This window comes from Hippichthys cyanospilos, chromosome 14, assembly GCF_059441005.1.
Source record: "Hippichthys cyanospilos isolate Australia breed blue-spotted pipefish chromosome 14, RoL_Hcya_1.0, whole genome shotgun sequence".
NCBI classification, from domain to species: Eukaryota; Metazoa; Chordata; class Actinopteri; order Syngnathiformes; family Syngnathidae; genus Hippichthys; species Hippichthys cyanospilos.
In genome coordinates this window covers 10683505-10827683 of record NC_142382.1, presented here as the reverse complement: position 1 = coordinate 10827683, position 144179 = coordinate 10683505, and the positions used below count along the sequence as shown (strand labels likewise).

General features: G+C 39.9%; 3 protein-coding genes across 4 annotated transcripts; 1 reads left to right on the top strand and 2 right to left on the bottom strand.

Moving 5' to 3' along the window:
- Window positions 1-32269: 32269 nt before the first annotated feature.
- Window positions 32270-110347, bottom strand: kif26ab (kinesin family member 26Ab). Its single transcript, XM_088433629.1, has 16 exons — window positions 110213-110347; window positions 108676-108894; window positions 77894-78370; window positions 72110-72324; window positions 50439-50625; window positions 46211-46426; window positions 45291-45384; window positions 43992-44254; window positions 43083-43266; window positions 42203-42362; window positions 41733-41895; window positions 37025-40268; window positions 35887-36071; window positions 35229-35252; window positions 34974-35124; window positions 32270-34129 (listed from the first exon to the last, which is right to left on the bottom strand). The coding sequence occupies exons 1-16, from the start codon at window positions 110345-110347 to the stop codon at window positions 33948-33950; spliced, it is 6099 nt and encodes a 2032-aa protein (XP_088289755.1). The 3' UTR covers window positions 32270-33947.
- A 7851-nt stretch (window positions 110348-118198) lies between these two features.
- Window positions 118199-134341, bottom strand: aspg (asparaginase homolog (S. cerevisiae)). 2 transcript variants are annotated; one of them, XM_088433538.1, is made up of 18 exons: window positions 134201-134341; window positions 133788-134107; window positions 132838-132964; window positions 129986-130097; window positions 129729-129854; window positions 129574-129657; window positions 129027-129153; window positions 128826-128938; window positions 127321-127506; window positions 127140-127253; window positions 126934-127053; window positions 124421-124516; window positions 124110-124273; window positions 122324-122410; window positions 121774-121873; window positions 121600-121665; window positions 121463-121513; window positions 118199-119085 (listed from the first exon to the last, which is right to left on the bottom strand). In XM_088433538.1, the coding sequence occupies exons 2-18, from the start codon at window positions 134035-134037 to the stop codon at window positions 119041-119043; spliced, it is 1968 nt and encodes a 655-aa protein (XP_088289664.1). In that variant the 5' UTR covers window positions 134038-134107; window positions 134201-134341; the 3' UTR covers window positions 118199-119040. The 2 variants fall into 2 exon arrangements, with proteins under 2 accessions (XP_088289664.1, XP_088289665.1); XM_088433539.1 differs by lacking the exon at window positions 121463-121513.
- A 1432-nt stretch (window positions 134342-135773) lies between these two features.
- On the top strand, window positions 135774-138261 carry arf6b (ARF GTPase 6b). The gene is made up of 2 exons (XM_088433137.1): window positions 135774-136023; window positions 136234-138261. The coding sequence occupies exon 2, from the start codon at window positions 136824-136826 to the stop codon at window positions 137349-137351; it is 528 nt and encodes a 175-aa protein (XP_088289263.1). The 5' UTR covers window positions 135774-136023; window positions 136234-136823; the 3' UTR covers window positions 137352-138261.
- Window positions 138262-144179: the final 5918 nt, after the last annotated feature.

Here is a 144179-nt window from a genome sequence, read left to right as displayed (position 1 = left end):
GGTGGCTGGTGCAGAGGGAAAATGTCAAAAAGGTTGTAGGTTGCGAAGCCATGCATTTATACAGGCTCAACCGCCACTCAATGTGGAGGGGGATTGTCCTGCGACCCATCCATGAAATGAACCATTTCAGAGACGTGTTTGCTCAAAGGAAGCAGCAGAACTACACACACCTGGGGTTACAATTTCAGTTAACCCCAATGTGAACATATGCAACATGGCAAAAAGGACATCTCTACCACTGTTCCAAAGATGCGACAAAACTGTGCATGCTCAATTTTCCACACACACACTCACACCTACTCATTTCTGACCTTCTAATTATCTTACCAGCCTGTGGCTCAGTGCTGTCACAGTCAGCAGTATTGAAATTTCAAAACGAGAACATTTTACATTATCTTCACAAATCAAATTATTTTTCAAAAAGCATCATTGCTGTAAAGTATATTTCTGAACTAGTTTTATTGACATTATTCTGGGTGTTAGTCCATCCCAATGACCAATCTTTCTTTGTTTGGCTGTAACTGTTACAACTTTTTATTTCTGTAACAGTCTAATTGCACCTGCTAAGCAAATTGCCTTACAACACAATGCAAGCCCCCAAAATTACTCTTTGGTTTGTTTCAAACTCACTCAACAGCTCAATATCCACATCTACACATGTATAAATGTTATAGGACACTTAAATGACAGATTAGCATCTCATCATGATAGTCATTTTTTTTTGAGTATCGTATAGAAAAGTACACCTTTTTGTACATCATTTCCAATAGAAAAAAAAATATCACAACAGCAAGTATGATTATTAGGAAATGGAGCTGCAAATGTGGAGTAAACATTTTAGACCGATAAACTCATTTAAAATTACTTGTAAGTACAGTCAAACATATTTACAAGAACATTTGAAGATATTGTAAAATTACTTATGTGTTAAACAAAATGTGTTAAAAAAAAACAAAATTGCTCCCATAATAACAGTGTGCTGATTCACACCATGGGAAAAAAATGTTTTTAGCATTTAGCTTACAAGCGCATCTGAAAATATGTGTTAGTGCATTTTAACATATTTATTTAAAGTATGTTTGAACATAATTGCAAGTATCTGTCTTTTCACCTGTTAATATGTTCCAAAGAGTTCGCCAATCAAAAATGTTCACTCCACTTTGGTACCTTCTAATGCTAGCAAATGGTCAGACAATATTGAGCCCTTTGTATTCACATAATATGCTTACATAAGCATATTGGGACAGTGGTCATCTCCCTGCTGAGAGGCTGTGGGTTCGATTCCCCTGACCATCAAGACAATGCCTTAGTGTCCTTGAGCAAGACACTGAACCCCCAGTTGCTCCTGATGCTGCGTCATCATTCGGCAAATGACAAGTTAGTGTAAAGTGCTTTTAGTACCCAAGGTAGAAAAGCACTTTATAAGTCCATTTTAGTTTTACCTGAATGCTATAGAATGATACAAAATACAGAGGCAATAAATGGTGTATTCTGTATGTTTAGGGAGCTACATTGACTTCATTTCATGGAAATGAAATGGTAGAGGTTGTGAACACGGCACAAGATCACCAGCGGCATGTTTTAAAACCTATTTGTATCTTCTTTTCATTTAACTTCTTTCGTTTAACTTTGTGTTTCACAACTTGAGAAAGCTTTCATGAAACATTCATAGCCCAGATATTTTATTACACTGCGGTACAGTAGTTGAGTGTTAATGATCAAATAAATGTTAATTCCACGGCACAACAGTTAACCCAAACACTTCATTATACAAACACACGAGCGTAATCAGCCATCAGTAGTGTGTGCCCCATCTCCAGCACATGTATTTGTATTGCAGGACTCTATTAGACATTAGACCAAGCCGAGACATGAGGAGAAGTCAGTTTTACTATGTAAAGCTGTAAAGCCCATTTTATGGTGACTTTCATGAGCTCCTTGTCTCTTTGACACTCTTTATCCACTTAGTAGCAGACAGAGAACAGCTCCAGCACGACCTCTGATCTCACATACTCTTGCATGGAAGTCCAGATGGTGTTCAGGAAGTTCAGGAAGCCCAGCGTGGACTTTGAAGTCGGCTGTGATTAACACATAGTAACACGTTTATCCTCTCCTTTGAAAAAAATAACACTTAAGGCCAACTGGGTAAAATAACTGCACTAGATTGTTTCACTCGACAGCAACCTTGAAACGGGCTACTCATTAATGTGGCTGCTGTCCTGTGAATTTATAGACCTTACAAAAAAGATGTTATTGCTCACAAATGTGACTAATGAGCACGAGGTGAGAAGTGAAACTTGCTATTACATCAAAGCAACGAGAGGTGCAAGTTGAACAGGTCAAGTCCAGGGTGAAAAGAAAGAACAGTGATTGAAACTGCCAAGTGAAATTTGAGCTATGGGCTTGTGATTAACGCTGAAAGAACAGACGTGGGCCCTCCATCATTTAACACCTTGTCTACCATGGCCCCCAAATGTCTGACTGCTTCATCAGAGGTCTTTGTCTGCTCAGGGAAGCCCATTTTATCTTGGACTCTTTTCCAGCGGTCATAGAAGGAGAGTAAAAAACGTCACAGTAGATGGTTTGTGGAAGCCTTTCAGCCATCCCGACAAATCTATTGTGGTGTTTGGTCCTTAAAAACATATAAGGATGTTCATAAGAATCAATTAATTAACTCCAATCAGCTAACTCCGATATTGCACTTTTAGCGTTTTCCCATATTTTCATTAAAGGAAGTGGAAAATTGATGCGTTAGTATTAGCATTCAATGCAGAACTGAGGGCATACTCGCACAAAAAAATGACAGATCTCGTTAAAATGTTCTTGAAAGGGAGAGATTAAAAGGGCGTTTTCAATGGAGATATGGAGCACTTTATATCTGAATCACGTCTGCTTTTCATGCTTTTGAGAAAACGTCTCGCAAATTGATAAGGGGTTATTGGGTGGTCACATCAAAATGACAAAAATGATTGTATCGCCCAGCAGATCCTTGAGCAATGACTTTCAGTGGAGTGTAGAAGTTCTTCCATTCACTCTAATACGACCAATAAAAAAAAAAAAAAAAAAGAAGAAGATATACTTCACGGTTGGTTCATGCACATGTTGATTGTTTTTATCACCAGTGTACATAAGGCTCAGACACCATTTTCTGTTCTCCACCCAGGAGGCCTGGCCCTCCCGGTCACCCCAGTGTACCCCGTCAGACTAAACAATGATGTTGGGTCACCTCTTCATTGCCCAAGACAGATGGCTGCCTGACCACCATGGCCAAGGTCACCCCACCTCCCCCGAAGCACTCTGTGCACCTGCACCCCAATGCACCGTCGTAATCTCTATTCCTATACAGGGCCTAGCACATGCTAGAGCGTTGAACCTCCCTCATGCACAAGTAAGAGGAGAAAAATGTACCATTTAAAATTCTACAAGTGTATCAAGGCACTTTAACGCATCCAATCTAGATATAAAAAAATACAACCACCTAGGGGTCAATACAAATCCATTAGCAGTATTCAAGGGTTTCTCTGTGCTTTGACAGTCTCCATTTGACAAAAAATGATTCCTGACAGAAAATAGAAGAGCAACATCTTCTAAGGTTGGTTTTATCTGCACTTTCATGACGCACGAGTTGAGTCGTGATCACTTGCAACAATGCTTAAAAAAATAAAAATAATAAAAAACCCTTGATCACATGCTGCGTCACAGGAACATTAATTGTGATGATGGTGTGTCCATTCCATAATACTTTCAAAACAAATCATGAAATGTATTGTAAAGTGTTGATTTCAGTTGACACGTTAATCTAGTTTAATTTAGAATGCTGACCTCTGTTTTTGAGGGAATGCCAGTACCTGCTCAAGCTTCTCATGAAATCACATTTGGTCAAAATGTGCAGTATTTGAGCATATTTACCGGAAAGGTAAAACTCAATCTCATTTGATTGACATGAATGACACAAATCCACTTGGTCAATTCAACCCGTGAAAAAAAACATTGAATGAAAATAAATAATGATATTTGAATAGAATTTATACATTTCATTTTTTGATGAAGCGTGCACATAATTCATGTTTTATGTGTAGTTATGATGAAAAATAGTTCATAAGAAGTACATCTTTTTTTTTTATCAGGTCTATGAAAATGACGTACATATTGTCAATACAAAAACAACCTTCGAAAAGAGAGGCAGTTTAGAGGCAGTTTCGACAAGATGGGCAAAAGAAAAGAAGACAGCGACACACAATCACAAATAAAAAAGCACCCTATCATGTGTTAAATTATTCCTCCCTGGCTTTATCCCAAATCAATTGGCACTTGTGTCATTGAAGCAATGCTCCACAGCCAAGCCCCCAGTCAGGGGGCGAGGTATTGATGAAAGGCTGTGATCCATGACACAAGCTACCTGTCAGCGTCACACGCGTCCCTCCCACAGCCATCCAATAGCGAAAAGCATCAGATCAATGTTGGCAGACGTAGTCTTCCCTCTGCAAAACTAATTATCTGAGCATTTTATACTGCCCAGGCCCATCCGCGCTTTGTTTATGCAGGTTGCAATTAGTGAGATGGTCAATAAAACTGGGGGTTGGTGCCCAATATAAGGAGGAACAATGGCAGAAGGTGAGCGGTAGAAGTTTTCACAGCGCACGCTATCTTTTGCTAAATATCCGCGTTTGAATGGTCTCAAGCTTAGTGCGGGAAGAGCCGAGTGCGCAGATCTGCTGCATAATTTGCCACGGAATCTGCTGCCGCTGGATCTTAATATCACTTCCACATGCACAATTAAGTCACAGTGAATATTTATGGCAGGTTTAAAGACATCTTTCTCAGTCCCCCAGGTGTCACAAAGTGGCTGTAATCAGGATTCAGAGGTGTGTCTCCCTCTGTCGATAACGCGCTTATCTGTCGAGTCGTAAAATCCACCGCTCCATTCGGCTTCTTATGGTGTGCTTGAGCAGCAAAAAACTCACACCGGCAGGCGGCTGGTGACATATCCAAGATGGTATCTCACGATTGTCGTTGTGGCAAGTAAAAAGATTGGAAATTTTGATGAAAAAAAAATAAAAAAAATCAGTTCAATATACTGGATGTGCATGTCGCTGAGGTAGACTAACAAATCTCAAGTAATGCGAAGTCATGTCCATCAGATAATGGAAGGACACGGTCAGGGTGCCTTTGCACACCACCGAGCCTTTCCCGTTCCCCTCATAGATTTCCATGTTAACAGTGGAGCAGCGAGCTATTAAATGGTCCTCCAGAGAGCTGCCGATCCAGGGTCACCAGCTTGTAGAGCCTAAAGAGCTGCTCATTGTCGTCCTTTGTGTGCAGTCTTATCTTTAATTAAATTAAAACCTTGATTTCCCTCAGCTAAGAGTTGATTTCCTTCTGGTACAATTAGACCGGCGCGCTGGTCACTGGCAGATGATCTATCCGGAAGCATTGATCCCTGACCGTCATAGCCCAGTTCATCCATTACCTTTATCATCAAATTACAGCATTATATGTGTGAGAGGCTCAAAATGAGTGACCAAAATCAAGCTCTGTGTATCGGTGCTAATGACATTTGTCTGATTTTCTGGGGGTAACCATTTCTTAATCTGTGTGAATCCTGCGTGTTAAATAGTAAATAGCAAACCCAAATTGAAAGAAATAGTTGGGTATATCATTGGGCATATTGGCTGCATTGTGTAAACTTGAAATGTTAACAACTGGAGCCAATACCCTCTCATATTAACTGTGGACTGTAAAGTTAAATCGATAACTTATCATGGAAGATTTTATGAAGTCATTGTACACATACATCATCATATGAATGAAATGTGGGAATTATACAACTTCAAATGCTTGGATTAGTTTGCTTTTTGTGCATATGGTAAATTATTTCACACTTATTGTATTAATACTATAAGTTTATTATTGTGCTAAATTACTACCTTTTTACACGGGAATCACACAAATTATAGACAAAAAAAAAAACCAAACAATGCACTGATACATTAAGAGCTTCCCTGCACAAACTCAATCTCTCCCAATGTGTGGGAGGAGCCTGCATCTAAAGACTGAAGACATCAATATGTTACATGAAGACTTTCCAATTCAATTCCTTCAAATGCAGCCTTCTTTTTTTGCAAGATCCATCACAGTTATATCTCAAAACTGTCTAAAGGTGCAATCACATTATTAATGCCGAATCAATAATTAACATAATCAATATTTTTGGTTGTCGTCAATTAATCATTTCCAAACCTAAAACTGTTGAAATCTTCAGCAACAATGATAAAAAAAAGAATAAATAGAATAGACTGGAAATCATAGTTTCACAGGAGTGCAATCATGGTTATTTTCGGTGTGTTCTTCCTTTGTTGTTACTACAAACGTTGATAGCTCTGGGGAAAAAGCTGTCCCTGAGTCTGTTTGTCCAGCTTTTTGAGGTCTTTATCACTGACCAGAGGACAACAATTTGAAGAGATGATGACCAGGATGAATTGTAATACTGCATATCAAAGTAATTTCATCCCATCATTCTTTGTGAAATGTTAGCTTTTATAGATTGCAAGAAAGCTCCCGTTGTTCAGAGATGTGCAGTTATTACTGATCATGCATTAATGGACCGTTCTTTTTTTATACTTTAAGATATGTGACTGTATTTGAATGCATCACCTAGTTAGCGGCTAGCGCTAATGGCACATACTTGAGCTGTATCGTACAATGACAGCGTAAGTGACTTGTAGATTTTGAGTATCCTTAACCAGCGATGAATATGGTTATTTAATCATGATGTGATGATGCTGGTAGAGATGCAATGTGATGGCAATAAAAATGGAGTCACGAGGACTGCAGAGGAGCTAACAGATTTGCATTTGTTTCAATCAAATTTGGGACAAAGGTGGCTCGGTGAACCAGTGGTTAGTGAGTCCGCTTCTTAGTTAAGGGACTTGAGTTCAAATCCAGCTGGCTCCGGCCTTCCTTTGAGGAGTTAACATGAGCCCGCGTTGGTTGTCTTCGGTCCCTCCAGTTTCCTACCACACTCCAAAAACATGCATGGCAATCACACCTAAGCACAATTTAGTGTGTCCAATACACTATTGGACACACTAAATTGTGCTTAGGTGCGATTGGGTGTGTGAATGGTTGTTCATCTCTGTGTGCCCTGCAATTGGCTGGCAACCAGTTCAGGGATGTCCCCCGCCTACTGCCCGAAGCCAGCTGGGATAGACACCAGCCAGCCTGCGATCCTTGAGAGGATAAGCGGCTATAGAAAATGGATGGATTTGGGGACATCAACTTTGAACCATCGTAATTGAGAATCATGATTCGTTTGTGAATCAGTTATTTTGGCCAACCTCATTCAATCCAAGGAATGAAGACATCCATCTAACCAGATGTCTTCATTTCCTATTCATTCTTCGACTAGTCCAAAGATGAATGGATGAAAACCCTCGCTTCAGAAGTTGCTCCATGCCAAAAACGTCACAGCGTCATGCGACAGATTAAGAAATGAGACGACAAGGAAAACAGCAATGGCAGCTATTGCTAGAGACAAATATCTATTTTGTTTGACTCATTTGTGTTTGTCTGGGAGGGCTTCTATCACACAAGGGAGCGTCCTATGCTGATTAAAAGGCAGAACCACTCTCCTGCTCCCAGCAGTTTTGCCGCAGGCTATAATAGCAAACACAGAGGCTCTTCTAATTGTCTGCAAACCTGTAGGGCAGTGCAAGTTAGTCCGCTAACCACATACTGTTCAATCACCAAGTCTGAAGGGAAATTATATTGAAGAAAAAAATGGCATTTTTAATGGACTCTAGCAAGTTGAATGGGTTAGAAACACTTTTTCAGCATTTTATTCGACTCAACTTTCTATTTTTAAATGCACATTAAGAATGTTAAGAGAATTGTGTTCTTTCATCTCTGCAATATTAGTAAGATTTCCATCTTCTAGAGATGCAGACACCTTAATTCATGCGTTTGTTATGTCACACAATGTGTTGCTCTCACTACAAAGTCAGGTCAAGTCAGTACAAAATGATGCAGCTATAATATTGACAAAGATGAAAAAGTTGAACCACATTACCCTTATAATAGCCAATAGCCAACTTGTATTGGCTTCCAATCCACTTGTGATCTCAAAGTTTTGTTCATCACTCATAAAATACAAAATATAACTTGGCTTAGAACTTTTCAATCATTTTGAGTTTGTCATACAGGAAATCCTAATATTCTTTCCCAAAACTTTCTTTCACAAGGCGTCGATCTTTTGGTGATCCAGACAACTGAAATGAAGTCCACAGGTTCTCGCACATTTGGAATGAAAGTGTTGAAACCCAAGAAGAATGAAACCCAACTAAAGACTCATTCGTAGACTCCCGCATTGAGTTGAACAGTTCGACTGTCGTTTATTCTTTTCTTTTACTCCAGCCTCCTTCTCACAGGGCATAATGTTGATGACCGACTTGGATGCTTCTGAGTTCTGTCAATAAAATAATTTTGATTGGAAAATTGAATCTGAATCAAATTCTAGACCCATGAAAGAATTACATTTTGTGACTGGCAAAGATTCCCACCCCTAATTCATTATACATAACCAAGCCCACTTCACTGTGATATAGGAATCCACTGAGCATAAAACATCCTGCACGGATCACCAAGTAATCTCAAAGGACTTTTTTTTTTCAAAACTTGATTCTCTATACACAATGAAAGTTAATTAAAACAGTCCATTTGTTTTGGAAGCCACACAAAGGCTTTTCCACAAACTCCGTCAGTTTCCCGACTGACGGAAGCATCCTCCCCTTTTTCCTGCAGGAAGACATTCTTTGTTCTGAGCGCCGGTGGAATCATTGACGGCATCAAAGCGTGGCGGAGCGCTTCCCGACCGGCGTGCTAATGAGAGACAACCATCCTGTGCTAGTGTGATTACAGTTGCTTCATTAGGAGGATAAGCCGATATTGTGCCTTGAAAATCAGGCGCCGCCGCCTTAGGGAGAGCGCCCATTCATTGAAGATCAGCTCTGTCAGCATTGAGCATCTGTGTTAATACACCTCTCTGATGACTTTTGATCCGATATGATGAATGCTTTGCTTCCTATTGTGAATGCTCAAGAAGATTCGTCAAAGCGCATTGAGAGAGGATCACAAAAAAAATAACTGTCCTACAAAGGCTGACAGAAACTTCTGAGCTCTGGTGCAAGTTTCGCTTGGGGTGAGAAGATCGTGAATGCAACATAACTGACACTGTTCATCATGGCCTCCAGAGCTGTTCAGGAAAAACAAAAGGGACTCAGTTAGAAACACATGTCAGACAATGCAAAGCCAAGTGATGATGAGAAACCAACGGAGAGAACTGTGAATTTCATTCCTTCACATTGTGCCTCAAGTCTTGTGCATTTACAGCCTTTCCACACTCTATATACAAGGTTATTGTTATGGATTATTCTGTAAAAGGGTTCATTTTAATTTATCATGGTTTATGGTTGGATTAATTGGTTGACCTTTATGGGCACATATAAGCAGCGAAGAAAAAGAAGAATACTGTACTAGGATGTGATACTGTAGCCATTTCAATTGTCCTCAGATCAAATCATTAACGATTATCAGATCAAGTTCGCTGACCTGGAATAAATGCAGTGCACCCAAGAAATTAGATGCAACATTTGATGTCGAAAACACAACAAAGCTCTTTTCTCCCTCGAGTCAGGGTGAAAGATTCACGCCTCCCGCTTCGCTCAAATTATTTGAGTTGCATTAGTTCTCCCATTAAAATAAGCAGTGTTTTATGGTAATTTGGTTTGAAAAATCCTGTTGCTGAGAGAGATAATTATCTCAATTATTCATGATTCGTATGCCCAAGATGCATAGGGCACAACATACCATTTGCTTGGGGCAGTTCTTCCCCACAAGTGGAAATAATTGAAATGTGGCAGATGTTTAATTATTGCTATTTCAAAACACGGCCAACCATAATGAAGAGTGTATCTTTCCAACGTTACCTTGTATGATAATCACACATTCATTCGCACTGTGTGGGTAATTATTTTAGTTGTAATGAATGGAGCAGCGGTGCAATGATCATAAAGGTGGCGATTCATTGCAAAGTGGAGACTAATGAACACAAGAAAAGCTGAGCTGAAGATTGTGGTAAGGAAATGTATTACATGCCATCTAATAGTAGACCACACACACACTATATTATATATGGCACGTGATGATGTACGATATGTGCAAAAGCGAGGTTACATGATGGATTGGTGCAAGAAGACTTTTTCCAAAAGGACACTAAAGGAAACATGCTGGCCTGATATGATCTGGAATTCTCTTAATAACAAGAATAAGCACAAGGGCACAGAGCTCAAAGGACACAATCTATTATTCATTTGAAGATCTCATGAATTAATTATGAGATTATCCCAGCCTATTGGTTTTAAAATGGAAGCAAGAAAACTGCTATTATCACTAATTTCGCACTGTATGGACAACAGTAGTATGCTCACAAAAGGTCGTATTAATATTTAATTTCATTTTTTAAAAAAAGAGGTAAAGCTGTCCTGTCAACTCAAATGAATAATTCCGCGTATTCCAAAATGCTGACTGAAAGGAAAATGGACCCACATCATCATATTTTTACCATAATTTTAATAAAGTGATCAGATCAGATCATAAAAAACAAAACTGCATGCAGAGAAATGATGTGATAAACGCATTTTACTATCATCTTTAACTTTTATAAAACAACTGTGATATCCTCCGCCGTAAAATGTTTATAAGTAACATTTGCAGAGAAATTACACACACTGTGAATCCTGATACTGGGCGAGCACTTGCTGCATATTTTGATAAATAGCCTCAAACGTGATACAATACATCCACATGATCCATTGTAGGCCAGTATGTGACCTCTACCAGGAAATGGTAATAATTTGCCCTGACACTTCTTCATAATTGTCCGTCTCACTGCTCCATTTGCTTCACTTTATGTAGCATACATTTCATCAGGAGGTCACCAATGCAACATTGTCATCGTCATAGTAATTGGCACTAAAAGCCGCCATATAGGTGTCCATCTGGCTTTGTGCTTGTGGGGGCAGATGCCTCCCGTCCTGCTACGGAGCTCTCGGCCTCCCCAGGCTGAAGCTAGTCTTTTAATTAAAACATACCAGGACTGTTGCATGTGCGCCACTTTCATTAGAAGAGCAGGTTGGGCCCAGCATCAAGCCCAATGGAAGTGATGAGCCTGCCGGGACAGAGGAGATCAAACAGTGCATTTGTGCAGAGTGGAGAGAGGACATGGAGAGAGACAGCCATTGTTCAGTTGACCGTTTCTTGATACAAAAAAAAAAAAACAGAACGCAAATTAGCAAAATGAATGCACCAATCTCCACCATTACCATCAATTTTGCTCTCAATTGATATAAATCAAGAAATGCAAGCATAAATCATGAATCATCACTATAACATTTCAAAAAGAAAATGCTCTTTTCACATAGTGATTGATTATAGCTCTTAAAGCTACAGTGCACAGATGAACAAGTGAACAGTGTCAGGGTGGTGGTCAACCTCAAGATGGACTGACTCCAATAGAAAACAAAGAAAACGAAGGTAAACCCTTTTCCACAAGTCAGTCTATCATCAAAGAAAAATTTTTAATTCCATTGCCATTCTGACAATTCCTTAGCATGACACCATGAAATGTGTTGCTTGTGTACATTTTCATTTTTTTTCCTCCCTTTTTTTTTTTCAATTCTAACAGCTCCTTTCCCCAGGGGCGGAGCCTCAATTTGGTCAGGGACGAGGGCACATGTATGCAGTATTCTTACAGGCACTACAGGCATTTTTACAGGCATTACAGTAACTGCCACGGTTGAGTGGTGGGAAAGACCCAAGAGTCAGGGCGTGCTTCCAAAAAAGGTTATTTAATGACTCAAACTAACAAATATGCAAACAAGCCACTTGGAAAAACAAAAATACAAGATTAACAAAGTCAGAAAGAACAGGGTACAAAAGCAATAAACTCTTAACTCTGGGAGGTAGATTTGAATTGACAATGACAACAAAGCCATGACCAGCACTATCTCTGTAACCAATTAGAACTGAGTAAAAAGCAATGAACTAAGTACAAGCTAACTAATGAGATAACAAGAAACACCTGCAGATGTTTGTCTCCAAAAAAAAAAAAAAAATCAAAGCAAAAAAATAGACCCATTGACAAATAGACTTACAAAACTCCATCCATATGTGAGAGGTGATTTTTACAAAACCAATTTGACATCGGAGATGAATACATAAAGTCACAACAGAATTAGGTTCTGGTTATGTCTCTCTCTCTCTCTCTCTCTCTCTCTCTCTCTCTCTCTCTCTCTCTCTCTCTCTCTCTCTCTCTCTCTCTCTCTCTCTGTGTCCTACACCAATTCATGGCCCTGTACTGTGGGCCAGAAATCTAAGGAATGACTGAATTGTGTGTTTTTGCTACACGGTAAAATTCATAATCAGAGATTTTATGGTATTTGTGTGTGTGTGTTTTTGTTTGTTTTTTTTGTTAGGCTCTACTCATTCAGACCTCTTTTTAAGCTCAAGAATTGGTTTTAGAGTTTGGATTTGAATTGGATTTTGGTTAAGGTCCCCAGTAAGAAAGTAAGTAAGTCAAACCCTGTGTGTGAGTTAATTTGAAATTAGTCAAATTAGTCCATTTTGCATAAAAATGTTTCTTTATGTCTACCAATCGGTCTTTTAATCTGTTGGTGCTGTTAGCTTGTCCATGGGAAGCTGAGAGTTAGCGTCATGTTTTAAACATTTCCATACCAGTGGCAGCCACATGTATAGTCACGCTGTCATGCCCTGCAGCTCTCTGCTCCGCTCATTAAGTGAGAACGTCCTGAATTTGCCAGAGCTGAGACATGCATGCGTATCTTATGTGCTGTGGATAGATCATCTGCCAGTAAATTTTAACACAATTGTCATAGATATTTAAGTGTTTATCAATTTCATTCTAATTTTGTGCACATGCACACGTTTTGTACGTGTCTGAGTCAGAGAACTGACATTTGCATTAAAATGCTCAGATGTGCAAATGAATTGCTTTACACAGTGCATATGGAAAGACATGGGTACTGTTTTGTTTCTCTAGAGAATACAATTATAGCCCGCTTTACATTCCGCTCTCTTCTTACGTCACATTCATGTTGAACAACACGCACTTGGCTCTCAATGAAGCGTGAGGATGGTCTGTGTTATGAACATGCAAATGTCCACCATATGCGTTGGCTTTGCTCTGGTTGGCTATCAAAGGCAAATGAGACACAGTATATATATATCCCTTATGTTCCACTTTGATTTGGATTGGTTTGAAATCCACTTGGCTTAAACGGATCACTCCTAATTGGGAGTGTAGTGCATTTTTATCTTGGCACATAGTTGGTACATCGTGGTTTATTTGTATAGAAAGGAGGAAGACATTTGCCATCCACTGTATGTGCAACAATACTATAATAACAGTCTTTCAGTTGAACAACTAAGGTGCAGGGCAAGTCTGCTGAAATGCCAGTGTCTACAAATACTATTTAACAAAGCCTGATGAATATTCATAGTTCTCATTCAGGCAGGAAAAACCCTAGGAGCGATTTTACAAACTATCGCACATAATTAAGCCACCTTGGAAACCGAGGTTTAAAGTCCAGTGTTGTCTGAAGCCCCCAAGCTTTTCATTAACTAAATAACGGCATAGCTCAAACCTCATTGATTACAGCTAAAGGGCTTGAACCTACAGAGAGACATGGTTGCAAGTGTGAAAGCGACAAGTCACAACTGACAAAAAGAAAAGTAGTACTAAATGAATCAGAAGATATTTAGTGAGGTAAACTACGATAATGTGTAAAAGTACCATTAACACTCTTTCCATTTAGATCAATCATCATCAATTGTAATCTACACGATGCGAAAATGATAATCCCAGGGGCATCATGTTGATTAGAATATGCAGAAATTGAAGCATTCATAAAAATGTAAACCCTCATTTTGCCAACAATGGAATGTATTGCTTATGATGTGACCAATAAGATGAAGGTTATCAATGTGTTGCCTAGTTTATATGCAACTGTGGATAGGTTTTTTTCTTTTTTTTGCATGTGTAATTAATGCACGAGGCGTCTCATTTTTGGGGGTTTCTGCACATTTTAAAACACCAACATAGTTAAATTTGGCAATTAATGTGAACACCAATTTTACATACGTCGTCAAAATGTGTAATGTGGAGATTTAAGCTTTTATATTGTTGTTTGTTTTGTTTTGTTTTTTACATTTGTGCGAGGAGCAGTTGGTAGTTCTATTCAGCACAATATACTGGAAGCATTCACATGAACGTGTTTTTAAGAGATCCTTCATGTCTGGATGTGATCAATGAGCATTTTTCTTTGAAGAGTTTTCGAATTGACAGGTTGTGTATAAGTGGAATTTCATGATCATCATTATGATGAGCTGTGGCTTATAAACTAAACATGATTTTACAACTATGGTTAATACAGTAAGCTTAGTTTTTCAAAGAGCAGCATCACAGAAGCTGTCATATATTTAGGAAATAAATATCAGATCTTTAGTTATCTTTTTAGCTATTTACTGGACAATTTTGTCAAACTCATAAATGTGCAGACGTTTAAAAAAAAGCAGTGATAAGAATTTCAGTCATTACATTTTTCATTGCCGTTTTTAGCATTTGGGAGAAGCAAAAATGCTAAAAACAACAATGAAAAATGTAATGACTGAAATTCTTATCACTGTTTTTTGCTTTTTTTTTTAACGTCTGCACATTTATGAGTTTTAGGGGTTTTCTGTGCCTTTGTGTTCTGGGTTTTTCTTGGGCTTTGATTAGGTTCCACCTTTGTCATTGTCTCGTCAGTGTCATTGTGTCCACCTGTCCTTGATAAACTGCTTGCCTTGTGTTGGCCAAACCATCTCCCTTTTTCACTTGTTTCTTGTCCAGGTGTTACGTGTTGTCCTCTTAGTTTTGAGTGTATTTAGTTGTGTTTAATGGTCTCCTGTCAAGTTTTTGTTACAGTTATGTTTTGGTGCTTTGTTCAGGGAGTTTTTAGTGTTTGAGGATTTTGTAGTAAGTTTATTTCAGGATTTTGATTTGTTACTTCGTAGCCATTTGTCCACTTTTTTTTGTTTGTTTTGTTATATTCTTGTTAAATCGTTTTTTTTTTTTTCTGAATATAACCTGCTTTCTGGCTTCCCTGCATTTTGGGCTAAACCTTTCCTCATTTTAAAAACCCCATAATCATTGCTTGTGAACAGGAACAAGAACAAAAAAATGTGTAGTTTAAAACAAATCTTGCCTTGTTTGGAATGACAGCTTCACAGAATGACCTCATCAATAAATTTCATGATCTAAACCATGCCTTTATGGTAGGAAGCTTAAGGATTCTATTTATAATAAATCATTCTACAAATGTCACTTGTATATAACTTCTAATAATTGGCAAATCTTCAGCAGATTATTTTTTGGCCGATGAATTAATCTGTCAGTTAATCAACCAGGTCCTAAATAATAGCTTGGTTCAGGTGCAAAAGCACCACTTTGAAATAACCAGCCTTTATGGATTTTGACTTTCACATTAGGTATAGTAAATCTGAGTAGGCGTCAGCATTGGTTTGTGGGCACATAAACGGTTTATTTCTGCTTTTATATCGCAGCCTTCAAAAACAACATCCAAGCTTTTAGGTAACATCTGTGCCTCTGTTTGTGTTTGTGCAGCAACTGCAAGGCAGAGCACCTTTCGTGACATTTAATGCATGAGGCCAGCCACAATATTGCCACCACCACAATGACATTCAACACAGACTCCAATTTTACGATAGAAGCAACCCCCCCCCGAAAGATGGCACAGAGTGTGTTTGGCACAAAGCTGCTGTCACATTGCCACAGCAGCATTTTTCTCGCCCTCAACCAGTCGATAGGGTGCAGTTGACAGGACGAGGTCCTCTGCGCCAGACGGCTCAAATCCGCGCAGTAAGAGAGCCTTCAGCCAGTGCTGGCATATTCTGTGGTACACCGCAACAGATGGAGATTTTTACAGGTGCCGTTTGGGGCAGAATTCTTTGCTTGAGGGGACAACATCTGGTCTATCACAAATTGGGAAGGTGTACCCTTCTGTAACGACAGTAAAGGTATTCTATTCTATTCTATTTAAATTATGTTTTGGAGTCCACAATCAAGCACAATATTACACAAAAAACATTGCAGCGGTTGAAAAACTAACCAGAACAATGTTCTATTAGAATAAAATAATCGGTCTCTTGCTGGGAACACTACTTAAAACTGTATAATCACGCTTTCCTGCCAAAAAAGTCAATTTAAGTTTACTTTATGTATAACACGTACCAATACAAGTATAAGAGAAGGTTTGATAAGTTAAAGTTCACTTCCCAAGTAAATTTAAAATTTAAAACATTCTAACATTAGTTCACCAACAGGATATGGTGGCCTGTAAAAATGTAACAAAGTAAAAGCATATGGTGTTTAAGTTGCGTAATCTCCCAATTAATGTGCTCTTAATTTGATGAGAAAAGTGTACACGGCATTAAAAGGCATAGCATGAGGCTTGCTGACATGCAAAAATCCCGTTAAAAGTTCACGTACCCCAAAACGCTAAAGCAGATGGCGTGTAAAAGCAAAAATACACAGAACATCATCTCTTGATTTATTTTCACCTCCTATAGTTCCTAACAACATCAGAATCAACAGATATCCTGTTTTTAGGGTTCTTCACAATCCCTCCACCCCCAACGGGAATGACACAGTGTTAAATCTAATTTCCGCAACAACATGAGGCTTGCAGACCACTCCCAGAGCATCCATCACTCATGATGCACTCAATAACCTTGGAGTCATATTTCTCTGCTGGTGATTTAACGACTTGCAAAATTACACCGCGGTCGGTTGAGCCTGCGTTGATGTTGATATCTCAACTCTTTACTGTCCCGTGTCCCGTCAATCGGCCGCCGTTATTTATTGTGACTCACGCCATGACACACGAACGGCGGCCAAGCTGCCATTCATCTTCCCGTTAAATATAAATGTGCCAGGCCAGGTCGGCATCGCGGGAGCAAGGTGAACTACGGGATTTTGAACACTGCAGCCCATGAATTATGGCCGTCAGTGAGTTGCTGTGAAGTTGTGTCACGAGGCGCCTTGCAAAGGCCTGACAGGCTGTAAAAAAAAAATTTACACGTGCAAGGCCGTTAGCCTGGATAGATTAGTGTGATGCTTGAACCTCCTGCTGGGAGAATTTATGTGTTTGTGTATTACAGAATGCAACAAAATTACCACCATGTAAATTACCAAGAAATGCTTAACTAAAGGGGAAAAAAAAAATCTGTCTGGCGTTATACTTTTTGTTTACTTTATTTCACAGTACACGGAATTATATGTTGTCTAAAGGAAATACAAATAGAAAAAGGACCGTTAAAAATAAATAAATAAACAAAACTATATTTGAACAGGCTCCATTTTTTTTTCATTTTAAAGAGTCTACAGGAGACTGTGCATGCATATTCCAATATTCTTTGAATTATTAACTATTCAGTTCATCTCAGTGGACGAGAAAAAGTGTCTTTGAACATTGAGAGAATAAATAATGTAAAAAATATATACATATAAAATGGACCAACTGTTATTGTGTAGAATTAGAGTTCCTTAGAATTAGAAGTAATATATTTTTTTTCTATTTTGTACTTTTCTAGCAGCTTGTCTCCTTTTTATGATAACATGCAAGAAATACATGCTTAAAGAAAACAATATTGGGACAGTTAAAATATTTATTGTTGCATTCAACAAATAAGATAATCTTCTAGTCTATGAAGTTGGGGAAAAAAGTTTTTTATGTAATGCGAGCTGCATGGTGGCAGGCATGCCTGCCTCAAATGTGGAAGTCATGGGTTTCTCTACGGCCTCCCCATGTGGCGATTGCATGTTATCCCCATGCCTGTGTGGGTTCTTTATGAGAACTATCAAATTCCAAAAACATGCAGGACAATATTGGACACACTAAATTGTGGATAGCTGTGATTGGGTGCATGAATGATTGTTTGTCCCTGTGTGCATTTTAATTGGCAGAATACCAGTTCAGCGTGTATCCCACCTATTGCCCAACGACAGCTTGGATAGGCTCCAGCGCACCTGCAACACTCATCAAGATGTAGAGACGGATGCAGTGATGGATTTTTTATGCTGTTTTTGTCAATAAAAAGCTGCTTTCTAACATAGTACATATATGTTGTTTTCCCCTTGAATAGAGCATTTGGTATGTCAATAATTCAACATAGCTAGATTAAATGTTTGTTATAAGTGTTGTTTAATGTGTTTTTTGCTGTTTTAATAACAACCAATGCTTTTTATAAAAGTGAAATAACTGCTGATTACATTGAGGCCTTTGGCATGTAAATAATTCATAACAATTTTTTGAAACAATGACAGTTTCTTAAAAAAAACTCACAATAGCACGATTAATGATTAAAACATCTAGTTTATCAAGAACTCAAACAGAACCTTAAAAAACAAATATTGTTTCCTGCCACCAGTGTTTGGAGGTACTTCCATTTTCAGGAACTTTAGGGTAGTTTGTGCAACAGCTTTTCTTTTTGTAGAACTTACTCCACATAAATCTGAAAGCTGCTTCATCAAAAGTTGAGTTCAGTGTGAAAATGAACGAATATTAAAGTATTTTTCATTTTTTAAATAACAAAATTCATCTGACTGAATCATAGCACTCTTTAACCGTTATTGCATTCAGAATTGAGAGCACAGAGACCCCAGAGTTCCGGCTGCATTTTCCAGACAGTTATTTCACGAGAGAGAAAATATTTCCAATACATGAAAACCCTTGTTTATCATTGGGGTACACCCGAGTTTACTAGGAGCATTTTTCCCCTAACCAAAACTCCCCAGTGAAGATTTATTCAAGCACTAATCGTAATTCAGCCGGCGTCTGCTCCTGCATGGTAATTACTCCACGCTGCACACTTCTGCTAATTAATTCACTGAAAATGCGGTTGAGCAGCACAGAACATATGAACATGCAGAGCTCATCACATACTGTAAACTGTTTACATGAAGGGAACGAGCTTATCATCAAGCAGCATGATTCAACTGTATGTACAGTGAATTGAAAAATAACAAGGTGGATCTTTGTTGTGTGTTTTTGTATTACCATCCCAATTCCGGGTTTAATTGGAAACCAAATATTGAATTCATTAACCACGAATGAAATACAAATGGGTTAGGGCGGTGTCATATGCAACCCTATAGCAAAGACAACGACAGTAAAATCTCTTGATTCCTTTGTAAATGCACGATGACAATACCCACAATGAGATGACCGCTGATATGACGGCAAGACAATCATGGCAGACAAATGGCTGGTAATTCAATCACTGGTGCAGGACATGTCATGTCAGCCAGTCGATTGAGTGTGACGGGCTGCAGGAGGTGCTGGCAGACTTACATTGACATAGGGCGCCCAAAGTGCTGATGCATCACTGCGTAAATTGGGATCATGAAAGTGGACTCAAAGCCTGTAAGGTGAACACAATACACTAATGCTGATGTGGGAAAAAATATTTTCAAGCAGAAATATAGACATTAAAATAAGTTTGTCAACACGTAGTCTGTCCGCATTTGAAAAAAACAAATAAAATCAAATAAATGAATAAAAAATAAAAGTGACGTGCACATATAGCACATCACTGTTTTTTGTCTTTGACAACTTAGACACTGGAACCTGAAAATGCGTAGCATTATAGCAACATTCAGCCAGGAGCCTTGATTTTGCTTATTTGCCTAAAGACACAAGTACAGGGGATCCTCAACCTACGACGTGGATACGTTCTTAAGAGGTAACCCGAATTTCACCAAACACCATACAAATAATAAATAAAAAACTAAAAAAATAATAAATAAAATAAATAGTTTACGCCATACATACTGTACTATAAAGTATTGTACCTCTTGTTCTGCTGCTGTTTTTTTGAATAAACTTCATTCTTGCACCGCGTTTTATTTTATAGAGAACTCATGTTTTGAAGAGCCGTGCAACCGTAATTAGCGCGGCTGCCATTTTCGCCCCAGAGAGCTGGAGTCATTCTGTTACAAGCCATGGCAGCTAGGGAGACAGGGTCGATCTCAACCACTTTTATTACAACAAAACCCAAAAACGGAACATAGCACTCACGCGGTCTCTCTCGCACACAACAACTTGTTCGTTTCCCCATTTTCAGACCGCTTGATAATATCTAATTTTACTTCCATAGTGATGGCCAATTGTTTACTGCGAGTGTTCGTAACCTCGAAACATCGTAAGTCGAGACCATCGTAACCCGAAGACCCCCTGTACTGTTTACAGCCAGAATGCTTGTGAAGAGATTGAAAAAACAAACACTGAATAATATCTGAACGTAGTTGAATGTCACCTCACCTTGAGCCAAGGCACATATATTACATTAGAAACATCTTACAAAACACCGCTAAACATAAATGTGATAAGTATCAGTTTAAATCATATTAAAATGCCGATCATATCCAATAATATTTCTCAGCTCCCATTCATTCATCACAAAGGCTCAAAATATCCAGATGCTGTTCATTAAATAATTTAAGTCCGGCTGAGCTTAACTTTGATTTAATTGATCTGGGCAAGCCCGAAGGAGAGAAAATTGATGGGCCACAACGTTTGGATCTGCTTCAAAACATTCAAGAGGATCAGTGTGCACGGAGGATTTATTGAACACATTACATCAGCAAGCAGTACCGAGCCTCTCCCATCAGCGTGACTAATACCATCACAAAACAAAAACCTCTGTTTGTGTTTGCCCAATTACTGCTCAGACACAGTGATGAACAGGGTAAACACTGCTCATTCTCCATGATGTGGCGAGCACACACGGCACCAATTCAAGCAAGTCGTTCGACTGCCATCCGAGCCCCATTAGCAAATAAAACGTGTTCTATCTGGTTCTTCTCGAGGCGTGCCTGAGATTGAAGTTCAATGAAGTTCTGTTTCATAGTTTCTCTTTTTATTTCAGAGTAAAAGATAGTGTACTAACAAAGCAAAGATACAGGCTGCACAATAAAGGCAAATAGATGGTAGGTGGTGCTACCAGTGTCGTGACACCTCAGCTGCATGCCATCCATGTGGCAGGTGTTGCCAGCCTCGGGGGTTGGACTGCCTTCCATCTTAATGTGCTCGACTTTATTCCAAAAATCCCATGCACGAAAACGCTCATGTGTGTGTACACAAAGAACAGAGTAGGAGAGCGGGGGTACGGACAAAGCAAACGGTACAGCATGAAAAGAATAGGATGCTGTCTGTGTAAAATGGCTGAGGCTTCTTCCTCTTTGCCAGATTAACTCCAGAGGGCAAGGACGCAAAAGAGGGTGGGAGAGTGTGGGTGGGGGTCTGGCTGCAATCCTTTCATCAAAGGACTTTTTCCCCACTTCTTTCTTTCTCTGTGTGCCAACCAAGGCGAGCTCTCTATTCCATGATTGCAGAACAGAAATGAAAGAGCAGCAACTTGTGCTGCATGGATCCCACAGTATTCATATTTTTCTTGCGTTTCCACCAATCACCGTAGAGCAGTTATAAAATTCAAAGAAACCCGTGGAGGAGAGCTGGAATACCAATGAATTATATGCATGATCCCCCTGTGCAATTATTCTAATACGAGTCCCTCTGTCCTGCATTTGGATGTGGTGTTTCCAGTGCCTGTGGCTAGGATGTTTTAATCTGCCGTGCCTGGCCCGAGGCCACGAGACCAACCTTGGACCCAGAGAGATACTGTAGGTCTTCTGACGCTCTCTTGCTTGTCATTGTGAGACTGTCACATCCCTCCTAGCCTACTTCTGTCTCCCTCTCCCTCGAGTGGGTATAATTACATTAAGGAGTCAATCCAAGCTCCTCCATTACCAGACCTCCGACCCAGTGCCTGTCTTGGTATTAGCGCAAACATAATCCTGGCTTCAAGGCGAAAATCATGGCCCATGTTCTTGGGAACAATTGTATTAACTCAATAACTTGACTTTTTGCCTGCTTCTTCCAAATATTGAAAATAATGATCCCATACAAAGTTGGAGGTTGACCTCAATTTGTTCACATTTAGATCACATTGTCTCTAAATTGGAAAACAAGTTGAAGCTGTTGCATGAGAATGTTTTCAGAAGGGCCTGATATGCTCAAACAATACTGAAATTATTTTAGTCTTTCTCAGCACTAAAAAGTTAATATTTTGGCTATCATTAAGTTAACTTTTTTCCATGTGCAATAAATACCTTTAAAATCTTATTTTACCACATGCAGTGGACTGAAAACAATGATATGTGTACGCTATAGAAACAGTTGGGTTAAAAAATAACCCAATTATGGGTAAAAAAAAAAAAATCTGTCCTAATATTTGTGACAATTTGAACCAACTTTCTAGATTTGCACAATGCAGCCCTAAAAATCATTCTTAGTAAGGCAACACAAAAATGTAGTATAATGCTTAATTGGATTGGTTTAGACCCAATTATTCTTTGAGTGTACTCAAGGCTTAGCCAATGATCATGTGACCTTCATAAGATGAGCAGTGATAACTTGTTGACTGACCCCTGCATTCAAGCGTTGTTATTTTCAGTTGACAGCAAACAACAAAATGTGTTTTGAAAAGGATATGAACAATATAATCAGTCATCAAATTATTTACAGCCAAAATGTTATCTTAGGACAGCTGAATGGTTAAACTTTGTATCACTTTAAAGATTGTACCTTCATGAATATAAAAACAAACAGATAAGGAAGTTTATCAGGCCAGTAATGTGTCTGCGAAATCTCAAAATTTTGACTTAGTACTGTTTGCATTTGAAAGGAATGAGGCAAAAAGTGTCAACAATGTGATTGATCATTTTATAGCAGAAGTGCAAAGGCTGATTTTGCATTTTTAAATACCATATCTGAATGCTTGATTCAAGTGTATAACAATGATTGTGATGAGTGAAGTGAAATTTTAGGTAAACACAATATTATACAGAATGTACGGATGCACCCACTTTCCGTGTATTCATTCAAAATTACATCAAACAAAACCTGGCTTGGACGCGATTGGTGCCTTTGTCTCAGTTTTTCGAGTGAAAGATTGCCTTTCTGTAAAACAATTTGTCTTCCAAAAAGGTTTTCAATTCCATTACATTAAACACCATGCTGCATTTGCAGATGCAAACCATAAAAGCTAGCTTCACTCAGCTATGCTTACTAGCCCAGATATGATTAATATTGCTCAACATCATCAATCAATAGTACTACTTGATAGAGTCTGTGAACTGAAAAAATGCGACAAAGAAAATTCCAAGTGATCTTAAATATAAAATATGAAACAGACCCCCTTGAAAACAAATGTAAAGGGAGGCTAAGACTACCAGCGATCTTTCAATCTAAAGTCCTTCTCAATGTGAGAGGTCAAGGTTCACCATCATGATGCGACTTGGGAATAGCCACTCATCTTAATAATTGCTTTAGCAACCAACCTCCTCTTGTAATTACATCACTTTTTAATACCGGCAATGGGCAACTGCTAATCCAATTTGGTTAGATGAAGTGGCGCATTTCTCCATGTTTTCTTCATTCATTGCATTAGAGCCTATCATTTTCCGCAATGTCACCATAAATTCCTTGGCTTTCAAGTGGAGGATCTCCTAGAGTTGGAATTCCCAGAGGAAATCAGAACTGATCAGTCAAAAAGCAATTAAAAGTGAGGCGATGTCAATAATTAGCCGAGCATACATACAGTATATATATATAAAATATTTGGTAAAATGTGTTTTTATAGTGGTTAGCACATCTACCTCACAGTTCAGGAACCTGAGTGTTCAAATCCACCTTGCTCCGGACTTCCTGTGTGGAGTTTGCACATTCTCCCCGAGCCCGCATTACCAGCCGGCTGTGGCGGAGCTACATGGGGGCTAGGGGTCGTCATGGCTACCACATGTTACTCGATGGCCTACCCTACACTGTGGGCAAAATGTTCATATTTTGAATTTTTCTGCCTTTTTTTTGATTCCTTAATCCTTGTCAGCTATGTATATTATTTGCATATTTCAATATGAAATTAGAAAGCATGAAATTAATTTAATCCTTTTATTCCATGAAATCTTGACTCTGCATGCCATCCGTGGTCACTCTGGCCACCCCACAGAAATATATCTGGCTACGTCCCTGCTCGGCAGTCCTATGAGATTAGGGAATAATTATTCTTTTTCACTTCATTAGGTAAGAATCCTCCATTTTACGCACAGAGAAGAATATTCCCATAGGCATTATTGAACAAGAGGAAAAATAATCTTCTCGCGGCATTGCTTAAAGACATCTTCTTTAGTTACAGATGGGCGTCGAGATAGTTGTATCTATTCCCTGTTTGAGGTCTGAAACTATGAATTTTGCAGTGTTCCTCTCAAGACAAAAGTGGCACGTTGTGTTGGAAGTGCAGACACTGTGCTGCCCCCCAGAATTCACTGCAGACCCCCTGCAAAGAAGCTCATCAGAAGCAGCTCTGAAGAAGAGAGGAGATGCTTGCCCGCCTCATCCAGGCTTGGCTCTTCCATATTCATGCCGATTTCAGGGAGCCACCCTCAAACACTAGAGATATAAAAAAGAAGAAAAAAAATGTACTCACAGCGTCTCTTTTTTGGGATATAGGAGCCTGTTTGATTTTTGCATCTGAACATTGTCAGGAAAATACCACAAGGAGTATGTTTCTCCACATTTGTGCTTTTACGATTTAAATTGTCCATCTATCAATTTTCTATTGCGTTTTTCCTCATTAGTGACAAGGGTGAGCTGGAGCCAATCCTTACATACTGGTTGGCATTAAATCCTTTTTTATTACCTATTTATGACTTGCTGTCAGGCAAGTGAGCCAAGTGTTTAGAATGTCTGCCTCGCATTCTCCCTGTGCTTGTGTGGGCTTTCCCAGGTACTACTCCTGCCTCCTCCCACATTTCAAAAACAAGCATTTTAGATTTAGTGAAGAGTCTATGCTGTCCATAGGTGTGAATGTGAGTTGAATTGTTGTTTGTTTATATGCCCCCCCATTATTTTCTATGGACCATTCGAGTGTGAACCATGATTCTTTTCCAGAGTTGGTGAAAAGGATCCATCTCATGCGCAACGCTAACAAAGACATGTAAAATAGAAAATAGACGGATGGACGGACTGATGGATGGACAGATGGAACCCTATTGAAGCAATGCACTTTTCAGCCTACTGGGTCACCATATATGTGATCTAACCTGAGATTTGGGTTGAAGAAGGCCCATTTAAAATTTGATGAGGGATAAAGTGAATAATTAGCATGATGTTACAAATGCCTTGGCCTTGTGCATTGTTGCCTAATTGGATTGGCATTTTTAATGTGCTGCCAGCTGATGCTGCATTGCGAGTTGACCACGGCCCAGCTCATTTCCTTTCAGCGGTGATTTCGCTTAAATTGAGGAGTTTATGACGCAGTGCTATCATGTTCAATATGTGGCTTGAGAATACACATGATGTTCACGTGTATCATAAAAACGGAGTCATAAAGGTTCCCGTTCAAAAACATTACAGATGGTTAGAAGGTCTTTTGGAGGAAACAATGCACTTGTGTGTTCCATTACTACGTATATAACAAGACAACTATAACCATAAAAAAAATCTTTGAAAAAAGAAATCCCCTTGTTGAGAGAGGGGATTTTTTTTTTCACTTGTGACATCTACTGCCAAAGTCAACGCCTCTGCACCAAAACCATATTTGCCTGTAAGTGCATACAAAATTGTCATATGGCTCTTTCTGAGTTATGACCGACTCTATTAAAGAACAGAGTTTGCAACAAATCAACAATGTACGATATGTCTGTCAGGAAGTGTTTGTCTTCTTGACTTGTGCCAGTTGTTATCGTGTTACTTTCTTTATCAGAACATTTGGGGGTTTTATGGTGATGTGATTTATACTGGCTTGTGGCACGTTAATGATGCCAGGGAGCCTTGCCTGCAATCCATATTCATGAACAACTGTGTTTGTGGAGCCGAGGCGATGGAGGGAAGAGGGGGAGGGGAGGCTGCACGGCCGCCAAAAGTCTCCTGAGTGCAAAGTCTGGATAGTGGAGGCCTTGGGTTCAAATGCCTGCAGGCATGGGCCCACCTGTTCATCCACGCTTGTCACATTCCCCAAGAGAAGATCAACATGAACCAAAAAAGATTGACACTTTTGGTTTGTTTTTTTTCTATGAATGTAAATGTCAAATATATTCATCCTTGTTTAAAATTGACCTTTTAGTGCCTTGTGTATACCTTTCATAATATCAACGTAATATAACAGGCACTCCTCTTAGTTTACAGAGAGGCAGCATGCTCGTCCACAGCATTGCATCCTTGCTTGGTGTCATGTCTGTGAATGTGCCCACATAACAGATACTTCAACACAAGTTAACCATTTGTTTTTCTTTCAATCTATACAATAAATCATTTTTAGTTTTGCAGGTCTAGTTTTACTGTATCTTTGACCTTGAGATCCTCTTGATATTCCTTTGTCTCCACTGAAGTGCACATTAGTTTTCTATCTACATCTTTTTCTCATTCAAGTGAAGCTTGGTTATTTCATTGTTTCGTACGGCATTGACAGGTGTGAGATTTTAACCAACACGTTCCTGTTAAAATTTGGAAACCGGACAGATATTCAGCACTTAAAAACATGGCAGACAATCAAGAGCTACTACCAACGGATGTTCATAGGTAAACACATTTGTATGATTCACTGCTATCAAAATGTGAACAACTCTTGGAAAGAAATTGCTGACACACTTGGGAAAGGCAGAGAGGCAATTAGTTAGTTTGAAGAATTTACGAGACTTACATAAAAGCAAGAGGGAGGAGTAGTGCTCTAGGAGGAACAAAGAACACACCTTTTCTTCTTTTCAACATAATAACAGTTCTCCCTCTTCGTTTAAATTAAAACTGCCATTCTGTAAACAATAAGACTCTCTACTACTCTTACAATAGCGTTGTTCGTACGTCTTTTACACTTTTCGCAGCATTCAATAGTCTGCAAGAATATTGGATAACCATGGCGCAAGATGTGCCAAATACAAAAGGTTGAAAAACAGACAGATTTTGTCTGATTTCCTTGCAAAGCATTCATGTGTCAAATATAAACCATGCTTTGGCATTAGCATGCTCACTCGAGGACATACCGGCCTCCAGCAATGCCTCATGTTTGGATGGGATGCCATTAACTCTGTTGTCTTGCTGAGGCAAAATGGACACAACACACTCCATCTACTTCTCCACTTCCATGTCTTGTCTGCTTCTGGGTTCAAAATATGATCCTCACATGAAAAAAATACTTCCTGTAAGTATGCTTGGACCGCATTCCAACATACATAAAGCAAACTGAATAACATGAAATATTTGTCCCAAAAAAGTATCCCCACTGTTCTGCAAGGTGCCATTTCTTGTCAACAAACCTGGAAGACATTTTAACACCAGACCTCCCCAATGGACCACTAGTTCCCAGTCCTTATACTTGTTTAAAGCAAATTATGTGTAAAATGTATTTAAATTCAATTCTGATTTCTCTTTAAAAGCTGTACTAGCCGATGGGTTGGGAGCCTGGGCTGTAAGCCAACTCTGATGTTACGTTTAACTCATTGTTTAGCAAGGGCTGGTCCAGAGGGAAGGACTACCATTACATTTATCTTGACATTAATTTTAACAGAACTCTGGTTCAGATTCATTTTCACTATCACCATGTGTGTTTCTAGAAAAGACACTGTTTTCATCACAAAGAAAAAAAAAATCACTCCCTATCACATATCGTAATTTTTGAGCAAAAATTAATCGTCTTATCCATCCAATTTTCGAATGCTGCTTATTCTCACTAGGGTCGCTGGGTTGCTGGTGCCTACCCCAGCTGTTTATGGACAGTATGCAGTGCACATCCTGAACTGATTGCCAGCCGTTTCAGGTGACACAGAGACAAACAACCATTCATGCACCCAATTACACCTTAGCACAATTTAATATGTCCAATAAACCTGCCATGTATGTTTTTGGAATGTGGGAGGAAGCCAGAGCGCCCAAAGAGAACCCAAATGGACACAGGGACAACATGCAAACTTCAAACAGGAAGGCCTTACCGAGCTAGAATTGAGCTCGGCACTCTGAACTGTGAGACAGACACACAAACCACTCACCACCATGCCACCCTCATCTTAATATAATTGTGGAAATCAACATGAATGCAGCAAACCTTTAAAATACCATCATTATGCATTTGCCTATTTAAGTACTTAACAGCAAGCAATTTAAAACCATGGTTCAGCGTAGTCCATAGAGAAGGGAGCTGCGTTTCACGTCCTATTAGCAATCATGACCTAATCAATGAGCTGTGCCTTAAAACAGCTGACAGCTAATTACACGGGCAGCTCACCGTGTGCCATTCAGGTGCCTGTGAGAATCAAAGGAGGACCAAGAAATATCAGCTGAAGCTTGCCCCTACTACAATAAAGGCAGAGCAGGCATGGACACTTTCAGGCAAGGCCTAATTTGTTCCCGAGCCAATCAGTGAATGAACTTCATCCGCGTTACCATGGCGCAACATGCACTTAAACACAATGGACATTACCTTGGGGAAATTGGCAGGAGGAATAATTTCGCCGCCGCTATTTTGAACAACGTCTTGTTGCTGCTTTTGGAAGCGAGGCGAAGTGTCGTCAAGGACATTTGAGTTTGGGTCTACTCTCAGAGGTGTCGCCGTTCAATACAGTTTTTCAAATCATGAGTGCCATAGGCAAATTTCTTTTCAGTATATTGTTGGAAATGGACAAAAAAACACTTGGTCTTAAAAGTGTTATGTTTCTTTTCAAAACATCAACCAACAAAATCATATTGGTCATGAAACATGTGCATGATTATGTTTCTCCCTCATATGAATACCATTGAGAATAGGTTCATGTTTTCCATCTTTTCTATATGGGGCCTCATTGAGCAATATAGCCATGCAAGGAAATAATTAATAGCAGCATCCTGTTGTACAAGTATCATCCAGGGATATTTCCACTTGTTCTTTATTGCTTTCTAAACTGCCTACTGCAGATGAAAAAAAAAAAACAAATTATTATGAAAGCGGTAATCAAATGTCATTCTGTATTTGACATCAGCTTTTAACTCACTGAATTCAAAATGAGGGTTGGCCTTGGAAAATAAGCTGTATTGAACGTCTGCAGAAAAGACAAATGGTTCTATTTTGCCGTATTTAATGAGGCACAAAACAGAGGAGTAAGAATAATGTCGGCTATTGCAAATTCACGGTGAAAAAAGAAAAAAACATCCTTCACCTTTTTTGGCTTAATAATAGAGAAGCTGATTGTACCACCTAGCAACCAACTTCCAACTAGTCGAACAGCAGGATCCACGCTTCCTGCCAGATGAGCCGCCATCAACGGAACTGTTGCCCCAGCGCAGAGCTGCCAGCCTACGTTTGATTAGGCAGTTATCAGGAAGTGATTGGCACCCGTGTGGCTGGCGAGGCGAAGGAGGGACCTAAACATTGTGTAATTAACCTCTGCGCTTGTATGTATTCCACTTCAGGCGTCGCTAACACTGACAGCCTCCTGTCAGCAGCCTGCACCAATCAAGTGCGGGGCTAGGAGATAGCGGGGGGAATACAAAGGCTGGATTTGCTCTGTCAGCACTGCAGCGCGCAAGAAATGGTCTGATGAGACAATGCGCCTCGTCTTACTGTGCACTAACAATGAAGAGTCTTCGATGCTGGAGCGGATGACTAAAATCACAAATGTAATGAAAGCAGCACAATGGCATTGAGTGTGCAAGGGGACAAAGAACTTTGGCAAAGCGCACATAACTATCAGTCATTAGCGATAGGAAGCGGGTTGAAAACTGAAACGCATAACTGTGTTAATCTTGGATGTGTGCTGATACATCCATTTAACAATTGTGCTTGCCGATGATGCGTCCCACAGAATTTCAGGGGCCATTGTGTGTAGCGGCATTATTAGGGCTGCCAAAATAAACGATTAATTCTGATCAATTAATTGCATTAACAGTTAGAGCATGATTAATTTGAATCGGGTTAATCTCATTTTTAATCTCTAACTCTATTCTTTCTGCATGCTAATTAGATCTGTACGGCACCTCTGCATTACTTGTCCCAGTGATACAAGACCCCATGGCAAAGATGATAGATGCATAAAACGGACAAAGGTGACAAATACACGACCATAGTGTATTTCGCTGTCTCCATCTAACAATAGCAACTGCAGAGAGACTGATCTCACAACAAAAGCACTTGAACGTCATTGATTAAAACACGAACATTACTGTATACGTGAAATTATTTATTACGTGAAAACTGTGAGCTTGACCGCAAATTCCTGGTGTCCTTCAGCTTGAAATTTGTAGGCCCCTTGAAGAACCACACCATCAACAGATGGCTGTTACCTCTGCTACTGGGACACAGCAAAAATCCTGCATGGTGGCCAGTGAAACGTAAATATACAGCAGGGGCTGATGAAGAAACCTCTTCAGACAAACTCATTAAAAAGGTCTTCTCCCTGACGCATGACCATCTGTTGGAATTGCTTCCCTGTTCACTTTCACTACTCAATTAACAGTTATATCTCAGCAAGTACTTTTTTTCATCTGGCTGCTTTATGGGAATAATGGATTTTTACGGAAAGTCATCTCCTGAGTGCAATTTGCTGATCTTTAAAAAAAGAGAAATGAAGTCTCATTAACCTGCCTGTAGTGTACTCTAACCCTTCCAACAACAGAGTTGATCAAGGCCATTCCTCAATTATGTACAACCTTTGGAAAAAAAAACGTTGAATATTCATAACCTTGTGCATCATTATTCTAAAAGTATTTCAAATGGCCTAGACTAGACAGCAACGTCCATCAGTCCTTCGCAATATCCAAAGAGCAAGGCCGCACTTATTACTCTTGACAAGGTCAGTGAATCGTGGTCTGACCACAATCAAAAACAACTTGCATGCTTGATTTGCACCCTGGAGTCAAGTCCTAAACTCACAGTAAGTGAACAGGTCAAAAAGGAAAAGGCTATTTCACTAACTTCATGGATTGCTTTGAACTGATTGAAAACCTGTAACATTAGGCTAGTTCAGTGGCTTGTTGTTTGGACTCGTATGGCCACCCAGCCCGAACGTACACAAGACATTGCGCTCTACGGCTTCAGGACGTCTTGAGGTTTTCCGTGTGGGTGCAGGACTCGACTCAGATGCAATCTGTTTTGGGGTTAGAGGCGTCAATAGTTACGACCTCCCTGAAGCACGACCACATCTCACATCTTTTGCCCGGCCGCTGATAATTTAGGGACTTTACTCCACGCCAGCTTGCTTTAATTACTGAGCATAAGTGGCAGCATTTGGTCAGGTTTATAGGTCTTCTTCAAAGAGCTAGCTAGCTTCAGACAGACCAATCTGTGGAACTGCAAAAGCCGTAAATCCCAAGCTGAGCAACCAGTACCACTAACAATGCCTCAGGCTGATGCTGGGCAGAGGAGAAGAACTGTGATTAGTTGTTGAGACTGTTTTCTTTCATGTACCTTAAACATCTATGCAAATGCAGTCTGGATGACGTCAAAGAAGGAGCATTAGGGCCACTCTCAAAAAATACTACAGTCATGATTTGTTAAGAATAATTGATGATCAAACCAATCCAATAAAAAATAAAATGTTTGTACCATACATTTCTATAAGACGCACAGGATTATAAGGCGCAGTCTCAGAGAAAAGGTTTATTTTGGGAAATATCTGCATCATACGGCCCACTGGGTTATAAAGTGCTATTGGGCTCTTCCCGGCACATTGAGGGACACAAAACAGTACAGCAAATAAATCGGTCTTTATTCAACTTTTAGGATTTCGCCCTATTAGGTTTGTGTTTTGCCAATATGTAATGATCCATAGACAGATGTAAGGTACCATATTTTTCAGACCATAAGGTTAAAGTGAATAGAAAAGAATTTTAATTAAAGATGATAGACTGAAAAAACAACGTCCATACTTAAGGCACATAGGCATTATGATTATAAGACGCACTGTTGATTTTTGGAAAGCTAAAGGATTTTATGAGTGCCATGTTAATATGAAAAACATGGTATCTAGGGAAACAAACCAGTAAAGCAAATGAGTGGAACGATACTTCAACGAAAGTAGCAGCAAACGATCTAATAACCAAGAGAAACAATAGTCTGGATCGTCAGTAAGAAGTATTTTATTCACAGATACTGTAAAACACAAGCTGCCATATCATACATTTATACACAGGGTTTGAAAATCCTATACAAAAACAAAGGTATTCGAAAATATGGGTTTCGATATGAAACATGACCTTACATAAAATAATTTCTTGGAAAAAGGTCTTGGTTTGGTACTATAGGTTTTTCATTCATAAGCCTAAACCCACATTAGTGAAAAGTGAAGTTACTGTAAAAAATTTGAATGATAAAAATGGAGTAGAAATCATTACTAAAAAAATGATTAAAAAATCTCATGCAGCATCGTCAGAAAGGGCCTGAGAGAACAATTTCTTGAAGAAAGTAAACAAATTCCTATTATACAGAAAAAAATGGACAAAAATGCCACAAAAAAGTTGCTTGTTCACAATCATTTCCAGTGATCAGTGCAGATGATACACAACACTAAATAATATTGTATTTGCTGCATAGATTCACTGGAAATTATAGAAATGGTGGAGTGGAGTAGTTTGTTTTTTTTTTTTTTCAACTAGCCTAAATAAATAAAATAAAATTGTCCTGGGCAGAGAATCCATTATGTGCTGCTGCACCTAATGTTGGTAGTGATCGGCGGACTACAGTTTCAATAAAAGTGGAATGCATAGAGCTGATGCTCAGGTAGAACAAAACAACAACAAAAACTAAACAACAGGCTTATTTGTGCTTTCTCTTCTGTGCCACATATTTTTTCATTGTAGTGGGATCCTTCTTATGCTGTCAGTGTAACTAGTCAGACTGCTTTTCATATTGTAGGCTTGTATGGAAAACCATAAGGTGGGCACACGTGGAGGCACCAGAGAGAACTAGCGCAAGGGGTCCATCACAGTGGCTCTCTGATTGATATGTTTTGGCTTAACATCACGTTTTGGGCACCCATAGATATATGTAACTGCTGCTCTACCTTCAAGCATCCACTGAGACTCATTGTGATCAAGGCAACTGGAGGACCAAAAACTAAACAAAAAGAAAAACATCCACCCACCCTTGCAGTATTCTTCCAGGTGAGAGGAGATGAGAGTAAATGCATTGTTAATGAAAAAAAAAAAACAGTCCAGTTTGAAGAGTTAGAAAACTACAAAAGTGAACGTAAGGCGCAAGAGGCTGAATGAACATGACGAAAATGCTGACTGAGGTTTTAAACAAGAGAAAAAGGCAAAGTCCGGGAGCGCAATAACATTAGCTTATTGCTCTTACTTTTTTTCCCCCTCTTTATTTCTACCCTTTCAATGAGAATTTTTTTACACACCACATTATCATAAATACACTTTACAATGCAATATAAAAAATTTGTTCTTAAAAGCAATATGTTCAGGGTTTGCTTAGGTTTCTAGAGATTCCGGCACCAAATGTAAAACAATGACATGAAACAATTTTTAAAAAAGGCACTTGCGGGTGTTCACCGACTCTTAAGTAAGAGTATGTGATGGCCACTGCTTTGCATTTGTGCTCACGTTTCATTTCACTGCCTTCCAACATGTCCTGGACAACGAGGCACTCTAGCAAAGTGGTTACGATTTCCTATTGCCGTGCAAAGACGCTCTTGTCATCTTCACTGCAGTAATATCCTTGAAGTGGCTGCTACATTTCAGCATCCTTTCACTTTCTCAACTTCTCATTTCGACATCCGTTCGTCCTCAGACTTCTACTTCCCGCAATTCCTCGAGAGCGGGCGCCCCCTGCGTGCTGATGTCGAAACAGGTCACCATCATTACCCGCGACTTGCACAAGTTGACGCAAAACTCCAGCTCCTCTGTCACCCGCTCTAAGACGTCCAGGTACTCCGGAGACTCTTTATCCAAACTCGGGTCCACTTCAACTGTTCACAATAAAGAAACAACAATGGTACTTTAAATGTTGATATAGCAATAAAACACTGAGCACGAAAAAGGAAGCATTTCAGCTCCTCTGCTAATAATGATTTTGATCATCAATGTTAATTAATTGTTGAATCGGGCCTTCATTCAAACCTTCATTGAAAAACTATGTTAATTTGTCAGGAGGAAATACACAAATAGAAATATTTAGAGAGACATGACTTGACAGAAAATAGGCAAAAATGTATTTCATTATTTAATATGATAAAGACTAATTTATTTATTTAAAAAAAAAAACCCACTTCTTTCATGGAAAATAACAGAGATCGGATCATTTTTACTATTGAGAAGCTGAAATGAAAAAAAAGGTATTTAACGGTTCATTGATTATCCAAAATAATTTATCACATAATTTTTAAAGCAGTTACCGTATTTTACACACGATATGGCGCACCTAACAGCCTTAATTTTTTTGAAAAGCTGATGGTGCGCCTTATAATCAGGTGTGCCTTATATATGGATCAATATTGAGAGTGGGATTCGTAGATGGGGAATGAACTGATAAAGTAAACTTTACCTGTTTCTTTTGTGTGTTTACAATTGAACAAGTTTGGTCATATTGACATTGAATTATTATGGTATTGAGAGTCTAGAGTTTTTATTTGAGTTATTACTTTGTGTATTACTATATTGTGATTGAAAAAGTTTTAGAATATGTCATTAATTGAGGGTGCGCCTTATAATCCGGTGCGCCTCATATATGGTAAAGGTTTTAAAATATGTAATTAATTGAGGGTGCGCCTTATAATCCGGTGCGCCTTATAGTGAGGAAAATACGGTACTCACACTCTCCAGTCCACTTCCTGGGATCCATCATCAACCGGGCCTTGGTGTCCTCCAGCTCCTCCATCAACACCTCATGCTTTGATATCAATTCCCGTACATGCTGTTGCCTTCTCTCCAACATTTTCAACTTATTATTAAAATACAACAGGCCCTGGGGGAACAAAATAACAATGTTGTATGCCCATATTGATGCAAGAGCTCAATTAAGATGATATACAGACATTTGTGGACAATATACAGTCAAATGTTTCTCACCTTGTCAACGTCGTGAAAAGTTTGCTGAAAATAAGAACAAGAAGCGTTACAAAAGGGAGCATGATTAATCACTAGATATTTTGTGCGCTCGTAATGTTTTATTAGTGAAATGTGCGTGTCAATTAAAAGTAAAAGATGTTAAAACATCTTTGTGAGCCTGTGCTAAACCTCGGGGAGCGGTCAATGAGCCACAGAAGAGGCGCTATAAAAGGCAATCAGCGAAGAGCGGTGAGCTGATTGAGCCGAGTCTTCATTGCAAATTCTTCGGCCGTTCTTCACAATTTCATTATCTTCACTCACTCTTGCCATCATGAACAGTCCATATATCATTTGAAGCCTGTTAATAATTGCCTCCAGAACTATTGACATTCCAGAGGAGTCAAGTTTCTGAGCTTGTAGAATCTCTGACATTTCCACTCCGGGATTTGCTACTCAGCTGACTGAAGGTCAAACGTCGGAGACATGTTATTCCTGTCTTGGTCTTTAAAGAGAAACTGAGAAGAAGTCAGCTAAGACATTCTCACAACTTGTTGTAGACGCAAAATAGTGCTAAGGCTTAGCAAGTGAGCTTCACGAGAGCCAGACGCTACATGATCCATGACAAGGTCAGCAAGATTCAGCACAATGTAGAATATGTCAACAACGACCCGCCACGTACCTCTGCAGCTTGCTCCTGACGTCCTCTCTGAAGGCGTTCCACATCGTCGATCTCATAGACTTTGATTTCAAAAGGTTCTTTCAATGTTGGGGGCAAGTCAACCCACTGGCCTGCTGCGCCTGCTTTCTTCCCAAGGGAAGAAGTATCTGGCAGGGGCGCTGGAATTAGGCGTCTTCGCTGGAAACCTACAAAAAGCACGTAAAAGCAAGCATTTAGCATTTGTTGGCGTCTGTGAGTAAATATGTATGATTCCAAATGCTGCAAAGCTGGTCCAGTGCCAGTGGTTGCATATTTATAGGATCTTTATGAGTTACTATGTTGCAGGTTCACAAACGGGAAAAAATATTGGAGAAGGCTATGCTTAAGCCGCGTGTAAGCCCTGAATTCCAATGTTTGTATGTCATGCTCTAAAAAAAATGGAACCAGGTCCCCCACGCTCATGTTCCATTCATCTAACTTGATCATCACACAGTTTGAGTCGTCTTTTTGTGAAACATCCATCACCGGTTTCCCATATATACATGAATAATTTATGTGGTTGAATCAGAGTGAAAGAAATACAATGAAATACCAATTTGCAACTGAATAAGAAAGGATAATGGAAAGGAAAGGATAAAGAGCCTTTTTCGATAATGGAGCATGAACGCCAGGGTACGTTGCTATCCTAATATGTTGGAAGTTTACTTTTCTCAACATGTGTGCAACAGAACCATTCATAGGCCTGTCACGTTAACATTTTTTTTCCAGATACCTTCCCAAAGACTATCTTTTACCTTCATTTTTAAGTTTCGTATGCTGCTTACCCATGAACATTTTCACCTATAAAATAGGTGCCATGGCTCAATAAAGATACATTTCTAAGTGATCTAATCAATGCTTCTAATTAAAAGCTCAAGTCATTAAATCAGAATGCATAAAGAACCATGTGTTTTTATAAACATAAAGAACACTAGTTTCAAGTGAGCCTCAATCTCTCTATGCACCAGAAATATGACATGGAAGCGACAGTATACAGACAGATCATTTTGGCTATGGAAAAAATGATTGTTTCTATTCATTTTTTAACAGCAAAAAATGAGTCAATCTATTGTAATGATTATCATGCTCTATCTAGTAATTCATTGAAATAGTTTCTCACCAGTCGCTCTCTTTTTGGGATATTTGGAGCTCCTTGTTCTGCCAGAAGATGACATCCCACTCTCACTCATTGAGTCATGGGCAGAAGAAGCGCTCCCCGTGGCTTCACTGTCACGGATCATACTCTCGTATCCGCTGCTGCCGCCACTATGATAGAAGAGAGCTGTGCGGCCCATTGCTGGAGGCAACTCACCGCTCAAAACACTGCTGTTGTCACTGCCGTGACCACTGCTGTAACGCTGGGGCCGTCTGGGTGCTGTAATTTTGCTGTACGGAGAGGGTAACATAGCTATGGGGGATTTGTCTTCAGCTACGTTCACGCCACTGTCATTGCCACTGTCCGAATCCCCGGAAACTCTCATGTGCTTTCCTGATATGCCACCTGTTGCCAGTTCGCTCACGCGGCTGTTGGCGGCTCGTACGGCCTGCTTTGTGCCCATGATAGTCCCTCTTCCAGGTTTGCTACTGACAGCAGCAGTGGACCGAGGAGCTGATGTTCTGCCTGATGGAGGAAGGTTGGCGTTGGTATTTCTAGTCCCAGCGGTGGCCAGGGATTTGGTGGAAGAACTTAAGCCTTTGGAACTGTTGGCAGACAATGAGCGAGCCTTACTGCTATTGAGTGATCCTAACGCTCGTGGGTTTCCAGATGCTTTGACCTGGCCCGTTTTACTCATAGTCCCTCCACCTGGGGATGACGGGCAGGTAGCGATAGGGGAACTTGAGGAAGTCGGGATACCAAATCTTGGAATAGATTTACCGATTTTGCTGCTGCTGCCCAGACTTGCTCCACTATTTTCCCTACTAAGTCCGGCTCGGGGACTAGACAGAGAAAAACTGTCACACCTCTCCAAGGATATCTGACTACCATATTGATGCCCAGCTTCACCTCTTGTTCCTCTTGCCTTCAGATTTGAGGTAACTTTGACATTGCTATGGTCAGCTCTTAAGCTAGAGGTTTTGAAATTGTGACGAAGCTCGAGCTCATCTTCTGATGCCCCTGCCCTGGCCCCGGTGTTCCTTCCTGCCTCCCCATATGCTGACTTTAAGGCACTTTGGGGTAGAAGGATCTTGGTCTTTTGGTCGAGACTGGACTTTCTTACAGGCGGTGGAGGAGGGGATATACAACCAGGTCTGGGTAGGTTACTTGGTTTCTGTGAGTTGGCCTTATTGTTCTTCCCCAGAGATGAGAATTTAGGGCTTGTTGCTCCCGCGACATCTTGGGTTCCCTTGTAGTCTGTTGAGGAGTGGATGACGGGCACTGTTCCTAGAGTGGTGGCACCTCTTCTCAGCTGAGGCATTCTGCTGGGAGGCTCGGATTTCTTACTGGCAGACTTCTCACACCCATCAACCACCCTTTGGGATGAGGTAGACCCATGTACCTTGGATGGCCGAGGCGCACTGTTACAGCTGTTGGATACTTTGCTTGAAGCGATACCACTGGGAGGGGTTCTGACAAATCTGCTGGTGGAAACAATCGGTTGAATTTGTGGGAGGTTGTCTGTGCGCTGCCAAGGATTCTCCTGCTTGGCATCTTGCCTCGGTGGATCTCTGCTGTTGCTGCTGCTACTGCTACTACTAGGGATGGATGAGGTAGGTTTCACCTTCCTTGGAAGACTGGAGTGAACCATGGAGGGACTCTGTGAGAGTGTGGAGCTAAGTGAATGAGCTTTTGTTATTTTAGAAGGTAATCTGAGGGATGCTTTGGTTGAATCTGGAGATGGGGGGCACTTTGTCAAGGATAGCTTGCTTGAGGCACCACTGTCACTGTCCTGTTCAGAAAAACTAAACCCACTGTCATTCAAGGAATTCTTGGCATCTCGAGTTGTTGATACAGAATGGAACATGTCAAGAGAATCAAAATGAAAGGTGGCTTCCGGTCCCATGCTCTTGTCTGGTGGAAGGAAGACATCAGAAGATTGAGCCCCTTCACTCTCCAGGGTGCAGACACTAACTTCACTAAGCCAAGAGCTCACAGATGAGCCCCTACTATGTACACACTCCATTGCTCCTTCTGGTAGCGGTGTGACCATTTCACCGTTTAACTCAGCTCCCCCAAAAGATGAAGTGTAGGCATCAAATTCATCATTGATGCTGCTAATGATGCTGACGGGTCTAGAGCCAGAGGCAAGGGCCTGCAGAGAACAATCACTGTTAAAGCTGATAATGCTGGATGGCCGGCCCTTATCAACAATACTGCCTATGGAGAGCTCCTCGACTACTGTAAACACCAGCTCGTCTTCACCATTCAGCTCCACAGGCTGTTGCAAGGTGACAGTAGCTCTCAAGATATCTCGATCAAAACATCTTTCCTGGAAGGTGGAGCTCACCTGGCAAACCTCCATTGGAGTTCGCAGATTTGGGGAAGCACAAAGGTCCCTTCTTTTAACAGCTTGGTGGCTCATTCCTACCGGGGGCATTCTGGTGTTGGATCGTTCCACCTTTTCTGATCGTTCCGCCTTTTCTGAATTTTCCTTGCGAGAGGATTTCTTGTTGAAGTAGATCTTTTCCCTGACAACTGGTTCAGGATGAGCTGTTGCAACACTTTGCGATTTTTCAGCATCAACACTGCTTTCCAAAACCAAGTTCCTCTCACCATCAGCACTGGTTCTGCATTCGCTTGGAACACATTCCAGTTGTTTTCTTTCAGAGGGTGCACCATGACCTTCAGAAATGTCCACTTTAGCTTTAGTACCAGGACTGCAAAATGGCTGTACGGCAATTGATTTCTGAGATTGTTTGGTTGAGGTGCCATCTTGGTTATAAGTCATACTTGCAACGGTCTTTGGTGAAACAGAGCTTCCGCTCTCCTTAGATTTGTCCATTTTAGGGCTTGCTTGGTTTCGCTTGCCCTCACCAACAAATGCTGTAGGTTCTTCACTGCCGTCTATACATTCAAGTCTCTCTTGCAGCTCAGCAAATGTGTTGCATTTAAAGAATTGGTCTCTGTCTAAGGGACCCTCCTTTGCCATCCTCTTCTTATTCAGGGAAGGAATGATAGGAACAAAAGCAGGTGGGCCTTCATTGTCGCTGAGCTCCCTGTCTGAAATTGCAGCTCCTCCAGGGCCCACATAAATGACAGTGTCACATGACTGCTCACTACTGGAGGAGTAGTCTGGGTCACTGAGCAGAGAGGGTAGATCCGGGTCCAGGGCCACCGTCCGGGGATGGAAAGGCCTGAGGTGAGGTGGTCGACGGATCCTTCCTTCCTCACAGGAACTTTCCCCACCAGATGAACTGGATGCATACTGGAAAGGAAACAGCACATTAAACGAGATTCCGAGTTCTTCAGCCAAGCTAAACATTTTTTTTTCTTTTTTAAAGTTCATTTGATATTAAATTTAATACCGCCGTCACAATTTTCAAAATCATCCCATCTTGTCCAAAATTGATATAGTACATAAATTACATGCAGCTGCTATTAAGAGTCCCGACCGTATCACTGTTTTGTTGGTCCCTCAGTTGTGATTTATTGTGTGACATGATCACGAGAGTCTTCTGGCATTATTTTTTATAGAATGTAATTTATTTTGAAATTTCAGACTATTTACAGTCATAAAAACCTACTTACCCTATATTAACATTTTCTGAGACGCTTTGAAAGATTGATTCATTGATGTTGTAATGTCAATTAAGACCTGTTTTTTTTTTGGATTCATAGATTGACTGCCTTTCAAGACTTTAACAATTTATGGTAACTCGGTAAAAGGATGGCAGTTATGGTAAACCTGCCTTTTGATATTTCTATGAAACAAGTTGATTAATGATGTACATTATTAAACTATTTAAATGTTATTAAAAATTTGTAATAAAATAAATGTAAAATACTTTTAGATTTTATTACAACATTTATTTTATTACATATAACATAATATGTATTATAAATAGAATTTACATCAAATCTATATAATATTCATGAATATTTCAATATTCATATTTTATGTACTATATAATGGACATACTGTATTGTTTATGACATACAGTATAATATATAGTGTATATTATGCAGTGTAATCTGTACATGCAATAAATATATATGAAATAATAAAAATACATTAATTATGTATTTTATTATTAAAGCAATATTGAGGCAAAAATAATTCATGTGTAATATTCAGTCAATGTTTACCGGTATCTTAAGGTTAAAAGTGCACATCAATAGTCACACAGAAATTAATGTCAATAAAATGAATTGCAGTGTGTGAACTACAATGTAATCGCAACTGGAGCCGTAACTGAATAAATGTATGCTGTCATTGCGCCTAATTATCTGCAGCATATATTTCCCTAATACAAAGAAATGCATTTAACAATGCCTCGGGCAGCGGTATTGATTACACGATTATGTGTTGAGGAGCTGAGAAAAACTACCTTCAGAGTCACTGCACTGCTAATCTTTCATTTAGGGAGGCATTTACACATTAATTTGCCTAATAGCTCGAGATTTACAGGAGGAAGATGTATTTAAAGAATGAAAAATTTCACTTGTGTAATGCAGTATTGCAGCAACGCTCATATAATGTCTTCCAACAATTGCTCTGCACCGTTTAGAAATATAACAACAAGAATGATTTGTTGAAAACTGGCAAGGGCTTGAAAACGTTCTTTCAAATGCACCATTCCAATCTGAAATCTCATTACAAAATTCAATTCATTACTGCTACCACCAATATTTAGATTGCCAATGAAATGACCTGTGAAAATGAATGTACCTTTGATTTCTTTTTCCTCATGCGATGAATGCGGGATGCCAGCTGGATTGTGGTAAGCGACTCGGCGTAATTAACAGGAGAATCGGAGATGTGGGCAATCATGGTGGTTCGACAGTTGATGTTGCCAAGGGATTCTCTCAACAGCATTGTCAGTTTGCTGTCCCTGTTATTAGCAAAGAATGTCTTCCTAAATTCTCACGACGATAAAGCAAGCTGTCAATTTTAAAACCCTCTCCAGGACAAATCATTACAAAGTCCTTTTTAACAAATATTTACAAGCCATACGTGGTTTAATATTATACTGTATATTGCTACAGGAGTGATGGCTGTCATAAGAAGCTAAGTTTCAAAAATTAAATGAATACAAGCTTAACACATGTCCCTGGGTAATAGCACACGCAGCTACTTGCTTGATAGAATGACATATGGAATAAACTTTGCATGGCATCTGTGAGTCATAAAACTCATACCTGTAAGGGACGTGTTTTGCTCCGTTCGCCAAAGCCATGATGACATTTCCCAACGCATTTAGAGAGAGACAGGCTCCGCCCCCTCCATCTCGACTTTTACTCAAAACTTTTTCACAGCTCCCCAGGTCGATGAGGTGCAGCCTGCTCCGCCCACCCGACACTAACGGGAGAGGGAGAAAAAGAGTAAAACTCAGACTCATGTATGCAAAGGTCCTTTACACACTGATAATTGGTGAGGGGAATTCTATGGGACATGTCAGACTAGGCTGGTTGATAATCACTGTAGAGTTATGCAAACTTCTCCTTTATTAAAAAAAAAAATAAAAATAAATGTGTAACTCATGCAAGCGCGTGTAACTTTAATTTAAGCAACAGAAACAAACATTGTCTTCTGAGGCATTAAATCACTGCACTTGCATCTTAACAAATGAAGTGAAAAAGGTTGAACAAAAGTTTTTTTTTAATTTATTTAAAAAAATACGTGTGACTAGAAATGTGTGACAGATAATGCAGCAAATGTTTGTGACAAAATTATAAGGGAAGAGTTCCCAAAAAAGCTGCAACTAACAATTCCTTTCATAATCAATCTGTTGATTATTTAAGAATATTATTTTAAATTTACAGTGCAGTAAACGAATTATAATTCAGTTACTGGGTTAGTCCACATTATGTGTTTCCCTTAATGTGTTGTAATGCACACTCATAACCCGCTACGTGTACGCAATATATGGAAATTTACCCTCCAAAAAAGAACTGCATGCCTTATGTCAGAAAATAGGGTGTATGTCCATTTTATTTTCAATCGAGGTCCATATTTCTAATAAGGTTTAACACTTGAATAATTTGTGAAACAGACCAGCAAACTGTAAAAATTACTAACTTCCTCCCTTGCCACTCTTCTCCATGCGATACTGGTAGATGTGCAGCGTGAACAGCATGTGCGAATTGCGTCGCTCCTCCTCATCTGTATTGGGACGGCTGGTGCTGCGGGCCGATATGGCAGCATCCAGGAAGAAGGCCGCCTTCTCAGCCGTCGGGGCATGAAGCTCGCTCTGATTCTGAAGCTGTAAAGGGATTTGGTGCAGGATGAGGGATTCATACAAAAAGATATGTTGAGCAGAAGAAACCACATGGTGCTCGAGAAAAAGAATCGACCGGAAAAAAGAAAGACGGAGCAAAGAGGGGAGCTGGGTAATTGGACCGCAGCACACATCCTTGCCCAATAGATCAGGTCTCAGAGGCAATTAAAACGGCAGGTATGTGCACAGAGGGAGTAAGATTAGCAGAGGTAACGCTGCAGCAGGAAGCAGAGGTAAGCCCTTCATCGTGGATAGGATGATGACGATGAAGTTGGATGAGACAGAGAAAGGGAGGGAATATGAAAGGAACCTCCATGTGGCTGCTAAGCGGAAGAAGAGCTGCCTTTGAAGTGAGGGCACATACACATTCACCCAAACATCTGAAGGCAACACCTGTGAGTGGCTTTTCCAACCGACACCATCCCCCAATAATACTTCTATTGTGCTTAGAAGTGCTCACACACACATAATAGATGCTGATGGATGCTGACAAGAGACTCAATGTAAAGGTAAGTTGAAAGCCATCAATAAGGCGCCGTTGGCTTTAGTGAGAGCAAAATGCTCGAGCGCAACTGACAACAATAGCTGAGAAAAAAATTCAAATGCGCCATACACTTCAGGGCACGCTCATGAATGGAACATTGTCAAAATTTCCCGACCGAGATGCTGTAAAACCCTCAGAGAAAGTTCAAATGTTGGCGGCGTCTTACTTGGGTGCCGCAAATGGGATCCTCTCTGAGATGGATGCCTGGTGACTGGCCCTCCTGCTGGCTCCCCGTCGCCACTTCGGACAGAAGGTCCTTCAGTTCCTCTTCTTGCCCGAAAATTTCCACCGCTGACACCCGGACAGAGAAGCGTGCCCCTGTCTTCTCTTTGCGTTCGTTGATGAGCTTGAAGAGCCAGGATATGGCACAGGGCACAACACCTATGGTCTGCGTGGAGCTGTCTTTGCCAATCATAGTGTACGTCTTGCCTGTGAAGAGCCAAGTACATCAATGACTTGCGCATGTTTTAACAGAGGATTACTACAGACAACAAAATTAAAAAAAAGAAATTGTCATATTATGTGAATGTTCTAAGTACATGTGTGTGGAGTGTATTCCGAACAAGATAGTCGACAAGTAGGACCACTGTGGCTTGTGTCAGGGTTATTGTCCGCGCGACGCAAACAAAAGCGGAGCAGCTATGCCAAGCTGTGGCTAAGCTAATTGTAAAGTGGCTCAATAAATGAATGGACAGCATGGCTAGCTCTCTGACACGCCGCTACATCCTACTGGATTAGTTGAAATGCAATCTCCCTCGGCTCATTGAAATGCAGCTATGGTGAGTGATATTTTCAAAAATTTGTATTTATTTTGTTCCTTGAAAACATATTCACACACAATACATGCAGAATAATGGCCCTCAAGGACTCAAGTTTGACACCTATGCTATACAAGAAGGGAGGACAAGAACACACAATAATATATGTCAATGTTGAACTCACATATCTGTCAAGGTCGTCATGGTCTAGCTACAGTGTTCTCAGGTAAAATGAAAGGGTTTTTGTTCAAATAAAACCAGGTGGTCGGTGAACAACAAATTTTTATACTGCCTGAATACAGTACTTACAGTATTTTCCATTACACTGAGAAAGGATGGGTGGGTATAATGACAAAATGTTTTACATTACACCTCATTCAACATAGGAAGGATTGAAATGTTTGTTTTTTTTAGCCAGCAACAACAGACACATTTATTAAGTAAAAAGTATATACTGATTATTGATATCCGTATCAGGATTGGAGAAGCAGGAAATTGTCGGTTATCTTTATTGTATACAGTAACCCATCATGTACCCCTGCCTCTATTTCTGTGCACCCCAAACCTCTAAGACCAAAACATGTATGACTAATTAAGTTTACTTTGTTGTGCTCGTAAAAAAAAGACATGGTCTTGAAAAGAATAGTGGCATAAAAAATCAAAACGCTCAATTACAATATGATCAAAAATAGTTTGCCTGGTCTTACCGAGCTTAACTTGTCCGAAGCAGAAGATGCACCCATCTGCGCCATTTGCCACTGACTGGATGACCTCCGCGACTGTACCTGAGCACACCTCAGCCTGGGGAGAAACACCCATGACTCAAAACACATCCACATTAGCAGCCAACACCATATTAACAGGTAGCCTTTTAAATGAACATTTATTTGGCAGCAGTTTACCAAATCTTGTGAAAGGCCTCAGCATTTTTTATTGCTCCTGCGTGTATGCATGCTTTAATGCGTGACTCATTTTTCTAATTTGTTTTAGTATAGGCCCTCTGGGGCAGCCCCCCTTCCCATACATCATACAGCAAACAAGGCCTCTAACAGCACAGCAGTTTGCTGATACAGTTAGCCACCAGCAGTGCAGTCCCAGCGGCACCGTCGAGCATGTTGGCTTCAACTCTGCAGTGAAACAGTTTTAGGCTTAAACTATCAGCAGCTTACTTAAGTAAACACTTGTTCCAAGTAGGGTGAATGATGGAGGCTCTCTCTCTCTCTCTCTCCATTACAGAGATGACGTCTATCTTGAGTAATGATACACTTATTTCGGGAACTTTTGGAGTGTTAATAGCACAACAACTGTGCTGGCATAAAAGCGCTCCACCACAGAGCAAACATGTATCTGACCTTATGTCTTTAATGTCAGTGGTTATGTTTCTCGAGAGTTGAGATTAGATGTAGCAGCGAGGTTAGGTATAACGGGAGTGGATTCAAACCATTCCCCAGAGGTCTTAAAAGGCCCAGCTGTTAAGAGTGCCCTCCTGACCCAACAGTGGCATATTTTCCCTGGCTACTCCCCGTCAACATTAAGACGTTCTTTTACCCTTGAGAAGAAAGCAGGACAAGAGCTCTTCAGAAACAATTCAGACATATGCACAGTGACATTTACAGTATGCACTTACTTGTGAGGCGTCCTGGGTAAAAACAGCATCAAAGGCAAATATCTTTGGGACAGCAACCGTGGCGGAACGTCTATGTCCTGAACTCGAGTGTGGCGGGCTGGATGCAGGGTCGTAGAGGGTCACCTGCTTTTTCCTGCTGTCCACTTTTAAGAAGGACTGAGACTCTGACGAGTCCGTCGCCTCTAAAGCTGGGCAAATACGCATCATCACTTTGACCTACAACCCGGAGTGAAACAAAATTGCAAGGGAGACATAAGGACGGGTTCAATTATAAAGCAAATAACAAAGCATGAAAAAGGCTAGAGAACACTACACAGACGTATGCGAGAACATGTTTTCAAATCCACCACAGAGGGAGCAAAATTACAGGCGACATCGACCATCTTTTTTCTTCAAGCGCTGACATAAGGGAATAAATTACATAGGCATTCTGAATATAGCTCAGCCTCCAAAAAGAAAGCTCAATGCCCCATTATGCATTAACATCACGTCATCTGTATCAGAGTTGATGGACACCAAAGGTTTCCATGGAAACACTCAATCCAACATTGACTGGCAAACCCGGCAGGTCATCTTACTGCCTAATGGTGTCAGAGTGAGGCGGCAAGGTGTGCATTGAAAGTCAAGGCGTAGAGTGGTGCAGATGAACGTGTGTGAAGCAAGTGCCATGCCAGAGGATTAGCGCTCCAGCGGGGTATTTCTCTGGACGAGGGGAAGCTCACCAGCATGGGAGTGCACAAGTATAATCCCCTAATAGCACCGGCTCACACTTCCTACTTCTCACTTCCCTCCCATGTTGCAATCCGTGATTGGAAAATGGAAAATCTACATTAACTGGTGCCAAATAAGAAATATTGGCTACAGCCTTGCACGTTCCATAGGTCACCATCATGCCCCATCGTATGGCATGTATATCACCACAGGAGTCCATCTAATCACCATGGTTACTAAGGGTGAGCGAGTGGCAGTTAAGTATAACATGCAGCAATTCCTACTGCAACAGTGCACACACAATTAAAGCATTTGTAATGTCTGTGCGGGGTCCCATTTGTGTGAGGCAGCCGGTGTATGTGGATATACTACATATGTACACACGTTCAATGCTTTGAAAACAACTAAGCAGCTGAAAATTGAACAACCAACCCAAAAATTATGATCAAGTCCATTTTTTACTTTTTTGTATTGTTCTTTATTTTTTCGTATTGTTATAGTTTTCATTACAAGTAATCTGTCAATCTGACACACCTTTAATATATATATATATATATATATATATATATATATATATATATATATATATATATATATATATATATATATATATATATATGCAACTAAATTGGCAAATTAATGCTGATTGAATTGCATTATGACATTAGGGCAAGGTCAGGTCTTCTGTAGTGTCCAGCCAAGTCTCACTCTTGTTCATTATCACTTCACTGTAAGGCTAATTTAGGTTATTGTACAGATTTAAAATCTATTGAAATGTCATGCATTAGAGAGGGCACTTAGGCATCACTTTTAGACACCACCATCTGGAAAGGAGAGTCGACTTTATTCTGACTATTTGTCCAGCTTGGCTCAAACTCTTAATACTGCACAAAATCCCATTCATCTTACTATGGTTAAATACAGTAAATACATACTACTGCGCATTCAGGCACCAGGGCTCTAAAACAATGTGGCTGGAAATTGCTTTCTTGCAAAGTGCATGCTTTCCACTCAGCAGGGGGGCTGTTGCCATGACTGACGTGTGCATATGTTGAGAGTATTACATTAGCTGTGACATTTAAGGAGGGCTTCCACGAAACTGCAGCATGTCACACGGAGGCTACCGGCCAAGAAAATGCCTCTATTATATTTATGTTGGCAAAGATCACATGCTTGAGGCCACTGAGGAATGGTTCCAGTACTTTCACACCTCAGACTGCTGTGCTAATGGCCCCTGCTACACTGCCCCAAGATCCCCCAACAAGTCCATTAGTGCGGTCTGGGCAATCCCCAAATCAACAATGTGCCTAGACTTTTGCCATGACATACAGTGGAGCAATTGGAGCAAGGAAAATGTTATGGTATTACGATATATAATTTGATGTTATGTTAAAAGGATGAGCAATATAAGGTATGGCTTCAGACATCACATACGGTCTTTGCTTCGTTATATGTGTGTGTTTTTTTAACTGATCATCTGAATTCACCTAATGAACCAAACATCATCAATTAACAACTAAAAGACAGGTGGGCGCAAAGACAGAAAATAAACAAATGCAATCGCTTTAGACTTATAACCTGGCTTTACACACATCTAACAATGCTATAAATGTTAATCACCTCTTTGGAAACAAGCCTTTGGGTGCACAGATGCAATGTTTAGCTCAGTTTTGGGCTTGTTTACAACACAGACTTTGTGTGTCTCACTGGGAAATTCACAATAAATGGTCCGACCGTCTCAATACCTGGCACAAAAAAGCAAGCGCTTCCTACCCAGGTGGGACCGAATCTTGTTGGGGGGATTCTGTTTTATACATACAGGACGCCAGCTCAGACAAACAATAGCCAATAAACCACAGAGGAAGAGTGATGTGTTTACACAGCTTTCTTTAATGACTGCTCCATTGCTACCAGTTTGGCTTTCATAGGCACACAGTGCAGCTAAGATTCAAATGTGAAACCTGTTGTTGACGTAACTCATGAATCCCCGTTTGTAGTAGTCTGCCACCCTCATCCTGTAGTCAGTGAGAGCAATGATGGATTAACAATTTCCTAAGGCTTATAAGAATGGGACAGTTTGGCCCATAGCAAACTGTCTTCAGCATGTTGTCAAGTGTGTTGCCAGCGAACTCTCCCCAGCCCCCACCTCCTTTTGTGACTTGTGTATATTTACCTCTGTCAAGCGCAACGATGAGGTCAGTTTTCATGACTTAAGATTTATTTACATGCTAGCATGCTACGTCCTGCTGTGTTTGTACGCAGGAATTCAATGCACCATTTCTTTTCAGTGCACCTGCAGCATAATCTATCTGTATTAAAAACAACATATGATGGAAAATGGCTTTTTACACCACTGCAACTTAAAAGAACCAGAGGGGCGTATTATAAACATGTGACAGTACTTTTATGTTTTACTTCTGGACTTTGCTCAACTTATTTACTGCCAGCCCAGTCCAGAAATTTGGATCTCTGACTCATATAGCTGTCAATGCTGAGTAAACATAGATGCATTATTAAATGGTTCTTTGACATCTGAAGCCGTCAAGGGCATGGAATGACTTCACAGCAGAACAAGTTTGAAAATATTTTTCAAAATCTTCTGCTCTGATTGTTAACTGCTAAGACAGGAGAGTTGTTCAATTTTAAATGGGCTCTGCACTATCAATGTGTATGGTTGGTTAGGGATGTCATTAACAGATTAATTGCAGCCAATTAATTACTGTCATAGCTAAACCATTATTTTGAAATCACATCAATCTTATTTCTAGCCTCTAACGTTTTGCTTTCTGTATGCAGATTAGATCCGTTTTTATGTGTCAGGCTTCATGTGCTTTAGTTGTTAGGGGTTGAGTTTGTCTGCTTCATGAATGGTAAATTTTACTTATAGAAAAAGTGTTCCGACGGCAACTTTGATCGTAAGAGTCATATGCATTCCTATGTAAAAAGTTGTTTGCTTACCACAGACGGAGCTCAAGTCTAGTTTACACATACAGTAAATACAAGATCAAAGCTCTTTGCCATGCTAAACTGGAAAACATCCCACTTATGAGCAATTGTGCTTTGGTCAGGAGGGAAGATGTTTTAGTTTATCGTTATTTGCTAATTATCGGACACTTGATAAAGGAAAACAACACTATCCCTCCTGATGGTTGAAACTATAGATTGCAGCCATCGCTTGGGACTTGTCGCAAATACAGCAGAAGGTCAATAGTTACTGCATATGTTAAAAAATATGAATGTGTAAAGCCACTTTTATATTGCTGTATATTAATTAGTCTTTTCACATCTGCCATGATAGAAAAAGTATCTAATACATAAAAACCGGATGAGTGTTTTTCAAAATTTTTTGAGATGAGATTAAAATGAGATTAGTTAGAGCAATTATTTAAATGTCAAAATGAATTCATTTCTCTTTTATATCTCTTCAGAACTATGATTGGTTGTATATTACTGTTTTGGCATTGGAAGAAGGATCCATGTATTAAACGTGTGCATGTAGTGGCGTTAAGCATCTTACCTTTCCTATCCCTGGGTTGTCTTTCACTTTGGAAACGGCACGGAGCAGGCATGGCGGGGCAGGAGGGGGCGATGCCTGCAGAATGCCGCTGAAATTGGTGGGGTAGATGGAGGGCTCCTGAGGGTGGGGCAGGGAAGGCTGCTGCTGCTTCTTCCGTTTGGAGGATAGGTTCAGCTTTTGAGCTGCCCTGCAAGTAAAAAAAAGAAAAGAAAAACACTGATTAAAACAATCTCAAAAGAGCCTTTATACAGGCAATGGTATTCGATTGAAAATATTGGTATTACATGCCCAGCACATTTCACACTTTTCGCAGAACACACTTTCCAATGTGTTTTGCAACAAAAGACAAAACATTATCAGTATAACAAGCGCTCTCATTTCCCTTAGAGAACACATTCACAAGAATTCATTACCAAGAAAGCTGCATGGTTTTCAGAGCCTATTCGTATATTTGTGCCTCCCTAAAGGGACTATCTTTGTGTACTATTGACATAGCCGTGAAGAGCATTGATTTTATCTGGATCAAACAAACACAGGCCTCTCACAGATGTGGAACAATGATGGCAGTTGTAACTTTTTCCTCTGGGGCAAGTACAGCATATAATATCCTACGGTGTCAGATTTGAACATGCAGGCTTTGACTCCCCCCAACCTCCATTTAGACAAATGCTTGTGGATATTTTCATTCATCGGGGTCATTTCTTTCCCAGGGAATTGAATCGATCGCAACAAAACTGTTCGTGCCTTAGAACACATTTCTGAGTGTCTGTCCATCTGTCTCTGCATTCATCCATCCGTCCCTGCATCCGTCCATCCATCATGACGTTGACCATACCAACAGATTCCCCTCTGCCATGCATCTAAACAACCAACTGAATGATTCTATTTCTTATTTTGAACATAAATAGTTGGCTTTTCCACACCAGTTTAAGATGGTCTGTCCTAACCTAGTATTGTTGCATGAATTGATGAATAAACGAATACTGTAAATTTTTGGAGTACATTAAATCCTATAATTTCCTAAAAGATTTACAGTTGGCCTTATTTATGGATGTTAAATTAAAGTTGACTAAATTTTTTCTAATTTACTGTAATGGTTTAATCCCCTTTATATGCAGTAACGTGTGTTCTTTATGTGTAACTTTCCACAAAATACAAATATCCATTGAGACTGCACTCATAATCGTGAGTGTCTTAGAGACTGGAAAATAAATCATATTTTTTGGACTGTACGGTGCACCCTTTTATAAAGCGAAAATACAACACCATATTTTCAGATTATAATACACGCAGGATTATAAAGCAAAACAAAAAATGTATATCTTGGACTATGAGGTGCACTGAGGGGAAAATACAATTTATTATTTTTTTTTAACTATAAGGAGCATGGAGTTAAAAAAGTGAAAAATATAATACTGTATTTTTGAGAGAGTAAAGCATACCGGATTATAAATTGCAATCTCGATAAGACGGTTTATTTTGGAAAATTTCCATATATAGTGTGTACAAGTTATAAGAGGCACCATGTTATAATGCACATTATGGCACAATAAGGGAAACAAACAAGAACAGCAAATGAGTCAAACTTAATCCAACTTCAATTTGACATCCATTCATATAGCACAATGTTGATTGTTTAGAAAGATCAAAGGATTTTAAGTGTCACTAATATCACGAAAAATCCAACAATTAAACCATATAGCTTCATACATACAAAAAGTCAAAGTTTCATACAGGATCTCTATAAAAGAATGCTGCTGAGAGCCAACCCTTCAAAAATGATGTAACAAAATAAATTTTGGAAAGTCCTTTAATTGCAGTCCACTTTACAGAAAGAGTCAGACAAGGCAGCGCCTGGCCCATTAACCTCTTCCTGTTTAGCTGTATCTAAATTTGTCTCTATCCGTTGCAGACTCAGCAGAGAAATCTCCTAGAGTCAACTAATACCCCATCTGAAAATGCAAGGTCACAGAGCAATACTTGGAAATGGAGTTGTTGGGAGGTCACAGAATGCTAGAAGCAACAGAAATGTGTATAATTATGAACACCGACAAGCAAGAGCTATTAGTCGTTCTCAAGGCTCCGCCGGACAGAACTGGGCGGGCCACTGCCAAAAACACAGCACCCTCCCTGTGTCCTGGAGTGACAACTACCAGCAGCCCCCTCCCTCTCAACACTCCCCTCATCCCTCGCCTCTCCACTGTACGCCCCCCCCCTGCAGCGACAACCCTTGAGCACAATCAGGGAACACGCTGCTGGCTGATGGAATAATTATTGCATCCAAGGGGGCTACAGGAGACTGTTCTCCCTAGGGAGTTGCTGATGTGTGATAGTGTGCCGGCTGGATTGTGCGGATGAAAAAAAACGATGGCGGTGGAGGTGAATGTGAGGTGAAATGAAAGAAAGGTTGAAACCACACTAGCGCATCAGTGGCTTTAAGCAATGCATTTGTGGGTAGAGTGAGGTACTGTATATGCAACCCGTTGATTCAAGATAAATGGTCCCCATCTCAAAGTCCTTATCCTGCATCAGCTATAACAGTCAAACTTTGTCAGCCATGTACCCCCTAAGAAGCACAAAGCATTTTGGGATGTAAAGAATTATAATGAAATCGTAAAATAAAAGACTTTGAACAGAGTGGTGTGCTGTCCTTGTCTAATTTAATAAACTTTGGAACTACATTTTTGGTTGTATCTCTAAGCCAGTTGCATAAAACCATGGTGATAGAACCCAGGGCATTTTTTTTTCAGCCCAAGATTCCTGCCCTAAACACAAGCGCAAGCATACAATTGAGAGCAATTGAGTGTATTGAACACGTGGCTTTTTTCTTCTGGGTTGTTAGTTCAAACGCCAAGAGAGCAACATATGAAGCCAAGCTGCGCAGGAAATTTTTAAATGCCCCATGATCATTCATAAAAAATAAGCTTTTTGCATATCGTCAGAGAAGCGATTGACCACATAGATATAAATCAAGAAATTCTTCCCTCTGAGTGGCTGCTCTGTTGAGCGAATCGCATGATGTTCTTCCGGCACTGATTATAAAATGACACACCTGGCTTGCATGATAGATGCATGTCTGATGTTTGTAAAACACAATCTGTGTCAAGATTGACGAGTTTATATGAGCTAGCTAGCTGTGTACCTAGTAGCTAGTAGTAAGAATTTGTGAATCAGTTCACACGCTCAATATATTCTGCATTTTTTGTCCTTTTACTTAAATTAAATATAGTAATAATATTTAAGTGTCTGGGCTGCATTAGTTTTCCCTACTGTTCAAGCAACAGAGTTGCAGTGAAGTGTGTTGATGATGTAATGATATTAAAAAAAAAAAAAACAAGTAGGGTTTCGACATTGCCGACGCCTAGATATTTTCGATCAATAAGACTCAAGTAGAATTAAAGTTGTTCAACTACAGCACATCATTCTTTTGTTGTCATTGCTGGTTCAAAACGTTTGTCGAAAGAAGGCGCAGGTCACATGGTCTACAATTTTAAAAAGAAAAATGTGCTGTTCCCGTCATGGCATTACAAAAGATTAAATTTGATTTGCAGAAAACTCCAGAAACCCTGTTGAATCTTACATAGCACCTGAAGTGCCATCACATACCTCTAGGGGTACTCATACTCACATTTGTGAACCGCTGCGCTATAAGAGGCCCTATTAAGACCCAGCCTATTCATTTATGTCCATGTTTGTGTCTCAGCAAGACAGCAAAGTTAATCGCATCACACCCAAACATATAAGACATCAAAGGCCAGGATTTCCTCTCCAGAGTGCACTAGACCTTAGCTTGGTAGCTTCAATGAGTCCAAATCTACGGACTAAAGACAAATGTCCTCTATAGTGGACACACATGAATAGGTTGGGTCTCTCAGGAGTATATGTCATCAATCATCAAATAGCAACAGGAAATAGAAAGATGTTGATTTCTAACTGTGATATCCACTGTGGTGTTTTTGCAATCTAAAGCAATAACCCTGAGCTTTAATTCATGCTGTGGACCAAAACTGCAGCACATGTGCTTGTGAGGAAGGACAGGGAAAAAAATATGATTTAGCGCTTTTTCAGCCAAACAACTAATGCACAGGAAACACAAAAGGAAATGAATGACTTGTCACTTCCACTCTCACTAATCCTCTCATCTCTTTTTTTCTTGGCCATCATCAGGCATTGGAAAATGAGCTGTGAGGACAGACAGCTTGTCCACCTGTTCACTCCCAACACTGTGGCTATGATGCTGGTTTATGTGCCATATAGCATAAATGATCAAAGCATGTAAGGAGAGGGTGTCAGACTGAAATCCCTCGCATTTTTACTGCATATAAAATAAAGTTAGAGGGAATGTTTGGAACGTATACTTACAGCTCTTTCCAATCCATTATCTAGAGTATGCTCATAGTCAGCAAAAACAAGTGATAGAATTCAACTTTGCGGTCCATATTGTCAGCATTCTCCATTACTTGAACATTTGATATGTTGACACAGTCTGGGGAGAATGAAGCAGGGCGAGGACGTTGGCCAGCCGGGGCGCCTGGGTTCTTTTTACTCTGATGGCAATCATAGAGGGTCCACCTGATTTCGCACGGGGAAGATAATGCAGAGAGGGAGGAGGAGGTGCGGGCGACCTCGTAATTGAAAGGGGGGAAAAGCAAAGAACAGAATGGGCAAATGGGAAGAGTACCCACTGAGTGAGGGGGGCAGGTAGTCCGCGGGGTTTCTAGGAAGGAGGAAATGAGGGGTCAGGATGAGACTGAGCATTTCCTCATTTCACGCACCACTAAAACACTTCTGAAGCTTTCCATCTCTTTTCCCTGAAAAAGTTCAGCCGCCGTCCAAAGATTCAGGAATCCAGCAAGAGTCTCCACACAGTTTTTCTCTCAGTCCCTTCATTCACGTCCATTCTGTATTCACATCACAGGCTGCATAGTTAATCCCCTGTGGTAGTGAGGCTGAGCTGCCGATTTCTGAAGACCACCTCCTTCCCAGAGTCCGTACTGCTCGCATGCAGGAATCAGCATGCCTGACTGGGCGGCGAGATTTCCACGGGCTGCCTGAGAATGAGGAGAATTCTTAACCTGCCTCTCACTCTTTCTACTAGCGGAGAAATTCTGGCAGCTGTCCTGCTATGTTTCTCTCTCTCTCTCACGCTCTCTCTCCCTCTTGCTCTCGCTCCTCTTTCTCTTTTCCCAGCCCATCCCCTTTTCCCTTCAACAGCCAGACGGAGTGTCAGCTCACTCGATTGCTGGCTGCTTGCGGCGCAATTTGGGAGTACTGTTTTTCTCTACATGCACACACGTGTGCGCGCGCACACACCACACACACACACACACACACACACACACACACGCACGCACACACCTACACACACACACACAGGCTCCTATAACCCCAACGAGCGCACATGCATGCAGTGCACCCCACTGCACGTCAGATGAATACTTAATGCACACAGGAGAGCCCTCTCTTCTTTTAGGGTCCCACACTTCAAACAGATTTGGTTATTATGCCTACAGTACATGCATGTGAGTGTGCTGGTGTGGTTAGTTACATTATATGCACATTTGTACTTTGCCTTTGTTGCAGGGTCTCATCAATGAGGTGTTAATAATCAAAAAGACTAGATGCGCATATAAGTAAGGCTGTACTTAGAAGCAACTCCATCACAGGTGTCTAAACTTTCACCTCCAAGGGCCAGATACAGAATAATCAAAGGATGCAAGTCACTTTATTATTATTATTTTTTTATCTATTACTTCAACTGGTAATGGGTGACATTAAGGATACTTGGTATTATTTCAAGGTATCAGCACTATAGTCGAATAATAGAAAATGACTGTGACGATTAATTTTTTAGATACGTGGTATATTGCAATTGGTCGGGCTGCGACCTTAACATCTTTGCATGAGGCAAATTGTTTTGTGTTTTACAAGATTTTGGACTTTCCAGTGACCCTGTAACACACCCGAAAATATCTGCACCAGCACTGAGCAGCAGGAAAATCACATTTTTTCATTCAGAACCAAAACATGAGCAATCTGTCATAAGATTACCATTTATACAGTTCATCAATGTGATATGCTATCAATTTGTAACATAAGATAGAGGAAAGAGGAGGAAATCATATAAAAATCCATGATCTTATCCCACACTCATACTACATACTACATACTAAATTGTCCTTAGGCGTGACTGGGTGTGTGAATGGTAGTTCGTCTCTGTGTGCCCTGCAATTGGCTGGACACCAACCGGTTCAGGATAGATACCAGCAAGCCTGTGACCCTTGTGAGGATAAGCGGCTATAGAAAATGGATAGATAAATGGATTCACAACAGTTTTGTGAAAGGAAACATTGTTGATTAATATTAAGCAATTAACTGTCATCATTGCATATTTAGAAAAGACCTAATGTATGTACAACATTTTTTTTTAGTCGCAATTTATTAGTATATGCCACGGGCCGCATAAAGATCGGCAGCGGGCCACAAATGGCGGCGGCGCCATGGCTTGTACACCCCTGACCTAGATGGATTCTACGACTAAATAGGAATAAGGCAGCAAAGACATTGAAGGAATGACATCATCGAGGGACAGATTGATGCTGGACCGTGAGAATGAGAGTCAGTCAACGGTCAAGGGTAGAAAAAGGAGAATGAAAGCCAGCGCGTGGGCGAGCGTCAGGGCGACTGCGCCCAGTATTCCCCGGGCTGCCAATTTAGCACGGAGCTCCCTGGGCCTCCAACCAACCAGTCTTGTTGGAGAGCGCCCGACAGAGTGAGTGTGAGTGCCGCCAGATGAAAGAACATTCAGTACAAATATGCGCTCTCTCTCGCCCTTTCTGACACAGTGCCCCTCTTATGAACTTGGATGGATTGGCTATGGAAGCAGTGAAGAAAGAAAAAAATTCCAACCCCTACCTACCTATTTGCCGAGCACAGAATTATAATGAAGCGGTTTGATGTATCACGTAACCTTTAGCATCCTCCAAGCCTGCGCACGTTTTCCCGTGCTGTTTTGAAGCGTGTCCAACTTAATTTGCCTCTGGGGTTTATTTCAAAGCGCAGGAGTCGTCGCTCTCCTCACGCTTTGCCACATGCTTCCAATTCCGCTGTATCCTGTCGGGTCCTGATTGCCAAGCATCCACATGGAAGACAATACTAATGTGAACATTGGTCACACTGACAGGCTAACCAGTCATTATTAGGCTAATGCATCTCCCCTCAGTGAGGTTTCAAGTGTTATATGTCAAGATGACGTCATAATTGGGAACGGTCACAGTTGGAAGTGCCCTGATAGCATTTTAGCTTTATCACTGTCTCCTACTGAACAGACCTCAGGGACAGATAATGATTGCTGCATATAAGATGGATGTAAAGAAAAAAAAAATCCTCTTTGTTTAAGGAAAAGCATCAGGATTGTGGCTTCTCTTGTGGGGAAGAAAGGAGCGGAGAGGAGCCGAGTGGCAATGTTTGGCCTGCCCACGCTTCAAAGCTTCACTTTTGCCCACTGTCAGCAATGGCGCCAGCCATTGTCAAATTAACAAGAGAAATTGCTCAGGCCCAGAGAATCATTAATTGCCTGCACCCATTACCTTGTTCCCTACAGCAGCTGTACTGATCTTCAGGTAGGCCTTTTTTGGAGTTAATTACCACGCTGGCCATATTTACCATCTTTGACATTTCCTTTTGGTGATTCTCACTTTTGTTTGTTCTTTTGCAGACATGCAAGGATCAGACAGGTGAGAGCGATATCAGACTGTGCACAACACATGCTCACAGTGCAGCTGATTAGCTGTTCAGCATGGCTCTTCATGAGGAGATGGAAATGCTGAGCTGCAGCCAGTCATACCACTGTGCAGTGATAATGACCACAGCACAATGATTCAGACTTGCTCACATTTAGAGACATTCCCTTATTTGTCCTGGATTTTGTGAAAAAATGTTCTACTGGCTCATAAAAGCGTGTTGTTAGATTGTTGATAGGCTGCCAAAATGCCATATCAACAGATGCTCAGGAATGACTGAGGAGGATGTGTGCTAGTCTGTCAGGTGAGGTGCTGTGTTTTGGAGAATCAATAAAAGGAACTCTCCCTTGAGCTAAAATCGCTACACGCTGTCTTATTGATGGGCTGCCCTTGACACGATCAAACAACCTTTTGGCCCAAAGATGCGCAGAATAACATAAATGAAGCACAAAAAAAAGGATAGTACCAAACAATGCATTATTCTCAAACGACGGTCACTACTTTGGTTCCTCTCCAAATATGTGACATTCGGCATATCTGTGCTAGCAAACGGCCATGATGCCACATCACCAGTAACATGAACTGACCCATGTACGCTCTGTGCGGCAATAAAAAATGAATGGAAGGATGGATGGATCAATTTTACTTGGGCTGGCAGTTAATGAGCTAAGGTATGCAATGAAATTGATGTTTTGGGTTAGTAAAATAAATAAATAAATAAATAAACGGCACATTGGGAGGTAATGGACAAAAGGGAAAAGACACACATCTTTGATGTGATGTGTAGTGAGCTTTATGATCCCCCTTATAAGGGCTCACCTGCAATCACAGCCAGCAGTATAAACATTTATTCTCTCACTTCCTCTTCCTTTTCCTAATTCACAGAAAACAATGTCTAAGACCGTAACATCTTAAACACAACGATTCATCCTTGGAGTGTTCAACAAAGTGGGAAGCATCTGTTATTTCACTTTCATTAGTCGATATTTTACAAGCAAACATAGACAAGACACATCTTTCCAACCATTTTGGAATGACGGCAGCTCAAGATATGTTCAAATGAATCCGATCATTCCCAAGCATGGAAGATTCCAAATGCCTGTCTCCCTTTTTTTCTCTGCCTTGTGCATAGCCTGCAATATCTCAAGTGTCAGTAAACGCAGGGAAAAAAAACACCTCCAGACTAAGACTTCTTGGAAGTAGATAAATGAATCCCAGTTAAAGTGGACAATGAAAAACATGATGTCCACTTAGTTGGGTAATAACCTCTTCAGCACGTACCAAACTTGTTGACCAAGACCTTGAAGAAGAAATCGTTGATTTTGCCAAGTGTTTTGTTTCTGGCTGACCTTGGATGGTAAATGCAAAACGGACCATAGTTTGTATGTTAAATGGTGCCTGTGGATATTCTCATTCATCCAGGTCAATTCACTCCAAATGCAATGAAGCGATGGCAACTGGACTGTGCTGGTTTAGGTCTCTCGTGCATGGCGTGATGTGTTTGAAGCCGGCTTGGACTGGACCACCGCAGAAAAAAAAAAGTTGACATCTAGACTTTGAGCAATTCCATTTATGGCCATCCAGTGATGTGGATTGTGGTAGCCTGTCAAATATTTATTATGTACTTTCTCACGTGAGGAGAGTGTGGACTCAAGTAAAGTTTTTATACACAAAAATCAAACATAACTATGAAAGCATTGCATCACATCCAAGGCAAACACCAAAAACCAGATTTTGAAACTAGAGTCGAAAAAATGCCTCAGAAACTTGACTCGTAAAGAAACTGGGAAACATCTTGACATGGCAGCTTGACTTGATAGTGTGACAATGCATCACTAAAAACCTCGAACTTAAGTAAAAAGGGGGGGGGGGGGGGGGGGGGTTAACACTACCAAATGTCTGTCCACATTAGTTGCTCATGCAAGATACATCAAAACACTGATGAATATAGAAAAACGGAGAGGAAAATGATAAGAAAAAAAGTATGCAGAAAAATGATGAATAAATCAAAGATTATGATGATGGAACAGGAGAAACCGTTCAAAGACACCGACATTTACAGTAAGAGGAAGAAAAATCAGCCATGAGAAAGAGCAGCTGAGCCTTCTCATGTTATGGCTCAGTGCCAGTCAGGCTCCACCAATGCGGCGCTAAATAATTTGATGCCTGAGAAGGGGAAAAAAAATGATCATTGAGGCATTGACACAGGCACTTCCAAATCTTATTTTCCCCTTCAAAAAATTGTACCCCCTTGCTAGCCACGAACAAATTGAGCAGTTGGCGAAAAAAAAAAAAAAAAAACTCATCAATATTCAGGAAAACCTGGAATGGTGTAAAGGCAGATTAAAAGGAGGAAAGAAAAAAAAAGCTTAACATGGCCATTTGTATCATCTTTTTACATTGAGATCTTCAATAAAGACACAAAGATAAAAGGACACAAATGTCAGGTGAGGAGGAAGATTTGTACCTGGAAAGAGACTACACAAAAATCCAACAAAACTACAACATACTAAGGGACTAGACTCAGAACTAGCCTTGGAAGTACTCGGAAAACCAGATTCAAGCAAAAGACTCTGCTTGATGTTCTTACAATGTGTCACTTAGAACCTAGATACTAAACATGGTCAGATATTAATCCTATATGACATGATTAAGCAAATTAAAAAAAACCCATAGCAATTGCATGGCAACTGATAGCTCAAGGCATTCACCAGTCACAAGAGTCATTACAGGAACGTATTTAACAAAGGTGATAAACACATCAAAATGACAAAAGGTGACAAGTACATGTCTACTGCAGCTGATGTAACAACATCAATGCGCTCAAATGCAAATGAGAATTGTGTTTCCATGGGGAATGATTTGAGTACTTCAAGACACCCATGTGGATGTGTGACCCTCCTTGCTGTAACTTTCTGGCTATTGCAAGTATTTCCTGCTTTCCTCGTAAAGCCTCTGCATCCAAACCAGGTCACAAAGCTCTCTTGACGAGACAACCATCTTAATGAGGGCTTAAGACCAGTAAATGAGGGACATTGGGGGGCAAAAGTCACAGGCCATAGTTCTATTTACAGTTCATTTGATTGTTTTCACTAATATGGACTTAAATAGGCTCAACATAAGGTCACGGAGGAGTAGACAAAGAAAAGGGCAATAGCTCCGTAGGACTCAATTGTCAGTCGATGGGATGAAGGACACTATTCAAAGCCTCAGAACAGTGGTCTCAAGTTTTGTTTTGTTTTGTTTCCAATGATGTACCACTTGTGAAATAACCAAGGAGCCCAAGCCAGCTTAAATCAATTTGGAAGAGAAAAAAACAAAAAACTGAAAAAACAGTGCAAGGACATCTGTGTCTGATTTAAGAATCTTTTGAATCATATTTGTAGAGGTATCACTAGGCCTAATTTATCCAGCGATTTCAGATGATAAGTCATGTAACAACATCTGTTTCAATTCTGGCTTGTCTGCTGGAAAAGTGCACAGTTGCTTCACATTCCAAATAGTTTGCTCTTATATTGAAACGAAAAATGCAATGTTCATTAAAAAGCATCGAATTATATTTGCTAAAAACCCCTTGAAATGCCTTCAAATTCCCCAATTTGAGAACTTCTGCCTGAGAGAAAAGAATTAGAAATAAAGACAATGAGAGTCAAAGTCCTTGACTTTTGACCCCCTTTTGTTTACAAGTGACTCAGTTGTAGCTCGCTGTGTTAGTTTCTGTATGCTAAATGTTCTGCTATTACGTCAAACCTGATTCAACATGCAGGCGGAAAAAGCCTCGGCATAAAAAAATCTCTTTTCATTTGATGGGTGACACATGATAATGAAGACATATTCTCTTTAGGTTGTGCAGACTGCAGTTTATCCCACCCACCACCTCACCTTCACCCCCAGCCGCCCTGGCACCGCTGACAAAGATTAACAGCTGCTTTCATCCCTTCCTGTGCATTCACACCCTGCTCCAGCTATTTCGGTTGTGCTGATCTCTGCGACTGCGGGGAATCATCTGGAATGACTTCACACACTCGGTACACATGTTGAACTCGAATTCAACCGCCATTCCCACCCACACCTTCCCTTGAAAACCTCAGGATTGCTGCTCTGCTCACCTCACCAATGCATGAATAATATTTATGGGTTTGGGAATGTGTGCAGCACATTGAGGCGGGCTATAAAGAAAACATGAAAACACTTTTTTTTTTTTTACTTGAAATGCTCATATCTTTATGTTATATAATGGAATAATACCGAGTGGGATGTGATGATTGTGGAAGTGACAGTTTCTGCCCCACTTAGATTTTTCATTAATCACTTGCAACCAGAGACACCCAGTGGCTATTTATTTGAATGTCCACTTAAAGGCCATCACAATAAAGTGGCCTGCGGACTGCTAAGATAATTTCAGTGATTAATCGGAGGGTCCAGGGGCCTCCAAGGCAGGAAGGTGAGGGGATGGATCACATGTGTTTATTCATCTCTCAAGTATACCTGCATTAATAGGCAATTCAGGTGTTGAAGTCAGCACCATGGAGCAATGCTGTTAGTGAGTGAGCCGTGGTCACAGATCAGATTAGAAATGTGGAAAGATCAAGTTGAACATACTGTAGCAGATAAAACGTGGAATATTCAAACATCAAAGAAGAGCTGTACTATAAGCACATTATTAAGTCAAGAAGATGATCCTATAGCACACAGAGTGTAACACAGGCCACGTAATGTATATGGGGATAATGGGATTTTTAGCATCTATAGTCCGCTCTCACGTATTGGGTCGTGAACGGATTATAGAATAATCCTGCATTCAGAAAAGGAGTGGGGATAAGCTTTACTGCAACTTTAGGCTTGACACTGCACAATATCTGAACAAGACTTGATGGGTTTTCATCGGAGGTATGATAATGACTATCTATGAGAAAAAAACAATGTACCCTTAAGTGTTCTTATTAGAGCTTGACAAAAAAAAAAAGATTAATAAAAGAATCAAGTTTCTCATTTACTACAATTCAGAGTAAATAAAATGCCCCAACATCTATTTCATAAATAAAACAAATCCATTTCCTGCCCCCTTCCATGTGAGTACGCCAAGGAAGCATCAACAAATTACATCACGAATCACATTATGTGCCAACAGCACACTGCGAAGGACAACTTTAAAATAAACACACCAAATATGACATAGATGTCACAGTAATGGCCGCAGCATGCTTTTATATTGAAGTCGACCTTCACAGGGGTGGTTGTTACCTGCTAGCTGTACTCCTCCTTGGCTGAGGAGTTCAATGGTGAGTGGCCTGTCAAGACAAAAGTCTTTCCCTCAGTGGAAATCCGAACTGGAACTTTCCCATTGATAAACATGTGGTGTATGTTTTCCAGGTAGAAACATTTAGGGAAATAAATCGACAAGCACTGATTAGGTAGCTATTAGCAATGCATAGGGAACAGAAGGCTATGGTGATGCTGCATCCTGAGCAATGATGCGTGAAGTGTGTCATGAGCCACATTTGTTTCAGGGAATGGTACCATATTAAAGCCAGGGAGCACCTTGGAGACCAGAGGCCAATGGAATCTATTTTGCATATGCACATAATAGGTCATGCAACTCCTCATGTGCATACCCCCTTGCATCAACTAAAGCACTTAGCACAACCTTATCCTGAAAGAGTCTCACACTATATGATAACAGTGTGTATTTGCATCACACCTGTCACTGACTGATACCATAACAGTTTGGATGTTAACCCTTAGCCCCACAGGTGTGAGATCTGCCCTTGAAAAACAGTTGGGTCAAAAATAAACAAAATGGGGTGAAAAAGAGGCTGCTCCAATTTTTTGGGATGTATAATGGGGGTTATTTTTTAACCAATTGCTTTACTCTGTAATATATTGTTTTTTTACTGGAGTAAATCTCCTGTCTGTGCTATGAATGCTTGTGACAGTGATAAACTGTATTTAATCAACAACAAAAGAGCGGAATTGAAATGCATACGGTACATAATCATGAATCATCACTGAATCACACATTCAGTGTACTGGCCTAAAGAGCAATGTTTAGAATTAAGTATGAAGAGATGTTTTTGTTATTTTACTTTTTAAATATGATTTGAATCAATAAATCGCTTGCACATAGTTGAGCAAAGCATTCTGGGATGCCAAGGATGTGAGGGCGTTTAAGTAACCAGTGGGCACATCCCAGAGTGACTCACTCTGATCGGCTCTTAGCCAGGAAATGCAAGATAGAAGTTTTAACCCCCCCCTCAAAAAAAAAAAAGCGGTATTATCTGGTACAGAGGTCCCTAACCACCTGTCTGTGGCCCAGTACCAGTCCATGGATCAACTGGTACTGGGCTGCACCCAAAATACAGTACTTGCGTTTTACAGGCAGGGCTACCTGTAAAGTTTGGGTAAACTTACAAAAACAACAAACCGATGATGAGGGAAGGGGGTCCATATACCGACGGACGGTAAATGACGGACCAGCAAAAAATTATGAACTACACACCTCTGGTTAACATAAGGGTGACAGGCCGACGGTGACAGTTTGGCTGGGCATGCAATAGTGACGGACTGACAATGATGGTTGGCTCGAACGCTGATGGATGACAAATGGCAAAATTTACTGATGCGCCCACTTGTGATTGTTTGGAAGAAACATGTCTTTATGTACTAATCATGCAGTCCCTTGGGCAATTGATCCACTGCTCAATTGACTTGTGAATGCTCTGTGAGCTGGAAATGGAGCGGTTCGAACGCTTTGACCTTTTCTTCCCACGTTAAACCGACCACATATACTGAAGTTTTTATTACCTCTGCTAATATAATGAGACAAAGGCATCCCTATGTTAGGTGACACGCGAGTACATAAGTCTTCTGATTCCACATGTGAAAAGAATCTATCAAGAGCTGCGTCTTCCTCCTCTCCCCGCGGGGTTTATTCCACGTGGACCAGGGGTGAGCACATAGCCTCACGTCAGCACTTCAGATCTTTTGTTTGTCAGACAGCCCTCCACCCTCTGCAGGCTATGTGAGTGGGCCAGACAGACTTACTGACTCAGTGGTTTATCTGGGTGAACAAGGGAGAGAGCGCTCACGCAAGCCGCACCAAATCCTCTGCTTTGGTTCTCACTTGCAGGTTGGCGATGACAGGCGCAAGTGATACCCTGCTGCCCGTCACAATAGCGTGCCTCAGCCTGCTGCTGCAGGGCAAGAAACGGTCTCACCATATTATCCAAGCAAGGAGTACTCTCACAGAATGTATACATCAAATTCAGAACATAGTAAATAGGAGTTACCTATACAATGATCAGCTAATGCCCCCGTAGCAAGTGTTTGGTGAGAAACATGAATAGCTGTGAGATGATTAGCTACTACGAGAGGGTTGTTGGAGGATTTGTCCTTGGCACGGTGAACCCCAGCCGGATTGCCATCAACACGTCAGCCTTGGCAAAGCCCAGATGGGCTTGGAAGGACTCACATGTGTGTATTTGGGCAAGCACAGCCTCAGTTGGAGCTGCAATTTTTGTTTGGCGCTACGCGGTAAGCCGCCATTAATTCCGGCATGCTGATTATCGCAGTAAAATAGCAGTCAGTGTTTTGGTGAAAAAAAAAAAAGAAATACAGCAGAGGAAGCAAAGCAAGTCAAATTCCACCCACTCCATACTTCTGATTGCACCATTTGCTGCCCAGGGCATGTGTGCTCGCCATCAACAGATGGATATGAATCAGTTCTCGTTTGTCAGGCGATTGAGAGGTAGCTGTGTTAACATTACAGTTGCATCTCAAAAGAGAGCCAGCATTTCAGTAGTGTGTTTTCTGCTGTGCTATACATTCTGCTCACACTCTTGCCCCAGTGGAGGAATCCATCTTGCGGTGGCTTGACAACACAACCATTAGCCTCTCACCTCCAGGGAGCAAACACTGCAGCCTCAACTATACAAAACTGCACAGCAGAGAGAGGGGGACAGGGCAGATAGAAACATATTTTGGAGAGATTGAAAGAGCGGTGTGCAGAAACAAGAAACTAAGGAAAAATTAGACCACAAACATACCAGGGACATAATGAAGACAAATAAGATGAATGATGTTTGTGAACGCAACTTACGTGACTCCCATAGTGTTGAATCTAATATTCTATCCCCGCTTCCTGATGCTGTTAGAATCGAGCCCGAGCTAGCTTTCCGAAAGACATCATTTGCGAGCGCAATGATCCGTCCTGCTATCATAGCCATGTGAGTCCACACTCACTCAGCGGATCTCTGCCCGCCACATAATCTGCCCCGCCTACTTGTCCGAAGTCATGATCTCTACTGTCAATCACACTGCAGCTAGCCAAACAGCACTGCCCTCATTTGATTTTATTTTTACATCTCGTCAACATGAGTTTACATCAGTTGATGAAAGTATAGGAGAGTATGAAAAAAAGTATTGGGACATTCTACTGTGACACCAATAATAACTGGACCCATAACCCATCATTTTTTCTCGAAAGAGCTTCGGTAAAATTGAAAGTCTGAGTCTATTTTGAGTTGTCCATTCATCCAGAAGATTGTTTATAAGGTCAAAGATCACTCATATTGGCTCATAAACTCTGTTACAGTTTATTCCAAAGGTGTTTAATGGGATTGGGGGCTATGTTCTCAAATTCTTCCACACAATTCCAACGTCGTATGGCTCTGGACATATGTGCATTGGGCAGCAACAGTGGCTCAGAAAAGAGCCTTTCACGAACTGACTGATGCAAATGAATTTGGCCCAACCCAAATGGATCATTTCACCAACACTTTTAATGGCACCCATTTAAAAAAAGGGAACCCGTGAGTCAATTTTAAGCATTCTGACTGACCATAGTGCTTATTTTACATTTTCCCAAAGCTTGTTTCCACTCTTTCCCATTAAAAAAAATGTCAACGTCAAAGAGGTACAGTATGTCCCGGTCAATATGTTCCTGTAGTGTATATAATTGCATAATACGTGATGAAGCCTTCTACCGCCCTTACAACTATATATCACTACGGTTAGAGGAACAAAAATTCTAACATTTCACCACAGTTCTAATAGATGGAGAGATGCTTACCCCTTCATCTGACTAAATTACAGTCTAGTGATGTGGAGAGACCTTTTAAAATGTCCAAACTTCCACTGGAAATTCAGTCACATTTCATTTCTGAAAGCCAATGATGTGTTTCTATGGTTACTCATAGCCGTCCGAGGCACAAAAGCACAAAAGTGAGCGTGCACGAGAACGCCGGCTGAATGGCCCTCTGCCACAATTACAACAAGATTCCTTGTGTACAACCATAGTCATTATCAAAGAACACTCACCTGGGCAACAGCTGCAGGGCAGGTACAATAAATATGCTTCCTCCTGACACTCCTCCAGGGTCACATTCCAGCAAACAGCTGTCCCAGCCGTGCCCCTGCAACACTGATGTCACCTCCGCAGTCTGTACAGCCCGCAACTTATTCATGTGCTGGTTTGAATTCAAAGTTTATACAATAAAACTTCCGAATACAGTGGTGCATCATTTAGTGATGTTTTGTTGTGGCTTCCTACACTATAGAAATATCTCGAAATTCAGTCACATACCGTCAGCATAGATAGCAGGCAGCACTGAAATCCGATGAAAGGGGCAGTGTAATTACATGACTCATCATTGCTCATTGAATGTATTTGTTTCCACAACTTCGAAAGAATATTTAATATAGAAATTGTATGTGTTGCTGCTCTGTTAAAAAAAAGCTTTTTTTTAAAATTAATTTTGTATAAAATTTCTGTAAATTCAGTGCATGTCAATACGTTTGAACATTCATGTAGGCTAAATACTAAAACAGCATTCTTTTTTCCTTGCACATGGGCAAGGAAGCCTTCCATGTACTTGAAGGCTATATACTTCAAATATTTATATATATATATATATATATTATATATGTGTATGAGCATATCCTGCGGCATTCTGAGGAGAAAAAAAATCCAGAATGGACATAATAAATCTATAACATTTACGAATTAAATAACATTTTGTTAATGCTCTTATTATATGATCTTACTACAACGTACTTATAAGCTGAATTCTAACAACATGTATTTCAATGTATTTGCCAGTCAAATAATTTTATTTCACATTGGCATCTGTATTAAGGAAAACTTTGAAAAGAGGATAAACTTTTTCTGATATCATCTCACATTGTCTATATTTTGCATCATTTCACCTTCATTCGATTGGTCTGGAATGTATTTGTGAGAAATACAGAAATTCACCATATTTAATCTGACTTCTGCCAATTTTGACAATGATTAATATTACATTGCCAAGCATCACATGGACTACACACAAACAGAAATAGATTTCAAGACTCTCATGGGATTCATCTATGTATTAAAAATACATATGTACTGAAAACTGAACAGTCCTTTCTTCCTTGTAGCTTCCCTACTGAGAAATCCTGTGGGCCTTATGGGTAATAAACACACCTTTACAATCAGCGGGTGTTAATGGAACAAGAATATGGGAAGAGAGAGAGCCGTTTTTTCCACTGTTTCACTCCTGCTGCGAGCTCCACCTGCTTTTATTACACAGCGTTGTGTCAATACACTAATCATATGCTCCGTCACAAGGCAATCAGTGCTTACCGTGCTAGTCAGCTGAAGACACGGCTCTAAATTCATTAGCCCCATCCCCTACCTGTACATGCACGCACACACACACAATCACACACACAATGATATTCACAGCAGCCAGGCAGTGTTTGACCCCTGACTCTTCCTGTCTCCATGCAACTATAGAGTCAGTCTAATTGCTCATTACTGACCCTGTGTCTTCTTGGTTTTTAAGCCTCTTTGCAAAATTATTAAGGAGGGGAACAGGCGTGAAAATAAGATTGTATTTCTCTAAAATACGCCTACTTTACACAGTAAAAAAAAATGAAAACATGGTGTCCGAATATGCATTACTGATTCATGCAAGAAACTGTAATTGCTGGCCTTCAGGGTAATGACATTCCAAGTAAACAATACATTAAGGAAAAGACATTTCATCAGGAAGAGTTTGACTTGTTTTCACAAAGAAAAACCCAACGTTTGTTTTTTACATGAATACAAAAGCAAGAGCAGGCCAACTGAAGCTGAGCGTATTCTAATTAAAAATTCATTTGCAAGTGAAATGTTGTAGGTGAATGTCAAACAAATGTCCAAGGAGCCAGCAACTGTTTGATTATTCAGCCTCACCATCCCGGCGCTGCGGATTTGCACACAAATCCCACTAATTGTATCTGTCCAGAACAAAACAGAATACTAATCAGTTGTGGATTTTTTTCAATCAAGTCTCAAACCTAAAGGACACTAATTTCTTTGTATTGTCCTTTTCCCCTCATCATTGCGAAAACACGGAGGAGTTCAATTTTAATCAGCGTTTAGGATGTTACAACAACAGCAAGGAGGAGATAATGATTACAATAATATTTTGGTCGTTCACAACAGCTGCAGAGGCTCAGGAAGCTTCAAATCAGCAACAATGCATCTCCAACACCCTTCTCCGTATGTGTGGAATGTTGTTCAAGCGTTGTAACACTTCCACGGGCCAAGTTAAACACCAGATTCGTGCCAAGCAAATTATCTTTGGGATCAAATAAAAGGTGGGACCTTTCATTGTCCTTCCATCTGTACCTCCTCTAACCCACCAGGACCTGCTGCAGCGGAAAAAACAGATTCACCTCACCCTCTTTTTTTCCCCCTGTCCGGCCAGAACTTGCTCACGATTATAATCTTTTTGTGGTCCGCTCCAACATAAACATGACAACATATAAATCAGTGTCAGGAATCAAGCCTACGTCACACCTGGGTTGTCCCGGCCATTGCTTTTATAATAAAACGAGAGATGCACAGGAAGTAGGTGGACCTGGAATTCCCCTGAAAATTCAAAGCCCCACACAATCCCTTCTGAAAAAAACTAATCCCCCTTGCCGATGTCCCATGGGCTTCTTGTCACAGTTCCTTTCCTGGTTTCGTCTGCGTCATGTGGTGCAGACCTACAATAGTACTCACGCACCATTCTCAGCAGGCTTCCCTATTGCCAAAATTCATTATGAGAAAAGCACCCCTCAGAGTGAAGAATGTATGCACTGACCAACCTGCCAGGGAATCTTTCAGTGACAACAACACAGCACGCTGCACCCTCCATCCACTTGTATTCACTAGGATGGTTGTTACAAAAGAAAACAGTCTTATTCTGGGATGCAGAGAAACTCAACAGCCTCATTAAGCAGCCAAAGCTTCAATTACAATAACAAGCCAGCATTTTGAGAAAGTGAAAGAAAAAAAACAAAGAAATGTAAATTAACCTCTTAACGCCTGAGATTATTTTCAAGAATTAAAAATGTGAGTGTTTTTTCTTTGCCCTAAAGTAGATGCTGATGGCACATAAAATATATAGATCTAATGCAAATTACTGACATTGGGCAACAATTAAAATCAAATCAAATAATAAGAAAAAACACACCTGTTCCCACAATAAAGGAGATTCTTTCATCGATTTAACAAAAGGTACAATAATGAATCAATTACTAATCGATTGAATGTTTAGATTAGTGTTCCCCAAACTTTATTGGACCAAAGCACACTTTTCACACGGTAAAAAATCTCATGGAACGCCACTTACAAAACTTGCATACATAAACTACATTGTTAACAATGTACTTTTTGTCATCTAGTGTAAGGGCATTTGACTGCTCTGAATGTTAATGTGTGGTAGGTATAGACAAATTAACATTTTAACATTAACATTTTTGAAACAGAAAATAGTATTTTTTTTCAAACTAATTGGATAATTTCTCCTGGCTCACATGATGATGTCTCACTAATGTGGCGTGGCACACAGGTTGGGAATTACAGTTTAAGATAACTTTTTTTCATTTAGATTAGTCCAAATCCTCAAAATTTTAACTTCTCAGTAAGTAAATATTATATTTTTGAACTTAGACTCATTATCTAAGTTAACCCAAGATAGAAGAATTCAAGTCACATTGGAAAACAATCATTATTTTTGCTTACACATTTTTTGGTCTACTGTTTCTTGACCAAAGCGTTAACTGAATTGTACTTTTTTAACTATTATTTTAAACAATGTTCCATTTTTTTTATTTAGTTTTTTATCCAATCAAGCAAAATAATTGTTAGTTGCAGCCCTAGATACAAGAGTTATTTGAGGCGTTGCACCCCTTATAACCGCCATACTATTTTTAAACACAATATGATGAATTAAGAAACACACACATTACAAACACAAAACACAAGTTTGCTTAGATTCACGCCCGGTTGATTGACCTTTAAGTGTCGAGAGTGAGCATGTTTCTTCAAAGAGCCATCCATCAAAAATCTCCAAAAATACTTGTCATCGGCACTCTACTTAATGTTAGCGACAAGTATGCAAGTTTGACGAAAAAGAGTCCAAAAAAGACGTAGTTTCCCATTTGACCAAAGAAACAAAAGAAAGGAACGTATGTTCAAGATTCCGAGGTATTATTTGGCGTGGAAGGGGCTTGATGCAAATTTGCGAAAATTAGCATCAAGGGGTTAAGCATGAAATACCTCAGCACAAGACACAGCTTAACCTTAAGTCCCTTCGTGAGACTCGCCCTCATCATATCAAATGATGTAATTCTATTATCTATTCATGGGCACTGGTGCCTGTAAACTGAAGGTTCAATTCATTTTGTGATGGAGCATATCCCACCGCATGCCGTCATTCAACCATGGCCACAACATCACCCCACATTAAAGTTAACACCGTGAACCACCATCTTCAAGGGCGGGCGGCGAGTCTGTGCAAATCTCCTCTTCGGTTTGCATGCATGCCTGTCCTTCATGCACATTTTCCTTAAACAACGTCTTAATCTATTCAGTCAACAATGGAATGACAGCCTGGGGATGGTGCTCACCTGATAAAGAAGGAGGCCGCGGCAGATGACGAGGGTGTGATGGAGCTGGATGCGCTGGTGATGGGGGTAGGGAGGCCCGTATGCATGGGGCCTCCGAGGTGACAGGGCGTCAAGGTGCTACTCTTGGTACCGCTGCTTCTGCTGCTGCTTAGGGTGGGGAGCGGGGCTGCGGAGGTTGTAACATCTCTGCTGGCGTCCACCACCAAGCTCTGGGCCTGTTGGCACATAGACACTGAGCAAAGACCACAATCTGCACCTCCTTCCACTCCATTTACTCCCCCCCCGATTGAGCGCTGCTACAGATGGACGGACAGATGCTGCAGCCAGCGTCGCTTAGCTAGAGTCAGCAGGCTTGACTGCGAAAAAAAGCAAACAGCGGCAATGCTGCCATTCATCGTTTCTGGACACCATATTGAAGTGGCTGTGGCCTGTAGTCCACTATAATTAAGTAATGGCCTACATTATATTTCTAATGACAGAAAATGTAATTAACTACACAAAGCTTCCATACACTGTAGCTCTACCTGTATTCGTACTTAGGAGATGTAATTAAACGGCCACACCACAAATGAAACCACAGCGGAGGAACGCTGTAAAGAAAGATCATTACATCATATATTTTTGTAAAGGTATTTTGTTAAGCTTTTACTTTTAGTGAACAAAGTTGGCCCACGAAAAAGAGGTTTGTTGTTAACATGTCATTTCTAGTGTACCTCTAATGCTGAGTGAGAAACACACATGTTTGGAGGTCACCAAGCTTTAATTTAAGTTTGATTTCAACTGGAATACTGTGATGTCGGCTCGCCCATTCTCTGAGTGGGGTATTTCAAAATTCCTAGCAGTCTGCAATGCAACATAAGACTTTAATTGGCAATGCATCAGCTCGACAAGGCCACATGGAAAAACACAGAAATCCCTCTATATGAAAATGATGATTATTTTTCTCTGGCATCTCCAAAAACATCTTTTCAAGAGATCACAAAAATAGCAAGATTGTTCTACCATGAGTATTACATCGTCAAATTTAGCAAGCAATGTTCACTACTTTAGATTGGATCTATTTGTAATAAAGTAATAATTACGCCTACTTGTATGGACAGACCATTCATAAACATTGTTGAAAAAATGAAGATTTCACCAGGAAGTTTTGGCCTAAATCCTGCAATTTGCATGGAGTTATTATTATTATTATTATTATTATTATTATTATTATTATTATTATTATTATTATTATGTTTTGAGGGAGTTTTGCATCAGAGGTTCCATCCATCCATCCATCCATTTTCTTAACCAATGTCCTTACAAGACGACCTTAACAAAGTTTAATCTTCATTTGAGCCACTTATTTTATGGGACAATGATCAACGGCCGCTAACAACAACTGCAATGAGCAGAGATTATAAGTTTTATTTTAAAAAGTAACCCAAAACTAGACTTGGAAAATAGACCTGTAAGGAAACTAAGAAGGCATGACATCTTTAGAGCGTGATGTTGTAACAACATGTCACTATGGAACCTAGAGCTTAAATACTACCAAACAGGCTTGTTGGCTGTCCGTCCAAATGTTGCCACTGCCCCCTTTAAAAGCATATACTGTACGACGATTAAATGAAATGAATAATACAATCAAAATTCAAAGGTGAGGGCTAGCACAGACTGTTCACTGTGGGTTTTCAATTTCACATTTCTTTGGAGCTTGTTAGCGTATTTTTGGAGGTCAAATGTTGATATTATGTGGCTTTTAGACGTGCGAAGGTCAAGCCTATGAATGTAAACTCGAGCCTTCAAATATGCGGTGGAAAAAAAGGGTAAATGAGCTATCAACAGTCAGCACCATGCTTGTTAGAAAGTGGGCCAATGCCAGCGAAGTAGGACCATTACATTTTGGCATGAATAGCTGCAGCACTTCAAATTCAGCCGTGCAGGAAGCGGACCTGTATGGCTCATCAAATCGTTCACAGATTGAGCCAATTAGATATCAGTTTTACAAATCATGGGGCCAAAATTTCACAAGCACACAGGGACAGCTGGCTACAAGTGGAGTGCATCAGAGTATTCCCCTTGGTGTTGAGAATGAGGACTTAAGCCCCTTAGCCAAGCTGCTCAATGCAACCTTGGACCCAGAATGGCTCCTTACTCTTGCTGAAAAGTTCAATTTATCCCCCTGTCAGGTAATTAGGCCGTGTCAGTGGAGCTTTTCGCACAAACAGTAAGGAGCTGGCCCTCCACCCTTTAACCCATGTCTGATGTCCTTTTTTGGGGGGCTGTTGCCATCAAACATGAAAGAGATGGAGCAAGATGTGAGACAAAGTTGGGGAGATTTGCCTTAATGGAAAAGGGAAGGTATGTGAAAGAGTGGCAAGAAGGGAAAAAAATGACAAAAGGCTTTTTGAGAGTCAAGTATGAGATAAGCAGGGTGGCTGATGTCCTCGCCAATGTGGCAGAGCTCTCCTGTGACCTCAAATCTCACTGGTTAACAGATTTCACCGGCCAAGTGATAGAGGTCCACTTAATCTGGGCCGTCACACTCCCGTGATTTCTACGGCTAATGGAAACGAATGGAGGTGCGACTCTAAAATACTATGAGAAAAATGTGTTAGTGTGTGTATGTGTGGTTGCGTGCGCGTATGTGTGTAGTGGAGGGGTTTGGAATAAAAGTAAAACACGACCGCTTTTCTCCAATGACAGATCTGTTTGGATTGTGCCAGTACTTGTCGTGACACTGAGTGTTCTCTGCATATTCCATTGGTAATAAGAAATAGACTAATTCATCTGCGATTGGCTAGAAGTCCAGGGTGTCCCCCACCCACTGCCCAAAGCCAGCTGGGATGGATGGATGGATGGATGGATGGATGGATGGATGGATGGATGGATGGATGGAATCAACTATCTCAGGAAATTGCCATGTTGGTATTTGTCATGTCAGCAGCAGAATTTGGATGCAAAAATGTAAAAATATACGAGGAAGTGGAAAAGCAGGATGCCCTTACACACAAAATCAAATAAATAAATAAGAATGATTTCAAATCAAGCATTGGAAACTAGACTAAAACTAGACTTGAAAACTAGACTCTATAAATAGACTCGGAAACTAGACTGAGAAAACTCAGAAGAATCTGAAAGAAACTAAGAAGACAGCTTGATTTGAGAGCCTGATTTTCTGATGAGTCACTGAGAATGTTTTGCATCAGATATCAATCATATGACAACTGAAACATAAAGGAAAGAACCAGTCACAACAGGGAATACTGGAACCTATATGAAAAAGGTGATAAAAATATAAAAATGTAAGTGGTGACAAATACATGACCATTATGACAAAGATAATAATACCATACCAAGTCTATAGCAACTTTTATCAAAAGAATATGGCCCTTCATAAGTGATGTCAGCACAACAAGTGAGTTTTCCTTGCTAAATAATAATGAGATGCCATTGTGATCAGGTGGAAACAGTACTGTCCATTTTATGTTGCTTTCATCAACATAAAATGGAGTCTGGCCACTTTTCAATCATAAAAGGTCACTCTAACAGCCACAGAGACTACGCATACTATAGATTTAGATTACATTTAAATTTGCAAAATTTGATTTTTCAATAGAATTACATTAAGACGTTAAGGACATTCAAAATATACCTGAAAGTTTTGATAGCTAAATCAGGAATGATATTAATCCATCCATTCATCCATTTTCATTAGTTGCCTCTCCTCACTAGGGTGGCTGGCTTGCTGGTGTCTATCCCAGCCGTCTTTGGGCAGACGGCCAAATAACAATGATGGTATCCGTGCAATTTGTTTTTTTTACTATCCAGATCAGGAAACAATAAAAATCATTCAAAGTTTGTGGCTTGCTGCCATGCAATGCCAGCAGCAGCAAGCTGTTGGGCCAGAAACACAATGAGTCAAAAGAGGCTACTCTTTTCTTGCATGAGTGGTATGGCCAGAATAATGACAGGATTTCTATTTCTGAATCATCTTATTATTCTCTACTAGAAAAATTTGGTGGCCTGTTTTAAGTCAGGATTTAAGAGAATTTGGCCTTGCTGGTTTAAAAACAAAACTACTGGGAATCAATTGAGCTAAACTCTTAGAAGTCAATGTGCCAGGAGTGCAAATTTCAAGAGGCGCCCAGATAGTTTCAATTCCACGAAGTACAACAATTATTCCAGATATAAATAGTGCTTTTTCTCAACAAAGAATGGCAATAGATCCAAGGAGTACTAAAATGTGCTCAGTGTGGGACTGCTTTGGCCCCTCGGCTTCCAAACACAAGAATTACTGTGCACGCACGATAGACACAGAGGGTCTATACTTCTTTGTCTCTACAACACTGCATGGCCTCCACACCAAAGGAGCCGAGTGGGAATTATGAATTCAAGCTCTTGCCTTCAGGTGCAGTGGAACACAAGAGCTTCTGTGGCTTTTTGTCATTCTGAAAGATTTGGTTTTGAAAATTTAATCTGGTTCTTTATGTACACCCATGTTTTGGTTGTGTCCAGGATCCCACTTGAAGACTTGTCTCCTAACCCTTAGCTATGAAGAACTCAAAAACAGCTTGATTTTCTTTATATACACTACATGTATTGTAATATTTTTGCCATGACCTTCCATTTATATTTATCAGTATTATTATAAAATGTTGCCTGATTAACTAATAAGTCTATGATTTGATTTGGAAAGCTTATGAGCTTGTCATATGACAAGCATGATGACCGCTGACTTTAAACAACCATGAATCTTTGACAACTAATAAAAGATTGAGAGGCTGCAGAAAATTAATACTTTTTCAAATGGACGTATAAAGTGCATTACTGCACTTTCAGTAACCAGTACAGCAAAAAAGTCAAACTTTATTCACCTATTTTGACAGCTAAACAAAAGTCACACTTGATTGTAAGGTATTTTATTTATTTATTTTGAAAATCACAATATTTTAAGTGTATCTTACTGTCTGAAAAATATAGGGTATTGTAATTTCATTCCAGACTCAATTGCTTTCTCGTAAGGAAAAAAAAAAAAAAAAGATACACCGAAATGTTACTATAAAAGTTGGTGATGCATTATTAGGTGGAAATGTGTTATTTGGTCTTCTGAGTTTATTTTTATTTTTCATAAAGCAAAAAAAATATGTAATTATGTGTTCTAATTGACTCCTGAAAACATAAAATCTACAGCCCTACAAATAAAAAATAGGGAGGATACTAGCAGGTAAGACAAAGTCTGTTTGTAAGCACTGCCAAAAAAAATTGCCATACACCACAGCTTACAGGACATGTATGCATTTTCTATTCAGTATTAGAAAAACGTTTAGCTGCAGCTGAAAAATTAGTCTGCTTTATCTAAGTAAATCATTAATTTTCTTGCAGTCTCCTCAATTAAAAAAAAGAAATCTAGAAAATTTAAGTGAGGCTTTATTTTATATGATTTTTTTTTGCAAAAAGCTCGACTCGTCTTTCTCCTGGTCTTAATCTCGTGGGACAACTTGTCTCATGGGATGTGTGTCTTGTGTCATTCCTAATATTACATTTATCAATTTTTTCCCATCTATTTAAGTCTATTTTTCCAAATGTTCTTACGTACATTGGGTGCACCCGTTTATAAGGCGCATTACTGCACATCAGGGGATACAAACCATTATAGCAAATAAATCAAACGTCATTCACCTTCAATTCTAGATTAAGCCATATTAAGACACCAAATTTTTCAGCTCATCAGGCGAAAGTAAATAGTAAGTCATGTGAATTTGACAATGAACTGGCCTCCACAGTATAGGAATTACATACCGGTTTAGGCTGAGGGAGAAAGTTGTTGACCCTGGAGATACTCCAGACGCCCTCGAGGTACTGCTGCGCTTGAATGGTGACCGAGCTCAAGGATCCAGTGAGTTGCCCTCCTGCTACAGTCACCTGGACGCTGGTCTTTGGACCTGACAGGACTGAGGGGTTCTTGGACCAACACGGGCCCCTAGGCTGCTCCTCCAAGGGCAGGATTGATTGTGGGGCAGTTTGGCCTTTGGACAGTTGGTTCGCATGGATGCTGGAGGATGACACAACAAATCTGGAGGGCTGCGGAAGAAAGGAAGAGGCGGGCAGGGCCGGCATGTCTGGGCCGAGGGCGAGGACGGGAGCATTGAGAGTCTGCAGAGCCTCCCGTTTCAGTTGATGGAGAGGCGTGAAGCACACTTGACAGCAGGTGACAGCGCCTTCCTTGCGCCCAGATGTGTGGAGCTGCTCAAACAGAAAAGCGGCATAGCTCGTGTCCTGCAGCATGAAAAAAAAAAAAACACACAAAATAGTTTTCCTGTAAGTCTTCGCACAGAATGTCCACACACAAACATGCTTTTCATGTTTACTGAAAGCGTCAGTGATCTTCTGTTCCCATGTTTGTTCAGACTGAGCCAGTCGGTCTGCATGCAAGCAGATCGAGCATGTGTTCATTTTATTGTGTATTCTGAGACGCCAATCAAGGCCAAGACAATCCAAACCATATGAGATGATTAAATAAGGCTCAAGTGAACATCCTACAGACATTAAAACTTTGCTATCTTTGAATTTGAAGTCTCTCATCATTCCATGGCTTTTCAAGGCAATGTCCAGTGAAGTTGTGTCCTGTTATTTCTGTTGCAAGAGGGTTCCCTAGGGTGTTCCTCTCTCTTGGGGACGAATGCTGAGAGAAAACAACAGCTGAAGAGAATCTGGCACCCACAGCTACACAATCTACATATGATAAGTGTCTCTGCATGAAAACAGATGTGAAGCCAGCAAATGTGAAAATAAGCACCTCCTGAAGCTGGAGGCAAACCAAGCTGTCAGCCTCCTATTCAAATTCTACAAGACGAGAACATACATTTTAATACAAACAAACACGCATACAACAGGCACACTCGTTCAAAGTCACACTCAGGGTCTCTTAAGAGGCATAAAGGGGCATGGGGCTCTAGCCCAGCGGAGTCACGGCCTAAGACAGAAGCTCACAGCCCAAACATAAATGTTTATGAGGCCTTTGCTCTGTGGACCCTCGGAGGTGATCAGGAGGAGGGAGGAAACAATAATCCAGTGCCCTAATGCAATGCCACTTAATACATCAAACCCACTAGACACCTAATACACTGGACCCAAAAGGCAGTACAGTATAAAGAAAAGCAAAACTTCTGCTGGTTGAAGATTTACTGTGCTGGCTACCTGTTTTATACAGCAGGTGGGAGCAGATTCAAAGCACAACCAAGAAACAGGATGTACAAATGCACATAAATCCTTCCTGCAAAAGTCAAACGGGCCCTGTGGCCCGCTCAGTGACAGATTTAGTATAATATGGAATCAAGTGAAATACTACGGGCTCGAGATTTGTGCCAAGCACAAGTCTACCATGTATCATGGTTTAACAATGCTGGGTTACACTATGTTGGTATTTTCACAGATGCGAACACTGATGTTACGAACAGGGGGGTTGCGCAGTTGAGGGAGTGTACACAGCCGACTTGCACTATCCTTGACATGGTGGAGGCAGAAACTGACTTGTGCAAATCCGTGCAGGAAAGGAACAACCAGAAATGTGCAAAGTACTTTTTCTAAGGAACTGCAAGCAGAGCTCCACTGGCAGATGATAACAAATTGGCCAGGGTAATTATAAATCAGTGCTTTGAAGAAGGCATTTGGGGACCACCTTTTTCATTCATACTAAGTGTCCTTATGTGACATCTCAGTCGCTGTCCATTCATATTTTGAAAAAAAAAAAAACATATTGAAAAAGAGTCTAGGATGTCAAGTGGGCCTTACATCCCAAAAGTTATAAAACTTTCAGTCAACAAATTGTCACGTGCCAGGATCATTGCCAGGATCGCATCAAAGGGAACAATCTCCGTACGTAGAAACACAGAGCAAATTGCAGATTGCAAACGCTCCAAACAAGGCATGAACACAAACACAATCTAGTTTTTATACAAAATATGACTACATGCGGACAAATGTAGTGTTGGGAGTAGTGCATTACAAAAGTAATGTAATTACTGTAATGCATTACTGTTTGCTGTAGAGCGATAGTGTACTATATTACATGCACAAAAATAGTAATGTTGTACTCGTTACAAATGAGAGTAACGAAATGCATTACAATGCAATTTTTAACCAGAAAGTGGTTGTATTTGAATATTAACATGGAAATTGTGAAATGCACTGTGCTTGCCTCCAGTATAAATGATGCATCATTATGCTGTGAAGCTAATAAAGGGATTAAAATACGCAAAAAAAGATTTAGTATCTTGTCTTTAAAGGTTTACAATACAAAACATTAGATTTGTACTGGTTTTAGACTCAAGCCAATCTTTCACTGGATGTGCAATGAGCGTAATAATTTAGAATGGCAAATCCATATTTCCAGTTACGGTGGTGAGAGTAATATAAAAGCAATGCAATAGTAGTGTAATGTATTACATTTCAAATACAGTAATAATGTAACTGAACTAATTGATTTGAAATGACGGTAATAAATAATATTTAATGCATTACAGTTTTGAAGTAACTTGCCAAATGCCAAATGTTACTTCCTGCAATGTAATTACAAAACAAGCAAGGTTTCGTGAGACTTAAGTGAAAGTCCTTGATAAAAGCTGAAAAAAATAACACCACATTCATGGCTTTGACAAGTGTACAGTGCTTCCCAGGCAGAAAATTGAAGCCGCGTCAAAATCAGTTAACTCTGTCTATCCATCTACTCTCACCCTTTACCCTTCGGCAAATCTCTAACCCACCTCAGGGCACCGGTAGATGGAAGAAATCAATTCTCTTGACGCTTGCATGCATTGTTAAGTGTTGATTTAGGAGAGCTAATAAAAAGACACACAAAGCTGAGCCCATCTGCTATTCTGTGAGGTTTTGGGAGGTTAGAGAGCAGGCTTCTCCTTTAAAACTGTCTGCAAGCTTTATGCCTAGCCAAGTGAGCAGAGGGTCAGGGCCACAAGTATGTGAGGATGATGGCACTGATGATGGCGAATGATGTGAGAATGATAAAAGTGAAGGACACACCGGCTATGGGCATAACACTTAAAGAGGCAGTGAGGTTCACAGTCTTTGCATATGAGACCATAAACATAAGGAGGATGCAGGAGTGGCCCAATGGCAAGGCTGTTTTGTGTGATGCATTATTGACAGGCGTGAGCATGAAGAGCATCGCGTCTTTGGAGAAGAACGCAAGGCACAAACACAATTGGTTCAGCGTTCAAAGCATTCCTGTAGGCAGGGATCGTAACTGTTGACTATTGTCAGTACAAGTGGGAGATGGTTTCGGTTTTCAAGTCAGGCTCACTTGCGGATAAGAGGACAGGCAGAGGAAGAGCGGACAGAGGAGGTAGGCCAGGGTTGTGGCCATTTGCCTGGAGGCTTGTGGGTGGTTATGTTGGTTTACTGCCTGTCACCACTGATCTTTATTCAACTCTGGGGACAAATGCAGTCAGATGCCGTGGCCTTATTATGGAAAGGAGGTTGGTTGACCGCTGTGGGGGAGAGGCAAACCTGCTTCTGTGAAATCAACCCTGCACTGCCCTTAGAGACCTAACTTTGTCACTGTCTTGGATGAAAACCAAAGCAACTGGATGAATCTCTGCAGGGTTGATTGTATCATTATACACACTGTATTCCCACAGGTTAAGGGAAACAAGCTAATTCAATCACATCATTTACTCCATTCAATCCATGCATTGTTTCTTGAAGTAGCAATAAAGGGAAAATGTGTCAATTCTTTTAAAATGTCGGCTCGATCTGGAGTTGACTTAAATCACAAGGAGGTCACCATGATTTTAAATGCATGAGTTCCCTCACTCACTCAAGGGCACTCTTCATTGAGGCCAAACACACCCTGTGAAAAGAAATATTTCAGTTGAGGCCATTTCCCTCCATTGCCCACAATGGCAGAAAGAGAAATGAAGAAAAATCGTACCAATATACTTCTGTAAAATAAAAGGAAATGGAACTAAAATGGTCCGTCCTGCAAATATTTTTGCAGCCTTGCCCTGTTTGTTATCGCTTAGGACTTTGGCCAGAATTAATCCATAACTCATTATAACCTGATTCATCAAAATTATACATGGTACATACAGTAAATTCATTCACCTTGAACAGTTCGTTTAAAAAGAAGCCAGTTATGGGTGGAAAAAAAATCCATATTTGGCTCACATTGACCTGACTTTCTGGGTCCCCCGCAAATTTTTAACTTTGTGCAAGACAAACTGTTCCCCTCGCAAGGCTTGACATTTTACATATACACGTAGGTGCCTCAGTTTTAGTTGCCATAATTAGTTGTCGTGTTGCTGCATTTTGTTGAAACGGACTTTGAACAAAAGTTGCAAAGGTACTTGCCCCATGTCTGTTGCCGCAATCCCAAACCTCTGACGATACAACTCATGTCTTTTAGAAACAAACTGCTTACGTTTTTTAGCTGTAGCCATGTTGCGTTAGCCATTTGTTTGGCGTGAGTGTGAAGGAAATAAAGGAATACAGAAGCTGCGGAAACTCATGAGTGTGAAATACACTGCAGCAAACGGAAGGAAAATAAGAATTTAATTTTCGTTTGTAATTCTAACAAGAGAATTGAATTAATTAAAAAAAAGTTGTGAATATCCCAGGCCTAGTTAGTGTACATAAAGGTAAAACGTTAAAGCAAATGTTAAATATCAGCCTTTTAGCGGATTATTTTGTGCCGACGTTTAAAGGCCCATAATCATCCAATTTCACAGGCCAGGTCCAAATTTCCAGTTTCACTTTTCACAATTAATTGGAATAATGACCATGACTGTACTCATCAAAATCTTCATCAAAGTCAAACCAGCACAAAGTACAACCTGTGATTGAGCGCATATAAAATCCAGAACACAAAGTGCTCGCATCCTTGTTTTGGTCTTCTCCAGTGCCCTAAAAGGACATGACTTGAGCCATCTTTATTTACTTGGCCTAACTCTGTTGACCCTCACCACACACTGAGTCCATAAGACTCTAAAGGAATTGACCCCCAATAAAGCTGCAGGGGCCCGGACCAGGTCCTTGGCTAAGGACAAGATACCAGCTGACCAGCGTTCCCGCAGGTAGCTGGGCTCCCCACCGACAGCCAAGCGAGAGAAGGACGAGCACAGCTGATGGCCTTGCCCCAGGTGGGCGCAAAGCATTAGGGCAGCTTACATCCCCAGGATAAAGGAAACAGATCCAGCGGTGTAATCCCTCTCTGTTCCCACCCCTTTGCCCTTCCTCAAATCACCCCAACACCTCCCCCTCCCTGACCCGCTCTCCAAAACAGACGACCCCGCTCAGATCCCCTCAAGGAAAGCAGCGGGCTGGAAGGCCTGCGAGCGCTCACTCTGATTAGATATCAGGTGAAGCTTTTAGTGGCACAGCGGTTCTGTGGGATACACACCATTAAATTTAACCACTGTCTGCTTGGAGGCACGCAACACAATGACTCAGGATGTCACACTAGTGTGCTACTCTGCCAACTGTGGGAACGCCTTCAGTGGAACACAAAGCTGAACGGCTTTGCAAATCACTTGAAACACATGTTGGCGGCCCACTTATGACCTGATAAGATTACACAAATCTGTAATAAACTTGATTAAGCACCAGCATAGGAGCGTATTTTGTTATTGCTGTTCTTTAAATGTTTTATGTAAATACATTTTGCTCATGATTCATTCTTTTATTAATTATTTAACATTTACAATTAATACCTCTGAAAATACATTTTTCTACTGCTAATGAGGTCACAGTTGGTGAGACCTTTGGTAACGACCGCAATCGTGGCTTGCTTGTTTTCTAGGTTTGGTCATTTGTAAACTGAGCCGTGATTGGCTGTTACCTCCAGTCATGAGAACACGTAATGTCATTTTCAATAGATGGCAAGTTGCAAACTGTGTTTTTAAAGGTATCGATTAATCATGAAAATAAATAGAGCATGTAAAAAATTATGTACAATGTACAAACTACTAAATAAGTTTAGTATCCTTTAAAGGTGTTAAAATAAAAGTGGAAATTATATTTTTAAGAAGGCTGCAACCAACAATTATTGTAATAATCTATTAATCTGTCAATTGTGAATTAATCAATGAATTGGATTAAAAAATTGATTTCTGACTCTTAGTTAAAAAGTTAAAAATTCTGACTTTTAGTTAAATATTTCAAATTGACAGTGCAATGACATAAGATAACTAAGATTCACACCTATTGTTTTTGTCCATAAAACGTCAGGAGAAATGTCATGAATCAAGAAAAATATTCTAAACCAGAATACTTTTTTTTTTTAAATACTTTTGCGGATTAAGATCCAAAATGGTCATTGATCACTCATTTATTTCACAGATGATTATTGTTTAACCATTTGTGGAGGTGTATTCTTGCTCTGTTGCTGTCCATACAACATCTAGTGGATCACAGTGAAATTCCATCAAATATCGCTGAGGAATTCCGTCAACTGCGACATTCAGCCCACACACACACTTCGTCACATTATCTCTGTTTAAGCATTCGCGACAGATAAGGTTGCGGAATCAATTCGGCGTGACTTGTGAGAAAACAAAGTATGGGTGATACAAACAGAACAACACAATAAATAAAAGATAGTCTTCGCATTAATACTCACATCGTGAACAACATGTTGCAGTGAGCAAGCATTTCAAAGATGGAACAAGATCTCACGTTTGGAGGAGAGTGCGTGAGTATTCCCTAAAATGAGCAGCTCCATCTGAGAGCTTTAGGCATCTGTTCCCTCGCGAGGAGCTGACTGGGACAGATGTCAGACTGTCTGCTCTGTGTGATTTAGGCCTCTCCTCTCTTCGACCGTCAAGGAACTGCTGACTGAAAATGCAAATAAGCCTTCCCCTTTGGTGACCCGCCTAACACGGGATATAAACACCTGTCCACCAATGGCATGCAGTCAGGACCTTCAAAGCCTTGAAACAGTAACATTGTATTCCAACAGTTGTCTTTATTTCTCATCGTGTGTCTTGACTTTGCAACTTTCAGTCCTCTGTGTTTTTTTTGTTTTGTTTTTTTGTCCTGTCAGATTTCAGCTTTGAGTTTTGATGTGTCATCATGGACAAGTGACAATATGTAAAATTTCGACCGTTTTTCATTAAAAATGAATACATTCTTTTTTTTTATAAATTTAAAAAACTTACACTTAAAAAACAAATGTGTTCTTAGCAATTATTAAGTTATCTTTATCTCGATAAAATGATATTACATGGGGGGGTGGCACTCCTCCAGAGGTTGCCATGTCTGTTATCGCTACGGACAGCCAGAAGAGGAGTGTGTATTGGTGCATTTACCGTAATGCCCCTAAAGCTCTGACGGGCAGGAAAATTTACATATACTCCCTTTAAGGTTACTTTCTTGGAACGAGATCATTTCACGTAAGCTTATATTGCATTTTATTACACTATTTTTAGTGAATTTGCGAAAAAGTGAATTTTTGATTACTAAACCTGTCAATGGTAGTGAATGAATTGAAATATTCACTGCCAGCCCAGAAAAATGGATGTTTGACGTCTATAGTCGTGAATGGCAGTGAATGACTTAAAAAGTAGATTTGGCCAGTTAAATACCAACTGAATGCCCAGGTCTGAACCCCAGCATCCATCTCTGCTGTCCACAACATCAAAGCGACGCATTCCAATAAACAACATCATGACCTTTTTCAATTATCTGGCATAATGTAGCTTTTCAGTTGAGGCATCAAAAATAAAACTCTTGTTTGTGGTGGCCAATCAATAGAATTGGAATGCAGCGAACGAGGACCTCAATACCTCCATGAGGCCAGCGCATCCATCAGCAGCAGCACTTGTAGCTGACCTTACTGTAAAGCTGTCATTCCATAAAACAAAAATGACAGGACAAAGCTTTAGTGCATGTGAGTGTGTTGTCCCCCCATGTGGCTGTCTTTCTACACCGCGCCCATCCATCACTCCAGACTTTCGCCACTTGGCCAGTTAATTACGCTTTCCTGTTCACTCACGCACATAAAGAAAACAAGCCCCTTCCACACTGTTTGGACAGACTTCCATTCTCCCTCGCTCCCCCTTGACCGACCTCTCTCACTGCCCTCGGCAGGGCTGAGGCAGGATTTACTGTCTGTTTCATCGTCTTTAAAAAGGGTCATAGTCCTGGGAGGACTCGCCACTTAAATGACATCTGCTTAGTTGTGCAACTCACAAAAAAAACAAAAAAAAACATAATTTGTTTGTATCCGCTAAAAAACTAACGTCATTTTTGATGACGCTGCCATTCTCACACCCTGCATAGTGTTTACATCGATTTCACCAAAGAACATGCTCCTCTAATTGGAAAGATTTTGCCTCTGTGATATGTGTCACGTTATTCTCCCCCACTAGAGTGAGCTGTGAAAACAAATCAAGATGGGAAAATCTAAATAATGAAAGATTCAACAGGCACGCTGGAGAGACAGACACCAGGTGTTGCAGTAAACTGCAGGTGAAAGCGAGGACAGACGCGGAGAAGGGGGGCCTGATGAAAATTCTCAAAATGCACATCAGATGAACAGCGGCGAATCGCATGACGCGCTAACAATCAAATACCCGCTATGTTTTCCATGCATTTGGAAAGTCCTCCGAGGCAGTTTCCAAAGTAAGTCAGAATTCTGTATTCTAAACCAGCCACGGGAACTTGTTGAAAGGCCTGTTTGAAATGAAGAGCGCACTTTAAAACACTCACCACAAAGTATAGAAAACAGACTCAAGAGTTTCTTCCAAACCAGTGCTTGAAACCCCCGTCCAGTGATGACAACCACCTAGGTGCCTCTCCTCTGTCTCAACTGTCACACCAGAGAGAAAGAAAGATGGAGTTTGTTTTGGAGGGGGATTGTTCTGACTCGGAAATGGAGCACACCCACTTTACTAGAGCTTATTTAGTGAGAAAACAAACTGCTACTAATGCAGTGAATCTCCCCTGAAAGCACCCTCAGCCTTCTAGAGGTGCAACTCATGAAACTAACCCACCCTTAAAGAAAGTGTGCATCCGATTAATCATTTCTGAGTAAATCAAAAAGGCTCCCTGACACTCCAAATAAATTTACGGCATCTCTAGCAACATTCTTTACATCTCTTGATGGAATCCATCTGTTGAGATATCAACAACATAATATGAAACTGTCAACATTAGATTCACATTTCAAGCTGCTGAGAAACATGAGCTTTAATGTATAGATTGTGGTGGGTGCATCACGTTCTCATATCTCATCATGTTTACAACACTGAACCCAACATCGACATGAAAGAATCACCGCAGAGCCACAGTCACAGTCGTGACAACAGAGTGGTCAAAATGTGATGACAAGATGAAATGTTTAGTGTCATACAATAAGTAGACTTTATCAGTGGTTTTCAACTGGGTTTATGAGTACTCATAGGAGTACCAGAAGGCACTTGGGGGTGTATGAGATATTACAGGGTGCCTAGTGCTCTATATTGTGTTTCAAATTAAGGGCAAATTAAATGTAACTATAATCTTCAAGTAATTTGAGCATCTTGGTTCAAAAAATTATTGAGGCTTTTTTTTCTTGCCACGGATCCGCACCCATTAGTGTACACGTCAGAAAAAATATGGAAAAAAAATGTCCAGCAATCGCAGTAACAATTTCTCTGCATGCCAGTAACACATGCTGGAAATACAGTAAAAAGGCCAACTTCAAAATAAGCCTTAGTTACCAAATAATATTTGGACAGGAATGCCTCGATAGGCTTTTATTTTGACATTGTTTTTAGCAGTCTATTCTAGACATAACAGCTTGAAATCACGTAAAAACGTTGACTGTCGCCAGTGTTTACCTGGCTCCAGGGCTGTTATAGCTGCCTCTAGCATGAATTAGCCACTAGCTAGCTTGAGAGATAATAAAAATCATAGAGGGTGTCAAAAATGAAAAAAGGTTGAGAACCACTGCTCTGTACTGCACAGTGAGGTTGTGGGCAAGTAACCATGTAAACAAAAAGTATTGCCACTTTCGGTTAATGCTGAATACTCCATTTTTTATTCTCCGGTGTGAAAATGGAAAGACTGCCAATGTAGACTGACTTTGAAGCTACTGCGAGGGGAAGAGACCTAATAAGAACATGTGTAACAAAACCGCTGCTTGTCCACAAGGACAAGGGAACCGTAGACTGCAAAAGGCAGAATCAATCTGGTGCATGAGCCAACCACTGTAATGTACATAGAATACTAAATCATAATGAAAGATGTCAATGTCCAAGATTACGATGTCATTGATTTCCGGGTGAACACAATTTTCACTAATAATAGAAATGTGGGCTTCAGTGCAGAGCTTTCAGCCAGGGGGACAAAGGAGTATTGCAAAACTGTTGTCTGTTTATAAAAATGGCTTCCTGGTAAGAATAGAAGAGATAGAAAAGAACACATAGAGATAACACCAACCAGCTCTTATTTCTTGCTAATTGAGATGTCTAGACACATTCAATTGAAACTCGGGAGATAAGGAGGCGGGTGGAACTATCATAGTGCCGAAAAGTGAGCACTAATCCACTTAGCAAATCTAAATTTTCATTCAGCATGCTGGGAAATGCATGGCTTATCAACATTTTTCCACATGCACATTTTGCTACTTTTGTCTTATAGCAACAATAGCCTTGCTAACACACTTATATTCCAAATGTTTTGCCAAGGTTTGGAAACACTGCAACTGCTATTCTGTGGTTAGAAAAAATGAAGGGAATGACATTTAAACAAACAGAAAGTATTAACGTTGCTGTCAGCATTGGCTTCCTTATCTTGGTAACAAGTCAAAAACAGCTATAGCTCAATGAAATGAAAAAAAATCATGCAAAGGAGCATAAATTTCATACTGAGACAGGTACGTAAAAAATGGACAAATGTCTAAAGGAATAGAGATTTCTAACAAAAGAGCAATCCAGACAAATATGACATTTTTATGTGTGGATGATAATGTTCAAGAACACGTAATAAAAATGCAGTGTGAATTTTGATCCTTAAGTTCCAGAGCCCGCCAGGCTTTTCCTGCCTCCATGCCAGGCAAAGTTCCCTATATTTCAGTTTTACAAAATATTTTGCTTAAGGCGATACCAGCAAGTGACCATTATGAACGACAAATAGCAAATGCTGGATGCCGTTTGTCATTCCAGAACGACTCATCCCTGTCGACAAAATGTTTTTCCCAAAAGGGTACCTTAGTAAGTTCTCTGCGGCAAACCCTGACTCTACTTCTGTATTGTTCAGGAGCTCCAGACCTACTGTATGACATCATGTGGGATTGAATCATATACCACATTTTCACACACACACACACACACACACACACACACCTAAACACACACACACTCCACACACATCTTTATGCTAAGCAGGTTTGGGGATGCACAAGCATGCCTCCGACCGTGCTTGTCGCTTTATTGTGTGACTGACAGGTCAAAGGTTAACTAATTGTGCGACTCATAGAGGTCAGCATCGGAGCGGCCTCCTGCCAGAGCAGTGGAACATCATCTAAAGGACTGCCAAGAAAAGACAAATGAACCCTCTGCTCTCTGCTGATGACTCCAGATGCGGGCACCCATCTTAGCTTAAGCTCCTCTGCTTGTGCTGAAGTTGATGTTTACATGTCTGCTATTATTTTTCCTCACTCTGGACTTATTGCCTCCAAGTCAGTGCATTCTCAATTCCACAGACATTCTTGAGAAAACACAAACACTCCGGTCAATCGAACAATAGCATTCTTCTGCAAGCAACTGGCTCTTTTTTGAGACTTCATAAAAGAGCTAAAAGTAGCTCTGCTGTCTGACTCCTGGAATTCCAAAACTCAGAGTTAAGTAGGAGGAGGAGGAGGGGAGAAGCTTATCATTTTCACCTGTCAATAATTAGCCCACTCCCTAATGAGCTATTGAGGTGCTGTGTCAGCCTGTACCTTCTCATTTCGCCGATTCAAAGCAGACTTTTGGCCTTTTACCTGCTCAGCATACTGAGATAAACTGGATGACACAAAATAAAAGAAATGTCTCATTTTGTATGGCTAATCCAAAATCAAAAAAGTTTTCCTTTCTTAAACAGTGACTCCAATCCTGTGACACCGTCAACCAGGTGGGACATCTCCCCCACTCCCCTGCTGGCAGCTGCTCTAATCTTTTGGGAAATAAAATGACCCCAACCTTTGTCAACAGTTGGGGGAAAGCATCTCTTCGTTCGTGGTACTTTGGGAAAGTACTAAAAATAACACCATGGCTGCGAGTTACGCCCTGAACCTGTCTGTTTTTCCTGACCAGAAGGGTCGCTGTCAGGCAGCTCAAGCCAGCACACATCAAGGGCAGCACTTTCCAAGCCTCCATTTTCACCCCTGACTTTTCCTGTTTTGATAGGAAGCAGGCAATGATAACACGGCCACACAAACAAGCAGAGATTGAACTGTGACGTGCTGCATGGGACATCTACTTTCTTTATCTCGTCCGATCCGAAAGACATATTTTTACATTTTTATTGAGAATTCAGACATTGAATCAATATTTTGATTTATATATTTTTTCAAATGTTCGGGTATTTGGCTCCTGGGGCATTTAAAAATGGTGAGTATAAAACGAATTAGGTACTAAAATAATCGACTCCTTAACTAAATATTAAATAACATAACTTTTGTGTTTTTGTCGCTAAAGTACGCTACGCTAAAGTAATCTGACTCAATAGTAATTGTTTACTTTAGGTACCAATCAATTATATACGTAAACCTCGGGGTGTACTAAATCTTACACGTACAGTATTATCATAATTCATTGCCTACAATAATCCATTACTCGGATGCAAAGAACGTGATCAGGGCCTCCCTAGTTTGCTTGCACAATTGGACTGCCTAGTCAAGCAAACGGACAGTTTAAGAGGTTTCAACTCCAATCTACATATGATCAGTTGGAACCGAAGCGTATTTCAGTCATAAGTGCACTGTCTTGAACAACACAAAAATCTGTCTAGAATTAAAGTGGATTGATGGATAATCCCGATGAGTAAACATCCAAACAAAAGTCATCGGTGTGATGTGGTTTGCAACAAAAACACATTGAGAACAAACTTGGAAGAATACATAGCCATTATACTTTTTTTAAACTGAGGTTAACCAACATTTGTAGCCAGGAAATTAGAAAAAAACAAGTCAAAGGACGAACCCATATTGCAGAAAACCAAACCTCTTTGGTTGAGGTAATAACAAATATGGACACTAAGCAACTGTGACGAAGCCACTGAGTCAAAGACACACACTGCATATCAGCCTTCATGCCAAACTTGAAGGCTAGGTCTTGTGCCAGTCAAACATAGTGACGCACAAAGGGAGGCAATAAAAACAAGACCACCAAAGTCACGGACACATGAAAGCCGGTGCACTCGCCACAGGGAACCAAACACGCATGAGCCGAGCAGCGACGACACCAAGAGGAAGGGGCCCATGCTTTGAAGGCCAAGGGAGGTGTGGATGTTGACGGACGGTCTTCTGTCCGAGACCCTTATAGAAATTTGAGCCTTTTATCTAGGCAGGAAGAGCACCGTAGTGAGACACAACAAGGATGGAGGAATGGGGCTATTAGAGATGCTTTGTTGATGGCGAGAGCAGCTCAAACGAACAAACCACTTTGATTGCCCCCTCTTCTGATCCCCCCGCAAGCTTTTGTTTATGAGCTAATTAAGCATTGTGCAGGGACTGCGGGAGCCTCCATCCACTATTGTACCACAGTGACTTTCAACGGCTACTGTAGGGCTTTTAAGGCACCTCCCATAACTTAACGACTATCAAGATCTAGCAAGGAATTACCGTCTACATTGACTCGAGGTGTGTGAAAGCCTGATTGTGGGTGAGGAAACACTGTGGTCCAGAAGGTCAAATCCAGTTCAAACTCAGTCTCCGGCGTCCATTTCTGGGGGAGTTCAAGTGTGCCCTGCATTCACCTCACCATGCACTCACAAAGAGACCAAGACATAAAATGCCCGGTGTGGGACGTGAGGAGCCGAGGGGTCAGCGGATGGCCAGAAGGAGTAGGAGGGAGCGAGGTCTCACCAGACGCAAGTGGCAATGACCGTGTGAAAGCAGTGAACACTCTGGAATGCACACAAGGAGGGGAAGAAAATTTCGGACAAAAATGACTCTTTGAGCAGTCATACAATTTCATGAAGTTCAGGCCAAAGCTCAGATGTTTGTTGTGGGACTCGCCCTGGAAACTGACACGCTGCTTCAAAGTCACACTAAAGTGCAAGTCGTAAAACGCTGCGTGCAAATAAAACCACACATTCAAGTTTGTCCACATAATATACTTTTACACCCTCCTGGATGTCTGAACTTGCAGTCAAAATGCCCTTTTGCAGCTTTGGCCTCTGAAGTTGTGTCTGTTCGAGGTCATGGAGGGAGCTGGGCCAACATGGAGACAAACAGTGCGGCCAAGACAGGAATTTACCAAGGACACGTGCGCAGGTGTGCCGGCCGCGCTTCCCTTTTCTTCATGGATCGTTTGATTCAAGAAAGCATTTCCGTGTTGCAAAAACATGTTCAAAGGCATGCCAGCCGTGGTTCTGCGGGACGCGTTGATATGGGGCAGTAAATAACTCATCTTATTTTGATCTTTTCCAGTCAAGCATTAGCAGTGAACTACTGCCAAATAGCCTTGGGTGGGAAGAGTAACCAACAATTGTACTCAAGTGGGACAACTTTTATTTAAGAACAATATGACTGCAGTAAAAGTAAAAGGCATTCCATAAAAAAAAAAAAAATACTTTTATGAGATTAACCTTTTAATGGCCAATTATCAGTTAGGCACCACTACTTCAACTTCAACTCATTAAATCTAGTCTTTTATTTGTTGTGCATATGTTATGCGTAAAACATGTTTTAAAGCCATTTTTCTCTAGGGTTTCCAGCAAGATGCACATTTAAAAAAAAAAAAATCACCATTCACTTATATTTCTGTTTTGTTTTTTGTCATATTGTGGTTTATTGTGGACTACGTACGGAACAGAATCAGGAAAGGATGGATGGATGGATGGAATTCAGCCACAAGAAATCTTAGTTATCTTTGTTCACAAAAACCACTATCGGTAATCCAGATGATTGTTACGTGCACAAACAGCAAGAATGTAAAGTAAATGTCAGGTAACTTCAAGTGTGTGGTGATTCTTTTGATTGCAGGTGGCAGTCTGTTGTACCTTTTGTTATTTCTTCACACTGAACTTAAATGACCCACTTTCAAAACTTTGTTTCCGTGTAGCGGAAAATCTGGACAAAGCCTTAAAGTTGAGCGAGCCGCCACAAATGCACAAATCTCGCTTATTGCAACATTCAGCGGACATCGCTCAGCTTGTGCCGTAAGCTGCGAGTTCCCACAACAAGTGCTTTTATAGGCCCTGCTGCAGTAATGGTGAGCCACAAACGGCAGGGATGGAACGGCAGATTGGGGCTCATAAACAGAGAGGTTTAAGTTTAAGTGCCTGACACACACCAAGGAGATAAAGTGGCCCAGAGCTCTCCAGTAGCACACAGTCACATCATAAAATAGAGCAGCAGCAACAAGATGGGAAACATAAAGGATAGATATATTAATGGGAGTCACTTCATGGAAGGTTTATTGTGCGAGCATCCGCCGGGAGTGTCGACCAGTTTAAGGTGGCATCAATTCTCAAGGATCGTCATAAGTTTAATGTAAATAGAAATCTCTTTAGTTTGTCCGCATTCTCTCAAGCAGCTGACAAATTCAATGTACTGTAGTGTATGTTTTGGAGGATAGGGCATCTACACATCAATTCGACATTGACCAAAGAGGCCGACCGTCACTTGGCCGCGAAATCAACACTATGCTGTACGGGTTTGTTTTCCATAATGTATAGTAATGCACCTTGTAAACAGGTTCTGTGCAGGACAAAGAGAAAACAAAACTATTTAGGGCATTGCATTATTAAAATGTGCATGAAAGTCCAAAACATCAGGACCATGTCAAAAACACACGATCCAGCGTTTGAAAGCCAATTTACTTTTGTTTTTTGTTTTTTCACGGTGGAAATACATCAGTTATAAAAATCCATACAGATGAGGGTGACCTTTGCAGCAATCTGCCTATGGAGAAATTCACCGTTTTTGCAGCAGAATAAAAATGACTTTGCTGTCATTTTGAGGAAAGCATTGCTATGCTATTTCTTTTCAAATGTCAGCATGCAAATTGCAAAGCAATTGAAATCAAATCACTCAACCGGTGAAACAAAACAGCACAGGGGAGCGTGCATTTTCTGTGCGCCCACTACGCGGAAGATGTATATGCTTGCCAATAAGCGATTTATGAATATTTTACTCTAACAAAGATGTTACATTTTCATTTTGAGTTTGACCCCTTAATTTCCTGAATATATTCAGCTTGCCATTTTTGTATATAGATGAGTTTATGTTTGTTGTTTTGCATATTTTGCAAAAACAAAACAACAACACTATGCATGATCAAGTTGAAAAAAATCCCCTATCATATTTAATGGATGAAGTATTATATAAACGAGTCACTCTGATCGAGTCGCTGGAAACAGTTCAGACAATGTCTAATGTCAATTCCCCCCTGAAGCGAAGGCCACTAGGATATCAGAGCACAAGTCATTCACATTCTCCATTAATCAGACCCCTGTGAGCCCTGTGTGCTGGGATGAGGATATAATACCGACTGCAATAATGCAATCATAAATTGGTAGGCAGTTAAGTTGAGAAAGATGGATGACTTCTGAGGCAGACTGGAAAGGATGGTGGCGGAATGTGCTTTGTCTCTTTCTCTTTCCTCTGGTACTTACACGCACGTTCGCACGCCATCAATACGCACACTCGTCTTCACTCTCGGCGCATGGACACTCAAGCATGAAATGAACATGAGCGGCGTGAACTTTGACTGGCATTCTCACACAGGGCCAAGATTTATGGACCTCTGTATCTGTAGCCGAATGAGCTCTTCGCTGAAAACAATCCTTTTTAATTCCGTTGAAAATGTATTGAGGCTAGTTAGCCAACTATCTATTGTGCAGCGCAAAAAACAACTGCACGTCATGACGTCATTATTTACCACACAATTAACATGATATGCTATTTGGGGGCGATTAAAAAGGGAAACCATTTGGTTGGAGATGAGTTCTGGAGCTCACTCAGCCAGAGGGAGGAGGCCCCTGATACAGAAGCAGAACATGCCAGCTCATGTGGTCTGGAAATGCTGAGCAATCCCAGAGTAATGTTGCTGATCAATAGATTGATAGATGGAGCCAGATATTTACCACTAGAACATCTCCTAACTCACATTTTGAAAAGAACTATTGTAAACATTTTTGCTGTGTACACAGGAAGATATTTGAACTGATTCAAAATAGGATAAGTATAATTCCTGCTGTTTCTTTAGCTGTGAAAAAGTTTTTTGTTTTTTTTTCATTGAAGCTCATTTTGTTTATTGGCAGGGCTATTCAAAAACAATTACCAAAAACCTTTTTGTGCAGCATTGGCAAAGAAAGTGTCCATTGTGGTATAGACCAGGAATCTCTTTTTTTTTTTCGTATTTTCCCAACATTGCAAGCGAAAGCACTCTATAGCATTCCACTGTTAATGACGCATGGTTTTGAAGACAACATCCAGTAATATAGCATGGGAGTGGATCTTACTGGAATAAGGTATTCATAGTTTTGGATTCTTCATTACTGCTAGTTTTAATTTGGTTTAGTTTTTACTTTTTGGATATACCTAATTTTTGGAGAACATGCAAACTCCACACAGGAAGGCTAAAGACAGATGGAATTGAACTCGGGACTCAGAACAGTATGGCGGACAAGCTCACCAATCTTCCACCATTCTAAGCACTAACCGCAGTTATATAGACATAACACATAAATCCATACCATAACCTATATAACATGAAATTTGTTGAGAAACTCATTAAAAACTAGACAATCTTATTTTTTTACAAGCAATGATTCGGCAAGCAATGCAAAAAAGGTTGTGCGAAGAATTAACATGGATGTCAGTATTTTACACAGTTTGTTTGAAAAAAAAAAATTAAATCATAAAATACATTTTGCAAAAATCAAACAAATGTATTCAATGTAACAACTGACCTTGTTTTGCTGTGGTACAATTGTAGGGTTTTTTTCTTGTTCATTTTTCTTTAATCATTTTTTTGACTAGTTTTATTTTCTAAATGAAAATGTTTTCAAATTTTGTTTTAGTTTTGTCATTAGTAGACGTTCAGTACAAACTTTCCTGCCATTCAATTTAACAAACCTGACAGAAGTCAATTAACTAATCGACTGCCTCATTCTTTAAAATAGCCCTGTTATATGTAAAATTTGGTACAGAATGTCGGCATTCTTCCACGAGTTATATTTTATTGATTACATTTTTTTTTTTTAAAAAGATGTTGCTACTGTCTCCACTGTGTGGTCCACGAGCCGCAGAAGAGTCCAAACAATGCATAGCATCTCTCCAGAGTGATGGGAGAGAGCTCATTCACATCTGCCAAAGACCAAAACAAACAAAGCAATTTCAAGGCCACGTTAGGCATCGTACCCCCGATCGAGTATTTGCCTTGAGCAAGAGAGCCACGCCCGGAAAGCTCAGTTTGCCGTCCGCATATCCATCTTGGCAGGCGTTCACAGCACTGGCGTTCTCTTTCAACGCTTCACTATAAGCCAGGCGATTTGTCTGCTACCACAAGGCCTGCTGTCAATGGGGTACGTTTTATGGAGCCAGCAAGAGATTACCTCCAGCGCTGTGTATGTGTACCTACCCTAGCGCCTTGAAAATTTATCACAACTATCAATCAATCAATCAATCAAATTTTATTTATATAGCCCTAAATCACCGAAGTCTCAAAGGGCTTCACATGTTTCTCCAATACTCTGAATCAGACTCAATATTGGACTGCCCCTTCATTGTACACATCTCACTTCACCTTGACTTATGGAGCTGAACGCAAACACCCCCGTGACGGAAAAAGCAAACAAATCAGCATCGTATACACATCGTCACACTAGCGCGCGCAGGAACCAGGCCCGTATTAAAAAGTCACGCTGATTAATTCACTTGTAGTTCCACTTCTTGTTGTATATTTGTACTTTGCTCACTGACATTTCAGCTTTTGTTGTGTTCACACGCCGACACCGTAACGTATCACCTTGTCAGGCCAGACCGAGGCACCATTGTTTGGCTCCAGTCTGGCTTTTTGTTACGCATGATCCTGCACCCAACACCAGCAAACACAAGCCTTATTATGCAGGCCAGGCCTTCCTCAAGCACGTTTGCAATGACAAAAGGGTAAAGAATACACGTGTTGCCACAATGTCCACATTAGATGGGGTTTATGTAAAAACACTTGTCAAACAACAAAACACATGCAGGCCATTCTCTACAGACTATTCATCTGATCCATTATCTGTTTGAGAAGATATGAATCATCAACAAGTCAGTCCTTTGCAAAAGGATTTATGTTCTTGACTTTCTCCGAGCAAAGGGTACTCAGATTTTCAAAATTAAAAGCATGGGACAGAGCAAGTTAGCTGAAAATGAATTTTTGAATAAATTCTCACCAGGAACTATTTACAACGAATGCAATCACTCATCAATCTGGTGACCAGTGACTCTGCTAATACTTTTGCTAATGCTAGATTCAATCTTGGATCTGCCATCCAAGATTGACCAAGAATCAACAACTCTAAACAAGTCAATACACACACCATGATCAAATGTTTTGCTTGGTATTGTCGAGCAAATACAGTCAAAGTTCTATCCCCAACATGAGATTACATGCGGCTGTTCTATTTTTGTCAGCAAATAAATAATATAATGTTTCTGTGTAACCACTATGCTCAATACAATACTTTCTATTGCACCCCGTTTGCAAGTTGGATTAATGCAAATATCGGGGGAAATGCATGGTAAAAAATATGTCTAAAATTGAAAATATTTCCAATTTTGAATGGCAGTAAATGAGCCAGACATGGGCTAAATTTGTCACTTATAGGGTATACCTCTCAACCTCCCGTTTACATAAATTTTGAAAGGACAGCAGAATGGCATATTGAAAGTCTTCAGGTTTTGACAATATATACAATATTTTAGCCTCTGAGGGTTGTTTTTGCATGGTTTTCCTTTGATATCACACATCAAAAACCTCAAAAAGCCCAAGGTGGGTCAAAATTTTCCCCAGGGGTTATTATTTGTTTTTTTTTAAAACGAAACAGTGTCATTTATAAACTACTGAACTGATGTCAGTGGCAGTGAAATACTAACCAAAATGATTGCTGGTTGATATGAATATGTCAGGTATATTGATTTGTTTTGTTGTTGGTTTATTCCCTGGAGTGTATGACGGGCCTTTCATCAATCTACAATCCTCTGGCTTTACGGCTAAAAGGGGCACAGAAACACCAGGTCGGACAGATGGCACTTTGGAAAAAAAAAAAAATTAATTAATGCGTACCTGTTTTGTAATGCATATTACCACTACCTGTGGGATTTGAGTACCCAGCAGTGTTTCCTGGCAGGTGATAATTTTATAGTTAAGCTACCTGTAATGAGACAGACATATTCATGAATATTCAACATTAGCAAAGGTCTGTCCTTTTCCTTATTAACAAAATAAACTTTTCTTTGCTGAGGCTAAGATTTGAAAACCTGAATATTCTCACCAAAGTTGCATGGCCTAATTAATGCTTCCAGGTTATGATGCAGCTGCCTGATAGCGTTAATTAAGGACAAAGTCTTCAATGAATAAGAGACAGTACAGCCTTTATTTTTACGAAAAGTTTGGCAAGGAAATCATCTTAAATATTTTGGATCGCTTCGAAGACATCTTTAAGACACACTTTGTAAATTTGTATTTTTTTTGTGGGTGCTTGTGTGTGAGTGAATTGGGATTCATTATGAAGCTTTGTTCAGCGCCTGTCTCATCTTTGCTGTAGCAGATGTGCTCCTGAGCATTCAGGAGTGAGCACCTCAAGAAAATGCTGCTTTCTTCGAGCCTTCACCTCCAAGAACATTGTGACCCACCTTCTTAGGAAAAACTTTGTGCATCACTGTCATCCCTTGCGTCTGCGCATGGTAGAAACCATTACCATTCTCTTGAATGAGCACGCAATTATATAACATAGAGCAAGAATGGGCAAAAGACCCACATTCTGCGACGGCTTTCTGAGTGGGCTCCTATTTTTCCCCCCCGAGAAATTTTGAGGGGAGGGGGGGGGGGATTAGGGGTAGTATTTTAGTTTGGGTTTTTTTCAAGTGGGTGGAATATGTTTCCCAAATCTTTACTGCATGCATTGAGAAATGTATTATTAAATGAACACTGGCTGAATATTAAAGAGAAATATGCAAGTATTTTGTTCATTTTTAAAATGGGATTTTTGTCATATTTCCTGCCCACCCCGCACCAAAACAAAAAAAAGTAGCCCCCTCCAGTATTTAAGTTTCCCATGCCAGACATAGAAGTTTAAAAAGACAATTACATTTCTGCCAGACTGATAAGATACACGATACAGGTACATGATGGCGGCAAAAAAAATGGCTAAAATAGTTACGCAAGCAAGCATTAACTGTATCGTTGTATCTGTAATGTTATCATACCCTGTCGTTGTGACTTATCTCTGAGCACGGCGTAATTACACTCCACTGTTCCCACTTTGTTGCAACACTGTTTCCTTGCTAGTCTCAATCTCCTCTGAACAGTGAAAGCCTGTCATTTTCCTTTATTGTTGTTGTTTGTTAACCCATCTCCTTCCAACAGAGGTGATTTTGGTTTTGTACTCCTTGTATCGGCTGGTGGTAAACTAAGGATGGACCTGATGACAGTACAGAGGAAAAGAGGCTTAAGAAATTTTGTGAATCATCACAAACACAGGCTTCGGAACTTTGATACTTGCAGTTTGTGGAAAAATAGTACAAATACAAACTTTAGACTCAAGGGTGAAAAGAGTCCTTGAGTAATACTCGAGGCATTTTTCCTTGTGTCAGTTACCCGCTAATAAGTGGGCTCATCAGGAAAATGCCACCAAGCCAATTGTAGCAACAACTGTTAATGCTCTGCATTATAGTGAAATGCAGGAAGTGTGGTAGAAGGCCAATTTCAAAATGAACATTAATGTACCTGTTAGAAAGTATGGGCATGAAGGCCTTGATATGCTTTTTGTGTGTGTGTCGTGGAGTAACAGCTTGACTAGTCGTTCTATTGTTGCTCCCAACTACAAATACAAACAACATTAAATCACATTAAATAAATCACCAAGTCTGGTTGTTAACATATTACTTAATTACACTGATTTGGACTTAAAACATATGGCACATGTTGCCAGGTGTTTTCAGGTGACTCAGGGTCCATTATAGCTGTGTCTAGCAAAAATTAGATGCTAGCTAGTAGGGCTCAAGTGCTCCATATAGGCTGGCATGATAGATGTAGATCTAGAAGAGAAGAAAGTAGTGTATGACTAAGCAGTTTAAATTTAAGTGAACAATGTTGATGATCCAAAACTGATGAATATTTGTCCTTCATGATTAATTGAAATTTGCTACTTTGTCTTCTGTGTCTATTGTTAATTTTTTCCAAGCAAAGAAAATAGTTTTTATTAATAATGAATAATATTAATAAGTTTGATTTTCATCCAAATACTTGATAATTTATATTGATTAATTTATTTTTGTAGACTGAATACCACAGACAAGCAATAGCTGCATCCCTGAGTCAATTACTACTATAAGCGAATTTATGTAATGATTATCTTGAGGAACAGACATTAACTGTGCACTATACCCCTATAGTTGCACTGTGCTGGTCCAAAATGGGGCTGAGAAATGAAGAATATTGAAGTACACTTACCTCTAGAGAATTGCAAGCGAATGCTTTACTCAATAAAAAGAGTGTTCACTCCACTGAGCCTTTAATTTCATGGTACTCTACCACTGTAGGGCGCAGTTAGTGAAGCCCGCTATTTGACATTTTTAATGCTACGTTACCTTCGGTTTGATACCATTATCAACAAGACCTTTGGGAAAGGCACAATTTTAGGCAGACTTTTAACTAATTCAGTGCCATGAACGAGAATTCTCGTATTTTAAAATAGTAATAACAGTAATAAATGATCAAATTCCGGTCAAATACATTTTTTTTTTAATCGAGAGAAGCATTCAACCTTGACTAATGCTTACTAATGTAAGACAACTGAACACTGTAGTGATAATTGAGAAAATTGAATGGCAGTGTTTCCACACTTATAACACATATTAACTACATGTAATTCAAAGTAAGGAATTGAAGTCAGTCTTTCATATACCACCCATATTTACATAGACATAGCACACAATATTCGGTTGGCATTGAAAGATAGGATGAAAACGCTAAAAATACCCGCCCTCTAGAGGTTTCTTTTTCCAAAAACGCTTGGCACTGAAAGAGTTAAAAACATTTTGAACTTAACCTGGCCAGAATTCAAAAGTATGTATGTACACATGCACAACTTCAAAGCCAATCAAAAGTAATATTCAATCATCTCTGACCATAACCAGTAACCCAGAGGTCGAATAATCGTCACAACCAAGGAGAAACAATTAAGATGCTCAAAAGCACCAAAAAAAAAAAAATTGGAACTCATAAAAATGTGGCGGGCAGCTGCACAAAGAGTAAACAAAAGAAGTTGAGAGGTAAAATGGTGGTGAGCAGCTGCTGGAGTTCACAAATACAACCCCGCAGAGCAATGGAGAGCTATGACTGATGTCTGAGGTCTGTGCACCATTTGACACCACATTATCACTCTGTGCTCCCACACAGACACATGCCGTAAAACACAAGTCACACAGCGACCATGTATGACGCGAAGGGGCCTCAATTCTTCTTTCATGCCCTCGCACAATGCTAAATGTGCATGCACTCACACACACATGGCTCACATTCAGAGTTTTGATTTGATTTTAAGATAGGGTTAGACCAATAATCGACAATGCTGATTATTAGTGCAGATATTTGCCGTTTTGATGAATACTGCATCGTTATTTTTAAAAACTATCTGACATTGATAATTGATCAATTCACAATTATGTTAACTTCAGGGAACTACTGTAATATAAGACACACCTGTGTATAGGATACACCTATAATTCGGGGGTCCAATTCTGTATACACTTTATATTTACTTGTGTTCATATTCGCAAGTTATATTTTATATATGTGAGCTAAGTATGTTTCAGATTTCCCACATTGTGAATGGTCAGTGAACACAGCGCCACTGGAACGGTGAATGAGCAGTTTTTTTAATCCTTCTCCTTGTGACGCCGCTCGAGTTCTTTTTTCCATAAGTACCCAAAGTTGTGCAGAACTTATTTTCCACCAAGTTTATGATTGTCCGTATATGCCAAAAGACCGCAATTAATAAACAGGTCAAATTGAATTGTCATGTTCTGTTGGTTTTTGGATGTTGGGTTTATTTTGAGGGGTTTTGTTCCTTTCTGATTGCATAGTTCCTGTTTTTGTTCATCTTGTGACACCCCACGTTTGTTTTGATTTGGTCCACCTGTATGCCTTTACCTGCCCCTCGTGTTTCCACCAATCCACTCCCCCTACCTATTGTTTCCATCCCAGCTGTTGCGCGTCTGTCATTATTGTGTGTGTGTATATAAAACCACCACGTGACAGAAGTACCTTTCCGAGTTCTCTAATCGGTGCACACAGAGTGCATACCTCACCTCTCTTAATTGAATCATCTGGAGACATAAAGTTTACATGATCCTCTCTGTTTTTGTAATATTCCTGTGTGTGGCTAAGGATGGACTATGATGATGGTTCGGTCGCTTCTTTTATTGAAAATAATGCCTTAGCAACTTCAGCTAACACGAGCTGCTGTTAGCTGCAACAGGCTCTTGCTGCTAACAGACAACTGACATCCGTCCTCTAGCTCTTACTGCTTGGTAATTATCGTACGTAAGAATATGGCCAATACAAATGCACATCAAAGCTCGGCACAAGGCAAGAACAGAAAGTGATCGACAATTAATCTGTAACAGTTCTGGGGGGGAAAGAATGGGCTTTTTGAACAATATAAATCTATTCAAATTATAACACCAGAGACACTTTTAAAACTATCATTTTCTAACCCCCCAAACTTTCCGCCAGTTACTTGGTCCTGTTTTCCAACCAGGCTGCCTTCACCTGTGCCAGTTCATGAAAGTCTAAGTAGACTCTAACACAATCAAAATTTAAAACAAAGGATTAGCCTGAGGGTGCCGAAAAAGGAAGACATGTATATCTCACCCGCCCGTCTGAAAGGTAGCACTACAGTTACTCCTTTGCAACATTGCCTTGCAAACACTTGTGCACGAACAACAATGGAATGACCTTGCTGTACTCTCAACCATGGCAACTAAATACTGTTGAGTGACAGCTATTGAAATTCGTGTGTGGGAAGAGAAGCATTGATTGGGAAATTACACTAGTACACAATGTCACACATGAAATTAAGATTCAGGTCACTTTTTAGCCCAGCAAAAACGGTGATAATGGGGTGAAGAGTCAAGCAGTAACAAAAACATGTTACCCAACTTAAATTCTGATGAAAAATGAGGTTGCTTTGCATCACCTCCAACTAATTCACAATTGTGAGCTCTATAAGAGCCCAGTAGGAAGGTTTCTGTTAATGAATTAGTGTGCTGGTGGAGCTAACAAGATTCAACACTGCATTTGTATTCATGAAGCTGAGTTTATGATAGGGTGTTAAACACTGCTGACTCCATCATTGACCTGCAGTGTCTACAACCACCAAACATGTAGCTAAAAACCCTTACATAAGCACATTTTCACATGAAGGCAATTACTAGACATTTGGGGTTGGGGAAATAAACACTAATTGAAATGATATTGAGGAAGTTCTTAATTTTGAGTTTGTGATGTTTTCAGGGTGCTTTCCTCAAAGAATATGAAAGGCATGGCAAAAATAACCGGTGCCCCTAGCCTAGAGAGACTGTTTAGAATCGCCTGTAGTAATTGTTTAAACTGCAAGTCTACCACAATCTATCCTCTCAAACACTTTAAATTTAAATCTATTTTACTTCACGTATAAATCTCGCTGTCTTTAGCCTTTAACGCACAGAACAGTGAACAACAACAAATGTCTTCATATACAGAAAATGCTGAATTATTGTCTGGGTTTTTTTCAAGGTCGCAGAAGTCGGCAGAAGTTTGCCAGACGCCTGCAGGGACTTTTGAATTTTTTTTAAATGTATTTGTTGGCAAACCATAGGGAACATTTGCAACTTTTTACGAACTCTGACATAAACAAAATGCACATGCTTATGCATATACATACTCATATGGCGAACCTATCTCATCCCCTAGCTCTAATCTAAGTTGTTTATTGGTTATTTATTGGTTTATTGGTTGAGATACATCAAATCAACGTACTTCTTTCCCACCAATTTGTCATATCAATTGACTCAGGCCTATATAGCCACCTTGTGACATTTTTAACATTTGTATTTGCATTATCAAAAGCACAAAAATAACACAGTCGCATTTATCTACAAAGCTGTAGCTAAATGTATTGTTGCTAATGTGAAGCTGGTAGGATATCATTACCCTCGCATGAAGGCTACCTGGCTCTCCTCTTGCCCTTTTGAGCTAGTTCTTTTTTTAAAAGAACCATATTTTATCACACTGTGGGGCATGAGAGAATGTCAGCACTGTTATCGAGAAGTTGTCCTGTCCAAGCTTGGCCACGGGCATCAAATTAGCACATACTGGTATCAGTCACCTCAGGCAATGGGCTACACACAAATCTAATCACAAATTGTGGTCACTGACACTCTTCTGCCTTGATTTCATGGACTGGCTGAGGACACAGACACACAAAAACAAGAAGGAAAGCGCGAGTAAGCATGAGAGGATTTTAGCCACCCAACCGCAAGGTCCTGTCTGCAGTCTGTGATTACTGCAAGGCGCTAATTTGCTACTTTGAAGTTGGAGTTTTACAGTATATGGCCCTCTTTCTTTCTGTAATTCCCGGCTACCGTGTCTTGCCACAATAAGCTTAGTCCACAATTATTGAATCCGCTTCTCTCTACTGAAATAATGCCCCTAGGTTTTAATTATGCAAATAAAAGTGGATGAATTCTCATTTGATCAGGTCTGGGTGGGACTGTGGAGGGGGGTTGTCTCAAACATTTCTGCATGTTTTTCAATCATCCGCTGTTGGGTTAGTATTAAAACAAAGATATAAAAACAATTCCATGAACCTTCAAATTTGCATAATAATAAATGACTCAAAAGGCCCCAGTTGGTTGTATGAAATGGGTCGCTCCCTGCAGGTACCCATCAAGTGGAAGCAAATAAATAATTGGGGACACAGACGCACAACAAAGAAGATACTGTTAGTGTGCTTTTCCTTCTGGGTCAAACGAAATTGTTGTTGCATATAGTGCTTCGACATCAGAACAGAGCTGAGTTCCAACACAGCCCCGAGGCCTTACAATTTGACTATTTGCATTCAACCAGAATGTTATCTTGCAAGATTGTGAGATCGGCATCTCGGGTATCAACGGCACAAGGATTTACTGGAATGTAAGACTGTTATACACTCAGCGCGGCTGAAATATGATGCCTTTTAGTTTTTAAAAGATTCACATTCTCTTCACTCGAAAAACAAGTGAGTTAATAAAATAAACCAATTATGGGTGAAAAAAGCACCCTACCTAATATTTGGGTGAATTTGGCCCAGCTTTCTACAAAACATATATAATATTATTAAATATCCTTTTTTGACCCTTTTTTGGGGTATTTTTAACCTAACTGTTTTCAAAATTTAAAAACAGTAGAAAGAAAGAAAAATTGCCGGTACACAGACTGGGTGGAAAAGGGATCAATCCAACATTTGGGGTTATGTATTTAACCCAGCATTTGGGCTATTTAAATAACCCGGAACATAACCCTTTTTAGTGATGTTTGTCTCTACAAAAAAAAAAACATTTAAATTTAATCACAAAACCGTTGTTTTGTGGGTTATACAAGCTTGTTTTGAATGACAAGCCTATTTTCAGTATTTGTACTTTAACCAAAGATAATTTTGGGAGGCAGTTTTTCTTTTACCCAACTCTTTGAGTTCAATCCAACCCAAATTAACCCAAAATACTGAACTAAACTGGGTGAAAAGGAGACTTTTTGGGGGACATTTGTATTACCCAATAAGTTGAAAATTCCCTTTTTCACTCATTTTGGATTGTTCATGACCCAAATGTTCTTAGCGAGCTTAAGTTTATCATATTTGTTGTGTGATTTTAAGACAGGATGAATACATGATTATTTTTTCGTTTTATGGATAGCAATGTTAATTTTCTTTAAGTTTGTTTTTTACTATTGTATGACTGTTAAAGGTGTTTGATGAAATATTACCTGTACATTATATTTTATGAAAGAGCCCATTTATAATTCTAACAATTTCTACTACCCATGAAGGAAAAAAAAAAATCATGTAATACATTTCCCCATGCTGGATCCTGTGTATTACAGCTCCATCATGTTGGGCAAACACTCTCTGTGAATATTCACCTACATTGAACTACTACTGTATTCAAACAATAAGCCTACAGCTAGGGTGGGGGAGAGGGGGGGATGTCTGGGGACCAAGCTGACTTCCTGTTCACAATAACGGGTCAGCCAGCGGATGAAGAAGGAGGGGGAGGCGTAACTTTAGGTAAACAGTCATCGCTCTCGTTTAGTGACAAACCCAAACACAACATTGGCCTATTTCTGACCAGATCCAGCAGGTAGCACCATGCAAATGTAGCATGAGTCCCTCCTAGGTTGCCACCTATGACCTTATTCCCGCAATTTGAAGCAATCTTTCAGGTCAACAGATGAGAAACTCAAACTCACAAAGACAATGGCTTCATTATGCATTAGGGATTCTATGACCATACTCAACTTAACGCACCCTGCCATCATCATTTGGCACCCCGAAATTAAGGTCCAATTTAGCTATCAACAAGTGCACACTGGTGATCTCCCGGCATAGAGCACCTGGTGAAGGCCATAAAGTGCTGTTGAAGTGTCCTGCACTAAAAAGGGTGGTCAGTTCCCATGGGAGAAAAACACAAAGGGAGGCTTAATGTGTTTTCTTACCTGATACCCAAATATGGATCTGATATGCACTGAGCACAGACCACCCATGAAGATGTCTGGAACTTAAAAGTCCAGGTGCCCCTTGTCCCTTGTATACCTGCCCCTCTATGAACATCAGCTGCTATGGGATTTGGAGGAAGAACCTCGAAGCGCTCGTAACCCAATCTGACTTTTTGAGACTGCCTCACTAAAATGGAACAAACAAAAGGCGGGCTGCGCCGGGGGGCAATAGCAGCCGTCACAACAACAGTGGTCTCTGAGCCTATATTTAAACGTGGTGGGAACTGTGCAAGCAGACATACAGGAACACTTTCAATGCACAGTGAAGGTCGACTGGGACACGACTTCCTCCTTAGTCTACAAAGTAAGTGGCTGGTTTAGTTCAATCCCCTCTAACCCCTTCCTTAGACCCAGCAGCAAAATGAAAAGATAAGCATTGTTTGGCCAAACAATGGCCCACTTTCAAACTCTACAAAGCATCCAATTGGGCACCCGGGGCCAGTTTTTGAAGTTAAGGACTGTAATAAACAACTTCTCCCTGTGCAGCTACAAACTGGAGAAATGTAATCAAGCGTCTTTAAATTGAAGGTTAAAAGCAGGTGTAAGTGGTGTCCATGCAACATTATGAGTAAGCGAAGAACAACTTTTGAGCAGTGATTGTCCACTCAATGCACAAACGGGAAAGGATCCTGTCCGAACCTTCACAATGTTGATGTACTGTTGAGCAATTGTTAGTTATCGTTAGGTCTCATGATGGCAAAATGTGAACAGTATGATTAAGAGAAATGTATAAATATGTTCAATCCACTTCATGGATCAAACAGCTTGTAGGAAAAGTGCAAAATGTGCTAAAACACTTGCACACTGTGCATTATTTTATAAGTGTAGATTGCGGTGCCTTTTATTTTCATAACTGAGTATTAATGTTTTGTGATTAGAGAAACTATACATCTACATTTCTGGCCTTGGACCAAATACAAATACATTTTCTTTGCCCTCCAACAATTGGCTCCTCAAATAGCAGTACAAATATCCCTGAGGGTATGTGAGATTTAACAGGGTTTTTCACCTATCAGCAAATCTAATTAAATGCTTTTGCATGTCATGAGTGTAAAAGTGAAATGTTCTTTTCAAATTAAGAACAAATTCATAGGACTGTGAAGCTGTATATTGCTAAATTGCGTCACAGTGACGCCTGACATTGTCTGCCTTTATTTAGAAATGTTTCATATGGATATGTATTGTGCATGTGTAAATAAAATAGAAATGGTTGGTACTGCGCTTTGTTGTAAGTCTTTTTAGGGGTACTTGACTATGGAAAAATTCACAAGGGGTAATCTACATCATAGCAAAAAAGCTGAGAGCCACCAGCTCCAATGGATGCCTACTCCAAAAGCAGAACAAAGGAGAGAGAGAGAGAAAACCATCTACCTTGAATGAGTTTTGGTCAGCCAGGGCCAAGGCCAACTTCCTCAAGTCGGACACTTTCTTCTGACAAGCGTGACAAAAGCCTCCCTTCTCCTCCGTCTCGGGCAGAGAAACGGAGCCGGCGCCCTCGGGGGCAGGCCGGCTGCTGCAGTGAGTGTCCTCCGCTGAGAGAAGCCTCTTCCTGGGGGTGGCCGGAGATTCTCCAGTCCGACATCCCTCCAACTTCAGGAGAGGGAAAAAGATGAGTTTTTTGTTAGTTTCACCTGTCATCGTAAACGCTGCATCCTGTTCATCCACTAATGAGCAGGTGTATATTTTGACAACGTGCTTTAAGAAAATTCCACCAAACCACGTTATTTTAACACTTACACTTGCATGCCCCACTTCGCCAAATTGGTCGTCAACAGATGCATTCATATTGCACCATAAAACACCTTTATGACTTAAAACAAGCCGGATCGGTTGTGATCGAGAAGTGGACGAGTCATATCGGCTGCGGAGATGACTTAGCTGTGACCTGTCATCTGTTGAAGTCCACTTTAAGGTGTCCCGAAGAGTTTACGAAGCTGCACTGCGGGGGAGGCCAGCAGCGTGCTGAGTGGTGCGCAAGAGGCGGTATTGTTGTGTCGGAATGGGAGGGCTAAAAAGTACAACTACAGTATCAGTGCAACTGAAAGCTCAGTGCACAAAATGCCATTTAAACAAGTCGCTTCATTTGTTGTCAACAGGTTTTAAGCAAAGACATTGTGAATGTTCACAACGCTCAAAATTTGTATTATTTTTCAATGGGGAACTATTCTAAAATATGTATCCAGAAATATCAATAGCAAGATACAAATAATATCATATCATATAATTCAATTAAATTTTAGATGGTATTTAGTTATTAAGATAAAGAAAGAAATTATGTGCGCATACGTGTTGCCTTGCAAGCGTCCAGGCGCCTTAAACGAAGCCCTGTTCACATTTGACGTTACTCTGGCGCCACCATTTGGCAAGCAGTAGTAAGACCTCTTTATCCGGAGTGGCGAAGAAGTGAGGACTAAGGTTAAATATTTCATTAGTAAACTTTCAATATTTCATAGTGGGGGCTGACGTAAGAGATAGTGGCCTCATTGAACACAGGAGAACACTCCCGTGCCCTCATATTACCTCGTTTTTCGTTGTTGGTGGTGTTTTTACTTTTTTGTAAAATAAAAATGTATTTGTCAATTTTTTTATTTAGAGGGAATTTTTTGGCGTACATTGAACTAACCTTTTCACGGCGGCTTTATAATGTGCAAGAATCCATCAATGCAAGTATTTCCAGTTTATAAACAATTTTGTGTTCCTAGTGTAGTTGACATGTTTAAGTTAAAAAGTCGGTTTTATATATACATATACAGAATAATACAGAGCACAACAACTTGCCCCCTCAAACTGAAGTTTGATGTTCAATAAAAACCAAGTGATAATCGTCGCTACAAGTTCTGATTTTCAATTTCACTCGCAGTACTTTATATCAAATAACGACGTCTACAATGTCGACGAGGTGTTTTACCTTCTTTTTTCTTTTCAGCAAGTGACTGGTAAATCCAAAGATGATGTCAGAGTCAACGAAGATGGTGCCCAGGTCGATGACGCCGGGCTCGGGCTTGCCCCCTCCGGAAGAGCCCGGTGAGTTCGGTAAAGCCATGCGGGGCTGCAAATATCACCTCCACTTAAATCCCACTCGTCCTATCGCATCCCGAGCGCCATCGAAACCAGAAGGTGTTTGGACCTCGCCAAAAAAGAAGAAAAAAACTCCACATGCTATTTTTATTCCGGGAATCCACAGAATTGGCACATAATAATCTTTCAGAATTCCATGACGTGAAGCCATACAATCCATACGAGGCGCTCCCCATCCACTGGGATACTTCTAGGACATCATCTGAGGAGGACCATGTGATCCTCTCTGCTCTCTTGCCTCCCCATCACCCTCCCCTTTAACTCTCCCCACCCTCCCTCCATGTTCCCTTCTCCTCTCTCTCTCCTGCCCTATTCACTATACATGCAGTGCTCCTATTGCCAAGATGTATCGCCAAGACATTCCCAGCAATAATCACTGACACATCCCAGTGATAGCCCCCATAACATTCACAGGCAGACATGCAGTGAGTCTGTGTGTACCAAATCACCTCATGTGGACTTATTTAATGCTGTCATTTCTCTTTAATAGTCCTACAGGATGCACAATATACATATATATACATATACAGTCTCGTGCTGAATAGTATACTGATGTATTGCAAGGTAGCATCAATGATTTTTTTTCATGATACATATAAATCGCAGGGATGAACTAGAAGTGATTGACTTCGGATTGATTTTGACATACAGTTCTGCAGCAAATCGTCAACCTAATCAGCATTACTACCTCAGAGTGTCCGCTCTCACCAATGAAACTTCAGTGTGACCCCTGTTCATCTTTAATACAGCGACTGAGAATTCAATAAGAGTTCATGATTGTGGATCAATATTCAACAAATAGCATTCATTTCAGTATTTCCAGCAGGCTTGAGTCTTGTTATCATACAGATTGAATTGTTGCGGTTGTTGGGTGGCGTTTGCTTTGGTACCCGTGGATCTGTATGAATTTAAAAATATGAGTAGGGATGACAATGGAGAAGAAATTTCCACATTGTTGTCTTTATCTTCATACTGCACGTGACCACAAGAGGAGTTGATCATGTCAGGATGCTGAGTTGAGGTCACATCTGGACTAAGACATTGTTTTTTGTATTCTTCAACTAGATAAACCCTTTTCAACTAAACATTTACACAAAAGGATTCCCACTCATTAGTGCTCTCATTAATGGTATACAGTATTAATTTATACTACAGTAGAAGATCCTTTAATTGTTTCCCTCAGGGAGAATTCAAATCACTGTATAGTTTGTTCTTGCTACTACATTCCATTAGCCTAGATAACAAGTGTGCATAGAACAAATTTACACTCCAAGCAATTGCAGGTTCTATGCCTGCCAGGGCACCTCAGACAATAAAATAACTCTAGCAACCGGTGACTTTTTTACTCAACTTCTAGTTTTTCACATGTCCACAGCAGCAGCCTTTCTTTAATCTCCAACCAACCCCAAAAGCCAATATTTAATTACTCATATACATTTTTAGTTGCATGAATTTGGTAATGGATTGAAATCATCCTTTAAATGCACTGCAATCACATCATAGTTGTACCAGAAACCATCAATGCCATCCAGAAAAGCAATATAAGGGCGCGCATCTGTTATATATAATACATAATCTGGCGCAAAGAGTAACGATTATCTGTATAAAAACATGACATAAACTAAAAAATAATGCAATTAAATGCATCATGCAAACCAGAGATGAAAGATATGTTTTGCTAGTTTAAGGTGGCAAATTTCGCTGGATCAATATGAATTGTGATTGATTCAACGGTCCCATAATTGTTTAGGTTACATCTGCCAATACTACTTATCCTCAGGGCCTGGGTCACGGAAAAGAAAATCTAAATTTCACATTCACATACTGAAAGCTGTGCCGTCAAGAAAAAAAAATAATAGATAGTTAGGAATAAAGCGAAAAGTACTATTATTTCATTTGGAAGTACTTAGTATTCCTAAGTATGCCTAGTGTTAGGAATCTCCCCTAAAGATGATTGATTCCTTGCTCAAGGGTACCTCTGCAATCCTTGCGAACTAGTGCCAATTGTCACAATATTTTGATCAATGCCAAGTATCCTTAGTAAAAATATGAATTAAAAAAATAGCATTTTGATTAATATTGTTTGTGCAATATGAATTAATCTGCAAATTCAACTGTTTTGTGCCTATCTTGGGGGAGTGACCATTTTCCCACTTGCTGTCATCTAATAGTCACATACTGGTGTGGTGTGTGTACATATATATATATATATATATATATACACACACATATATATATATATATATATATATATATATATATATATATATATACACACATATATATATATATATATATATATATATATATATATATATATATATATATATATATATATATATATATATATATATACACACATATATATATATATATATATATATACACACATATATATATATATATATATATATACACACATATATATATATATATACACACATATATATATATATATATATATATATATATATATATATATACACACATATATATATATATATATATATATATATATATATATATATATATATATACACACATATATATATATATACACACATATATATATATATATATATATATATATATATATATATATATATATATATAATGTGTGTATACTTTTTTTTAACTACGGTAAGAGTTGTTCAGGTAGCAAGTGATCACAGCTGACCTTTTTCCTGAATGTGGTCTTGTGACGTTAGCAAACTGAGCTGTGATTGGTCGTGACCTGAGCCCTGAGCAACATTGCCACCTTCTCAGATGGATAAACCAATTTTGCTGCTTTATTTACAACCTGTGAATGAAATATTAATCATAACATATTGTTTAGACTCTCGGGGCTTCATACAACTTGTTATTGTAAAGAATAGTTGGCGGTTGACTTCCGCTTTAAGTTTATTGCCATGCCTTGGAAATGATACTGAAAAGAAATGCTGCAATCAGAATCCTCAGTGTAAGAGTTGGAAGCATTGCTCAAGGGTACCTCAGCAGTCTTTAAAAAGAAAGCTGTTATCTCCTGACGGAACTTTGTACAGAATAGTGAAACCTGCCACAAACAGCCAAAATACTCAAGTGATTGATAGCTCCCGAAAAAACTGCTGACAGAGGAATCAAGATGGCGTCAAAGCACTTGTCTAAATTAAACTTCTCAACTCACTTCATCGCTACTGTAGTTTATTGGTACTAATAAGGCAAGAAGAATGTAAAAAGAAGCTCCTCAACTTCAACATGTAGGGGAAGTATTTTTTTTACAACCATGGCATTTTTTAAGCAAATAACAAATTATAGGTTTAAAAAGTCTCAAATACTGTTGATGAAATACTCAGTCCCTGTGCCCCAATAAAGTAATGTTGTCGCTTTGTGTGAGCAGAAGCAATTTGTAGGTAATATGTTCATCAAAGTTTGCACTCCATTGTCATCGTAGGTAAACGATGATTACATGAAGATTTACATTCTCGCAGAACGTCAACCAGGGAGTTGAATAATTGATATTTTAGGGCGGGATCAATTATTGCAGCAACAAACATCAAGTCTATGTGACAAGCAGAAGTACACACTTATTTGTGAGGGAGTGGAGGCTGGGCTTGTCACTAGGCCGATAATTACAATCCATAGTAAAGATGATTTACCACGTCCGTCACTCAGCTCCACACCCATCAGCAGAGGAGGTCTGAGTTGAGGCTTCGTTGATGAAATTCCATGGAGGGAACCCCTCGGGACTTGAGCTGCTACATCTGCTGTATTGTGCACGTACAGGGAAATGGCTCAGGGCATCTCATTAAAGCCTCTCTTCTGTCTCAGACATGCTTGTGAGACCTGCAGGCTTTGGCACCGCGGTGCGCGCACGGACAAGGCTTTGTGAGAACCGTTTAGCAAATATTGATAGTTCTGCCGCATGGAGGGCATCAAAGGGAAAGGAGACAAGGGGGATCATGGGTGCACTCTGCATTCATGAATGATTGATGTCGTATTCTTTGGGAAAAGGGCATTTGGAATTTGTTGCAAGATTGTCTGATTTGGGTTCCCCTCCACGCAGGTCTGGGTATGAAGAGTAACGTGGAAGTGTCTTTTAAGTGTCTTTTAATAAACTGGTATTGTGCCTCCAGAAGGAAAAAAAAAAACAGTTTTACCTATCATGTAAATCAATAAAAATCCAGTCGTCATTTATACTAAATGCTGCTGAAGATGAGAGCATATCAGTACATAAAACTTGATTCGAGCCCAATTCAGTTTAATACATATTTATCGTCTGGAAAGTGCTTATGAGTTATTTTGGATTTATGAAGCAAATGGTGATGAAACTACATGCGGATGAACTCGTGGCCAGAGGAGGGTGCTGTTTAAAAGGATTAAAAACAAACGAACAAACCAAACGTTAGTCTTATTTGTGGGAGGAAGCTGAAATTCGACCCAGGAAGTGCAGTCAAGATCTGTAACTTGATACTTTCACCATTTCATCCATAGGAAAAAAAATATGGTCTGTGATCTACTTTACTTTTAACTTTATTTCTAGAGCACCAAAGGAACAACCACCACAGTTGTGTCAACTAAAACATTATTTTTCAAATTATATATATATATATATATATATATATATATATATATATATATATATATATATATATATATATATATATATATATATATGTATATATAAAATTCACTACCATCCTTCCCTGCACAAATGCACGTTTGACATCTGTTGTTAGTGGCAGTGTTGATCGCGGTCCTCAAGGGCTATCATGCATGTTTTCTAGGTTTCTTTCCCCGACACACCTGATTCAAATGATCTGCTCATCAGTAATCTCAGCAGAAGCCTGATAACGATCCTTATTGTGTGAATCGTATCGGAGAAAGAAACCTGGAAAACACGCATCGAGGACAACTTTTGAACACCCCTGCTCTAAACTTTCGTTGTCCTCATTGTCCTGCTGTTCTACTAGAGGCCTTTTGCTGGTCGCGAGGTACAGGAGGTTATGGCCAGGTAGCATTGAAGAAGAGCTTTCCTCACTTAAAGGGATGCTAAACATATTTAGCCAATTTCAGCAGTAAAATGTTAATATTTTGTCTATAATTCATTTGATGACTAAAGTACTTTTCATGAACAAATACAGTATTTAAAAAAAACACACACATTTTGCTACTTGCTAAATAGTGTCGTTATCACTAAATTAGAGACAAAATATTAACTTTTACCACTGAAAATGTTCACATAAGTATTCCTTTAACATTCTTATCCTGAGCTGCCCCTTCCCAATCAACCACAAAAGTACACAAAATAAATATGTATTGTTTGACGGCCAATTGACAAAATCTGGGTGATAACGTAATTTCTCCTGCAAGGCCATCAATGAAAAATGAATGGGAATCCATTTTGATCAATCTGAACACCACATTTGTTTTTACTTCAAGTTATAAAAGTCACACAAACCGAAATACGATTTCATATAAGACACACAGCAAGAAGAGGAATGATTTCTTTCTAAGTATTTGAGGTTCAACCGCCTTCCTTAGTGGCTTGCAGGTAAAACGGGCACCATGTGGCTGTATGTTGTCTCTGCAGCAATGATTGTCCACACAGGTCGGCTGTTCACCTCCACAGTGACTCAACAGAGACCAATTATTTTTAACGACTTGTTTTAATCAGGACCTTTAATCACAGCAACAATAAACAGAGAAAATACGAGCAAAGCTGTTATGCTGCTAACCATCACATGCGTGCCAGCAGCGTGATCAGACAGAACCAGTTGGGGTGTTTTTGTTTTAAGAGCCCTCTGCAAATTTTTGATGGTTATTTTTCTTTGTGGTAATAAAGAGGCACAAACAGAACAAGGCAAACTGTAAATATCGCTTAAAAATCTTCAAATGTGAGCCCTGAGAAGTCCTTTCTCGTTCCATCGGATGGCCGGTGCATCTCAGCAGCAAATGTCTGACTGGTCAAGTGGTCCTAAACATTTCACAATTTTTTCAAAGAACTGTTGAACTGTCGAGAACCACTCAATCAGGGAGACCACATTCATGCTGAAAATCTTGGATTCTGTTACTAAAAAAGGTATCGCTACAAGAAGAGGTTTTAAAGGGCAGCCATCACCGTACTCTTTCAAGAGCCATTACCTTCCAGAAGATGACTTGCTTCCATGCATTGCTCTTTCTTAACTTGCTGTCACCTGCGCCCACAGTGTGTCAAGTGATGTGCCACTCGGCTTTATATATGAGGAATTGGGGCTCGGTTTAAACAAGTTTCCTTCAGGTAGGAATGAAGCCCTTGCTGGTTCGACCGGATGAGCTGGGTTCCAAGCAGTAGGCACGACGACCGGGCAGCCGCCCTTCGAAAATAAATTAAATTGACTAGATTGTTTAGCTATTTATCTAGATGAATCTCTCTTTTTTTGGGGGGGGGAAACCATATGTAATGCTTTCTGCATAACTTTAGTTTGGTAAGTAAAAACAAATAAATCACACATTTGTGACATCATTTAAATCAGTCCACTACTTTGAACCTTCTATCCAAAGTCATTGACGACTGAAACGAATATTGAGAAAAAGTTACTCTTTTTTTGTTGGCGCTATTTATCTAGATGAATCTTTCTTTTTTTTTTTTTTTTTTGGAAACCATATGTAATGCTTTCTGCATAACTTTAGTTTGGTAAGTAAAAACAAATAAATCACACATTTGTGACACCATTTAAATCAGTCCACTACTTTGAACCTTCAATCAAAAGTCATTGACGACTGAAACGAATATTGAGAAAAAGTTACCCTTTTTTGTTGGCTGGAAATTTGACCAAATAAACTGTATTAGGCAAAAGAAAAATATTTGACATAGTTCTTTTATTATTGTTCTAAGCATCATATTTTAACATAAAATTTCCTATGTTGCACTATTCATGAGTTATACAGTTGCCTTATCAGTTTACATGCATTTGCAACACTGCTATTTTGAAGTGGCATCCCTCTTTTGTACTGTATTTCATTTGGTTCATGGGTCCGCAAACTTTTTCATCCGAGGGCCACAATACTCTTCTCTTCTCAGGTGGGGGGCTGAGTCAGTTTGTAACAAAAAGTGTGACGATCGTAGAGATGTCTGAACGTGAACGTTTATTGTTTTCCAGCATTTCCGCACTTAACCAAATATGAATACACCTTTCTGGTATGTCAGAAAGAAAAAAAAAAGTGGCTCTATTATTGCTTGTAGGACCAGGCAAAATGCAGAAGAAGTTTGGGGATCACCGATCTAGTTTATAGCTTTGGGTTATTTCTCTATAGTATTTTGCACATCTTACTGTACTTTATTGTAGTACTTCTCAATTATATTTTGCCAAGCCCCTCTCAGGAAAGAGAAAACTTTTCGCATTCCCCCCACTTGACTATCTATAAAAATTGTCTAAGTATCCTAAACCTGTATTCTTTTTAACATTAACAAAAGAAAAAAAAGTAATATAAATGAACTCTCAACAAACAAATGATTTTTTTTTGTGTGTTTATACGGGTTACAGCTTAGTCTAAAACAGAAAAAAAAAAAACAAGTACATCAAAGTACCTGAAACAAAAGATGAAAATTTTTATTTTATTGCAAATACATTTTGCGCCCCCCAGGGGGATCTGCCCCACTATTTGAAAAGCACTATTTGCAATTTGAGATTGCAAATAATGTCAACACGCGGGGAAGATTTGGAAGAGTTCACTGCATTTACATGTGCCTCTTCGAAAAAAATTGACAATGTAAAGAATTTTTGGTTTACAATCAATCTTTCTTTTATGATAACCACTTTCACTATTGTAGGTGTGCGAAATGGGCGGTACTAAGAGAATGTTTTGATTAATCATTTATTTTTGTTGCTTTTTCAACAATGTCACAAAAATTAGAACAGCTGCAAGATACGCAAATGTTAAATGGCAGTTAAATTCGTTTTTCCAAGTACAATCATGAAACATTTCATTGAATGACATACAGTAAAACATTCTGTCAATTCACTGCCCAAATATAATGATTGAAGTAGAGAAACAAGTGAACACAGCAGATGGTAAATGAAAACAGTCGAAACATTAATAAAACTTATGAAAAGGATCACATGCAAAAACCAGGTTGTAACTGAAATTGCAAGTTCCGTTTCAGCGCAGAGTTATGCCACTCTTCCGGCTCAACAACTTCCGGCGGAGAAACAGGCTGGATCACTCTGCAGTCACTTCACAGTTTTCTAACAACGTTCTGGCAGCAGGACACTCTTGGAGGTATTTGACCAAGGTAGAATAAAGAAAGTATCTGTATTTTCAGTCTATTTCTTATTATCTCACCATAAAAATAAGTATAAAAATAAAAGGCCCTGAACTTGATTATCTTGGTATAGTCACAGTATTTATGCCGTATCACCCTGGTAGTCTTTTAAACTAAAAGCAGCATTTGGTTCACCAACCACATTAAAATCATAAGGACCATCATATATAAAGAAATACCAACATCAAATATTTATATGCAATCTGTGCTAAAATTCCACTGAGTTGTGCATTTAAAACTGTTGTGCTTAATTACATAGTTGGACGGGGAAGCTGAAATCATCTGTGGCTTCAAAAGCTGCATTTTAGTAAGTACTTGAGGATGGGGGAGGAAAAAACAATTGATGCATCCTGGTGACTGGAAGAAGTGGCTGGGGCTCATATGTCATTAGGAGAGGCAGTGAACTCGATCACGCCGCCATTCTGATGCAAGGAAAAATAAAAATGAGATCAGCAGAAGTGGAGGCGAGAGGCCATTCAGTGTGCAGCATTTGTACTCTTCACACGAAACGCCGTTAAGACAAGAAAGCCATAACACACACATATGCAAGATATGAAAACCAGAACTCAAAACCTCTCCTGAAATAATAGCATGAATATGCAAATCTATGGACATCTTATGTATGGTTAGTGAATAGATGGTGCAAGGCTCAAATCTTAGTTTGGGCTTTAGTGTGTGTAGTTTACATGCTATAATCTGCTTAAAAGTGGTTAATAAATTAAAATGATTTGCTTCTCATTTTCAAAATTGACAGTTTGAAAATTAGCTAAATGGTGAAATTAACATTTTGCTTGATGGGTAGTTTACGAGACATGTTTACAACAGTTATCAATCTATTAACTGTGGCATTAATAGTTGCTAATAGTACAATTTTGGTATCTGAACAATTTGCATTGGAGTTATTGTTTAATAGATCAAACCTTAAAATACATGCAGTCTGTAACACATGATTATTTTCATGATGTATTAATTTGTCGATTATTTTGTTGATTAATCAATGAATCTGATACAGAAAAGCATGCTTAGATGTCCATCTCTTAATACAAAAAAAAACAAGACATGGTCCACAAATTGACAGTGCAGGAAATGCAAAACTTGTCGGGAAATTGCAAAGTAATTCTTAACATTTTTGCCAAAATACAAGCAATTATTTTATTTTGCTTAAACAGCTAAGATAATACGATTGTTTTCATGGAGGGCTACGGATATCTGACAATATTTTTTCTTCAAAAATTTAAATTTGGACAATTTTGAATTAAAAAAAGAAATGAATCAATTACCAAAAAAAAAAAAAAGATCGATTAATTAGATGATTGATTGGTTCCCAAATAATTATTGCACCCCTAAAATAAATGTTTGTTGGGTTCAATACTGAGTTAAATAGATTAAATTCATAACCGTTCACTTCCCATGAAAATTGATTAAATTTAAAATCAGCCAGAGTAAAAATATAGAAAAAAATAAATACAAGTGAGTTTTCTTTTTTAGACCAAGCACCCAGTTTTGATAAAAACAGACCGAATTAAAAACTATCTAATGATTTAACAAAACAAAAACAAAACAAACAAAAAAAAAAGGGGGGGGGGGGGGGGTCTTCACCCATATTGCCCAGCCCTCATTCACCTGAGGGTTTGCTCCCCAGTTACTCTGGCTCCCTCCCACATTTTAAAAGCATGGCAGGCAAATTAAAGACAAAGATAAATTGCCTAGATGTGTGACTTTAGAGAGGGCAATGGTTATCTACATCCTCTGGTTAACTTGAGACCAGTACAAGGTGGTAGAAAAAGGACAGAAATTTTGGACAGTTCGGCAGCTGTGCTGCCCATGGACTTGCACAACCATACATGAAAATGAAACTAAATTACTGAGGAAGATTATCACTAGTAAAGTATCGAAAAAAGATGCCTCATGGGTTTCATCTTTAGGTTCAGTTACCTCAGCTATTTTCTGCTTGATAGCTGACAAAGAACAAGGATGTGAAGGTGGAGTTTTTTTTTTTTTTTTAACTTATAGTGGCAGGTGCTACTTTGCTGTTTCAGTTTTTCAAGTGTTTGATTTACCTGCTGGTGCTTATTTATTGCTGTACTCCCTGCTATTGATGGTAAAATTGTCTTCTGCACATATTTGAATTTAAAAACAAATGAAACAAAAAATATGATTGTTTCTGGCACACAACAGACACTACCATCAGTATTTATTCCGTAAAATGCTAAAGCAGCGAAGACCAGAATATAAGTTGTGAAAAACACACGACAATTATCTCACAAACTATGAGGAAGGATTGGTTTTAGGATCCAGTTGACACGTATGATCTCATATTACTTGGCCCTTTTTAATCCATCTTTATGATTCTTCTTTCTCTTTCTCTTTATGATTCTCGCATTTTTGGGCGGAAGGATTCTTTATGCAATGATCTGTTTGTCATTATAGACTAAACCATACATACATCCAAATCAATCCATAATTTGAATCTCTATTTTAGAAGTGTTTTGCAAGACAACATACAAATTTTAAAATCCATGTTTTTCTTCCCTGCTTTTTCAAATTTTGCAAGAGCATTTTAATGCATAATGTATAATATAAATATAAAGCATTGCTCTTGATTTCTTTGCAATTTTCCTCCAGCTGTTGGAGGACCAGAATACAGATTAATGGTTTTATGGTTTTAAAACACAGATGCACGACAGGCGTAGGGTAATGTTCAAAAGTAAATCTCAAATCCAAGGTCATGCTTAATGAGATCTTGTGCTGAAAGGATAAGGAATGTTTGCTAGGGGAATCACAGAGGTTTAAGTTTACCTCATCATCATCATCATCATCATCATATTCATTAAATCCTTCAAATGCTGTCTGAAATCAGGCAGAGACGTGATTAAAGAGTTGATTAAACAATTGCATAGTAAGCAGGAGATGTAAGTCGTTGTGTTAATGTTTACCTTCATTTTTTTGTTTAGGATGTTTAGAATGAAGGTCGCCACTTCTGGTTTACCGGCAGCATTAGCCTGGACAAATAAATGAATAAATAAATAAATAAAAATAGCATGCATACTCGGGATTCTAACTTCTTCAAAAAGTGTCCTCCCAGTATAATGTAACATCCACACACCCACCAATTCAATTGGTGTCTGCCCATCATAGCCCGGTTTATTCAGATCTGCTCCAGCAAGACTCCATATTTCCAAGCCCTCGAGGTCGCCGCTGACTACCAGGCTAACAAACAACAAAAAAAACATGTGACATGCCAGTAAGGATGATAATTATTTCCAAAACTTGTCCTGTTGGTTGTCAGCAAATGAAGCCGGCACATTAGGGATGACAAATGAGCGCAACCAAGCTCTGCAGTGTGAACTGCATGTGTGTGTGTGTTTTTGAACAGCCATGTTCACAGGCTCACGAGATGTGCGTGTGTTTGACATGTTAGTATCTTCGGTGAATAAAAAACAGGGGCACAAGCTATGGGGGTGTCCCGACACTATGCAGTCAGTGAGCATTCCTATTGTATATGCAGGTGCCAGAAAACTGGTTGGCCTTGTGTTAGCTATGCATGATAGGTTGGTGTGGATCTGACACTCCATGTGTGTGTGTGTGCGTGTGTGTGTGTGTGCGTGTGTGTGTGTGTGTGTGTGTGTGTGTGTGTGTGTGTGTGTGTGTGTGTAAGACCTGCAGAGTTCAGTTCCTGCCTCATCCAACTCATCTCGGGAGAAGTGGGCTCCAGTCTTCCTCAGAAGCTTCACGACATCCTTGTGCCTACATCAAATGACATCACAATTTGTGTTATGATAAGTAAGGTTTTTGTCAGTGTTATTTTTAGGTTGGAAATACTGTAGTCACAGGACCATTGTTTCATCTAATCATCCATGTGACGGTGCATTCACACAAACTCTTTGAGCATTCCTTGGAAAACTGTGAGCAACATAAAAGCAGTGGTATGACAACTGTCTAAAACTGAATATCATTTCAAGTTATGTGATGTAGGTATACATTTTTTAAAAAGAAAAAACAAAACAAAAGTACCTTTACACTAAACTAAACAGATCAAGATTTGTGACATAGATGCAGTTAAACTTAGTGTCTAGGAATCAGGAATCACTTTTTATGACAAAAATTGGCTGAAATTGACTTGTGCAGAAATCAATGTTTCACCAAATAAAGATAAATATGTAATATAAACACTATGATCAAGTGGAGAGTGATGAGTGACATTTTCATCACGTGTGAGTATAACAGTGGATGAAAAGGTAAACTGTCTTAAATACTGAATCATCGTATAACTAATTAAAGTAAAACTGTTGCGTAACCAGAAATTTGTCAGGGGTGGCCAGGGTCGAAACGCCTCAATGAGGAGTGGCCGTGCATGCGTTATTACATCATCCACAGCAAAATAGATTATTTTAAAGTTTGCATTCAGATAAAGTGTACATTTATTCTTTTATTATGTAGTAATATTCATAAGAAATGTGACGTGTACCATCAAGTCTAAAAATACTGCATCTGTGTCAAAATGGCAGAAAAATTACAGATTTCAAAATTTTCAACAATCATTGGGTCATGAAGAGTAATCGAATCAAAGTTATTCTGTAATGCATTTAGAAAAAATGTTATCTGTTTATTTGATGGACTTATTGATAGACTAACTGACTTCAAAAATATTTGATGGTGACAGCCCTAGTCTGGATAAAACTGTTGGTAATGACAAGTAGGGACACAGCCCCTGTCACTTACATACACCCGAACCACCCACACAGGAGTCACCAGAAGTGCAACTGCACTGTACAGAAAAATCAACAACACAAACAAAAGGATTTCATCATAGGCCTGTGCTGGCATACTGGCCTATGATAATTCATCTTTGAGACTATGAGGACACGCAGCCAGTATGTATGAACTGTGAAACTGGCATCAGGCTGCAGGACTGGTTCTGAGGCCACGCCCGCATCTCCACACCTCTCTCTTTAAATGACTTTGACATTTTAATTTAGGTAAGGCACTCATTCTGTTCATTTTAAGTATAGACATATGTGCTGTCACAATATATAGCAGCAAAGGAAGGCATGGAATGCAGCAAAGGAAGTGAATCCATGTTGCAAGGTCTGCCTCAACCATCAAAGGGAACATGTTGCCGCTTGCAGTGCCAACCGTTAAAATAGGACAACAGTCATTTGGCAGATATCCTACACATACGTTTCCTCCCTGAGGCAAGCCTAAATTAAAGAAAACAGAAACAATACACTTAATAAATATCTGGGGCAATGTCAAGGAATGACAATGATATTAATAAACACAATCTGGGCAAGCCATTTGACAATTAGCCTAAATAGTTTGAATCATGTATTAACCCTTGTTACTCCCCTTGCTTCTCTGCTCCCAGACTGACATTCATTCGTTGCAATAGCTCCGTCACTAACAACAAGAGGAGCCATTCATTGACAGTAAAACTTTATCTTACCTAAACCGTACAGCGTTGCAAAGGGGTGTGTCACCATAACGATCTTTTGCGTAAACCGTGGCACCAATCGTCAGCAGGTACTGCACTACTTTCACATTTCCTTCGCAAGCAGCAATATGCAGGGGGGTCCTTCCGTCGTAGTCGCACAGACACAAATTACCGCCCTGAGCCCCGGAATAAAAAAAGGACATCAGGCAGTTCATCCGGTGCTTTAAATTTACTGTCCGGCAATCAATTAACTGAGGAACAATCCAAACGGGTAATGGCGCTTGACAACGTGAAGGTGTGCTGCACATTATAGTGTGACTTACCATTTCTTTTAGGGTTTCTAAGGCCTCGATGTCACCGATCTTTGAGGCTGCACAAGCCAGCGAGGGTGTCAGAGCATCACGGATGGCCTCCAGCTCCTGTGGACACCATAAACTAGGAAATGAACAGACTGCCATATGGGCGGCGAGGGAAGAGAAAGCACATTTTTATAATACTTAAAAAAGATAGTGCTTTAAAAGCATTAAAATAGGGATGTTTGTGTTTATTGAAAAACAACAAATAGATGTTGATTAATCACCACAATGTATCCCACCAGACATCTTGTAATTGTTGACTTGAAAGAACCATTAAAGTAATGTTAAACTGAGCTTTAAAGTTCCAGCAGCTTGGTTTACTGTTTTTAATGCTTCATGATAACCACTGCTTTGTAAATTGTCCATCTGCAACAAGAACTCCAATTTGTTTCTAATGGAAAAATATTTTCCCTTCTGTATGTTTTAATAGTATAACCTACTGTACGTTAAAGCAAAATACACTTTAAAGATCCTCTCTTAATGTTGATGAAGAATAAGGAAGGGTTATAACATGTTTTTCAATTCTTATGTCAAGTGTTGAGGAATTTTCAATCAGCAAACACGTTGGCAGCTTGCCAGTTCGTGGCTAATTGCTAAGCTTTCCAGTTGTTTTTAATTAAATGTCGCCAAAAAATGAAGGGCGGGAAAAAGTCGAAAGGTTTATGCTGACTTAAAGTACTGCATGCCGGAGTGTTGTGAAACATACTGACGTCTCATATAACATATGATTATATTATACATTAAAGTAAGGTTTTTGGTTCCAGGTCAAAACAACTTTTATTTGGGGCACATATAATTGAACCCCTAAAATGTGCTCAAAAACAAACAGATTTTTTTTTCCTACAAAACAATATAAGTATCCCGAAATGGTGATGAGCATGCTTTGTGGAGGAAAACACAAACGTGAGTGTAACAGAACTACAATCTACAAACAAACATTTAATATAAGTAAAATAAAGACTTAATAAGATTATCCAGCCAGGATGGCCCATTTTTCACTAAATAATTCTATGTGTTTGAAAAAAAAAATTATCTACCTTACATTTCTAATTGTATTAGGTAACTTTTGACAAATGAATAAATGAATAACTACCACATCTTGACCGGCAGCTTACCCATTCCCAATAAAACTGCCCACTTCTTCAGAGATTTGCAATAATTGAGGAAACTGTCAACACTTAAGTGCAGAATACCTGTTATCACAATTACAACATTGTGTCTTCTATGTCCTTCAGGGAAATAATCTAGAGGCATACAATCTTCCATTCTTTAAACCTTAAACCTGGACAACCAAGTTCCCTATTTCCCGTTCATCTCGAAGTAAAAACATACTGATCGTGGTCAGCTGACAAATTCTGTGCTTTTTGGTTTTGAAAGAAGATGCAGTGGGAGATTGTGATGATAGTTGAGACAGAAGACTTCAGAAGACTAAGTCAGCAAGCAGAGAAGCTAAGGGTGAAAGAGGAGCAGAGTACAAAGCCTCTGCATTTGTTGATGGCCATAAAGATTGCTGGCAGAAAGCCACAGCACCTAATGGAAAGAAGCTAATGTTTGTCTTGTTAGCCTCAGTTGCAACTGTAGCTGGACACTCATTGCCACCAGGCTGCAACGGAGTATTATGACAATTAAGTCCTTAGCCCTGATCATCATCCAAATGAAAATCATTAAAACATGTGCTACTAATTACTGTACACTTGTCTTGCTTGTGTGAGAAAATTTCACTTGAGGGGTCCATAGTTTCCTCACTCTCTCATCCTTTTGGGATTTAAGGAGGCTGACACCATTCAGCTTGGGTCTACACCCAGCCACAATGCCTACGTTATCGTCTAAACACTAACGGTTAGACAGTATTTGCTTAAATCAAAAGATTAAAAACAAAAACTTTACTCACTTTAGAGGTTCGAGATTTAGACTGTATAGAGGTGGAGTTTTAGTGTGTATATATACCAGGACATAGTATTTTGTACGCACTTTTTCTTTCATTAACCCTTTGCTGGGCACAGCGGCCGCTTTCAGCCGCTCGTCTAAACAGGCAAAAACGGCCTTTATTAAGCGCACATTTTTCTATTTTTAAGCCTTAAACAGGCAAGATTTTTCAGAATTTCAGAGAAATTTAGGGGTTATCGTCCGAAAGCAGTCGCTGTGTCCAGTAACGGGTTTAAAACGGTCTTCCTCAAAGTCCGAAAGTTGAAAAGTTTCGAAATTCCATCAGTTATGGTTTGCGTGGTTCACTCGGGACCCAGTTTAATTAGTCGAAGGAAGTAAGAGGTAAATTCTGCGTGAACTGTGAAGTGACAACATAAACAATCTCCTTCATACCTTCAAGACAATGATACACAGCCCCAACAGCCAGTCCAAGCCATTTATGTCCAGTTTGATTGGCATACAGTATATAATTTTAACTGGTTTTACACAAGTTCAGTTTGGGGTTCACATGTGCCATTTCTGGCCCATTTTTCTGAGAACCATCCATCCCTCACCTCTTTGCAGCTAATGCTCAACGACTTGGCGACAACTTGAATGAATCGACTGTCACTCAGACTAAACTTGGCACCTGCCAAGTCAGCAGTCATCTCACCTCGCAGGTTCTGGCCCATCATCTGTTCACAAACACAAAGGTAAATCCAGATTTTTAGAACTTGATTTTAGTGTGTTAAGTGACTTCACCTGTTTAATTCACACCAACCTTTTTCTTGCCATCTAAATCTAGGTCTGTCCTAGCCAACACATAGGACAGCTTTGAGAGGGCGGCCTCTGGAGTCATGTCACCACCTGTTATCAGCCCGGCATCTATCAAAACCTAAACAGTGTTTTACCTTTAATGATTAATAAGAATAAAAATTAATTAATGAGTAATAGGGGCCAACCTTCCCAGTGGCGTAGGACGTAGACACCGTCCCCCTCAAACACTGTGTACAGTTTATGATAATGACGCCAGAGTCGGTGGCCTTCTTTAACTCCTCCAACAGGTCAGAGCGGTTATCCGGGCCATTTCCACTGCCATAGGTCTCCAGAACCACTCCCTCCATGGGAGGTTGCAGGAAGGCCCTCACCTAAAGACAGAGATTTGTGCAACTAAAAAAAACATACTCAAAATGCATGGCAGATAGATTGCAGGTTATTTTTTGCAACTCTAATGCCCAAGCCTATCCATGCTAGTAAAAGCCCATCTGCCGGAGACTCTGGAATTATTCCCGTAACTGGAAGGCCATGTGCCACATCATTAGCCACGGCATATGACTAGAAGAGCAGATGATGGCGGTGTCCGCAAGGAGAGCAATTAATCTGAAGGTGTTAGCAAGCGTAAAGTCACTTGGCAAGTGCAGGGCAGTTAGCACAAAATATGAGATGAGGGGCTTAGTAAAAGCGGTTACTTTTTTTGATGCCATAAGCACTTTGACAAGAAATGCTTGACGCAGATTAGGAATGAAGCTCTCGTAGTGCCGACACACACAAGAGTCTGGTGCTCATAAAAACAGTTAAAGGCTGCGAGAAAGCCTTGATGGTCCTACTGGGCTGCGGGAGCAGATTGAGACAGTAAAGTCACCCTCCTGGCGGCCTCCGGAACGCGAGCTGCAACTAAACGCTTCACTATCAATGCCAAGCCTTCCTCTTTACAGGGTGATTGGTCATGGCCCATAACGCCAACCTATCTGTCTCTGAGCTGAGCTCTGATTGAGTTTACATGAGCAGGGACGTAAGAAGTGGGATAATTGCACAATTAAACTGAAGTTAACATTATTTTTATTGCAGTTAGCGCAAACAAGAGTGCCTGGCCAGTTTTGTCAACTTTGAATAACATTTTGATGAGGATATTCAAAACAAGTGCAAGGCTGTGACTGCTTTTCTGTGAATAAACGGGTAATTAAATCTGCTTTGAGCCAGTGGTTGTCAATCTTTTGCAATGATGTTCCTCCTGTGAAACATTTTTGTCAGCCAAGAGGTCCTAATCATCGCAAAGCATTTTGGGGAAAAAAAAAAATCTTAAAATGTTCTGATTTACTAAACTTTGGAACTCCAGTTGTAGTGGTAAATCTAAACATATTTGACTCAGTAAGTCAAAAGATAGATCATCTAACATTATATGCGGTACATCTGATAGAAAATTGCATCAGTGTTGACGATGCCCATATTTATATAAGTTATATCCTATATAGACATGGGCATATAGATAAGGGTAAGTTCTTTAATATAACTTTATAAAAGCATACGTTTTGCAAAAAGAGTCACTAAAATACAATTTGGAAAGCAGCTGCTACATGTTCCAATTAATTTGCTCTTAATTTGAAATGAAAATGTCTTTTTCCTGCGTTAAAAATCATTACATTAGATTTGCTGATGCCTCCATATTAAGAGTCACAGGACCACTTACAGTAGCAGCAGTTATTCCAGGGAAGAGTCTCAGCAGGCCAACATTCCTGTTGAGCTCAGTGGAGACCTGAAACTTTACTGTAGTGTTTGCCCTCCACACTGTGTCCCAGTTTACTACAAGAAAAAATGATGAGACGGATGAATATACTCTGACAACGTTTTGTTCACACATGACATGAATCTATTGTGTTGGCTAACTTACTTGAAATATCAACCTCTGCAGTGGCAAGAGGAGCCAAATTAGGGGATGTAAATGCATTAAAACTCCCGGCATCAACTTTGGTCACACGATTTCCTCTATAAAGCTTGTTGTAGAAATACAAGCACACCTGAGGAGTGACGGGGGATACTTTATTCGATGCACATTATTGGCATTGGTAAGCAAAAAAAGATGTTTCAACAAATGGTCATTTAAAATGGAGAAAATAGTACACAATGCACACAACAGTATTGTTTTGTCAGTGTTATCTGTTGTGGATAAAGAATGGAATTTGTTGCACTTGGACCGTGCACTTCAAGATAACATTAGCATTCATCCTGTTCCTCGTACTCGTTCTGGAGTGTTGCGAAACACAGGTAGCTGCGTAAAGTAGCAGTCTCATCAGACCGACTGCACAATCTTAATACCGTAATAAAATAGTTAATGCAGTCGTGATAAGAGCGTCTGAGATTATTTGTTCATCTGGTTTCAATGTCGCTATTTTATTTTAACAGTAGTCATACAAAGAAAACACTACCAAACCGCTCACCTCAGGAATTACAAACTGGCCAGCAATCAACAGCGCCCCCAACAGGTTGTCTCGCCCGTCATTCCTCATTTCATAGATAGGCACCTGAAGTCAAAGAATAAGTGAGGGTTTGTATTCAAAATTTTGTTGTTTTTTTTTTGTTTGTTTTGTTTTACTTGTGAGCCGGTGAGGATGACAGGCTTGCCCAAATGTTCACACATGAAAGACAGCGCTGAGGCCGTGTAGGCCATGGTATCTGTGCCGTGAAGGATCACGAATCCATCATAGTGTTCATAGTTTTTCTGTTAAATAAAAAATGTTCAATTTGGAAATAATGTAAATAAAATATTAATATGGCAAAATAAAATTAAATAGAGTGTCTCTTTCTTAAAAGTAATGCAATAGGTAGTGATTCTCAAGCGTTTTCAAGTACCTCAATGTCCTTTCCTATTCTTCTCCAGTCATCTGGGGTCATATTGGCTGAGTCCAACAGAGGGCTGTACTCTATAATACTGTAGATTATCCTCTTCTTGTTTTTACTCAAACTGAAAGAGAAAACTCAATTATAAATGCACTCTTGTCACCAACAGCCAATTAATAATAAAACAAATCCCTGATAAACATTGTTAGTGTTAGTCAACATGAGTGCAGGAGTTCACTCCAAACCATATAAAAACATGTTGCTAAACAAAAGTTGATTGGCTCCACTGTGAACATGATTATTCTTTGTCACGCACATTGAATTAAGAGCTTGTTACATTTTTTTTCCTATAAAACATAGTGGTTTTATGAAGCGGGAGAAACAATTTAGCAGAGCAAGCAGTGGGGAACCAAAACTTGAATTAAGGAGTGTAAAAAGGAGGATCACATTGTGAGGGAACGGCATCAAATTAGCCATTTTTCTTTCCAGCGAAAGCTTAACACCCTGTGAGACTAGTACGACATAAGGTGGATGATTGGCTATGTCTTGAGGGTTATACGGGGAGCCATTTGAGTTGCAATGTTGGGGGTGAGGAGTGGCTATACAGTATACATATTAATGTGACTTTTTAAAGTGGAGTTAACTCAAGCAGCGGATGGGCCACACCTGTGACACTGGATTGAAAGACTGCACGATAGGCTCATTTTCCTTATAATCTCCCATTGTAAGAAACAGGACAGGCACACACGACGGATATGCGTGGGCCAGCCTGAAGATGAGCTGAATGGAACAGCAGGGAGATGAAAAGGCAAGTCCCAAACCACCAAACTAAAGGTCCTCTAATTAGCCTAAAATGCACACAACCTAGGAATATTTGCCTTCGCTAATCTTTGCCATGAGAAAAATGTGATTCATCACATTATACAGCTACTGTATTTGGTATAGTGTACTTTGAAGTGCAGCCCCTAAGCGTGAAAAAAATAATTTATTATTACCACTAGGACAATTAAAATGAGGCTCATGTGTGCAGGTATCCGTTGCATCAGCCCCAAAAATCACCTGAATAAAGAAAGCATTTTCCGAAATCCATGCCTTAATTCCCTTAGCCGGAAATGAAAGGCAAGTACTACCAACAACGCTCCCATTAGACTCTCATGCGAGCAAAGCTTATGTGCAAACACAGTATGACTGCAAACATGAGCACTTATCCTAATTCAGTCGTTCTCACCAGCTAGTGGCAAACCTACAGAAAATCTCATGAATGCATGCTTGTATCTTCATGTCAACGTAAGTTTATACTTGAATGTTAGTTGGATGAATGGTGTAAATGTGAGAGCATGCAGGCTGGTATAATATAATGAATATACAGGGGAATGTTACGGCTACAAGTTAAAAACGTTGGCTGAATTAAGTTTGAGAACATTTCTCTAGGTTTAAATTCCTTTTAATTATGTACTGGACAGCAAAAAATTCATGCCGAGTGGAAGCAGACTTCCCTATACTGTTGAAGGAAACTCAGGTTATAATGGACCTTATGTGTTTCTGTGTTCAACTGTGCTGGGCGGAACCTTGTGACAGGCTTCACAAAACTACATACAGGGTCAGGATTAAATCATTTAGGATGGTGGTTAAGTGCAACAAGACAGCTGATCGGCACTCATGTAATAGAGGCTTTTATTACAGTGTTTTTCTGTTGAAGTGGCCTACAGGTAATCGTAGGAAAAGCAGTGCAATTAGGTTAAACAATGCTAAGGTTTAAGGTGTGAGGGCCATTATTAAATTTTAAATAAATTGATGTAGTGTACTTGACAGATGACTTAAGTTAACTGCCCATGTGTGTCCTTCCATCCATGTACTTAGACAAGTAATATGGAAAATGTAGTCAGGTAATGCATACAACTACAACAGGTGTACACATGCTTTAGTATATTTTAATATAGTGTTGTTATAACATTAATTCTGTTTAGGTAGTTCACACAGCCTAATTCCCTATTTTTGAATTCCTTTGGTTGCCATGCACATCTACAGTAGTTGGTACAGCAAGTATTGTTGTTTGGGTATTTTACACAAAGAATAGCCAAACAACCACTCGCAGGGGCAGTGCAGGCAAACCACAAGGCTACCGGATATACTGTACGACACCTGTGGAACAGTTGGTCAGAATGTGCGGTCGGCATCCTGTTAGGGCAAAAAAAGTCATTAATTAATCACATTAAATCCACGTCTATGTGGCCCTTCAAAATTACGATCAATATTCACACGACCCAGCCTTTAAGACAGAAATTCATTTATTAAATGAGAAAAAAAATATATAGAAATTATATTATATTAGATTATGGGTATTTGTCAAACGTTTAGGTATTAACTAGTAATACAGCATATTTTAATGCAAGCAAATAACAGCAAACGACATATAATTGTAAAACAAAATACAAAAAAGTACTATATAGATCCTATCATACTATATAGATACAAATTTTCATTGCTGATGAATTGCTTGCCATTTTAGATTTTTATTTAACTCATAAATTTTACTTATTCAGTGTTTACACAATTTCAAGATTTTGGCTGTATTTGATTGTTGTGTAACAGGGAACGTCATTTTTTTATGGAAGTGGGGTTTGTGCCTCAAGAGCTACGTGTGAATTTAGTCACCTGTAAAAGTGACGCAGCATGGCGTGAGTCCACAAATAATGCGAATTTACCACCACTATGACCACACTAATACCACAAAAAGTCAAGGATGCCTGAAATACAGTAATGGTGGTTGTCACTAAGATTTTAAGATAATAAAGTGCTATCCCTGGTTAGATTACAATAAAAATTGCAGTTTTCTTTAAGTGAATAATTGTGGGTCTACTCACGGCAGGACTAAGGTGTGCTCGGAATCATAGTAGTCATACATGCAGGTCTGCTGTGCATACATCTCATCATGGAGGATAGGCAGCTTGCGTAAAATCTGAACAAAAGCATTTGCTTTTGGAGCAAGAACTGTGGGAAAAAGTATAAATACAACTAATTAGTTTATGATATACTGTATTACAACAGAGGCTTGGGGCTTTTTGTGGCAACTCAGGCCAACTTTACATACAGTACACTGTAAGTATTATGCTGCACTCTAGTGGTTTGTGTGATATTACAACCACGACACATTTAAAACGTGATCGTGACAAATGAGACTACTCATGAACATGTGAGAGTGATGAGGCTTAAAAAGCTACATATCATGTGATCTTAAAATTCTATGTCTAAACTGGAAGATAATCCATGCAGAATTCATAGCAGTTGAGCCACAAAATATATTTATTCAAGCTACATACCCTGGATCAAGAAAGGTAAAGCTAAGACAAACTGTTTGTCATATTTGTAAATATTATCAAACAAGATTTTCTGGTCACCTTAGGACAAAACTTGTCTTTGCCAGAGGACCTAATACGGACATGTCATGCTCTACCTACATTGTCAACATAACGTTGTTTCCGGCTGTGCCGGTATGCTGTCTTAGGTAAACAAAGCCGATTTTGCACGCAAACCCACTTTTATTTCAACTATAATATTTACAATCCCTGTTATAATATTTAATCCTCAGGCTGCATAATTTGAAGTTGTTTAACGAACTATGAAAATCTCCTGACGCGTAATTGCAAGATGTGCATAGAGATTCACCTGCATGTGGTATGGCAATCTCGTGTTCGGCAGGGCATGACACAAGAGGCAGCTAAAAAGAGGCTACCAAATGCGCTAGCAGCTTGACCTTGGCTGCTCACACGCAAGCGGTTGCAATACATAGTCGTGCAAAGTGGACCAAAACTACCGTTATCAAGTAGCGTCATGCCGATGGTCCCTCCAGTGTTGATGACCAAGACGCGCGCTTCGGCTGCACTCGGCGAGGTGACCAATTCGATTCCATCCAACGACCCGCAGCTCGTTAGCTGCCTCCTTCGGCACGGATGGACCTGGGCATTACGAGGCGAAACCACCTCGTTGGATTCGGCAGCGTCCAGTTTATGGTGGGACAGAGCCCGGGCAAGTGGCGTCAAGGTGTTCGGAGGGGTGTTCGCCATGACTAGTCAAGTCAACGCTGACGCTTTTTGAAATACTTAAACCTATGGTGGTCTTTGAACGTCAGGACCCCTGCAGAAAAATGAGAGTCATGTACACTGACAGAAACTCACGGATGTAATATTGACAGTTGTGAAGGCGATGCAAGTATTGCTATGAACGTACCTTATGCAAATTGTCCTGTTCCCTCCGACAGTTTGTGTTTATCTGGGGAGTTTACTTTGTGGGGGGGATTTGTTCCCTTGACGTCACTAATATGGGCGTGCCTTCCCCACGTGTGAAGTGACCCATGTCCAGCCTATGGCAAGACATAAAGCCCTTACAACATCTTAACAGATGAACTGCGCGTGTTGCTAATATCCGTAATTCTGATTTGTTTAGTCAAAAAGAATATTTTGGATGCCAATACAGTATGTATTATTATATGTGGGATTTCAGAACGTTAATGTCATTTTGCTGCGTAGGAATTGCGTCACTTCCTTCTTGATACGCATGCAGTTTGTCACAACAGATTCCTACTATTCATTTGCACAGTGCGCTCTGCGAATTACAAATAACTGCAATGTAATAGAATTGTTAATGCAATTTGATTCATAAAAAATATTTCAAAATTGCTCATGCATTGACTTCCATTTTCAGATATGTTAAAACATATAGCTGATTAACTGAGGTATAATTTGATTTTGACTGGTTATTCATTATTCCAGTTCAAAATAGCTTTATTTTACCTCAGTTCAAGATGACATGGTCCTTTCCAGGAATTGGGCGAAATTGAGTAGACATAACTAGAATTATGATTAGTAGCAATATAATTTGATTCTGACGAGTCATTCATTCCATTTCAAAATACCAAATTCAGAATACTGACATCCATTTTTTATATCAAATCAACTAAAAAAAAAGATTGATGGACTCATGGGGCAGAAGCGTGTAGCTAAGAAGGGTATGGTGAGGGCAATCCATTCGAAGATTTGAAAACAAATAATTTTAAAATTTACTATAAATATGCGCAATAAGAGAGAGATTGAAGGGCAGAATTGAAGCCATGTGCGCTGTCCTACGTGTTCCAGATGGGTGAGCAGCATCATTCAGAGCCTAGACAGTGGCTGACTCCAAAATAAAGTGCAAAACGGTAATACGTAACAAAGTCATAACAACAGCTCCAAATTAATCAACGTCAAGTAACATAACAATAAGCATATCAAAATCGCTCTTCTCGTCTTCCTGCTTAGATTGCATGTTCGTTTTTCTTGTGTTTTGAAGACTGACAAAACCATACAAGGGCCTGTGGGTAGGACATACGTCGAACTATCGTTGAGAGGCAGAGTTCTTTAGGGAAAAGTTAAAAGTATAAGTTACGGCGTGCTCTCGAAACACTTCTTTGATGTGCGTGCGTGCTGTTGTTTTGAGATACGAATTTGGATATTATTTAAACAGATGTTGGGGAGAAGCCAATTGGAACGTTCTAAACTCGTGCAGCTACGTCTAAGCACCACAAGGTGGTAATATTACTCTTTTTGTTGAAGGGAACACATTGTATTTTAGAAAACGCCGTTTAAAAGTTTTCTATAGTTTTCCATTTTTTATTCATTTTTTTCTCCTTTTCGGAGTATTCAAATCAGTCATTCAACGAAGAAAAAATACATAACCGTAAAAGCCTTTCAACGCCTTTTTTATAAACTGCTTGGAGGCAGTTTAAATAAGCGTTCGACGGTATGGGAGTTTGCGTGTTTGCTTTGATGTCTTTGAGGTGCAGAGCTCATGCAGTCGAGAAGTCACGCGGAGTTTTCTTTTTTCTTCATCACATTGTCATTGCGAGCGCACCAACAGTCAGAGAGCTCCATCCGCAAGTGAATGAAGTGAATAGCAGGAAGTGGCAACGAATGCAGCTCCACACCTTTCCGGTGTATCAGCGCTGCGACCAGCTCGGCTTAAAGGAGAAAGGATACAACTGGAAGAATAAATCGAAAGTCGGGTGCATAACTCAGGTAAATTGCTTGCGTTCCAGTTCAAAAGTGTACTTAGGGGTAGTCGACGTTCCCATTCTTCTATTGTGCCGCTTATTTTGTAACAGGATCCGGCTGGTTTCTTTACCGCTGTTAGCAAGCTCGCCTGCTAGGCTAGTTAGCTTGCTAGCCGTCATTAGCGGACATGGGCTAATTTGAGATGCCTGACACTCCTATTAAATCTCCTTGCAGGGGGACGAGACGTGGACTTTCTCCGGTTGAGTGCATGTGTTGCTGAGTCACCGAGGACCTTATTGTCAAGGACCTCCACAGCCAAGAAAGTGAAGTTAACTAGAGCAACGCTTTTCCTGGCATCGCATTAGCCGCAGAAAGCTGCTTTTCTTACCCGGTAGTGCTGACTAGTGAACCCGGGCAACAGCCGCTTGAGAGCCGCGTAACACGTCGCCAGAGGGACTTCAACGCGATAAATAGTAATATATTATCCCCTTTTTAGCAACATAGCCTGCTGTGCAACCCGGATTCGAGCTCAAGAATGCATATCGCGCAACAGTTTTTGTCAAGTTTGTAGAGCAACGAGGCATGGTGTGAATAGGCCCCGCTCACACACAAGGCTACTTCGAATGTACACGTCCATGCCCTTCACAGCATTCTCATAAGTCTTTAAGTTAGACTCACCATGAGAGTGTATTTCTAACATTGTTATTGGCAGTCATGCTTTCACCAACAAGCCTTTAACTGAACTGAATCTCCTCTCGAACAAGCAGAGTGCGCCTGCCTGATATTCTCATTACCAGCAAGGTATTTATGCATAAGAGTTGAAGATGGGGAAGGTGCTCTCGAAGATTTTTGGGAACAAGGAGATGAGAATATTAATGCTTGGACTTGACGCCGCTGGAAAAACAACAATCCTCTACAAACTGAAACTGGGACAGTCCGTCACCACGATCCCCACAGTGGGCTTCAACGTAGAGACTGTCACCTACAAAAACGTCAAGTTCAATGTTTGGGATGTGGGCGGCCAAGATAAGATTCGCCCCCTGTGGCGACACTACTACACAGGCACCCAGGGGCTCATATTTGTGGTGGATTGCGCCGACAGGGATCGCATCGACGAGGCACGGCAGGAACTCCACCGCATCATCAATGACCGGGAGATGAGGGATGCCATCATCTTGATATTCGCCAATAAGCAAGACCTTGCCGACGCCATGAAGCCACACGAAATACAGGAGAAGCTCGGATTGACACGCATCCGAGATAGAAATTGGTATGTTCAACCCTCGTGTGCAACCTCGGGTGATGGACTCTATGAAGGCCTGACATGGCTAACATCTAATTACAAATCTTAATGATTGAGTGCTGACTGTTTTAGGTCAAAACTGTAATAAAGTTGCAAAGAACCTCTCCAGTGAGTATGGTTAAATACAAATTGATTAGCCTCATTTATTTTTTAATACTGCAGTCACCCCATGACTAATTTATCTGCAGATTGGATTGCTGGTTTAAAAATTGCTCGTCCTGTGTAGCAGACATTTATTACAACGTTTTAGGGCTTGCTTATCAAATATTCAATCAATTGGTTCTATTGTGGAAGCCACAAACTCTTCACCACCTTTGCCTGTTATTTTTCCTGTTTTATATAATTTTTCTAATGATGTTGAATTTCTCTGCATTCTTAGGCTGGGGTTCTTTAAGTTTTGCTTGTTTTCTGTTGAATGATCAGATTTTGTCCCAGTACTATGGGGAATAGTACTTGTTAGAAAGTTTTTGATTGCTGCGAATGAGAGGGGTTCACCTATGCCACCTGTCTTGACTTGAGAGAAGAAATACTTCACATTTCATTAGCCCTCTCACTCAATTCCCCTATATGGGATATATTGTAAAATGATGTGTCATGTCTTGATAGCTAAATGTGCTGACTATTCAACAAACGGGCCTCCAGTAACTCTTTAACATGCTTGTCGGGATGCAATTTTTTTTGTTGTTTTGGGGGAGCAAACAGTAACAAAGTGGCTCAAGTCCTCTCTTTAAAGGAATGTCCATCAGCTCCGAGTTCTCTCGATCTGATAATGTTCAGTCTCAGAAATGGGACTTGATGGCCTGCATCTCTAGCATGAAGCGCAGTAAACCTCCAACAGGGACCTTCTGTCTTGCGGTCAAAAGTGTTCTGCAGCTCCTGTTTTGATCAGGGTGGGGTGTGGGATCCATGTACAGACCTTGTCATTGTAATGTCTTATTAAAAAAGTGATTTGAAATCAATTCCTTTGTTTGTAATGTTACTTTCTGCCCAAACAGATTTACACTCAACATGATGTTTTTACATAGGCTGCAGCTGCTAATTTCACTGCTCAGGGAGGCTTCATAGAAACCTCAAATTAAATGTTTCTGCCCTCCATGCCCTTTGCTGTCAATGGGAGAATGTTCAAAACAGGAAGTTAAACTGTTGGTCTCTGGAGCAACAGCAATAGCCTCATGATTGTTTGCGTGAGAGTGGACGTCACCGTACTCTATGTTGCATTGTGTGTGCAAAGAGCTGGCGATGGAACATGAATCAGTTCACTGAAGCAAAGTGGTTCTGTTATAGCAATGTGCCTTTTTGCACAACAATGCTTCAAAGCTAAGCCAGCCAAACATTTCACGGGTGAAGATAGTTGCACATTGTAGTTCCCTTTTAAATTCACCAAATTGTGTTTGGTGTGTGTAAAGCAAATACAGTGGATTCAAAATTTAAAGTGCCTCTAACACCACATACTTCTAAGTTCTCATCACCTTTGCAGAGAATTTTAGATATACTTGTTTTGACTTTCAGTTCAAAAAGTTATCTAATTACTGACATTCTTAATGTACAATAAACACTTTTGAAAGCTAATTTTGTACCTTGGTATCAACTGAAAATCAGCAAACTGAGAAAAAGGAGTTGTGTTCTTCAAAATGAAGTGCACATTCTTTGGGGCGTTCATTTCCCTCATCTCAATAAATTATTGCCGCTTTTGCTGCTGCTGAATAATCACTTCCTCCTTCCATAAATCCTCAATAATTGAATTTTATGTAACACATCCAATCAAATAAACTTGGTTTAATTTAGTCAACATTATTTTAAAGATTCAGCTTAATGTGAAGACAGACCCCTTTCAATTGGTGGGAAGCGAGCGGAATAATAACGATCCTCAATAAATTATTTTTTCATTTCAAATGATGACAAAATGCTTTGAATCACATTTGTGCCCTCACACTCACAACTTCCATCTCACCAAGGAGAATATTTACAGTTTTGACTATAAAACAGTATAAGCTAATGTGTCGCAACGTTTATTGAGCCAAAACATGTTACATGAAAAAAGTGAAATAACGATGTTCCTGTCACAACTGACTTCCTCAGTATAAAATCTGGGTCTGTTTACTTTAACAAAAAGCAACTATTGTATGAATGGCTGCAGGTGTGTGCTCAGATTATTTGCAGCTTCTGCCACTTAGCTCAAGAGCACTTGATTGTTCTTCCTGTCACTATATGTCGTGGCAATGACGGATGAAAAAATGTCCATCCATCCTTTTTCTTTGGGATGTTTCATCATTAGGGTTACTTGTGTAACGTGCCCAAGAAACCTTCTCAAATGCTTGCCTTTTCTGGCTCCAGAATAAACCAAATCCGAGACCACATGTTTTTCTAATCCCTTTTTTTTAAATAAAAGGATGTAGTGTATACAGCGCTTCAGAGTGTTCTCAGTGAGTGCCTGGTCCAGGCCTCCATTTGCTGCCGATGGCACTTAAATTGGACTGTAATGGCCACTTTGGGTCACACCACTTCATTACAACTGTATGATTCTTGCTGGTTTATTAGCAACACCACAAGGGCCCCCCGGGCGAGGACAGACTGTTAGCAACATTTTTACGACCGCTCTTCTGTAGAGAAAAGTCCTCCTGGCATTTTTTTCTTTCAACTCCCTGGGCGTCTGTCTGGCATGCCTTCCACTTCCTGAGAGAAAAAGTTAACCATCGTCAAATGCGCTTCATAGTTTTTATCAGTGAAATAACCTCCAGATTGTGGCATGGATACTTTATCCACCCAATTTAACTGATCTTGTGTTTCGAATTTTGTTCTGGGTTGACCACAATGCTTGTTTATTGGTTCAGTTACTATGACGATGACCTAATGAGACATCTGCTGCTGGTGCTATCAGTGCCACCAAAATGCAAGAGTGCACCACAAGTTTCCAGTTAGTTCCTCAATGCTAATAGGAAAGAGGAAGAGCTACTGTCTGTTCCACCCCACAAATTCACTTCATAGCAAAATTCCATACAGTACTTATTGAGTGAATTCCCATTGGAGAAAAGTCCACCTTCTTATTACATTGAAATTGGGGGATATAGGTGGGATGAAACTAAGACTACAGTGTCCAATTACTATTCTATTGAATCTATCTTTTTTGCTTTTTCAACAGGGTCTCCAGATCCGCCGCCTCGTTCATTTAATCGATAGTCGGTTTTCCTTTCATAGATACAAAGATATCAATTAAATAACAAAAGATCAACTCTATTAACATTTTTTTCTCATAAATTCATGTAATGTTTCGTGTCACACAAGATCTCGTCACTGCGTTAAAGTATAGTATGAAAACAACATGATGGAGTACTGAAATCAATAAGATGGAAATCAGATGAGTGGATCTTTTTTGGATTTAAAAAAACACAAACATAGCAATGAAGTGAAATATTGTAACATTGTCACAGGGATGTGAATTTCATGACTTTATTGTGTGTTTTTGCCAGTATTTACTAAATACACTTAGAAAGCATACACTTAGAAAGCCAATGTTTGTGTAACATGTATGTTAATATAACATGTTTCTTTCATTAATAAAAAAAATATAATTACAGGAAATTATTTGAACATTTACTTCTTCTGCATAAACAGATTTGATATTTAATGCTGGTGTAGAGTTGCTTATCTTTCAATCACACTGAAAAACTATCTGAGAAAACCTTCAACCAGTTTTTTTTTATTAATTTGGATACATACAGTTATTGTGTAAGATCAATTCACTAAAATAAGCATGGATACCTACCTCTAATTCTATTTTATGTGCCTAGATTGTTAGTTGGTGTCAGTGTCATACAGTGTTGCATGTGTGAGGCACTCCTTGAATGGAAGCTTCATGGACCTATTGATAACATGTGGTGAACTTAATCCCGGAGTTCCTCAGAGTGACACAAGTGCATATGTAACAATAGTTATCATCATCAAACCAGACCAAGTCTGAAACCTTGGTATTCTGACGGATTCAATTCCTGCAAAGTTATTTCTGTCTTGATGTATAACTGAAGGATTCGTAATGTTCAAGCACAGAGGCAAAGCATATTATTACAGTGGTCCAATTATGTTGAATTGTCGGCTGGGAACGCCCACCTTCTTACAGTTTACAAAGGCACTGCTTATTCAGGCAAAGCCTCCTCAAGGACAGTAAAAGCGGCTCTGGTTTGGTTTGCAAACCTGAACATTTATCTTCTTTCCATGGGAATTATGTCCCACTGCAAGTAACCACTGCTGGCAGAAGAAACTAAAAGTTGTTTCAGGTGTTCCTGCTGTGGTTTGTTGTTTAATGTCAAAGTTAAAATATACAGTACACATCATCCAACTTTTCTCTGTATTCCCAGAATGCACAACTTGAACGTAAGTTTATTTGACACTGTAACCAGTGTGAAAGTGTGCACTTTGGGCAATGGAACAAAGCTCATTCCGTTCATATTTCTACCTGAACGTCACTTGCTATCTTATGGTAGAAATTCAACAGAGCAGAAAATGATCGTGGCTTGTTGAAATCCTATTTGACATAATTAATTTGGATTGCAATGATAGCTAAAAATGCTTATACAAGGATTAATTATATGATTTAAGAGCCTAATCTTAAAGTTGCCACAAGTCTGTAATTGTATTCTTTTCTCCTCTTTAAAAAGCAGTCACATTCCATTCTTATGTATCACAGATTCTATCCATGTGAAAACCTGACATTTGTCCACATAGTTTAACTGGTTGGTCCCTGAGCATTGTTTATTCAGCTGTAACAGACATGCATACACACACACACACACGCACACACACACAGTCAAGGACGTCACAGATGAACATTATCAGTCCTGCTTTGAAAGCGAAGCCACACAACAGTACAGTCAATTCAGTTGACTCAAAGAGCATCCATCCCTAAAAAGTAAATCTTTTGTTTGTTGAGCGTATCTAACTGCACACACAGGACAAAGTGCAAATTGCTTCTGCTTGGAGAATCTCATTTCGACTTTACATAACCTTTTAAAACTGCCTCATCTCTCAGATTTAAATTTCAAAATAAAATTGGCTGGACCCATTCATTTACTCACACAGAATGGCATATAATGAAAGATCTTCCTGAAGCTGCACAAGACGAACTACATTGTGTATATTTAACAAGTTGGTATGTAATTACAGAGGAGCTTTCTGCTTGGAAGCGGCATGCTACCAGGCAAAATATGGAAGGACTCTTGCTTAGTTTGCTGGCTGTCTTATTGAAGAATAACAATAATAATAACAATTCATCTGGCATTTATATGTAATCATGATACAGTTTGGATACAGTTATAAAGACCTTCCAAGGGACCCGAGAATTAAGTCACTCTTACACATCTGATTCATAAAATTGTCTTTTATTGGAAGCAATTAATATCATAACACCATGGGCAATATTTACGTAGCCGGTTGATCAATTTTGGGATTCTTTATCAAAATTTTTGAGGACAGAAAAAGCCCCCCCCCCTTTTTTTTTCATGGAAATCACATGTTGGAGGTTTGTCAACATTTTTCGAAGAGTTTGGATTTTGTGGGTCATTTTTTTTATTTTCTCAAAGAATAACAATGGTTGTCAATTATATTTCTTTTATATTATTACTTCATCCTGTTTACGCACTGCAAAGCCCTTTGAGACTCTTTTTTTTTAATCCATCCATCCATCTTCTTGACCGCTTATCTTCAAAAGTTAGACAATTTAGAGTGACCATTACATCTACCTCGCATTTTTTTCGAGTGTGGGAGGAAACCAGAGTACCCAGAAAAATACTACACGCGCACAAGGAGAACATGCAAACTCCACATAGAAATTCCAGAGCTGGAATTAAACCCATAAACTCTGTACTGTGAGGCGGACATGCTCCAAAGTCTGCCGCTGTGCCACCCTTTTGAAAATTAAGGGCTGTATAAATAACTTGACTTGACCTTGAAGGATGAACGTTCTGATTTGGGATCGTTTTCTGTTCTTGGCTTAAGCGCTTTTTGCAAGCCACACTACACAATCGTGCCTTTATAGACTTTGGTTTAATTTTGAGTAAGAAAGGGACCTTTCCCCAAAATATACTCAGCAAATCTGATGCATAAACTTAACTGCACAAAATGTAGTGTTAGAGAAATAATAATTATTATCTGATGTTAAGAAGAAGCAGGAGGCCTAGCACAACCCCTGAATGATTAAATAAGCTGTTGTGTTTCCCCAATACTATGATGTACAAATAATGCATAAACGTCGTAAAACAAAAGCTCAAATGTGCATGCTTCGGCTATACTGTAGTGTTGTTCTTGTGTGTACCAGCTCAGCTGCAGCACAGCTGTCTTTGCAGCACCCCGCCCTCCTTTGGGTCCACAGTGAGTGTGAGGGTGGGGGGTGGGGTACCATTATGTTTGGTCTCTCAGGCTTGCTTGCACCATACACCACCATGAGAAGCCATTCCAAATGATACATTTCATTACGTAATCTGAGAGAGCACTAATCAAATGAGTTCCAGTGGAGCTCTGACCGTGTCTGTGAAGCATTCATGAGAGCATTTATTTGAGTTGAGTCATCTTTGGCAAGTGAAAGAGACGGATGAGCCATGAGAGTGCAGTACCACACGCAATTACACAGACTTTCCAGTGTTTAAGTGTTCCAGTTAAATTTCAAGTTTGAAGCCACACCTTAATAATAAGAGTGAATCTTCATTTGAGGAACACGACTCATGGCTGCAGGCTGCATGATGATAATGATGATGCCGACGACACAAAGGCTCCTCTGTCGCTTGACCGTGATGCAGCAGAGTGGTTCTGCTGAGTACTGTCTCATACACTCCCCCACCCGTCTGTTTTCCTCTTTTTCTATGTAAAATAAGCAGAGGAGGTTGTGCGC

What these genes read in the sequence shown, in the direction of transcription:
- aspg (XM_088433538.1), bottom strand. Translation starts at nt 134,037, where the DNA reads ATGGCGAACACCCCTCCGAACACCTTGACGCCACTTGCCCGGGCTCTG. An exon ending in TCATCCTCACCGGCTCACAA is followed by an intron (nt 129,658 to 129,728) that starts GTAAAACAAAAC and finishes CTTTGACTTCAG; the next exon opens with GTGCCTATCTATGAAATGAG. An exon ending in CTGGAATAACTGCTGCTACT is followed by an intron (nt 127,507 to 128,825) that starts GTAAGTGGTCCT and finishes CTCTGTCTTTAG; the next exon opens with GTGAGGGCCTTCCTGCAACC.
- arf6b (XM_088433137.1), top strand. Translation starts at nt 136,824, where the DNA reads ATGGGGAAGGTGCTCTCGAAGATTTTTGGGAACAAGGAGATGAGAATA.
- kif26ab (XM_088433629.1), bottom strand. Translation starts at nt 110,347, where the DNA reads ATGGCTTTACCGAACTCACCGGGCTCTTCCGGAGGGGGCAAGCCCGAG. An exon ending in GCGGCCTCCTTCTTTATCAG is followed by an intron (nt 50,626 to 72,109) that starts GTGAGCACCATC and finishes TTTTACTTGCAG; the next exon opens with GGCAGCTCAAAAGCTGAACC. An exon ending in GCAAAACACGTCCCTTACAG is followed by an intron (nt 41,896 to 42,202) that starts GTATGAGTTTTA and finishes TGCTAATAACAG; the next exon opens with GGACAGCAAACTGACAATGC.